At 46.9% G+C, this 144,179-nt stretch overlaps 2 protein-coding genes across 2 annotated transcripts; both read right to left on the bottom strand.

Annotated features, from left to right (window-relative positions):
- Positions 1–36,861: 36,861 nt before the first annotated feature.
- Positions 36,862–40,979, bottom strand: LOC117097959. Its single transcript, XM_033236520.1, has 2 exons — positions 40,633–40,979; positions 36,862–38,099 (listed from the first exon to the last, which is right to left on the bottom strand). Exons 1-2 carry the CDS (start codon positions 40,910–40,912, stop codon positions 37,969–37,971), a joined length of 411 nt encoding a protein of 136 aa, XP_033092411.1. The 5' UTR covers positions 40,913–40,979; the 3' UTR covers positions 36,862–37,968.
- A 57,111-nt stretch (positions 40,980–98,090) lies between these two features.
- THBS2 (thrombospondin 2) lies at positions 98,091–138,140 on the bottom strand. Its single transcript, XM_033234194.1, has 23 exons — positions 138,016–138,140; positions 137,750–137,922; positions 134,745–134,818; positions 132,394–132,950; positions 129,589–129,673; positions 125,637–125,833; positions 124,430–124,570; positions 123,573–123,669; positions 121,620–121,790; positions 121,167–121,343; positions 118,074–118,247; positions 116,386–116,513; positions 116,159–116,311; positions 115,486–115,704; positions 112,919–113,026; positions 111,545–111,704; positions 109,498–109,616; positions 108,138–108,372; positions 106,190–106,417; positions 104,999–105,270; positions 104,232–104,329; positions 102,985–103,124; positions 98,091–100,114 (listed from the first exon to the last, which is right to left on the bottom strand). Exons 3-23 carry the CDS (start codon positions 134,794–134,796, stop codon positions 100,107–100,109), a joined length of 3,519 nt encoding a protein of 1,172 aa, XP_033090085.1. The 5' UTR covers positions 134,797–134,818; positions 137,750–137,922; positions 138,016–138,140; the 3' UTR covers positions 98,091–100,106.
- Positions 138,141–144,179: the final 6,039 nt, after the last annotated feature.

Here is a 144,179-nt window from a genome sequence, read left to right as displayed (position 1 = left end):
CACCCATATCCCCATTAAATAAGACCAGGTATTGATGAGAATTTGGAGATAATGGAAATCTCATGCATCACTGGCAGGAACATAAAACCATGAATCAGCTTTGAAAAGAATTAAGAAGTTCCTCAAAAGGTTAAGCATAAAATTGCCTATGACCCATATATTTCACATCTAGGTTTGTGCCTAAAAAATACACGGAAAAATGTATCCAAATGTTCTTAGCATTATTATTCACAACAGCCAAATGAGGTGGAAATAACCGCAAGTGACCATCACTGGAAAATCAGAATGAGATCTATCCATCAATTGGAGTATTATTTGCCAAATAAAAGTAATAAAATACTGATAAATGCTGCAACATGCATGAACACATTATGCTAAAAAGAACTGCCAGAAACTGGGTAATTTATGAAGGAAAGAGGTTTAATTGACTCAAAGTTCGGCGTGACTGGGGAGGCCTCAGGGAACTTATAATCATGGTGGAAGGCAAAGGGGAAGCAAGGTACCTTCTTCACAGGAAGCGGGAAGGAGAATGACTGAAGGAGGAACTTGCCAAACACTTATAAAACCATGAGATCTGGTGAGAACTCATTCACTATCATGAGAACAGCATGGGGGAAAATCGCCCACGATCCAATGACCTCCACCTGATCTCTCCTTCGCACATGAGGATTATGGGGATTAAAATTCAAGATGAGATTTTGGGTGAGGACACAGGCAAACTATATCACTAAGTGAAATAAATAAGTCATAAAAGGACACAGATTGTATGATTCCATTTATATACAATGTTCAGTGCAGCCTCATCTGTAGATACAGAAAATAGATTAGTGGTTGCCTAGGGCTGGGGGTTTGGGGGAAAGAGGTGATTTTAATGGGTACGGAATTTCATTTTGAAGTTATGAAAGCAGCCTAAAATTGGGCAATATTCTGTGAATATACTAAGAACCATTGCATTGCATACTTTTAATGAGTGAACTATAAAGCACGTCAATTACATAATAATAAAGCTGATATACACACATACACACAATCAGTGACAGAACATCAATGAGCTATACATAGGAGGAATGTCGGAAATATGACTGTATGCATGTCAAAATGTACAGAAGTGTGTGCCAAAAACTTAATTTTGCCTCATACAAAAAAATAAATTAAAAAAACTAAATAGTACATAGAATAATATTTTAGGTAAGTGGACAATTGATAATTCACATAAGCAGAAGGCAACATAAAGTACGAATTTACCAATGTATGAAGTTGTACCTGATAAATCACTCTAACTACATGTTTCAGAATAGTTTTACAATTTCATTACCTGCTTTACTGAGACATTCCTGAAACATTCACATCTATTTTATTGAGTATTCTTAGAGTGATGAAGAGATTTTTCTTAGAACCATCCTTTTCAGCTCATGCATTTCTCTCCTGCATCTTGAGTTACAGAGTCTGGCACAAGAAAGGGCTAACTTTTCTGTGTTTTACCCAATTAGAAACAACAAAAACAAGAAATCAGTAAGACTCAGTTACCCAAAACCCATGAGCCAAAATTCAACGGGATTATTTGGTGCATATTTTGTATCTCAGACCACTGATGTAAACTTCTGCCCCATCCTTGGCATTTCGAAAGAAATTGAGAGGGAAATTTCCTGACTTTTCTTTAACTAAGATTTTTAAACATTAGTGTCCTGTGTTTGTTTTTATTATGTTTTGCTTTGCTTTTGTTTACACTTTACATAAATATTGTCTTTGTTTTAGTTTTTAAATCAAGACTACCTGATTAACATGAAGGTGTTTAAAAACTGTTCATTTTTTTTTTTTTTTTTGAGACAGAGTCTCGCTCTGTTGCCCAGGCTGGAGTGCAGTGGCCGGATCTCAGCTCACTGCAAGCTCCGCCTCCCAGGTTCAGGCCATTCTCCTGCCTCAGCCTCCCGAGTAGCTGGGACTACAGGCGCCCGCCACCTCGCCTGGCTAGTTTTTTGTATTTTTTAGTAGAGACGGGGTTTCACCGTGTTAGCCAGGATGGTCTCGATCTCCTGACCTCGTGATCCACCCATTTCGGCCTCCCAAAGTGTTGGGATTACAGGCTTGAGCCACCGCGCCCAGCTAAGCTGGGGTATCTTAAGGATTGCCTAGGCAGCATGAGGAAGCCACTCCAACCCTGTCCAATCTGCAATGGGGACCACTGGAAGGTTGACTCTCCCCAGGGACACTGGTCACTGGGTCTAGAACCAATCTCCCAAATGGTCCAGCAGCCGAACTGATGGGTCCTGGGGCTCCTCTCCCCAGCTCCAGTGGTCCAGACCACCATTACCATCCAGGAGCCCTGGGTAATTCTGGAAATCGAAGAGAGGAAAGTGGACTTCCTTTTGGACACTGGGGCTGGTCTCTTGGTTCCCCTCTCCAATCCAGACCCCTGTTCCAACCTTAGCACAACCATGAGGGGTGTCTCAGGAAGTCCTTTAACCTGACTTTTTTCCAAGCTCTTAGTTGTAGCTGGGGAGATCTCTTGTTCACCCATGCCTTTCTAATTATGCCTGAAAGCCCAACCTCTCTGTTGAGCAGGGATATTCTGGCCCATATTGGGACGACCATCCTGATGGGCCATGACAAACTCTTTGTCTCCCCCTAGAGGAAATCAATACTAACCCAGAAGTTTGGGCAATTCAAGGGAAGACTGGCCAAGCCACAACCACCATACCTGTGTGGGTCCATCTTAAAGATCCCACCTACTTTCATAACCAGAAACAATATCCCCTGAAATCAGAAGTTAGGAAAGGACTAGAAGCCATCATTGATAACTTAAGGTTGCAGGGCGTCCTCAAACCCTGCAGCATTCCTTGTAATATCCTGATACTGGGGGTACAAAAACCCAGCAGAGAATGGAGGCTACTTTGGGACCTCTGCCTCCTTTCACCTGGCGGTTCCCAATCCATATACTCTGCTAGCCCAAATAACCGAGGGAACTAAATGGTTCAGAGTCATGGATCTAAAGGATGCCTTCTTCTGCATACCATTACACCTCAACTCTCAGTATTTATTTGCATTTGAGGATCCCTCTAACCAAACCACCCAGTTAACTTGGACAGTGTTATCTCAGGGATTCTTAGATAGCCCCCAATTGTTTGGGCAGACATTGTCAAGAGACCTCTCCGAGTTCCTTTATCCTCGGGTTAAAGTTTTATAATATGTAGATGACATTCTCCTCTGTGCTCTGAGGAAATCTCTCAGGAGGGCAGTAAGGCTCTTCTTAATTTTTGGCTAATAGAGGATATAAGGTTTAAAAAAAAACCTAAAGCTCAGCTCTGCCAGCTTCAGTGAAGTACCTAGGCCTGGTCTTGTCAGAGGGGACTAGAGCATTTGGTGAAAAAAGGATTAAGGCCATCTCCTCCTTTCCCCTCCCCGAAACCCTCAAGCAACTAAGGGGATTCTTAGGCATTACAGGATTCTGCAGACTATGGATATCTGGGTATGGTGAAATAGTTCAGCCCTTATACCACCTAATAAAGGAGACTCAGGCAGCTAAAATTCACTGTCTAATTTGGGGTCCAGAGGCTAGAAAGGCCTTTGACCAACTAAAACAAGCCTTGCTTAAGGCACCAGCCCTTAGTCTCCCCACAGGGAAGATGTTTAATCTTTATGTGTTAGAAAGAAAAAGAATAGCACTGGGAGTTCTAACGCAGGCCCAAAGTCCAGCCCAGCAGCCTGTAGGCTACCTAAGTAAGGAGCTTGATTTGGTAGCTAAAAGATGGCCAACTTGCCTCTGGGCGGTTTCAGCAGTAGCCTTGTTGGTACCAGAGGCTACTAAGTTAACCATAGGGTATAACTTCACTGCTTACATTCCACATAATATGGCAAGACTGCTGTCTTTTAAAGAGAGTCTCTGGCTAATGGACAACCATCCCCTCAGATATCAAGCTCTGCTATTAGAGGAAGCTGCACTCCAATTAAGAACCTGTCCCTCCCTAAATCCAGCCACCTTCCTCCCTCCTTTGAGGTAGAATCTCAAGGAAACTCCCAGACTGGATTCTCTTTATGGACAGAAGTTGTTTTGTAGAACAAGGGACCTATAAAGTAGGGTATGCAATAGTTACCCTGAGTGATACTGCTGAGAGCACACCTCTCTCCTCAGGCACGAGTGCTCAATTAGCCGAACTCATCGCCCTCATGCGGTGCTTGCATTAAGCAAAGGGAAAGCAGTCAACATTCATACTGATTCTAAGTACAATTTCCTAATCTGCATGCCCTGCCGCGGACTGGAAAGAGAGGAACTTCCTCACAGCTAATGGGTCTCCCATTAAATGCCATCAGAAAACTAATGGACTAGTATCCTTGGTTTTCCTCCCATGGGAAGTGACAGTTATACACTGAAAAGGCCACTGAAAAAGGAGGGATGAAGTGGCTGAGGGAAATAGGTTGGCAGACCAAGCAGCTAAATCAGTAGCAAGGGGGCCCCAGGTCTCTGACCCACTTGAAGGTCCACTCATCTGAGAAGGTCCAACCAGGGAAATAAAAACTCAATAGTCTCCTGAGGAAATAGAAGGGGCCACCTCTCAGGGATACACCATTCAGTCCTCCGGGCAGCTACAATGGAAGCACAGCAAGTTTTATCTACCAGTTGCCAACAAATGGAAAGTCCTTCAAAGCCTTCATCAGGCCTTCCACCTAGGTAAGAACAAAACCTATCAATTGGCCCAGAGATTGTTCTCAGGTAAAAATCTCATACAAACGGTTAAACAAGTTGTTAATGCTTGTGAGGCTTGCCTTAAAAATAATCCTCTCAACTGATGGCTTCCTCCCCCAGGAACTCAAAAGACAGGAGGCTACCCAGTGGAAGACTGGCAGATGGATTTCACCCACATGTCAAAGGCCAGGGGCATCCACTCTCTTAGTATGGATAGATCCCTTCACTAACTAGGTAGAAGCATTTCCATGTTGAACAGATAAAGCCTCTCAGGTGATAGAAGTATAATTAATAACGTAATTCCTCATGTTAGACTTTCTAAGTACCTCCAGAGTAATAACGACCCCTCGTTCAAGGCGGCTGTCACCCAGGGCGTCTCAAAGGCACTAGGCATACAGTACCATCGCATACAGCACTTCTGTGTTTGGAGACCACAATCCTCAGGAAAGGTGGAAAAGATACATTGTATTATCCAAAGGCACCCCAGGAAACAGTCTCAGGAGACTTATGTCCACAGGACTACCCTTCTCTGCACAGCCCTACTATGTATTAGAAACACTCCTTCAAAGCTGGGTTTAAGTGTCTTTGAAATGATGTACGGACAGCCTTTTCTCACCAATTATTTCTTGCTAGACCAAGAAACTTCTGACTTTATTAAACACATAACTTTTTTTAGCTCGTTTCCAACAGGAACTACAATATCTGTCAGAGGCCCAATCCCATGAACCAGAGCCACTTCTATTCACCCAGGAGATCTGGTACTGCTAAAGGTACGACGTTCCCTTTCTCCTTCTCTAAGCTCAGGTTGGAAGGAATCTTACACTGTACTTCTTTCTACTCCTACTGCAGTGAAGGTCACTGGAATAGACTCTTGGATCCCTTATGCCTGAGTAAAGGCCTGGGAGGCCAATGCAGTCACCTCCATCAACCCAGAAGAGCACCCAAAGTACCAAAGTGAAGAGACTGGTGATCTCAAGCTGAAAATCACAAAAGATAAGTGTTAACAATTAATCTTCCATGGATATCCTCTATAGTCTTGCCAATGATTGCTGTTTTTACCTTTGTTCTGTTCTGTATCATGGGGTACAGTGCTGTTTTCAGATTGATTATCATGTTTCACTTGTTATTTCTGTAATCTTTGATACTCAGGTCTTTCCTTTTAACCCCTTTTGTATAATACATATACTTAATCTTACATACTTAACTTTGTAAAACGTGTTTCTTCTTGCCTAGAGGCCATGAAGCTCCAAATAGTCAGGCAACCAAAGCTTCAGATGATTTTTGCCAGGGACCCTTAGGTAGACCTCTGGGAGGAATCTGACTGCCATTCTCCCCAAAACAATGTCCACTGTCCCCAGAAAGCAGCTAAGACTGATCATCATCTATATTCTAATGGCAGTTAGATGTGACTGTTCGGGTTGGGGGTAGGGGAATGACAGGGTCAGAAGGCAGAGAAATTCTAGGCAGAAAAGGGTGGGGTCCCTGGCGATGCCTCACCCTCAACCTTGTAAGTGTGGCCTAGTGAGAACATTACATCCCTGTTTTCCTGCTCAAATTGTGCCTTTTCCAAAATCATGCATGGCCCACCCTGCTCCCCATTCTGTGCCCATTAAAACCTCTGGCCTGAGTGGCAGAGGGCAGAGAGAAGGAGAGAAATAAAGAAGCCAGACATCAGAGAGAAGCAGCTTGACTTCCGAGGGATGGCTCGGTGGTAGGACTTTAGAGAAGAGTCCAGCTAGAGATGGCCAAACTCCAGGGGAGCATCACCTTCCCACCCCATCCCCCTTCCAGCTTTCTTTTCCACGGAGACCCACTTTCATCGGCAATACAATCCTCTGCATTCACCACCATTCAATTTGTTTGTGCGACCTCATTCCTCCTGGACGTTGAAAAAGGACTCGGGTATGGATTCAAAAGGCTGTCACACTGACCCTATGCCGAACTGTTAACGCCAAAGCCTCCGTGGATGGCAAAGCTAAAAGAGGACATTGTAACACACATCCTCTAGGGCTTCAGGGATTGTGGGTACCCCCTAGACACTGGTTCAGTTCAGGGCCACATGAAGTTTTTCTCCCACTGGCACCCAAAAGTGCTGGCTCTGGCTCCTGCACCCATTCACCTGTGTGCACACCTGCTGATATCATTTGGCTCTGTGTCCTTACCCAAATCTCATCTTGTAACTCCCATAATTCTCTCGTGTTGTGGGAGGGACTCGGTGAGAGATGACTGAATCCTAGGGGCGGGTCTTTCCCGTGCTGTTCTTGTGATACTGACTGGGTCTCATCAGATCTGATAGCTTTAAAAACAAGAGTTTTGCCAGGCACGGTGGCTCACGCCTGTAATCCCAGCACTTCGGCAGGCCCAGACGGGTGGATCACGAGGTCAGGAGATCCAGATCATCCTGGCTAACATGGTGAAACTTTGTCTCTACTAGAAATACAAAAATTAGCCAGGCACGGTGTCAGGTGCCTGTAGTCCCAGCTACACGGGAGGCTGAGGCAGGAGAATGGCGTGAACCTAGGAGACGGAGCTTGCAGTGAGCCGAGATTGCCCCACTGCACTCCAGCCTGGGCGACAGAGCAAGACTCCGTCTCAAAAAAACAAAAACAAAAACAAGAGTTTCTCTGCACAAACTCTCTATTTCCCTGCCACTATCCACATAAGATGTGATTTGCTTCTCCTTGCCTTCTGCCAGGATGTGAGGCCTCACCAAGCCACGTGGAACTGTAAGTCCAATTAAACCTCTTTCTTTTGTAAATTGCCTGGTCTTGGGTATGTCTTTATCAGCAGTGTGAAAATGGACCAAAACACCCTCCCTTGAGCAGTTGAGAGCTGCAGGCTAAGTGAGGCACCTCAATCTCAAGGTCCATGAAGGGGTCAAGGAAAATTTCCCATTTCAATATGACATAATATTATCTTGTGATTTGATTTGCATATAGCTATATTTCCCCAATTAAATTATAAGCAATTTGAATATGAGTGCATAGTTGATGCCCAGTAAATATTTGCCATTTAATTTAAAATACATTTGTTAAATATATAGGTTAAGTGCAATTACATGTTCGTATAGAGAGGGAGAACACTTGGTTTCTTTTGTTCTTCTTTTCTGTTAACTTCAATCTAAGGAGAAAACTAACGTATTTATCTATTTTCTTAACACATATGCAACGAAAAGACAAGTCTTTCTCAGCACAGTTATTTTTTTCTAATTCTCAGAGCATGTCAACAGCTTCTATTGCTCAGAGAAAATACAAACCTTTAAAAAGAAGTTGGTTCCCGGAGTGGCAATTTCTTCTGACATCATTAGCTCGCTCTAACAACACATTTTCTGACTTACCTTTAGAGAGTGGATCAGCCAGGGCTCTCTTGAGAAACAGACAATAGGAGATGCACATGCACATGCACACAGGGACAAAGAGATTGATCATGGGACATTGGCTAACGTGATTACTGAAGCCGAGAATTCCCACAATCTTCTGTCTGCAAGTTGGAGACTCGCAGTCAGTGGTCAGGTTCAAAGGCCTAGAGTCAGAGAGCCAAGAGTGTAGATTCCAGTCCGAGTCTGAAGGCCTGAGAGCCAGGAACACCCAGAGAAGATGGATGTTCCAGCTCAAACAGCCAGGCAGAGAATACAGTCCTCTTCCAGCTTCACTTCTATTCAGGCTCTCAGGGAATCAAAGATGCCCACCCAAGTTAGGGAGGGCTATCTCCCTCACCCAGTCCTCAACTCAAATGCCAGTGTCTTCCTGAAACACCCTCGTGGGAACACCCAGTATCATGTTTAACCAAATACCTGGGCATCCCATGGTTCACTCGAGTTGACACATAAAATTAACCATCAGAGAGTTATTTTTAGTGCCATATCTTAACAGTAAGGAGAATATATTCAATACAAAGAATCCAAGATAAACGGCAGAAAATGTAATCCATATTCCCAAAATAGACCAAACATGACAAAACACTAGAAGTTCTTCTTAGTGAGAAAGCAATTTCTATGCTTTTATATACATATATTTAAAAATTCTGGCAGAACAAGATGATGGAATAGAAACCTGCACCATTCATCCCCTGAGGGAACACCATGGAATACCATGTTTTTGTTGTTTGTTTGTTTGTTTGACAGAGTCTTCTTCTGTTTCCCAGGCTGCAGTGCAGTGGTGTCATTTCGGATCACTTCAGCCTCTGCCTCCTGGATCCAAGTGGTTCGTGTGCCTCAGCCACCCAAGTAGCTGGGATTACAGGCATGAGGCACCACATTGAGTTAATTTTTGTATTTTTAGTAGAGATGGGTTTTTGCCACGTTGGCCAGGCTGGTCTTGAACTCCTGGCCTCAAGTGATCTGCTAACCTCAGCCTCCCAAAGTGCTGGGATTACAGGCATGAACCACCACACCCAGCCTTGGAACACCATATTTTAACAATTATCTGCACACAGAAAAGCTCCATCACGAGAACCAAAAATCAGGTGAGGAATCACAGTATCTGGTTTTAACTTCATATCACTGAAAAAGGCATGAAGGAGGGCAGCAGCGACAGTCTTGAGGACGGCTGTCACCATCCTCCAGCCCCTGGCAGCAACCATGTGGCACAAAGAGTTTAGGCACTCTGTGGAGGGAAAGCACAGCGACTGGGGAACCTTACACTGAGCTCAGTGCTGCCCAGTCACAGCAGAGAATGGTGGGCTCAGCAGCACCGATGCATGGAGGAAGCATTTGGAACAGCCCTAGCCAGAGGAAAATTGCTCATCCCAGCAGTGAGAACTTGAGTTTCTTGGCAAGCTTTTCCACTGTGGGCTGAAGTGCTCCAGGGTTCTAAATAAACTTGAAAGGTAGTCTAGGATACAAGGACTGTAATTCCTAGGACTGCAATTCTGAGGCTGGGCTTAGAGCCAGAGGACTAGGGTGACACATGACCTAGGGTGGCTAAAGGAGTGCTTGCACCACGCCGCCCCCAACCCCAGGCAGCACAGCTCATAGCAATGACAATGATCCTTCCTTCTGCTTAAGGAGGGCAGAGTGAAGACTAAAAAGGACTTTGTCTTGCACTTTGGATACCAGTTCAGCCACAGTAAAATAGGGCACTGGGCAATGTCATGAGACCTCCCTTCCAGGCCTTATCTCCTGAATATTTCTAGATGCACTTTGGGCCAAAAAAGAACCTACTGCCTTGAGGTGAAGGACCCAGTCCTGGCAGGATTTATTATCTGCTGACTAAAGAGCCTTGGTGCCTGAATAACCAGCAGCAATACCCAGGGACTACACTGTAAGCCTTAGGCTCTGAGACATGCTGGCTTCACGAGTGACCCAGCACACTCCCAGCTGGGAAGGCTATGGTGAAAGATTCCTTCTGTTTGAGAAAAGCAGAGTGAAAATCGAAGGAGACTTCCTTTTGCACCTTAGGTATCAGCTCGAACACGGTAGGTTAGAGAGACCAATAGGCTCTGGGGTCCCTGAGTCCAGGCCTAGGCTTTAAGGCAGGATTTCTGGACCTACCATGAGTGAGAGGGAAGCCCAGTGCCCTGAAGGGTGAATCCCAGGCCTGGAAGCATTCACCACAATCTGATGGAAGAGCCTTTGGGTTTTAAGTGAACATCACTGGTGGCCTTGCAGAACCCCTGTGGACCAGTGGTTGTGGTGGCCACAGGGAAAGGTTCCTCTGCCTGTGGAATGGGGAGGAAAAGCAGGAAAGACTCTGTATTGCAGTGTGAGAGTCAGCTTAGCCACAGTAGAATAGAATATATGGTAAATTGCTAAGGTGTTTTACTCTAATCCTTGGCTCCCAGGCACATCTCTGGACATGCCCAGGGCCTGGGAGAACTCATTACCCTGAAGGGAATGGCCTTGGGCACCAGCCAGTGATATGCAAGCTTCAGGTTTCAGTCAGCACAGTACCAGTGGTGGTGGTCACAGGGGTGCTTATATCACTCCACCCCCAGTTCCAGGTGGCTCAACAGAGAGAGAGAGAAAAACTTCATTTGTTTGGGGAAAGGTAAGGGAAAAGAATAAGAATTTCTGCCAGGTAATCCAGAGAATTCTTCTGGATCTTATCTAAGACCACCAAGGAAGTACCTCTATGAGTCTACAAAAACCACAGCATTATTAGGTTTGGGGCCCAAGTCCCTTCAAACCCCTGGAAATCCTTCCCAAGAAGGGAAGACACAAATAAGCCCCAACTGTGAAGACTGCAATAAATATCTAACTCTTCAATGCCCAGACACTGATGAACATCTACAAGCATCAACACCATCCAGGAAAACATGACCTCATCAGATGAACTAAATAAGGCACCAGGGACCAATCCTAGAGAAACAGATATATATGACCTTTCAGACAGAGAATTCAAAATGGCTCTTTTGAGGGAACTCAAAGAAATTCAAGATAACACAGAAAATAAATTCATAATTTTATCAGTTAAATTTAACAAGGAGATTGAAATAATTCAAAAGTAGAAATTCTAGAGTTGAGAAGTGCAACTGAAAAGTGCTGAAGAAAGGATCAGAGTCTCTTAATAGCAGAATCGATCAATTAGTGAGCTTGAAGACACATTATTTGAAAAGACACACAGATACAGGAGAAAAAATAAAAAAAAATAAAGTATCCCTACAAGATCTAGAAAAAAGCCTCCAAAGGGCAAATCTAAGCATTATCAGGCTTAAAGAAGAGGCAGAGAAAGACATAGGGGTAGGAAGTTTATTCAAAGGGATAATATCAGAGAACTTCCCAAACCTAGGGATAGATTAACATTCAAGTACAAGAAGGTTATAGAACACCAAGCAGATTTAACTCAAAGAAGACTGTCTCAGGGCATTTAATAATCAGACTCCCAAAGGTCAAGGATAAATAAAGGATTTTAAAAGCAGCAAGAGAAAAAGAAACAAATAACATATAATGAAGCTCTAATGCATCTGGCAGAAGACTTTTCAGTGGAATCTTTACAGGCCAGGAGAGAGTAGCATGACATATTTAAAGTGCTGAAGGAAAAAAAAACTTTTAGCCTAGAATAGTATACCTGGCAAAAATATCCTTCAAGCATGAGGGAGAAATAAAGACCTTTCCAAGCAAAAGCTGAGGGATTTCATCAACACCAAACCAGTCCTACAAGAAATGCTAAAGACAGTTCTTTAATCTGAAAAAAAGGATGTTAATGAGCAAGAAGAAATTATCTGAAAGTATAAAACTCACTGCCAATAATAAGCACACAGAAAACACAAAATAATATAACACTGTAATGGTGTGTAAACTACTCTTGTCTTAAGTAGAAAGACTAAATGATGAATCAATCAAAAATGAAAACTATGGCAACTTTTCAAGACATGGATAATACAATAAGACATAAAGAGAAACAACAAAAAGTTAAAAAGGAGGGGGTCAAAGTTAAAAACTTTTTTAAAAAACAAGAAATTAAAGCATGCCACCAGAGAAAATCACCTACACTAAAAGGAAGACAGACAGAAAAGAAGAAAGAGAAGATTGCAAAGCAACCAGAAAACAAATAACAAAATGGCAGGAGTAAGTCCCTAATTATCAATAATAACCTTAAATGTAAATGGACTAAACTCTCTAATCAAAAGACACAGAGTGGCTGAATGGATGAAAAAACAAAACCCAATGACCTGTTGCCTACAAGAAACACACTTCACCTGAAAAGATACACCTAGACTGAAAATAATGTATATGAAAATGTTATTCCATGCAAACGGAAACCAAAAAAGAATATGAGTAGCTATACTTAAATCAGAAAAAAATAGATTTCAAGACAAAAATCATAAGAAGAGACAAAAAATGTTATTATATTATGATAAAGAGGTCAATTCAGCATGAAGATATAATGACTATAAATATATAGCACCCAACACTGGAGCACCCAGATATATAAAGCAAATATTATTGGAACTAAAGAGAGAGATAGACCCCAATAATAGTTGGAGACTTCAACACCCCACTTTTAGCATTGGACACATCTCCCAGATAGAAAATCAACAAAGAAACATCAGACTTAATCTGCACTATAGGAAAAACTGACTTATATACTTACAGAGCTTTTCCTACATTGGCTTCAGAATACACATTCTTCTCCTTAGCACATGGATCATTCTCAAGGGTAGATCATATATTAGGTGACAAAACAAGTCTTAAAACATTTTTAACAGTTGAAATGATATCAAACTTCTTTTCTGACCACAATGGAATAAAACTAGAAAATAATAAGAAGAGGAATTTTGGAAACTGTACAAATACAAGGAAATTAAGTAATATGCTCCTGAATGACCAGTGGGTCAATGAAGAAATTTAGAAGGAAATTGAAAAATTTCTTGAGACAAATAATAATGAAAACACAACATACCAAAACCTACAGGATACAGTGAAAACAGCACTAGAAGGGAAATTTATAGCTTAAGTGCCTACATCATTAAAGAAGAAAAGCTTCAAATAAATAACCCAATGATGCATCTTAAAGAACTACAAAAGCAGCTGGGCGCAGCAGCTCATGCCTGTTATCCTAGCACTTTGGGAGGTGAAGGCCAGTGGATCACGAGGTCAGGAGATTAAGACTGTCCTGGCTAACATGGTGAAACCCCCATCTCTACTAAAAATACAAAAAATTAGCCAGGTGTGCTGGTGGGCACCTGTAGTCCCAACTCCTCAGGAGACTTAGGCAGGAGAATGGCATGAACCTGGGAGGCAGAGTTTACAGTGAGCCGAGATTGCGCCACTGCACTCCAGCCTGGGTGACGGAGCAAGACTCCATTTCAAAAAAAAAAAAAGAAAGAACTGCAAAAGCAAGAGCAAACTGAACCCAAAATTAGGAGAAAAGAAATAAGGATTGAAGAAGAATAAATAATTTGAAATGAAGAAAAAATACAATGAAACAAAACATTGGGTTTTCTCAGAAGATAAAATTATTGACAAACCTTTAGCCAGACCAAAAAGAGAGAGAGAGAGAAGACCCAAGTAAATAAAACCAGAGATTAAAAAAAGGAGACATTGAATTTCTGTGGTATCCGACATTCTGATACCACAGAAATTCAAAGGACCATTAGTGGCCACTATGAATGACTATTTGCCAATAAATTGGAAAATCTAGAAGAAATGGATAAATTCTTAGACATATACAAGCTGCCAAGACTGAACCATAAAGAAATCCAAAACAGACCAATAACAAGTAGGGAGATTGAAGCCACAATAAAAAGTCTCTCAGTAAGGAAATGCCAAGGACATGATGACTTCACTGCTACGTTCTACCAAACATGTAAAGAACTAATACCAGTCCTACTCAAACTGTTCCAAGACATAAAGGAGGGGATACTTCCAAATTCATTCCATAAGGCCAGTATTTTACCTTGATACCAAAACCAGACAAAGACACATCCTAAAAAAAAACCACAGTCCAATATTTCTGATAAATATTGATGCCAAAATTCTCAACAAAATACTAGCAAACAAAATTCAACACTATGTTAAGAAAGATCATTGATCCTGATCAAGTAGGACGTATCCCAGGGAGGCAAGCATGGTTTACCATATTCCAGTCAATCAATGTGATACATCGTATTGACAGAATAAAAGACAAAAACCATATGATCATTTCAATCAACCAATCATTTCAATACATTTCAATCAATCAATGTATTCATTGATTGAAATACATCTGATAAAATGTATTTATCAGATACATCTGATAAAGTTCAACATCTCTTCATGATAAAAACCCTCAAAAAAGTGGATATAGAAGGAAAATATCTCAACATCATAAAAGACATATATGACAGACCCACAGCTAGTATCATACTAAATGGGGAAAAACTGAAAGCCTTTCCTCTTAGATCTGGAAAATGACAAGGATATACCTTCACCACTGTTATTCAACATTGTTCTGGATTTCCTAGCTAGAGCAATCAAATAAGCAAAAGAAATAAAGGGCATCCAAACTGGAAAGGTAGAAGTCAAATTATCTTTGTTTGCAGGTTATATGATCTTATATTTGGAAAAACCTAAAGACTCCATCTAAAAAACTATTAGAACTGATAAATTTTGTAAAGTTGCAGGATATAAAATCAATATACAAAAAACGGTCGCATACCTATAAGCCAACAGTGAACAATCTGAAAAAGAGTAAGAAAGTCATCTCATTTATGATAGCTACAAATCAAATTAAATGCCTACGAATTAATCAAAAAAGTGAAAGATCTCTACAATGAAAATTATAAAACACCGATGAAATAAACTGAAGAGGACAGAAAGAAAATGGAAAAATAGTTTATGTCCATGGATTGGAAGACTCAGTATTGTTAAAATGTTCATACTATCCAAAGCAATCTACAGATTCAAAGCCATCCCTATGAATATACCAATGGCATTCTTCACAGTCCCAAAATTTATATGGAATCACAAAAGACCCAGAACAGCCAAAGCTATCCTGAAAAAGAATAAAACTAGAGGAATCACATTACCTGACTTCAAATTATACTACAGACGTATAATAACCAAAACGGCAAAGTACTGGCATGAAAACAGACACATAGACCAATGGAACAGAATAGAGAACCCAGAAACACATTCACACACCTACAGTGAACTCATGTTTTGACAAAGGTGCCAAAAGCATACACTGGGACAAAGGCAGTCTTTTCAATAAATGGTGCAGAAAGAACTTGATATCCATATGCAGAAGCATGAAACTAGATTCTTATCCCTCATCATATACAAAAATAAAATAAAAATGGATTAAAGACTTAAAATCAAGACCTCAAACTATGAAACTACTACAAAAAACATTGAGGAAGCTCATCAGGGCAGTGGCCTGGGCAAAATTTTTTGGGTGATACCCCACAAGCACAGGCAACCAAAGCAAATATGGACAAATGGGATCACATCAGGTAAAAAAAGCTTCTGCACAGCAAAGGAAACAATCAACAAAGTGAAGAGACAACCCACAGAGTGGGAGAAAATATTAGCCAACTACCCACCTGACAAGGGATTAATAATGGGAGTATGTAAAGAACTTAATCAACTCTATAGGGAAAAATAACCCTAATAATCTGATTTTTAAATGGGCAGAATATTTGAATAGACGTTTTTGGAAACAAGATATACAAACAGGTATATGAAAAGGTACTCAACATCATTGACCATTAGATAAATGCAAATTAAAACTACAATAAGTTGTCATCTCACCCCAGTTAAAATGGCTTTTATACAAAAGTCAGGCAGTAACACATGCTGATGAGGATGTGGAGAAACAGGAACCCTTGTACACTGTGGGTGGGAATGTAAATGAGTACAACCACTATGGAGAACAGTTTAGAGGTTCCTCAAAAACTAAAAATAGAGCTACCATATGATCCAGCAATCCCACTGGTGGGTATATACTCAAAAGAAAAGAAATCAGTATATCGAAGACACAACTGCACACCATGTTTGTTGCAGCATTGTTTACAATAGCTAAGATTCGGAAGCAACCTGAATGTTTATTATCAGATGAATGGATAAAGAAAATGTGGTACATATACACAATGGAGTACTGTTCAGCCATAAAGAAAAATGAGATTCTGTCATTTGCAACACCATGGATGGAACTGAAGGTCATCATATTAAGTAAATTAAGACAGGCACAGAAAGATAAACATCACAGGCCGATTTTTTGTGGAATCTAAAAATCAAAACAATTAAACTCATAGAGATAGAGAGTAGAAAAAATGGTTACCACAGTCTTGGCAGGGTAGTGGTGTGTGGGGTGAGGAGGTAGGAGGGGATGGTTAATGGGTACAAAAAACATAGAAAGAATGAATAAGATCTAGTACTTGCAGGCATAACAGGAGGACTATAGTCAATAATAATTTAGTTTAATTGCAAATTTTAAAGTAACTAAGAGAATATAATTGAATTGTTTGTAACAATGCTTGAAGGAAGGGATACCTAATTTTCTATGATATGATTATTAAGCATTGCATGCCTATACCAAAAATATTTAATGCATTGTGTGTATATATATATATATATATAGCCATGTAGCAGCCAAAATTTTTTAAAAATTCCATTTTTGGAAGAAAATTTTTGCTGCTTCTGGAAAATCTCATTGGAAAATGGAAAACAAAATACAACAATGCAGAGAACATACTATTTGTTGTTATGAAAAAAATTCTTGTTGGGAGATTTCGCTTATACCTTCTCAGTTCATCCTAGTGGCCCAGTGGCAGGGCCGCTCAGCCTGATGTCAGGGAGGGGTGCAGGGCAAAGATTAAATCACACATTGGCTACCGGGCTGAGTCTGGAAATAACATGCCTGAAGGAGGAAGGGTTCGCTGGGGAGGAGGACAGAGGCTAGGCTGACGTGTGGAGACAAGGCCAGGTTTTTCATAAGCATTTTCTTGGAAGCTGCCAGCGGGCATCTTTGGGGTTCACTGTGGTGAGTCCTGCACCCCTCGCTGGGTCAGCCTCTCTCCGTGCCCCGGCCCTCCAGATGCCAGTGCTCCGGGTCCACCGCACGTGAGGCCGAGGAGGTCGGGGCCAGGGGAACCGGGGCAGGTGCTCCTGTGGAGGCCTTCAGTGGACTTGAATTTTAAAAAGCTTCCTGCGGAGCGGTCCTGGCCGACTTCTCTGCCGCTCCGTGGAAAAGGCCTCCAGGACAGTGGCCTGAGCTCAGCCTTGGAGGACTGGGAGCCGGCAACCCGCGCTGGGCACGGACACCCGCTTCATCCCTGACCGCCAAGCTCCAGCCCTGCTGGGGACCCTCAAGGCAGGACGCCGGGTGCCCCCGCACGACCTTTCCACGGAGCTCTCCGCCGCCGAGGACGCCCGGGCCGGCTTTTCCTGCCTCCTCTCCTAGGCCGCAAGCCTGGGTCCCCTGGAACTCAGCCACGCGTCACCTCCTGCACCGGACTCGGCTCTGCGCCCCGGGCCCGCGCGCACCTGCGGAGGGGAAGGAACCACTATGGAGGCCGCACTCCAACGTCCTCCCGAATTCCGCAGCTTTTGGGCCTGTCTTGGCCTAGAATCCTCAGAAAAGCACGACCCAGGGCCAAATCCAGTCTGCCGAGTGTTTCTAGATAAAGTTTCATTGGAACGGAGCTGCTGTCCCATCGCAGCGCAGCCAAACCCCTGAAAGCTTTGCTGATCCCGGCCCAGGGCCTCTGGAGCCCCACGTTCTGTTCTGATTTCCTCAGCTCCTGGCTTCTTGCATTCAGTAGCAATAATACCAGGTACACGCACGTGCTCTGTAGTGGACGCCTTATTTGCCACTCGCCAAAACCCCGTTTCTCAGGAATGGGAGGGTCTTATCCCCATTTTACAGGAGAGAAAGCTGAGGGCAGGAATCTTAAGTTGCTTTCTAAAGTGCTTCCGTGAGAGGCAGAGCCATGCTCTGAGCCCCTGGCTGTGTGTTCACGTGCATTTTCAGGTGTGTGCACATATGTGCTGTGTGTATGTGTGCTCTTACCTTGCCATTTGAGAAGACTTAAATCCCTGCCTTAGCATCTACAATCACTCCTTTAAAAAAAAAAGAAAAAAGATAGAAAAAAAAGAAGATTATTAGCCCAGCATAGTAAGTTGTACAGAAGTCAAGGCTCCTGTGCGCCTGCTGGGGTGGCTGAGGCAGCCCTAGGGACTTCCTGTGGGCTCGCCCCCAGGATGGCCACAATTCACTTTCACATCTTCCTGGGCAGTCCCTGTTCTCAGCGGCTCCACAGGGCTGTGGTTAGTATGAGGAGATTAAAGTCAAACCCGAATGCTGAAAAAGTCCAAAGCACACTTTGTATAGGTAAGAATGACGGCTGATCTTGGATTCCTGGTTCTAAACGTTCATGCAGCATACTAGCAGATAAGATCACACATGATTTTGGCTTTAGTGGATGCTGCTTTCAAGGAAAGACTAAGCAACTTGTCTGCAAACTTTGGAATGAAGTTTGGAAATCTACGTGCCTGATACACATGCTCCCTAAATGAAGGGTGAATCTGTGTGTCCTTTGGTTTTGGGTTCACACTGTCATCACTTTCTCTAAGGGTGAATCTGATCGGGTAACTAATCCCAAGGACTCTGTGCATCCCTCTCCTCCATCAATTTGTCCAGCTCTGAGGGGCCATGATTCTGTTATTCAGTTAAGGTTAGCATCAGATTCCAGGCTGGCTGGGGAGAAGAAAGTAGCCAAAGTGGCATTATATGGGAGCTCTGAATCCCTTACTACCATGGGCAACAGGTGGGGAGAATATTTCCTGGCATAAGGATTGCACAGTGAGATGGTTCACAAGTGGGGAAATGGCTCCGGGAACAGATGGATGGACGGTTGGCCAGTGCAGTCCTGTGTGCATGGACGGCACTAGAATGCCTATTTAGGTTAGGGATTCATTTTCTCTCTATCCCTGAAAAATCCACACCACTTCAGGTCTTATTAAAGTGCTTTGTCACAGGACACCATCCCATCGGACTCCTGTCCCACGGACAGCATGCCAGCCTTCCGTGGCTTCTCCTGTATGACGAAGAGAGATGCCCTCCATGGAGTTATGATAAGAAGAGAATACTGGAGAGGAGTCAGGGTTTTCCAAGCAACCCCTATCATAGTTTGGTGTTTTTCACTTTTGAAATACTGCAGTGTTGACCCAATCTTGGGTTACGTAAAAAAATAAATAAAGTAAACTTACATGCTTTTCAGCTGAGCTCTTCCTTCTCTATGCAGAATTAACATGACGACTCACATCTGCTCTTGGGATCGGCTGTTGATGGTCCTCTGTGTAATTCGCAAAGACACTCCAACAGGATGAGCAAAGTCACAGGCACTAAAGTGGGGACTGGTCAAAGGCCAGTTAGGTCGTCCACTCACCCTGCTTCAGGACAGGATTGTTTACTTTCAGAAGTTTGTCCAAACTCAAGAGTCATGATAGATGCAAGTTGTTCTTGACAAGCAGAGCCTCCCTACCCAGGGCACAGGGCCTCTTCCTCGTCCACAGTGTGAGCCGGCCAAGGTGGGGTGGTGTCATGGGTTTGGAAGGTCACCAGCAGCATTGGCATACATGTGGGGCTGAGCACAGATCATGCTGGAACACGCACAGGGACCCTGTGCTCAGAAACCAGTTACCAGCGCAACTCAACACGTGTGACAAAGGTCTGATTCTATCTCTGCCCCAGCCCTGAATTGCCAACTAAGGCCTTTGCCAGAAGGGCACATCCCCAGCGTCACCGTTTCCCCAGCAATGGAGAGGGCTGTGTTCATGTATTCCCGCCCAAGGGATCATTGTAGCAATTATGTGTCATGCATTTGCAGAAGCACTGAGAATAAGCAAGTAAAAAGGAAGTTTCTGAAGTGAACTAAACTAGAGCATGCCAAGTGCTATAATTAGATCTGTTCTGGAGGCCGTGGTGCAGAGGAGGGCAGCAGCCCTAATTCAGACAGAAGGTGGTCAAGGAAGCCTGAGCAAGTTGGCCACAGCTCCCTAGACAGGACATCGCTTATGGCAAATCTCGTACCTCCATTCCCTCATCTGATGGCTTAGAATGCCAGCCGTTCCTCCCGTTCCTCGTCCCCTCGGTACTCCCACCCCACCAAAGCACACACCTGCTTCTCAGAGTCCTTGAGGTGGGCCACCTGTCCCAGCAACAAAGGGTCCATGTTTCGCAGGAAGCTGATGCCTAAACCAGGATGGGTGCTGATCCCAGCAGAGATGATGATGCTTCTACCAAACGTCAGTTGTCATCACGTATATAAACCCACAACAGAAGCAGGTAAGGCAGTAAATATGGACTGAATGCAATTAATTTACTAATTCTTTCATAGAATTGTGAGGTTCTCATCCCTCTTTTCCCAGTCCAACATGTAGTATTTTTTTTTTTTTTGTCACTCTAAGGCTTCCGAAGATACCAACTAAGCTAATTACAAAGCCATTTTTAAAAATAGGTATACATCTTTAATAAAGTACATGTATTCCTGAAATGCTTCTCTTGAAATAAATGTCTATAGGTGAAACAGGAGTCTCCCGATCCCCTCAAATAACCTATGACAAGGGTGTGGCTCGCCTGTTCGATCACCACACCGTCCAAACCCCGGACTGGAGTGGGATCATGCAGACCAGCAGGTGCAAGACTCAGGCAAGTGCTTTGGGCTCCAGCCCTGCAGTAGTGTCTATGGGTGGGTGCCTGCAGTCCCAGTGTTACAATGTTCTTTTAGCCTTGCCATCCACAGACAGCTTAAGTGTTAATCAGCCCAATGGACCCTCTGCCTTTTGCAAGGGCCAAGGGCCAGTGTGACAGCTTTCTGTATTCCAAGCTCTTGCTCAGCATCCTGGAAGAATCGGGTCACACACAAATTTGAAGGATGAATGAGAGTTTTACTGAGTGGTGGACGTGGCTCTCAGTGGGATGGATGGGGAGCTGGAAGGGAGGATGGAGCGGGAAGTTGATCTTCCCTTAGAGTCTGGCTGTCCAGCAGCCGCAGTCCTCTCCAGCTGCTCCCAGCCGAACTCCTCTCGTCATTCAGACATTCCTCCTCTTCTCTCTTTCTCTGCTGCCTTGTTCTGCTGTCTATCTGCTTGGCTCCTCACCTGCTCGTCTGCTTCTGGAGTCTGGGGTTCAGGGTTTGTATGGGTACAGAATCGGGGGTGGGTGGGCCAAAAGGCAACTTTCTGGGCTCAAAAACAGAAAAGCCTTTTCCCACTTAGGGCTGTGGGTCTCCAGGCTTGAGGGTGGGGCCTTTGCTGGGGAACTGCTTTCTTCTACTCAGTATTTTCTTGTCTCCTGTCTATAACAGGTGAAGCAGCTTCTCTGTCGAATTACATTTTAGTTTAGGAAAATATTTTTGCAACTATTTCTGCTGTGAACTGTGGAGAGACAAGAGAAGCTATCAAGCATAAATAGTTTTCTTCTTAGTGGAGCTCAGAAATGTATGGGGAAAGAGTTGTTTATATTTTCATAAGAATTTCCTTAATTGAAATCTTAAGAACACACAGTGAATTAATTTTTTATTATATTGATACTATTGGGTAATGAAAACCAATTTCACAACCTTTTATAATAGTTCACATAGTTTACATTTTATTTAATTCACATTTTGAAAAAGTAGAATCCAGTTAGCTGATTTGAGCAAGCACACTTCAGTTGGCAGGTGTCCCTTTACAACAAAATAAACCATGAAGAGAGGACAGGAGGCACAGAAGATGCCCAGGCCCACCCTGCAGTGAGGGCTGCCAGGAGAAAATGTCCCTATTTTCCAGGGTGCTTTGATTCTTTTAATACAGGTGGCTTAGATTTTATCTTAATTTCTTCTTACCTCTTCAGGATTAAAACACCTTAAGCAGAGTAAATGACAGAGCTGCACATATCTGCTGTTCCTGATTTATCTCGATGCAGTGGATGCTTCCACATGGCTGAGATGCAGAACTCTTTACCAAGAGGTCATGCTGTCAAAGACAACATATGTTGTGCATCTCTGCAAATAATTCTTCCAGCATTTGCTATTCACCAGGCAGAAGAGGCCAGTGATCTAGAAAGCATTTCCTACTAACTTCCTCAGCCTCATCCCTGCTCACCCTCACACATAAGCCCAGCCTTCCCTTCTCTATGGGTCCAGGTATTCAGGAAGGAACAGACAGTTGGCTTCAGGAATTGGTTTTTATTAAAATATCAGTTTTGAACTTATTTTCTTTGTTTTACATAGAAAATAGAAAAGACAAATCTTGCGATTGCCTATCAAGATAGCTTGTCTAAGGCACAAGCTGACCATAGGGTAGTGTTTAAACTTCTGCATCTCACTCAGCCACCTTCTGCCCCTTTGCAAAGCAGCTTGCAGGCAGGTGTGCACTTGCTGTCTCTGCCTGGGCAGCTCCTGTGGGAGCTGGGTGCACCGGCTCCAGCAGTTCAGGTCTTCACTCAATAAGAGTCTCTATTCACAGTAAATGCCCTTCTCTGTGACTCTACTTTTCTGTCTTTTCGACAATAGCCTCTGATATATATTACTATGCATCTTTCCTCTTGAAAGTAAACTCCAAATCCCAGCACTTTGGGAGGCCGAGACGGGCGGATCACGAGGTCAGGAGATCGAGACCATCCTGGCTGACACGGTGAAACCTCGTCTCTACTAAAAAAATACAAAAAAACTAGCCGGGCGAGGTGGCGGGTGCCTGTAGTCCCAGCTACTCGGGAGGCTGAGGCAGGAGAATGGCGTAAACCCGGGAGGCGGAGCTTGCAGTGAGCTGAGATCCGGCCACTGCACTCCAGCCCGGGCGACAGAGCGAGACTCCGCCTCAAAAAAAAAAAAAAAAAAAAAAAAGAAAGTAAACTCCATAATAACAAGGAGCTTGACTGTTTTGCTCACTGCTATATCTCCATTTTCTTGAATAAACGTATGTTAATTAATTTAAAACCTAAATTAGCACATGATTTATTAATAGGTTAATAAATGCCTGTAAAACACATGGCTGAGACTCTGCAACCACAGAACCGAGATGATGTGCTGAATAGGCTCTTGTGGACCCTCTTGCTGAGCCCATTACTAAATAGTCAGCAACTAAAAAACTTATCCCATTTTAAGTGACATGTAAAATCACAGAACATAAAAAAGAAATGAATCTTAAGCTACCTCCATTGGAGCCAGGGTCACAAACTCCTATATTATGGGGATTATGATCTCTGAAATATTTCAAAATTACAGAAGCAATCAAAAAATGGCTTCTAGACATGAGTCTGAATAGTAGACTCCCCATCAACACAGACATGCTCTTTTGGTATCAGTGACTTGCAGGCAGGATCAGCAACTGTCTCCCACAAGCCTGGAATAACCGCTGGCTGCATCTGTCACAGGCTGGTGGTGGCGATTTGGAGAGATGTTTACACATCTCAAACTTCCACACAGGCAGGAGATAAATTCTCTGAAGAATTAAAACATACATTCTGAATTGGACTCCAGAGAAAATCCTGTGGATTCTTAACCCCAGGCAGAATGCAGACTGTATAATGAATACAATGTGTTTTGGGTGGGGGCGGTGAGGAGAGAAACGTCACCACCACCAGCAATGCACTTTTTCAAGGTCTTTGGCAGAACCTGATATGTAAACAGATTTTTTAAAGCAACTAACCTCAGAGTTGTTTATTTCATTCTCTTTAAAGTGAAAGGATCATCTATTTCATCAAAGCACAGTGGAATCATTTTCTTCTTTCAGAAATGAAATTACAAAGATGCATTTTTCCCTGCGGTGGGAGCAAGTGACTTTCCTCATTTCCCCGTCAGCCACCACCTGCACTCGTGGCTACAGCAACGTCCTGTGCTTTGTGGCTGGGAGTCAGCACAGCACGCGGTAAAATTCATCACAAGTTTCCCTTTGGATGCAATCCAGAAAGAAAAGGATTTCAGATTTAGAGAAAAGGAATGGGTGGTCCAGGGATTCTAAAATCAAGTCTTCAAAACAAGCTGGAGCCTTGTATGCCTTCAGCATCCACAGAAACACAGCAGTTATTAAATGTAACATCTGTGTGTTCTTTCCATGCCAACTGCATATGGCAGCAGGTTCTGCCTTGTATCTGTGGCTGCTCCAGAGGCTGTGAGTCAGTGGTCAGAGACGCCTATGCTTTCCCCACAAACAGACCCCCTGAGATGGCTTGGCTGCATCCCCATTCAAATCTCAACTTGAATTGTATCTTCCAGAATTCCCACATGTTTTGGGAGAGACCAAGGAGGAGGTCATTGAATCATGGGCTGGTCTTTCCTGTGCTATTCTCGTGATATAAGTAAGTCTCACAAGATCTGATGGGTTTATCAGGGGTTTCCGCTTTTGCCTCTGGCTCATTTTCTCTTGCTGACACCACGTAAGAAGTGCCTTTCACCTCCCGTCACGATTCAGAGGCCTCCCCAGCTATGTGGAGCTATAAGTCCATTTAAACCTCTTGTTCTTCCCAGTCTCAAGTATGTCTTTATCAGCTGCATAAAAATGGACTAACACCCCCCTCCCCCTTCTCAGTGTCCCCACACACTCAGGGCTCATGCTCTGGATCCTCCGTATTCTCAAGTTTGAAGCTCGGTTCCTACCCCTTGTCCTCTCCCCTCTCCATAGCCTCCAGACAGTCCACTGCAATGCCTGACACTTTCTGTCATTTCTCTCAAAACCAGCCCAGTCTTTCCATGCTCATTTCATCCCCCACCCAGCTCAGGCAATGAGGCCCACCAAGGTAAAGGCTGAGAGCCAGAGGGATGTGGAAACGGAAAGTAAAATTCTAAGCTCCAACCATCCGAATGGACCTCTCCTCCTGGCCAAGGCCATTCGGAAGTTAACTTGACAAACTAGTTCAGGCCATCATGGGAAAAGAGAGTCTGGCGTGCCTTATCATACCCTCCTCTCTTTTGGAATTACCGATAGAACAGACTCTTTAAGTCTGATAAGAAACATTTACAATCTATTCTCTCCGAAGCCTGCTACCTGAAAGCTTCAACTTCTTGATAAAACCTTGGTTTCCACACCCCCTTATCTTAACCTAGACATTCTTTTATATTGATTCCAGGTTTAGATAATAACTCTTTCAACCAATTGCCAATCAGAAAACCTTTGAATCACCTATAACCTGGAAGGCCCTATTTCCAGTTATCCGCCTTTCCCAACCAAGCCAATGTACATTTCACATGTATTGATGCCTTATGTCTCCCTAAACATGTATAAAATCAACCTGTGGCCTGATCACCTTGAGCACATGTTCTCAGAATCTCCTGGGCAGTGTCATGGGCCATGGCCACTCACATTTGGCTCAGAGCAAATCTCTTCAGATATTTTACAGTTTGATCCTTTTTGTCTAAAACCAGAAGACATAAAAGCAGAGTCAGGCACATAAAAGCAGAGTCGGGCACAGCCTCACTTAGGACCCAACAGAGGATCTGAAGCTGTGATGCTGACAAATGCACATATAGACGAGTAAACAGGCGGATGGTCCAAGAGTCAATATATGTAAGGCATTATCCTCCCCAACTAACCTTGCATAGTGTCTGCGGTTTAGAAGGTATTAATATTAGAGCAGTTAGGGCCTTCCTAACTGAAGGTCCACAGAGGATGAAGTCAGAATGGGAGACTGAGGTGAAGGAGGGTGGGCCATTGCAGGAACTTAGCACTAGACAACATAAAGGATCCTCCTGCTGACTCATCTAACAAACATTCACTGAGTGTGTACTAAAAACTGAGTACCTGTTCACTCTGATGACAGTTTCTTTTGCTGTTACAGAATGGGAGGAAATCTTTGCAATCTACCCATCTGACAAAGGACTAATATCCAGAATCTACAAAGAACATGGAATACTATGCAGCCATAAAAAAGGATGAGTTCATGTCCTTTACAGGGACATGGATGAAGCTGGAAACCATCATTCTGAGCAAACTATCACAAGGACAGAAAACCAAACACCATAGGTGGGAGTTGAACAATGAGAACACATGGACATAGAGCAGGGAACATCACACACCGGGGCCTGTCAGGGGTGGGGGGCTGGGGGAGGGATAGCATTAGAAAAAATACCTAATGTGAATGACAAGTTGATGGGTGCAACAAACCAACATGGCACATGTATACCTATGTAACAAACCTGCATGATGTGCACGTGTACCCTAGAACTTAAAGTATAATTTTAAAAAAATATAAAATAAAAAAACTGAGTACAAGACTACATTCTGGAATAAACCTGTGAGCAGATACATAGATAATCTCTGCCTTCATGGAGAATCCAATGAGAGAGAGAGAGAGTGAGGAGCCATTAGTCAAACAATGACATCAGTGCTCAGGGAAACATGTATGTCATGGGTATGACTGGCTGTGGCTGGTGTTGCAGGTGGTAAAAGAATTTACCAAGATAGTCATGGGTAAAAAAAAAAAAAAAGGCAGATTTATTAGAGAAAGTTCAAAGATTCATTGCAAGAGAGCACAGCAGAGAAGGGCCTGTCTGCCGAGAGGCAGGGGCTGGAGGGAAGCTTTATCGGGTCGTGCTGGAGGGGCTAAGTGCAGACAGGATTGTGCTGCTGGGACTATGTACACAGCGAGGTATTTGGGAACAGGCTGCCGTGCAAGTGAGTTGTTTGTGGTTAGCCATTTCTTGGGACAGCTGTTCTCCCCTTCCTCATTGTTACTAACTTATCAGGACTCTGCAATATAAATTCAGGAGCCAGGCCCAGCTCAGGAGGCTGGAGAAACAACACAGGAAGAAATGAGCCCTGAGTTAACAAGTGAGTGCTGAGAGGCAGGTAACTGGACGAAGAGAGTGGGAAGAGAGTGCTAGGTAGAGAACAGCACGTGCAAATATCCTGTAGCTGGAGTGACATAAAATCACTTAGGGAACTGACATAAGTCTGAGGGGCTGGGGACCAGGAACAGGGGGGCTGCAGTGCCAGATTGCCTCCAAGAGGCAGGTTGAGGCACTGCTGGAATTTGTTTAGAGACGTTGAACTGTGTTACCTGGTGGGAAATGACCTGAACAGCATGTGTTAAACGTCATTTTGAATACAATTTGAAACATGAACAATAGGAAGCAAAAGTCGACCCGAAGAGACCAGTGAGGAGGCTACTTCAGCCTCCAAGCACAGGTCAGAGGTGGTTCCCCACCACCCCGGGAGGCAGTGGAGATGCAGGGATGAGAGGAGTGAAGAGATGCTTAGGGGGAAAAACTGAAAATCGTGGTTGATTGAATGTAACATCGTGTCAGGGAGGAAGGTGTCAAGTGAGATTTTTTGGCTTGGGTAATGTCATGGATGGTAGTGCCATTCACATAGAGCTGCATGGGTTTGGGTGGAGAAAGTCATGAATTTACCTTTGGACTCACAGCATTTTCTTGTACAGGGGAGAAATGCCATCTTAGAGGCTGTGTGCGCACAATACAAGGGGCCAACTTGATTCATGATCCCTAAAATTGAAGCCTGGAGATTTCCTGGAGGAAACAGGTGTAGTTAAAGAAGAGAGCTGAGGGTCAGCCTCAAAGAATGCCAGCTACTTATGGTCCATTTGAAGACTGTGAGCAGGTATGAGGCACTGAGAGGGAGTGACTGGAGATGTAGGAGGAAGAACCAATGAAAGTCTCATGCAAACTGAAGGAAGAGGACATTGCGAGGAAGGAAAGGTGAACAGGGCTGGATGATGCTAAAAGGCACAAGAGAGCACCTAGCCCTCTTTCTGCCCCATGAGGGCACAGTGAGAAAATGCTGTCTGCATCCTGGAAGAGGGCCCCCATCAGAAGCCAACCGTGCTAGCACTCTGATCTCAGACTTCCAGCGTCCAGACTGTGAAAGGGAAACACACCTTGGCATCCCCAAATCACTAAGCTAAAGGGAAAAGTCAAGCTGAGAACTGCTTAGGGCAAACCTACCTCCCATTCTATTCAAAGTTATCCTTCTGAAGCTCACCTGAGACAAATGCACACCTGATTGCTTCCTATCCCCTGTTGTTGATGCAAAATTGCAGTCACTGAGCCAGACTAAATAGTATCTTCAGTGGAAGGCTCATCAAGGACTCAAAAAATGCAACCTTTTGTCTCTTACCTACCTCTAACCTGGAAGTCCCCACTTTGAGTTTTCCTGTCTTACTGGACCAAACGAAAGTACATCTTAAACATATTGATTGATGTCTCACGTCTCCCTAAAATGTAGGAAACCAACCTGTACCCCCACCACCTTGGGCACATGTCTTAGGACTTCTCAGGCTTTGTCATGTGTGCATCTGTAACCTTGACAACATAAATTTTCTAAATTGACTGAGATTTGTCTCAAATATTTTGTGTTCACAAGACAATGAGAAATAAGTCTCTGTTGTTTATAAGCCACCCAATCTATTGCACTTTAACTGCTGAAAGGACTGGAACACGGGTTTGCTTGTTAGATCAATTTTGTCAATCTAGTTGTTCGTCTCGTCTGTGTTACCACTGATGTTTAGTCGGTCTATTTTACCTTCCTGTTACTGAAGTATACTGGATTATTCCAACATGGTTGTGGGCTTATCTGTTTCTCCTCCAGGTTTTTTCCCATTTTTGCTGTATATATCTTGAGGTTATTTTTTAGGTGCACTAAAATTTTATTAGATTAAAATCTAAATTTTATTTAGATTAAGAATTGGTATGTCTTCTATGTATGACTCTTTGTTTTCATTACAAAAACTTCCTTAATTACTAATGCTGGAAATTTTCTGCCTTTGATGATACAATTCCCTGCTTTTTCCCTTTTTTACATAATGTATGTCTCCTATAAAGAGCATGTAGTTAAATTTTGTTATTTTAATCCAATTCAACAATATTATTGGTTAACTGGCACCCTAAGTTCATCTGTACTTTCATACCTTTACAATATATCTGGATGTGAGTCTACTCTTTTATATTTCATTTTTAATGTATGACATTTGGTTTCAATGCATTTTTCTTATTTCTTTAATTATTTTTGCATTAATCAAGTATTTCTATTCTAATTATGTTTTCACTCTTCTCTTAACGGCTATTCTAAGGATTAACACATCCATTCCTGATTTATTTCTTGCTGGTGTTAATTATTTCCGTTCCCACTTCCAAATGATGAAGGACATTGGAACACTTTAGCATGATCAGTCCTCTTTGCTGTTTGTGCTTTTTGGAAGACAGCTATGCTAACCACCTACCACAAACACTTCTTGTTTTTGCTATTTGAAATGTGTTTCAGTTGCATTTGGTCTTTTTGTTTCATGTTATTATTTTTTTAAAGATGGGAATCTCAGTATGTTACCAGGGCTTGTCTTGAACTTCTGGCCTCAAGTGATCTTCCAGCCTCAGCCTCCGCAGCAGCTTGGATTATAGGTGCACAATACCACACCCAGCTCTATTTGATCTTAACATCATCAAAACTGTATTATTCCCATTTGATAGAATCCACATTTTTTTTTAACTCTGTACTTGCTCTATTTCCTATCTGGTATTTCTGTGGGATCATTTGCCTTCTTCCTACAGACTTTCTGGTCATCCCTGTAGTGTAGCTGTGCTGCTAAAAGTTTTCTAAGTATTTGTTTACCTAAAAATTGTTATTTTTGTTTTTGAAGAATATTTTTAGAGTTAGTTATTTCTTTCAGCATTTTAAATATCACATTCCAGTGTCTTCGAACACCCATTCTTCTTTTCTTCTTCTTAAATGTCAGTTAGCATTCTTATTATTGCTCACATAGTCTTTCAGTCTTCCTCTGGTAGAAAGATTTTTTTTTTTTTTTTGACTTTAGCTTTCAAAAGCTTTACATTAATGTGAGTAGGTGTGAATTATTTATCTGTCTGCCTATATGTCTTGGATCTTTGGAATGATGGATTTAGCAGTTTTGGAAACTACTTGGCTAATAGTTCTAATAATTTTTTCACATTTTTTTTCTCTCCTCTCTTTTTGGGTGTGCAGTTAATGCTGTTTAGACTTTTTCTCCATTTCTCCTAGTTTATTTTTGTATACATTCCAAACTTTTTTTTTACTCTGTGTTTCCTTCCAGATATTTTCTTCTTGCCTGTTTTCCAATTCACCAATACTCTCTTCAACTCCATCTCATTGCTATTAAATCTATCTATTGGTTTCAGTTATTGATTTCAGTTAATTTTCAGTTCTATGATATTAATTAATGGGTTTCAGTTCTCTCATGTAATTCCCCATAATATCACCAGTTTTCTTATACATATTTTGATTATTTTAATGCCATTTTCTGATAACTCTTTTATCTAGATTACTGGGTTTGTTGTTCTTGTCCATATTTTGGTTTTTTCCCCTCATTTACTATAATTTAAATGTGTTTTCTACTACGGCTTGTAACTTTTGTTTGAATATTGACACTATCTTATGAAAAATTATAGAAGCTTTGGAGAATATTATCTTGCTCCAGAGAAAAGCTAATTTTCTATGCAGTTTTGAGTAGTCACAAATTACCTTTATTATATCAGGGATCAAACTGTTTTAAGGCTGTGGGACCAATTTCCCCACAGTTCTAGTTGTTTTGGTAGCATGAATAATAGAAATCCCTTCTGCTTTGCCCTTTTTGATGATTGGTATAATTTGTATTTTCTTTTACTCCTGGGAAATAGTCATTCAGGGATCTCAGGTGAAAGTATAAAATTGACTAGATTTACTTTGGCTATTAACCAGTGTCCTTTTTGATGGAAATTAAACCTCAATATTTTCCATTCAACACCTTAAGGATACGGAAATCTCTCCTTAGATTTACAGAGTTTCAGATACCAGTTCTTGTATGTTTTTTTCTCTTTAATTCCCTGAAGTTTAGGAATTGTTATAAGCCTCCAAAAGAAAATTAGTAGAGAGAGTCTCTGTTCTCCAGGATATTAAAATTAGTAGAGACAGTCTCTGTTCTCCAAGATATTAAAATTAGTAGAGAGAATCTCTTTTCTCCAGGATATTAAAGTTAGTAGAGAGCGTCTCTGTTCTTCAGGACATTGTCCTGCAAGTCCTGCCACTGAGGCCACTCTACTCTCTGGCATCTGCCTCCTCAGCTGTTGGAGGTGCCGAGAGTTCTGATCTTCTTACCCTCAGCTGTTGTGCTCCAAGCACCCAAAATTGACCAAACTGGAAGAGAAAGTTGGGTCCAGCCTTGCATAATTTCCTTCTCTCTGGCTTTTCCATTTATGGCTACTCTGTTTGTTCTCCAGAATCTTCCAACAGTTCTTTAGAAAATGGACATATAGACACAGGGAGAGGAACAGCACACACTGGGGTCTGTTGGGGAGTGTGGAGGGACGGAGAGCATCACGAAAAACAGCTAATGCATGCTGGGCTTGATACCTAGGTGATGGGTTGATGGGTCCAACAAATCGCCATGGCACACATTTACCTACGCAACAAACCTGCATGTCCTGCGCATGTACCCCAGACCTTAAAATAAAATAAATAAATACATAAAGTAAAATAAAATACACAAAATGTTGTTCATGTTTAGAGTCATTCCCAGCAGGAGCTACCTCATCATGATCAGATGGATAAACACCATCACCACATTCTGATTCTGATCCACTCAGTATTCGAACAAAATATGTCAATATTTACACACACACAAGAATGAATGATAAGAGGGTAATTGATTTGCAGTCTTTTCTAGTTACAGCAGTAGGTAACATGAACTGATCAAGAATTACCTGTATAATTAAGGATGCACTTTCATCAAGTTTTGCTTTTATATTTAATACTCTTAAAATATGTAATTTTTATGTTGTTTTAACAAGTTAAGCATTAAAAGCAATAATAATAACACAATCAGAAACTTTAAAAATATGCAGTCTTAATGACATCATTTTAAGTTATATTTCTCAATTACCTATTTGTGTTGAAGAAGAGTATGATAGAGTGATTCCTTAAATGTTTCTATTCTAAAATTTATTGTGTAAGGTTAAAAAATAATAAGTAGGAAAATAGAAGGGACTTGCAAATTCAAGAAATGTGTAATAATTTAACATTTTGACTGTTAAAAAGCTTTTCCTGATATTTTTTCATGTGGATGATTCTGGTGTAAAGCAGACGTGGTATTTCAATGCCCTTGTATGTATATGAAACTGGTGTGACAGTTTTACTTGACATGTCAATGACATTGTTTGCAACTACTTAAACTTTGGAGAAAAATTTAGATACTTACTTACAAATATGCGGTCTTTTACATTCATGAGCAAAGAGCTTGAAGACTGCTTCCTTCAATCATTCCTTTTTTAGCATCGCTCCCTTCAATCATCCCCCTCCCTAGCAATGGTGTGATTGAAAACAGTTTCCTTCATTTGTCTTGGGTCCATTGCCTTTGAAGAAATTCATTTTGGGAAGCATTCAATCTTGTTCTAGTTTACACAGATCACGTTCCAGGTGTAAGCCATACCCGCTATCCTCATGGCTTATTGCACAGCCATGTGGCTGTTGTTGATTTTTATCTTTCTTATGTTTAAGTAATTATCTTGCTAGAACACTTCCTTAAGCAGTTTGTCCAGAGAAGATCACCTGGTCGAATGTGTTTTATTGTGTTCCTTCAACATCTTGAATTATTCCTGTGCATTTTAATAATAGTGGTGGCACATACGAAGATTGCTCATATCTGTCCCATTCTTTATGTGTCAGCATTTGAATACTGGATCTGAGAAAATTTAATTATAAAAATAGGTTTTCTGTAAATAAGAAAAATCTCAGAATACTGACACAGATACAAACCCAGCACAAGAATGAGGACTTCGTTCATAAAAATGTTAAATTATTTTCAGAATTAACATGTGAATAGACTCATAAATTTCAATAAACTCAATTGTTTTCTTTCCCCCAAAGTGCTTTACTGAGGTGTAGTTGACATATAAAAACTGCATATTCAATATATACAACTTGATGAGTTTGGAGAGAAATAGGCAGCTATGAAGCCATCACCACAATCTATGCCCTAAGCCTTTCTATTACTTCCAAAAGTCTCTTCCCACTCTGTGATGATGATGATGATGATGATGATGATGATGATGTTTGCAATAAGCACACTTAACATGAGCTGTATCCTCCTAGCAGATTTTTGAGTGTATCATACAATATTGTTAACTGTATGCTCTGTGCTGAACTGTAGAGCTCTAGGGCTTGTTCATCTTTCATTAACACCTCCCTGTTTCCCTCTCCTCTCCTCCCAGCCTCTGGCAACCACCCTTCCACTTTCTGCTTCTGTAAGTTTCATTGTTTTAAATTCATTACCTACATGGCATCTATCAAGCTGTATTTGTCCTTCTGTATCTGGCCTATTTCAGAGTAACATCCTTGGGGTTTATCCATGTGGTTGCAAATGGCAGGATTTCCTTCTTCTTTAAGGCTGAATAATATTCCATGCTACATACATACCACATTGTCTTTACCATACATTCATCAATGGACACTGGAGTTACATCAACGCCTTGGCTATTAAGAATAATGCTATAACTAACAAGAGAGTGCAGCTCTCCTTTGAGGTCTTCGCGTCAGTGCCTTTGGATATATGCTCAGAAGTGAGATTGCTGGATCCTTGGAGAACTCTATTCTTAATGTTTTGAGGCACCTCCACTGTCTCCCAGAGCAGCTCCATCACTTTCCATTCCCACCAACAGTGCACAAGGGTCCAGCTGCTCCACATCATCAACCCACACTTGTTGTTTTCTAGTTTTGTGGTTTTTTTAGCCATCCTCACAGGTGTGAGGTGACAGCTCATTGTGACTTTGATTTGAATTTCCCTGATTATTAATATCGTTGAGTGTCTTTTCGCATGCTTGTTGTCCATTTACATGTCATCTTTAGAGATATGTATGCTCAAACCCTTTACATTTTTAATTTTTTGGCTGTGCTCTTATTTTCGTTTTTGCTATTGAGTTGTGGAAGTCCTAGATGCCACCACAATGTAAAAAATTGCAGTTATATATAGAGTCCAGTGGTATTCTAAGAATCACTTACAAGTCACCATGGTAAATACCTGGTTCTTTTACCTAGTGGGAAACATCATCTTCAAACACGAAGTTCAACGGAATTTGTATGGATGCATAAATAACAAAGAAAGCCATTAAAACCTATAATTGAATGTTGTACCATGATAATCAGGGATTACACTTACAGTAAAACTTTTTGGTTTACCATGCTTTCTATAAAAGGGAAGGCCTAAAATATTCTCCGAATGCATCCCCCATGTCTGAAACGGCGCGAGTAGCCATGGAAAGGCTGGCATCCTCATGGGAACAGTCTGACCATTGAAACAGTAGGCTCGCTGGGGAAATGGTATATTTTACCTTGTGAGAAAGTCATGAGAAAACACACTTTGCTGGTTTGGAGGTTGCTGATGAAACAGGCCACCGCACGGGGATTGCATTTCTGGTGGCAGAAATCTATTCCTTCAGGGCTTCCAAACTGGCGGTTGATACATTGCGGATGCTCGGGAGATTTCAGTCTCTACCAGCTTTCTGGAAAATATATTTTTAATATAAAAGGGTGTTGACATTAAAAACGCATGCTAAGCAAGAGCAGAAGTGCTCCTCTGTACACTCACTGCTCACTCTCGGCGCCGTCTGTCTGGTGCCTTGACTCTCACTCTCCCGAGATGAAGTTAAACGCCGGGAGAGTTCACTGAAGCACTTTTAAAGGAGCCAACTTAGTATGGAAATCTCTTTACAATAGGCAATAACTAGCACAATTAATTCATGTAGGCTCCTGTTATAGCATCCTCAAACTATCACGTTTCCCTCATCCCTGCGGGAATTCATGCACCGGATATTTACCGAACACCTACTATGTGCCAGGCATTGTGGTAGGTTCGGGGAACATGACAATGGAAAATAAAAAAGGGGAAAAAAAACCTGCCCTCATAGGGACTGGTATTTTAATGAATCAAAAAGGGAGAGATTACAAAAAACAGATATAAAGGCCATAAATGACCCAGTTCTTTAGAGAATGGTGAGAGATGCATCCACAAAGAGAAAAAGTGAGCAAGACCAGCGGTCCAGGGTGCAGGGTGAGCAGGGCAGGCGGTGCCTTTACCACGAGCTTCGTTGTTGGGAGGTACTTTTTGTATAAACCGAGGAACAGATGGGGAAATCAGGCAGGTGGTGATCCCAGGGGACAGAGCTCCAGGAAGAGAGGAAAGCAGTGCTGAGGCCTCCAGACAGGAACACCGATGAGTATGTTCAAGGGGGAGTGAGGAGCCAGGGTGGCACAGCCTTCATGATGGAACTCCCCATGGAGAGGAAGGAGAGGAAGAGGACAGCCGTGGGAGAGCCACTGCACTCACCCAGGTGGGAAGCGATGGTGGCTCCACCAGGGCGCCACCAAGGAGGGAAGGAGATGTGTCTGGACATGCACTGGGAGGATAATTGGTAGGATTGGATGTGATGTGTAAGATAAGGGAGAATCCAGGGGCCCTTCAAAGTTTTCGGCCTAAGCAACAGAAAGGATGGCATTGCCCTCACCTGAGGTGGGGTGGCTGCAGGGAGGACAGATTGGAAAGGAGATCAAAAGTTCCGTTTGGGCATTTTGAATTCTCAATGACTACTGAGAGGAGAGGTTCGTCTAAGAGGAGAGGCTCAGCGGACAGACCCTATGTGAGTTTTGGGGTCAGGGGAGTGGTCTGAACCAGAAGTATGAATTTTGGAGTCAGTGGCATGAGGATGGTGTTTAAAGCCATGTTGACAGAGAAGAGGAGTGAATCAGGGCAAGAGTCTGGTTTCTTCAACATTCAGAAGCTGGGAACAGAGGGATCAGCAGAGGCAGCTGAGAACCAAAGAGCGGGACCCTAGAGGCCAAGTGAAGAGCAAGGCGTGAGCTGAAGACACTGTCCGTGTTGCCCTGTGTGGTGACATGCCCACGGAAATGGACTGAGAGGCACTGCCAGGATCACCGGAGTGCTGCCCCACAGAGTGGTATGCACTAAATGGTGGGGTGACGGCTGATGGGAGTGGGTGCAGAGTAATGGGGACGTAGCTTACTGAGAGTGTGGGCTGGGAGAATCTGTTTTGTTTTGTTTTACGATGGGCGAAATCACACGTCTATCTGCTGTCGGGAATGATCTGGCATCAGTGGTTCATTTTCCTTTGCTGGTAACAGGCTCCCAGGATGCTGTACACACACCCCTCCCTCGTGCATTTCAGAGGCTCCTCACCAGCCTTCTGATTCACACCCTCAAAGCAGGAAAGCCATGGTTGTTTGATGCAATCAGCCACATACTGCTATCTGGGAGTGACGACCGGCATCCAAGACAGTCCTCCCAGGTCCTGGCTACTGCGGCTCTCCCTGCTCCAGCCTGCCCGCCTCATGCTGGGATCTGTGTGCTCAGAATACGGCAAAAGTAGGGGAATGGGCTTCTGAGACCAGCCCACAAGTGATCGCAGCTTCCTGCCAGGCAAATCCTTGGCCTCCCGGATCACTCACTTGGGACGCTGAAGCTTCCAATGGCCGCAGGAGTGCGCTTGGAAGCCTCACCTGCAGTCCCATCCAGTCCTCAGATAACTGCAGACCCAAGGGACCCCCTGAGCCTCGGTCAGCCAGCTAGGCTGCTCCCCAACTTCGGAGCCCAGAAACTGTGTGAGATGAGAAAGGGTTGTTTAATCTGCTGAAGTTGGAAGTGAATGGTTATGCAGTAACAGATAACCAATTCTCAGGGGCAGACAGGCTTGGGAGAATGGAGATCTTGTCAACTGGAAGCACAGGTTTTCTTTGAGGCTTAGTTTCTACCAAGAAAACACAGAGATGGAAGATTCTAGACCACTCAGAGCCGACTTTTTTGTATAGTTTATTTCTGTGTCTTTGCAGAGGTTACTCAGGCAAAAGCATTGGTCTCCTGGCCGTTCACACACATAAGGCAGCATGTTTATCACACACTTGGTTACTCTCTGCAATGCTCCCTGTGGCTGGCACTATTCACCGTTTACATTTTCACCACCCCATCGGGAGGACACGTAGGCTTTAATTCCTACAGCCAGAGATTTCAGCAACGCCAGGCACAAGCTTCTTATGTCGTCTTTGAAGGAGCACAGATGATTTAAAAGAAAATAACACTAATAGCCAACACCAGGGACCCCTTTCTGCTTTATGGAAGCTCCCTCCACAGAGAATCCCATTGAATATTCATAGGAAGCCAGTGAGGTCTCTGTGGCCCCCACTGGCCTGACAAGGACAAAGAGGCCCCGGAAGGCACGGAGCCCACCTGGAGTCACAACGCCAGAGACTGCAATGATCCCAGGAGCAAAGCTGGCACAAAAGGCTGTACCCTTTCTCCGTGCAGGAGAGGGGAGTGGTGTGGGCTGTGTGAGATTTCCTAGAGGTGCCTCTCGACATGGCCCTGCCAGCACCTTTGTTTGGTGGTTTAATCATCACCGTGGAATGGCTCCAAGTCTGAAGGGCTTTTTGAGCCTTTCTCCTGCTTTTCTTGCAGTGAGAACTCTGAATGAGGAACAGAGGAGAAGCAGATGCCAGATCCCCAAGAAGCACTCCAAGCCCTCTGGCAGTGGAGTTCCGAGAAGAAAGGAAAGAAGAAAGAACAGGGCGCAGTTTCCAGGTTCTGCCTGCCCCTCCAACCCCAGCACTTCCCTCCCGCCCTGAAGTCCTTCCAGAGGAGAGGCTATGAAACCTGTGGTCCCCGTCTGAGGTAGACCGGGCAGGAAGCACGCATGTTTTGTTGCAAAGTGGAATGTGCTAGTGTGCCGTCTGCTCAACCCAGTGTCTTCTGCTTTGATTTCATTTTCATTGTTTTAAGAAGAAAATAAAAATCTCAAGGACTAAGTTCTCATACTGTAATTCCTGGAAATCATTCTGGAGTCAAATACTTTTGTCTGTTAAGAAAAAAATAAAATGTAGAGATTTCCTGCAGCTCCGGGAGTGTCGCCAGCACACAGGGGTTTCAGGCTCCCCCGGCCAGAACTTCTGAGCAACGTGGCAGCTGCCGGGACCGGGCCTCTGAGTGCAGAGAGCAGGCGTTGCCAGGAGCGGACTCAGACGGCGGAGGCCCCTCGCTGACCCTCTCTGGGGCCGCTGCAAAAGAAGAAGAAAAGCATAGGCTTCAACAATGCAAAACAAAGTAACCTTGAATTCTGATGAGGAGCAGTTACAATGGCAGCCTAGAAACCGAGTGTGGTTTATAACACTCCAAACCCCATGTCAGCCTTTAGCGATTGTTATGCTGACCATCTTGCTAAAGGATGGCTTGGGTGTTTCCTTCTGTCGACTTCCCAGGGTGACAGATTGTTCGGCAGTGTCACCATTTTGTAGATGTATTCGGCATTTCCAGTCATAAGCCATGGATGATGTTGAGGACCCTTTATTCCTGGCGGGTGCCCATAAGAGTCTGCAAACTGTACCCAAAAGGGCACAGGCACCCCTGAACTTTCCAGGCTGTCTGGGCACAGGGCTCACTAGAACTGTTAAAGCTGTCAAAGCATCTCTGACACGTCCTTAGCCTGTGTTTGAAAACCTGCTGAGACAGGAGACTCCCCTCTACCAGAAACAGTGCATTCCGTCCACTGGGAGGGACACAAGGCCAATCCAGGCTTCAAAGAGAGAGGTTCACCATATTCCAATAATGACTACTGGGGATTTAGGGTTGGATCACCTTACCAGAGCTTGGAAGCTGCTTAGAAGTTAACATTAATTTTATTTTTCTTTAAAGTAAAAGTCTAGCAGGAGGGCCAGGATTTGGGCAACTCGGTCCTTCACGAAAAGGATAACATTGATCAGCCACACTCCACATCCCCAGAGTTAAATGTAGGAACAGCTCTGACATCTGACTTAAGAATGAGTTCCTTGCATGATATTAAGGCAGATCCGCAGATCCACGTAATCACCTTCACTTTCAGCTAGTAGCAGGACCCAACGAGGTAGCTGATGAGGAAGAGCCCCCAAGACAAGGCCCAGCGTGGGGCCATGGCCTTGGGATCCCGGCGACACCCCAGTGGTTCTGTGCTGCCAGCAGGCCCTGCCGCGTCGCCAGGCTGGAGCCTTGACTGTCAGCAGATGAGGCCATGGGTCGGGGTATCTCTCCCACCAGAACGGCATCGTGGGGTGCTCACTATCCCCTGGTCCCGCTTCGGCACGACTGGTGCCAGCTCCCCGGGGGGCCATTGACTGTTTTCACACAAGTCAGTGAAGCCTCCCACAATGCACGATGTCCTTAACAAATATAACACAGCCCGCTGGTATTGCCTCTTCCTTCACTACCTTCCACAACTGCTTGTTGGAGAGGAGCCTCCAGCTGCACTTGGCCACGGAGGTTTTTGTAAGAACACCCCACAGCATCATTTCCACAGGAGAACACATCCCAGCTCAACTCCAAGGAAAGGGCAGTTTTGAGAAGAATATGCTTGTGTTCTTGGACACAGCTCAGCAAATCCCTGACTTTAAAAAATGTGTAAGAAACAGAAATATAACATGGACTAAATACGCTTGCCAAGACGCACTTTCCTTGTGGCGAGACCCTTCCTTCTCCTCCCTGCCTGGGTGCTAGCAGGCTAGGAGCCCCAGCAGCAGAGCTCACGCATCATGATTGCAGGAACTGAGACCGGGCAGCCATTTGGAAGGGCGGGCAAAGAAAAGTGGAGAGACATTGGTCTCATGCTGCAAAATGAGTTACGAATAGTGAATCGTCAGCAATGCTGTCTCCACATGGACTGGAATTTGGACCTGCTGCTGGGACGGGCAGCTTTTGACCCAATGAGGACCATGCCCAGAAGGATGTCAGAGCAGCAGGGACCTAGGTGGGGTGACCTGGTGGAACGGAGACACCTGCCGGCTCAGCAGCCACAGCAGCAACTGCCTTTCATGGGACAGCGATGTGGCAAGAATTTCCCACGGGTTCCGGATTCCAGGGGAGCCTGTGTTGCTGGACCCTTTGCCACACCACCGCTCCTGGCTCAGAGGAACAAGAATTGGCCGAGTTCCAGGCCCTGCATGTGACAGGAGCTTCCCCCACCTCTCATGTGATCCTCGCGGCAGGCTAACGCGCAGGCCCTTCTGTTTTCCAGATTTTACCATTGAGAGGCGACAGCCATGTTTTCAAATGTCAGAGTAGAAGGGAAGAGGCGGGATGCAAATCCAGCCCTGCCTGGCACTGAAGCTGGTGCAGGTGCATCTGCAGGGCGCCACCGACAAGGGCAGGGAGGGCACTGCTGTGTTTCACGGCAGGGAAGCCCCCCCTTGATGCTCACATCACCCAGGTCCTCTGGCTTTGAGAACATCCCTTCCTTCGAACCCAGGTCATCTGAACAGTGTGGCCTGAATCCCAGGTTGGGAGTGAGTAATTCATCATCCAAACTGATTAGAGAACCTGAGGGAGGGAACTTCAAGTCAGGGATACAGGAGAAGAACGGGCTTTGTCTTCTGGAGCTGCCATAACAAAATGCAGAAGACTGGGCGGTTTTAACCACACAAGGGCCTCTGGACCCAGCACAGGCAGCTGGAAGCTGGGGGTCGAGTTGTGGGCACGGCTGGTTCCTGGGGAAGGATCCCCTCCCGGCTGCAGACGGCCTCCCCTGGCCGCGTGCCCGCCTGGCTTTCCTCGCCGCTCATTCACCCTGGTGCCTCTTCGGCTTCTTAGAAGGACCCGCAGCAGATGAGGGCCCCGGCCTGGTGACCTCACTCACCCCCCGGCACGTGCTGAAAGGTGATCTCCAAATGCAGTCACCGGGGATTAGGGCCTCAGTACCGGAACCGGGGCGACGTTCAGGCCTCAGCACCGGAACCGAGGCGGACGTTCGGGCCTCAGCATCGGAACAGGGAGGGATGCAATTGAGTTCGTAGCAAATGTTATCTTTGGGATCCTCCGTCTTCCCCACTGACCCCGTGAGGCTCATTGTGAGGGGAAGGGAGTTCCATTTCTGCTAAAGCCATAAACTGGAGATCCTAAGAAATCGTGGGACCACCCAGTGCTGACTTGCATAATCTCCTGGTGGCGTCCCTGTCTGCACCATCTCTCTCGAAGTCTGGCCTCAGGCCCCCAGCCTGGCACCGTGTCCTCCAGTCACCTCGGCTCCACTGCAGAGCTGCCTTATCCTCAGCACAGCCCCTATCTGCTCAGCATCTGCACCCGCACTTTGGTGACCTCCTCCTGTCCTCCCCACTCACCCTCTGGGAAAGGGGCTCCTACAGTCTGTTGGCCCTGCTGCCAGCTCTAACCCATTGATCCTATCACTGTTTTGGGGTCAGTCCCCCATCCTCCAGGTATCCAATCCCCCCACCTAACCGTATGTGAATTCCATGACAAATCATTTTTAACACCACCTTGCCTGCAATCTCACCATTTTTGAATTTCTGTTTGTTGAACTTGCTTGGCTAAATCTGATTCTCTTCCATCTCTGTGTTCAATTACACAACTGGTCATCACTGGTAAAAAGCTCAAAACCACCCACAGAGACAGTCCAGCAGGCCGCATCATGCCCCCAGCCAGCCTCCTGCATCTCCCTCACTGTCTCCTGCCCATCTCCTGGCTAACACTCGTGCCTTCTCCCTCTCCTTAACCTGCACCAGCTCGGGCCTCACCCTCATGCTGAGCTCCAACCTTGCTCTCTCCTGGTCCCTGGCAAGGTGTGGGTGATCTAGAGGAAGTCCCACTCATCCCCGTGCCCTGTCCACGGATGCCCTGGCCCCTGAACCCAGGACCCTGCCTTCCACACCAGGGACCAGGACGCACATCCCCGCCCTGCAGAGCCAATTCGTGGCCTGGCCTGCCCGCCACCCACCCCCTACTACCCCCCGCAGCTTTCCGCCAACACAGCTCTGCTCACTCCTCAACTTCACTGTTTTTCTCCTGGATTTTTCCCATCAGCAAACACACATGCTGTTATTTGTCCCATTTTTAAACACAATCAAAATGAAACAGAGTACTTTGTACTGCACTTTCTGCCAGCCACCATCATCAAGCTCTTGGCCTGTGCAGCTGACCCCATGGCCAGGGCCTTCTTCGCATTCTCGCCACCCCAAATGCGAGCACCGCGGCGCCAAACCTGCTCTTCCCACTGTTGTCAACAACCCCAGCCTGGCCGAATCCAGTGATTCGTTTCTGTCTTAATCTCTCCTGGCCTTTAGGCAGTGTTTCATGTGTGCGACCCCTTCCTCCTCCTGTCTGCAGCCTTCCTCAGGATCCACGCAGCACCCTCTCTCCCATCTCCCTCTCAGGAGCACGTCTCCAGCCCCCAACCTGCCCTCTCTATTCTCAGGGCATCCCCGCTGCAGGCGTCACCCTCTGACATGTCGTGCCGTCCGCCCCTCACTCACCGTATCTATGCTTTATTACCTGCCTTGGCTTGTACAGTGTCCGCTTCAAAAGGGGTTCTTCCAAGGTCTTATTTTCAATTGATCAATTCTAAGGATGTGGAGCGAGGCATGTACCGGAGGGAGCTGGGCACACGCAGGCTTGTTGTTGGATGGAGGAGAGGCAGCGTCCCCTGCACGCCTGGCTGGTCCCCATCTCCAGGCCCTGTGCCAACCGCTTCTCATCTTATCCTCTGACGGAGCCAGCCCACCCACCACATGGACATGGGTGTTGTCTGTGGACCAACGTCAGTGTTTTGATGGTTTTTCTTATTGTTTGGCACCAGCAGTACATAGACCCATAGACCTGGTTGTTCTCCGCGGCCCAGAGGGCCTGGGGCTGGGGCACCGCCCTGGGGAGGTCCTGCCTCAGGCCACGCAGTTCCCAGGCTCCTTTCTGGGAGGGGCTGGTTCTCACAAAGGGGGAAAATCATGAAATGGCAAACCTGAGTCACGGCAGCGCAGACGACAGCCCCTGAAGGCATAAGCAGGAAAGGCATAACGCTTTCCAAAAGAGAAAACGAGATGGACTTTACTGACTCATGACTGAGTTCTGAGATCACTGGCACTTGCACATGTGTCCATGCTGTTGTGAGTCACGGAGGAAAATGGAAGAACCAAATGACCAAGTGGCAGGGTCTGCAAGAGTCTCTCACTGCAGGACAGGCTGCCCTGAGGAGATGCTGCCCAGGCCTGGGTGCCCCGGGGCCAAAGGCCTGACCCTCACAGGGCTGTATCCTATGGGTAAGATGGGGCACTGGACTGCTCATTGACAGGTAGGAACTGTGCACTGAGAGGTGGGAACTGCTGACTGGGGGTAGAAACTGCTGGCTGAGGGGTGGGAACTGCAGGCCGAGGGGTGGGAACTACCGGCCGAGGGGTGGGAACTACCTGCTGAGGGGTGGAAACTGCCTCTTGAGGGGTGGGAAATGCTGGCCGGGAGATGGGAACTGCTGGCCGAGGGGTGGGAACTGCTGGCTGGGGGTGGGAACTGCTGGCTGGGGGTGGGCACTGCTGGCTGGGGGTGGGAACTGCTGGTTGGGGGTGGGAACTGCTGGCCAAGGGTGGGAACTGCCTGCTGAGGGGTGGGAACTACTGGCCGAGAGATGGAAACTGTCTGCTGAGGAGTGGGAACTGCCTGCTGAGGGGTGGGAACTACTGGTCAGGGGGTGAGAACTGCTGACCAAGGGGTGAGAACTGCTGGCCGGGGTGTGGGAACTGCCTGCTGAGGGGTGGGAACTGCTGGTCAGGGGGTGAGAACTGCTGACCAAGGGGTGAGAACTGCTGGCCGAGGTGTGGGAACTGCCTGCTGAGGGGTGCGAACTGCCCACTGAGAAGCAGGAACTGGGCTGAGTGCTCGGTTTTCCTGTTTTGCTGATATCTCCAGAGGCATCAGGACACAGCTGCCTTTGGGGAAGCGGCATTTACCCAGCCAAGAACGCTGCCTCCAGAAACAGAAGTGGCCTTGGGCCAGAAGTGGGGTCTGCCTTTTTAATATATTGTGTTGTTTAAATTAGCAATCCCCAACCTTTATGGTACCAGGAACCAGTTTCATGGAAGACAATTTTTCCATCAACTGGCAGTGGGGGCAGTGGGGGGTGATTTCTTGATGATTCAAGTGCATTACATTAATTAATTAATTTGTTCATTTGTTTTTGAGAAGGAGCTTTGCTCTTGTTGCCCAGGCTGGAGTGCAGTGTCACGATCTCGGCTCACTGCAACCTCTGCCTTCCAGGTTCAAGAGATTCTCCTGCCTCAGCCTCACGAGCAGCTGGGACCACAGGTGCCTGCCACCACACCTGGATAATTTTTGTATTTTTAGTAGGTGCAATGTTTCACCATATATTGGCCAGGCTGTTCTCAAACTCCTGAACTCAGGCGATCGACCCGCCTCTCAAAGTGCTGGGATTACAGGCGTGAGCCACCTCGCCCAGCCCAAGTGCATTATATTTATTGTGCACTTTATTTCTATTATTATTACACTGTAATATATAATGAAATAATGATAGCGCTCACCATCATGTGGAGTCAGTGGGAGCCCTGAGCTTGTTTTCTTGCAATGAGATGGTCTCATCTGAAGGTGATGAGAGACAGTGACAGATCATCTGGCCTTAGATTCTCATGAGGAGCACGTAACCTAGATCCCTCACATGCACAGTTCGCAATAGGGTTTGAGCTCCTGTGAGAATCTGATGATGCCACTGATCTGACAGTAAGTGGAGCTCAAGGGGTAACTTGAACCATGGGGAGCGGCTGTCAATACAAGTGAAGCTTTGCTCACCTGCTGCTCACCCCCTGCTCTGCGGCCTGGTTCCTCACAAGCTACGGACCGGTACTAGTCATGCTCCTGGGATTGGGAACCCCTGGTTTAAATCATGAGGGAAATCTTAGTTTAAATCTTTATTTTTAAAAAAATACCAAAAATGAATTATCTGCTTATGATGGCCTTATATTAACAGAAACGAGTAGTGCTCACATTTTGGAAGTAAGCATTCTGAGTTATGTTGATGATGATGATTTACTTTTCCATGTTATATATACACAGGTGGTATGAGTTCAGCAGTCACTTGTGTATTATCAGCACATGTTAACTTAGCAGGATTCTAGAACTTTTTTCTCTCACAGAATTAGAAGTACCTTTTCCAATATTCATGCCATGAAGAGTTTGTGGGTGAGTTCTGATCCACCCCTCTCAAATCTGCCTACATATGGGGCCGTCCATGGTGATGGGGTGGACGGCTGGGCTCTGCAACCTGCCAGCATTTTCCTGCTGTGCCCGGAGGCAGTGCTCAGGCTGGCCAAAGATCTGTGGGTGCTGAATGCAGCTGTCCTCATTGTGAGCTCCCTTTTTGTCACCAAAGCCCCTTCTCTTGGTTGATTCTGTTAGGTGTGGGGTGTATCCACAATTTCTTAGGTTAACACTTAAGTGATAGAGACAGACTCAATCCAGGTCCAGTGGAATGCCTTTGGTAGTGGGACTGTACCCAAAGTTCACAGAAGATAAATTTTGTATAAAATGAGCCAGGTTTACTTTGCATGTTTCCAACTGTAGAATGAAATTTAGGGGGCTGAAGAGTCAGAGTGTCTTATTTTACTTGTGTCTTTGGATATAAACGTTTTTCTTTTAAAACTCCTGACTGCATATGCCTTGTTTGTGTGTGGCTTTTAGTCCTAGACTGTAAAGGTTGCCAAGTCTGCCTCCTGGGAACTGACTCCTCTACGCAGATGCTCCCCTTGCTCTGACGCAGTGCTGGTGGGTCAAAACCTCCTCCCTCATTTCATCCTTGAATTACGCAGGAACTTGCATTGAGGCCATTGAAAGGGTGATGGCTTAGCGTGCATGAGAGCCTGGCCACCATGTGTTAGGGACCAAACCCCTGTGGCCCCCAAAGGGAGTCATCATCACCCGCCTTGCCAGGCACTGTCTGGTGAAGCCCCCGACATCTCTTCTGAGTCTGTGGACTGTGGGGATGCTCTCCATGGCATGGAAAGCCTTTCACAGTCAGCGTGAGAATGGAATCAGTGTGAAACTGGAGTCCGTCTTCTCCTTATCCACTGAGTGCGTCAGCTCCCCTGCCGGATTGATATAAAACTGAAATCCGGCCGGGCGTGGTGGCTCAAGCCTGTAATCTCAGCACTTTGGGAGGGCGAGACGGGCGAATCACTAGGTCAGGAGATCGAGACCATCCTGGCTAACATGGTGAAACTCCGTCTCTACTAAAAAATACAGAAAACTAGCCAGGTGAGGTGGCGGGCACCTATGACCCCAGCTACTCGGGAGGCTGAGGCAGGAGAATGGCATAAATCCGGGAGGCAGAGCTTGCAGTGAGCTGAGATCCAGCCACTGCACTCCAGCCTGGGCGACAGAGCGAGACTCAGTCTCAAAAAAATAAATAAATGAAACTGAAATCCGTCTTCTTATCCACTGAGCATGTTGACTCCCCTGCCCGCAGCAAGTGTGCTGTTTTCAGTGGCTCCGGCACCCATGGCTGCGGTCATGCTCTAGCAGTGTCTTCATCACAGAGCATTTCCCTGTGTGTCGCGGCTTTACCACCAGAACATCTTATGCACACACTGTCCTGGGTAGGCCTTAGAGCTACGTCTGGGCAGCAAAGAGCTTGAAATTGTGCCTACAAACCTGCTTCTGTCTCCCTACAAATTTGAATAGGGGAGGTTTGGAGATCATGAAGATGAGCCCTTAGCGACATAGAGAGGACGATTCCCTTTTCCTGTTACCAGGTATCCTCTTAGCCAGCAACTTGAGTAGCGGGTGCCTCTAGGTGCCTTGTCTCCTGGTCTGTCTCTAGAGCTTTCTGCTTTGCCTGGCTTTAGACAACTTGCTTTCTGGTCATGCTCTGTAAGGGATGGAGTGATTGATCTGCAGTTTCCAAGGTGACAGTGACTTTGAGAAGATCCCTGCATTGCACACACCACAGGATTTTACCGTAAGGCAGAAATACCTCTGCCTCTGTTCACGTGGTGGGCTGGTGCAGACGGCAGGTGAGTCCCATAAGAAAGGTGAAAAATGGGGACAGTGAGAGAGTTCTTGGTGGACATATTTTTGTTTGTAACTTTGCCTCCTATAGGATGTTAGAGAAGAAAATAGTGCCAGAATGGTGAAGTAGGGGAAGAGAACAGATAATCCCTGGATTAGAGCTCTAGCATCTAGCTGATTGGTCAGGAAGACTGCAGAGGTTTCGAGGTTGGATTATCCATTTCAGTTCATCACAGCAAGGCCCAGGAATCAGAAAGAGGGTTGCAATAAGCAGAAACAGCCCTACTCTGGACATCTCAGGGGCCTGAGCATGAGGGCTGGGTCCGGGGAGGACAGGGCAAACGACGGCAGGACTGCAGCCTAGCCCAGCCACGGCTCACAGATGCGCTTCCAGGCAGGGCGGCAGAGCGCCCAGCAATGCTTCCTGAGAGCGCACCGCGGACATTACTTCATGCGGACGTGCTCATTCCCTTCTAGAAAGACACGCGCCTGGGGTGCCACCGTCGCTCGGCATCCCTTGATGATGGAACTGCTGTGAGACCGTGGAGTGGCTTGTCCCAGGCCACACACTGGACGGAGGCCGAGCTCCACGGCGGCCCCGGCAGGCGGGCTTCCTAAGAGCAGCGTGGAATCCCTGGGCGTGCATCGTGCCCGGCCCCGGGCTCCCTGACACGAGGCAATGACTGGGCGCACTGTGCGGCCACCGGCACCTTCACTCCTCACCTGTGCACGCGAGTGCGGGGGACGAAGCGACATTGATGTGTGGCGTCTCAGTGCAGTACCGGCACACAGGCAGCCCGCAGCAGACAGGGAACGGGGATGACGGTGCAGTCACCCCGGGAGTGCAACCCCATCTCAGCAGGGCTGAAAAGCAGGAGGGCCAGGATTTGGGCAGCTCGGTCCTTCAGGAAAAGGATGACGTCGATTAGCCACGCTCCACATCCCCAGAGGTAAATCTAGGAATAGTTCTGACACCTGACTTAGGAGTGTGCTTCCTTGCATGATATTAAGGCGGATCTACAGATCCATGTAGATTAATCTTCTTCACTTTCAGCTAGTAGCAGGGCCGGACGAGGTAGCTGATGAGGAAGAGACCCAGAGAGGAGGCCCAGTGTGGGGCGGTGGCCTTGGGATCTGGGCCACACCCCAGCGGTTTTGTGCCGCCAGCAGGCCCTGCTGCATCTCCGGGCTGGAGGCTTGACTGTCAGCAGATGAAGCCACAGTGTGGGGTCGGGGTGTCTCTCCCACCACAACGGCATCATGGGGTGCTCACTATCCCCTGGTCCTGCTTCAGTATGGCTGGCACTGGCTCCCCGTGGGGCCGTTGAAGAACTCCCAGACTTCCTGGTCTTGCCAGGGAGACCACCCGTGCCAGGGAGACCGCCAGCCTCAGGCTGATTCTCAGGTGGCTGCTTCTCTACACTTAGGACATGGCTTTTCCCAAGCCCTTTCCCAGCTGCCTGTCACTTTTCTTCCCAGCTTTCCCTTCTGAAGGGAGCTCGGCTTCATTCCATGGCTTTCCAGCCACGTCATAAGCATTTCCCGGTCTGACCCAGGAACTGATAAAAGGCTCTGGACAGGGGGGCCTAGAGGCTCCAGGGACTGCCTTATCTCCATGGGCGGCAGGGCGCCTGCAGGCACCCAGCCTTGCACAGGGAAGGCGCTGTTCTGAGGGTGCAACCCTGTCCCCGCAGGGCCCTAAACACAGCGTCAAATTGAGCCTACCTCCACACAAAATCTGAACAAACTAGAAATCATAAGGTGGTGAATAATGATACGTTACCATAGGCAAGTAGAAAATTGAAAGTTTAAGCAAAAACTAAGTCCAAAGCAACAGCCGCGCCAGGACAGAGAGCCCACAGTGAAATTGCTGTGTGCGCCCAGGGCAGCGAAGGCGCCAGGCAGGTGCGGGTCCCGCTGCGAGGGACTTGCCTGCTGACCGGGGCCGCAGGGAGCTCTGCTTATCAGAAGAATATTTGAAAAGCGGTCTATTAAAAGGAATGCTTAAGTGAATTATAAAAGTCTGAGAAAGGAAATGGGAGAACCAAGATATCTAAATGTTCTCAAAACTATTATTAGCTGGGCAAAAATGTCGAAATCCAGGGCACTGAGGGTGGTGAGTGCAATTTTGCTTGCACCATTGACAAAGTGTACCTTGAATGTATCAAAATTTTGTCATCATCTAGTCTTAAATAGTTAAAGGGTAAGCAAACAATGCTAAACAAAATAAGGAGAGAGAGAAAAGGGTGTACAATTCTCACAGGAATTTCCACTGGGGCTGCATTCCCAGGATGCTGGCGGGGAAAGCTCAGCCCACTGAGGACAATAGCCTATCTCTACAACATACTGGCTGGCCAGCGTCTACCGAGTGGATCATTAGGCCTGTCTCCCAGAGACAGCAAAAATGTGCAGACATAAGTACACATCCCTGGGCTGGAAAGCACTTTCCCTGTAGATTCCGGTGCCCTGCGGCTCTCAGATGGGGAGACATGGGCTCTCCAGACCCCCACAGACCCCCAGAGCATGGTGGAGGGTGAGGGCTGAGTCATGAGAGACGTTTTACCAAACACCACTGAATGCAGCTTTTTCTCTGCCTTGAGAAAAATAAAACACCTAATCATTTAATTTTAAATTAAAAAGCTGCCTCTTCAAACTTTGTTGAAAAATACAGAATATGCCACCATTCTGCAGTTCCATGTCATGGATGGATAAAGTACGGGGAAAGGGAGGGGAGGAATTTGTAAAAGGTTAATGGAAAAGGCAAGAAGAGAGCTGGCCAAGAAAGAGAGAGGGAGAACCAGAGAGACGGGCCGTGGGGAGGAGAGAAAAGCGTGCCGATGAGGAGAGAGCTCGGAGGGAAGGGGGACACAGACCACTGGGAGTGTCCCTTTCAGAGGAGCGCTGCAGACAGGCCTGTACAGCCTGGACGGGAGTGACTTGATGATGTGATGGGTGGATTTCCCGGTGAACGTTCCACCTCTCTCAAGTCACAGTCATCTTCAGTCCCCGCTCACCATGACAGAGTCACAGCCACACCCGGGACAGAACCTGGGCTCTGGGCAGCAGGTAACAGGAGGATATTCCACCTAGGGCCGAAACAAGCCAAGTCCAGCCTCCGCTGCTCTGTGGCTGGTAAGTGCAAGGATGCTGTGTGACAGGTGTCACAGGTCACTAAGAGAACACTGTGGGCACACGGAGGGGAATGTCTTTATGGCACTGTCTGGAAGCAGGCTGTGTCTCAGCAGCTCCAGAGCTCCAGAGGTTACAGGGGCTGGTTTTCATGAACACAAGAAGTGTTAGAGACAGGAGACACGGGGGAGCACATAAAATCTGGTGCAGATTGAGTTTAAACACATCTGCACACACTTGGGTGTGTGTGTCCCAGCGCATCTCAGCTCTGCGTGCCTGCACCTGGCTTCCCTGCCCACCTCCCCTCCTGCCCCACAGTCCACACTGTCCCACACCTGCTGTGTCCAGAAAGCCTCACTGAACATCCTCCCGCATGAGCCACTCTCCGAGGACTGAGAAAACAGTCCTCAAATTCCCCAAATTCAGGTGCTCCCGGTACAACCGAATCTGGGACGACTGACCGAGGGCTGGCACTCAGCCTGAGGAAGCGAGTGCTCCTTTGACTCGTAGTAAGAACTGCTCAGAGGCCAATGCGCTCTGGGTCAGGTCCCCCTGGCACCTCCAGGCAGGTCTTTCTAATTTGGTTCCTGAACACGCTCCAGCTCCCACCCTGAGGCCTGCCCTTACCCTTCCCTCCCCCACTGCTCTTCCTGCCCTCCTCTGTCCACTCCGTCTCAAGGCCCGGCCCTCTCTGGTTCACCATCCTCCTCTTGTCCTCTCCTGGCTTCTCCCCAGAGGTTGGTGTTCACTCAGATGCCTTCTCCTTGCAGCCTCTGCCATGGCCCCGGCCACCTTCAGCCTCCAGCAAGTCACCACATTTGACTTTCTTCATGGAGTTTTTTACTTGTGAGATTTATCAACTGTACGTGCATGTTTGCCACATCCCCCCTCACTAGATTTCATCTACATGGGGACAGAGACCCCTCTGCTTTGCTCCCTGCTGTGACTGCAGAGCCTGAAACGGCCCAGCTCGGGGAAGGCTCCATCTACAGACACCACTGGGTGCTGAATTTCCAGAGCGGTCAATGGTACGTGGGACTCCGTGGTGAGAACCGAAGGTGTGTGAGGATGAGAGGCACCCGATCCCTGTCCTCTGTGATCTGCTGCAACAGAATCAACCTCTGCAGGTGGGCCCCAGTGAGCAGCCCGGGGGATGCACGGAGCCACACAGAAACGCGTGAACTAGGCGGCGGCGGCAGAGACAGAAACATCTCACAGTACACCAGGAGTGAAAGTTGAACATACTTAGCATTTGACAAGGTTTCCAGTAATATATTCTTCTTTGAGCATCAAATGAGGGTCAAATACCTATTTCTGTGCTCCTGTTAAACAGACAGAATGGAAACACAGAGAAGTACAGAGATGTGATCCAGGTGGGGGCTGAGCAGGGGCTTCCTGCAGAGGTTTATACCCAGGCTCGTGCAGAAGACGCCCCTACAGGGGACCAAGCCAAGGACTCAGGGAACGCAGGGAACAAGACAGCGTTTCCGGGCCAGCATGCGGGAGCCTCTTCAGCAGAATCGGGGGTTAAGAAGCTCGGTGACTTCAGGCAGGAAGGCGATGGAATGGGAACAGGGTCTTCCCATTTCAAGCAGGCGATGGAACCGGAACAGGGTCTTCCCATTTCAAGCAGGCGATGGAACCAGAATAGGGTCTTTCCATGTGGGAAATGCTGAGCCTGTGCGGCCAACAGCCTCCAGGCTGAGAGGTCTTGTGGGCAGCTGGGACAGGCAGCAGAGTAAGAGGCAGTGGTTTAGGAGTTAAATGCCCTTGGACAATTGTGGAAGCTTTTGATTTTATTATTTTATTATTAATTGAAAAAAATAGAAAATATAGAAAAAAATAGAATTGGAGCGGAGGAATAGGTAGATGTTTAACAACAGAGCGTGCGGTGCAGCAGCACACTGAGAAAAGTGGACCGGAAAGGATAGGGAGCTTCAGGAGGTGCCAACTTAGAAACATGGTGGTCGCTCCCGCGCCCGTCCTGCAAACCACAGATGACTCGAGGAGAGGCCAGGCGCGGTGGCTCACGCCTGCAATCCCAGCACTTTGGGAGGCAGAGGCGGATGAATCACTTGAGGTCAGGAGTTTGAGACCAGCCTGGCCAAAATGGCGAAACCCCACCTCTACTAAAAATACAAAAATTAGCCAGGCGTGGTGGCGGGCACCTGTAATCTCAGCTACTCGGGAGGCTGAGGCAGGAGAATCTCTTAAACCAGGGAGACGGAGGTTGCAGTGAGTCGAGATCATGCCACTGCACTCCAGCCTGGGCAACAGAGTGAGACTCCATCTCAAATACAAAACAAAACAAAAAATGACAAGGAGACGGCTGCAGAAAACACTGCTGTGTTTGGTGACTGAGAGGTTACTCATGTTCTTGGACAATACTTTCCACATGTTAGTTTGCCTACAGGTCCCACAAACATCCTGCAGGTGGAGTCAGACTCCGAAGGTCTGGGAGGCACCGGGTTTGGGGGTTTTTCTGGCAGGCACTGGGTTTGGGGTTTTTGAAAAAAGCTTCTGGGAGGCAAAGAGTTGTGGGGTTTGGGAGTCACTGGGTTTGGGGGTTTTTTTGTCTAAAAGCTTCCAGATGGCACTGATGCTGCCCGTCAGTGGGCTACACCTTGACAAGGCTGTAGAGACTGTGTTAGAAGGGCAGGGTGAACACCAGGTCCCGTAGCGAGGTAAGGGGTAAGCAGGTGTGAGGAGGCTGGGCAGACATATGGCCACCTTCTAGGAGTCTGAGAGTGGAGATTAGGACAATAGAAGCTTAAGGGCGTTCCCTGTGGTACCATCCTCAGCAATTTGCTTAATTCCTCCGAGGCACAGTTTCTTCATCCGCCATGTGGGGCTAGAGTCCTCCCCCACAAATGAAGTAATGCACGCAGTCTGCTGGCTTCAAGAGCCAAGCAACTCTTAAATCCTCTCAGGAGTAAAATTTTATAAACAAGATATTTAAAACTAATTCAGTAGTTGGTCTTCACTGAATCCTCTTTATTTCCTCATTTATCCAAGGGGAGAACATGTTTTTGAAAGATTATAAAAGGTCACAGTGCAGTATTGAAAGCAAATGGCAAGATGATGTATTTTCAGGAGATTATAAAATAATTTGAGCTTTTAAAATATAAAGTATAGGCCTGAACCGAAAAGTGTAATTTGGCCAGACGGGGGGGTTTGCCTACTCATCCCGCATTTTGTAACATGAAACCAACCTCCCTCTCCACGTTTCCTTGCCCTCATGGTACAGGCTGCCACGCCTGCCTTGCCCGGGTTGACTTCACAGCAGGAGAATGTGCCTCGTGGCCTCTGCAACAGGCCTCCAGGGCACAGCCTCCAGGAACACCAGGAGCTTGAGGCACAGCGCTGACAGGCAACTCGAGATGCTCGCCAGTCTGACACTGGGTGACCCCACCAAACTCACGGCACCCACTCTCTTCCAAATGACCCTTGGCAATTAATTTTTCCAGGACTCTTCCGTCCAAAATCAAAACAAAGCAAAACTTTAAGTTAAAAAGTAAGACCTTTAACCTTAAAAGGCCCTTAAGCGTCTATTATCCAAGTCTCCACTCCTAGAAGGCGACAGCCAGCATCCGGCCTCCAGAGTTCCGCTGCGCTCCCCAAAGACAGTTGGGCTCTCCTCAAGCACATTTTTACTTCAGGAGCCGCTGAAACTGGGGTGTAGACCACAGGATCCTCCGTGACCAGCCCCAAGCCCAAGCCTGCGATTCTCTCATCTGCACTCACCTGCTGAGGTGAAGACTGGGCCTCCATTTTGGTTGAATCACATTATGTCTCATAGAACCGTCTGGAACCCCCATCACCTTAATAATTCAGTGTTGTCTGATGCTGTGAAAGGTGAAAAACACTTCAATTATACTTCCAAATTGTGCTGGGGAATGACACAGATGTTCTCTCAGCAGCATGCACACCCTGTTAGAAGGGGTATGGCTTTTACTTCCTGCTTATGCCCGGCAAATCCTGTGGCTTCCACTAAGCAGGGATGTCCTCTGAGCACCCTACCCCTCCCGATTCCTGCCCACCGCAGGCCTCGGTTTTCTCCACATCTTCTCCCTGGACAGTGGCAACCCTTGCAGAACCCCAGCTGCTCTAACACTAGGCCCAGCTCCTCCTCCATCCCAAGCGTCTCTACCCAACCGTGGGATCTGTCCACACCTCCACATGGGGAGACCCACGTCTCCAGGTCACCTGAGGGCGGGTGTGTTTAGAAGCTTTCGAATCTCCACCGCTGGAGACAGCGGGACATGGGCGTGTACATTTTGTGACTAACTCAAACACGGGCCTCCCCTTTTGGTTTTATGGATATAAAACACGTCCCTGCAGTCATCGGAGTGGAGCGCTGGTAGCAGCCAGCTCTAGGTTGAGTGTGTGACCAGGAATACCCACACACTTCTCTCAATTAACCCATGAGGTTGGCATGTTGAGTAACTGGGGAGAAAATGGGGTAACAGTGGTATGACTGAAGCCCACAGCCTGGGGCCTGGCATCTGGTGTTAGTGGAATTATTACTTGCATGACTTTAATCATTACAGAGGTTCCCTAAGGTCACACAGCTGGCAGGGGCTCTGGTCCTGTCTCATCTCACTCCAGAGCCCCAGGTGAGTGCAAGGCAGAACCTCTATATTTCTGTCTCAGATTCTTCTCATTGCTTTGTTTTTCTCAAAACCTTTCATTTTATCAATGATGAATAATATAAATAGATTGTTTACTTTGTTTTGTTGAAACTATCTGTATTGATTTTTTGTCTTTAGAGTTGTCATAAAACACCTGTGGTCAAATCCAGGCCCTTCCAGTTGCCAGCAATGTGACCTTCTGCATGCTAATCACCTCCTTGGTGACTCAGTTTCCCCATCTGTAAAGGAAAAGCAATGGAAGTACTGGGGAGTTTAAATAACGTAAATGTTGCAGAACACTTGGTACACGGTCCGACATCCAGTAGGTATTCTGCAAGGAAGCTACTTGTACTTTTTTGTTTCAAATTCTATTCCACGGTGAACATTTGCTGTCTCAGATGTGATGTGAGATTGCATTTTGAATAGCCTTCAGGGATGTGACACTGGGAATTCTCTTCCTTTCCCCATAGTTTATACACTATAAACTAATGTATAAATGTTTCACGCTCTGCTCTGCTACTCCCCACTACTCTTATCAATGATAAACATGCCCTTAGGTTTCCCCTGTGTTCCCCTACTGCCACTCCAGCCCCTCGCTCCACATCCCCCTCCTCCCCCCACCACCTTCCATCCCTGCTCTGCTGCTCTGGGCTTTCCTGGCGGCTTTGCTGCCCGCACTCTCCCTGCTCATCAGACCCACCAAGGTTGCGGAGAAAGACAGCAGCAGACGCTAGGAAACGAATATTCAACCATAGGGTGATTTCAGAACTAAATTCCAAAGAATTGAGCCTGCAGAGCAAAAACTCACCCAAAAAACCAAAAACAAAAAATGGAGATCTGTCTACATCAAGGCCTGTTCTGATGAAGTTACTGAATTTTTTTTTAAAATGGAACATTTTAGGTACCCAGCCAGGTGCTTTAAAGGAAGACAGTCACCAGGCTGGCCCTGGATTGGTGAACAGTAGCTCTCTTGCTTAGTCTAAAATTTTGTGCCCACCGTGATTTTCTTTCTTTTTTTTTTTTTTTTGAGACGGAGTCTTGCTCTGCCACCCAGGCTGGAGTGCAGTGGCCGGATCTCAGCTCACTGCAAGCTCCGCCTCCCGGGTTTAAGCCATTCTCCTGCCTCAGCCTCCCGAGTAGCTGGGACTACAGGCGCCCGCCTCGTCGCCCGGCTGGTTTTTTGTATTTTTAAGTAGAGACGGGGTTTCACCGTATTAGCCAGGATGGTCTCGATCTCCTGACCTCGTGATCCGCCCGTCTCGGCCTCCCAAAGTGCTGGGATTACAGGCTTGAGCCACCGCGCCCGGCCAATTTTCTGAAAGCACAAAGACAGCAGCACTCAGGCGGTTTCAGTGTAGGACGGCCCCGAGGAGCTGTCCTTTAAAGTCCTTCTTGCTGGTGTGATCCAGCCACGAATGAGAACAACCTGAATGAAAAGGTCAGAAACAGGACGTGCACCAAAAGAGACTGAACTACAGAAAAACAACTGAATCCGTTTAAATGTGGAACGAAGATGAAAAATGTTGATCGTAGGAAATGCGTTGGAGACATGTACACAACCGGAGCTCAGGGAAGAGAGGGGATAAAAGAACGTTCACAGATGCTGATTTTCTCATTTAGAACCAGGAGCCCTTAGTGTGACCCAAACCTGAACTGCTGGCTTTGAAAAGTTCCAACTTCTTCACATTTTTGTTAACATTTTGACGAACTTCAGAGCTGTATTTTAGGAGCTATTATTTCTTTTGTAACTGAAAATGTGTCTGACCGTTCTCCTTCACTTATCGTCCAGTTCTCTGTTTCATTGGTCAAATTCATTTAAAATTAAATTCTGTACTTCGTTATACTTTAGCGTTTATGGTATAATCACATTTTTAAACGTGCTTTTCCTTCTTTTATTCTTTCCTATTCATGGAGAGGTTTGTGATAACACTCATTGAACACTGGCATCAGCGATTTCTGGGTGGTAAAATTGGGATGATTTAATTTTTCTTTCTTTACGGTTTTGAATTTTATCCCTAATTACAAAGTTATTAGTTTAATATTTAAATATGAAGACTTTAAAAATAAGTTTTCAAAATGAAGTCACCAGGATGTGGGGCCTGGTGGAGGCTGGGGTGACTGACAGCCCCTGGTTGACGGTGGTGGGTGGGAATCAGGTGTGGAAGATGGGCTTATGCCCAGGGGAGAGGGCGCTGTGGCATTGGCTTGAGATGGATCTGCCTGTGGGCATCCTGTGCTCACAACCACTCACCGTGCACAGCAGAGGCTGAAGAGAGGAGCTCGGTGCAAAGAGGCCAGCAGGGTACAAAGAAGAACCAACTGCAGGACACCAAGCCCGCACAGGGAAGAGCGAGCTGCCTGGGAGGCAGGAGGGGCTCTGTCCCTGGAGTCACGGGAGGTGCCCAGGCCTGAGAGGGAGCAGCAGGAATCTCTGCAGGGCATCCCCGAGCTCCAGTGAAGCCTCAGCCCGGTGTGGGCAGAAGTGAAGACCAACTGCTGAATGAGGGGAACATCTGGACAGCGTGACCAAGGGGATGCCTGCGGGAGCTGCCAGAAGCAGCATGGCAGGGACAGGGGCAGAGGGAGGAGGCTGCAGCGTCCAGGAGAGGGTTCAGAAGCAGGAGAGGCTGGAGCTTGCTTATGCTGTGGGAGAGGGCAAACTTCAGGAGAAAGGAACACACAGGACAAGGGGGTAATTGGAGGTGTCCTGTTGGGGGAAAGAGGCTTTGGGGTCACTGCGCTAGAGCAGGACAGGCCAGGCCTCTGAGGGCCAAGAGGAGGGGTCTGGCAGGTGGGGGTCTGCAGAGAGGTGCAGCGGGCTCTGAGAACCCACTTTGGCTGCTCCACCATTCAACACAGAGACTGCCAAGGGTGGCGGGCGGTGTTTCAACAAGAACTGAGTCCGGTGCCGAAGGCTCGGATGAGCCCCTCAGTCAAATTGGAGAGGAAGGGAAATGAGATGAAACAGCTTTGAAGGCACACAGGAAACGTGCGGTACCTGTCAGGCAAATGAGTTGGTAAATACACAAATGGGTCAATGCAAATGGGAGATAGAAGTTGGACTTCTTACTAGTGGCTACTACAACAAGGATTTTTGATTTCATCTTTCTGGGTCTTGTTATTTTTGCGTATTTTAGTCACTGTGGCATTCTATTACATACAACAGACGGTTACAGGCATTGTCTTCATAGAGAGCAAAATAAAACTCTAAGACCAATACATCAATACATGTTTAACAAAGATGAAAGAGCCTAAAGTCTAAATGCGAGACTTTGGAGCCCCTGCGGGCCAGTGGGAAAGAACAGGCCTCTTATCTGTAGGTGTCTGTGTGCTTCAGACACCATGGCTTGTTTCTTGGTCAGCCCATTTTCTACCAAGCTTGAGACCTCCGTTCTAGGCCTGAAGCTGAAGGACTTTTCGTTTATTTCATTTATTTATTGGCTTTTTCTCTTCCTTGCCACGCAGGAGGATGAGCATAAACAGAATGAGGTACTTCAGAGCAACCTCATGAGTTAAGAGCATGTGAGCGTCTCTGAGACGCTGGCTCCATCTTAATTTAATTAATGCAGAAATGAAGACTCAAACATTTGAGAATCTTTAAAACTCATATTTTAGCCAAAAGATTTATCTCACAGAAGATAATTTCCAACCCAGCCAAAAGCAGCAAATATTTGCTAGTTCCATCATGTTTTGTGTGAATATGATACTCGGCATACTTTCTGGTGTGTATTCGTCTCCAGGACATCTGTGCATGGCAGTTAGTCACGGAATTTAAGTTCAGTGTGGCATGCATCCTAGCGGGTGGGAAGCCAGAAAGTAAAATGTACAACCACCCCAAGAGAAATGCTTATAGCCAGCAAGCAAAGCATGAGATTTCATCATGCTCTAGGCAATTTCTAGGTGATTTTAACTTTATATGGAGATTTCCTTTTTCTGATGTCTGCTGTTTCTTCAAAATTCACAGATTGCTCTTGATAAAGAGCAGCGAGTTACCCTACACAGAGATGGAAAGGGGCTTTGTAAATATGATGGTAATATACAATAAATTAAATGCATCTCTAAAGGCGGAAGTAAAATGCCTTGTCTTGTATCATAAATATCATTGATACTGACACAACACAATGTCTCTAACAGTGTATGTCACAGTCTCATTCATTCATTTATTCAACAAACATTTATTAATCACCTACTGTATATCAGACTTCTTGATAGATATGGAGAAATTACCCTCTTAAAGCAAACCAAGACAAAACTACCAGACCCATGTAATTTGGAAATCAGTTATTTGGGTAGATTTTTGGTTTCTAAACAAGAATAAGTCTAAATGACCCTTCTTTACATTGGTGGTAAAGATTTAGCCAGAATCTAAAAATAGAAATTTTTCTGTAACTGATAGAAAATATAGACATTGGATTTCCACCTCACACATAGGGAGAAATGATAGGAAGTCTTTGTTTCTGGAGGAAATGATCACTGCTTCCTAACATCCTAACACCCAGCAGTAATAAGACCTGGGTCACACCCTCAGGCTATCACGTCCACAGAGCCGAGTGCTCCCAAGCATGAGACACAGGCCAGCAAGAGCCGTGTGGTCAACTCTAAATATCCAATAACACAGGTTCCTTCTGTTTTGGTTTTGGTTTTTCATTCTCTTTTGGGGTCTTTTGTCCTAGGTAGATATTCTATGTCCTTCTGGTATACATTTTAATCTGACTTCCACTGAAGCAGGGACAGGACACGTCACCCCTTCAACTTGAAGGGCCTCCTGCCGAGAGGCCCTGGAGCCTGATGGGTGCCGATGGCTGGTTCCCTGGGCAGAGAGGTTGGGGCTTAGCTACGTCCGTTGCTGGCACTCGGTGGGGGAGCCTTGGGAAGGTTGTGGGTGAAAGTGGATTTTCCTCTCCCCTGTGCCGGTGCCAGGCCCAAACGTGGGCAACAACAAATAAACACACACTGCCCAGGTCCCAATGCTTCAGTCCTGTGAAACGCCCAGGGTGTGCCTTTGTCAACTGGATAAACACGGCACATGCTTTCTGTTAGGACCTGTGTTAGTCTGTTTTCATGCTGCTGAGGAAGACATACCTGGGACTAGGAAGAAAAAGAGGTTTAATTGCACTTAGCAGTTCCGCACAGCTGGGGAGGTCTCCTAATCGTGGCAGGAGGTGAAAGACATTTCTTACATGGCAGCGGCGAAAGAAAAGCTAGGAAGACGCAAAAGCAGAAACCCCTGATAAAACTGTCAGATCTCATGAGACTCACTCACTATAACGAGAACAGTATGGGGGAAACCGCCCCCATGATTCAAATGATCTCCCACAACATGTGGAAATTGTGGGAGTTCAATTCAAAATGAGATTTGGGTGGGGACACAGAGCCAAACCATATCATTCTGTGCCTGGCCCCTCCAAATCTCATGTCCTCACATTTCAAAACCAATCATGCCTTCCCAACAGTCAGTCCCCCAAAGTCTTAAGTCATTTTAGCATTAATCCAAAATCCACCTTCCAAAGTCTCACATGAGACATGGCAAGTCCCTTCCACCTATGAGCCTGTAAAATCCAAAGCAAGCTAGTTCCTTCCTAGATACAGCTGGGGTAAATACAGCAGTTCCAAAGGGGAGAAATTGGCCAAAACAAAGGGGTTCAGGGCCTATGCAAATCTGAAATCCAGTGAGACAGTCAAATTTTAAAGCTCCAAAATGATCTCCTTTGACTCCAGGTCTCACATCCAGGTCACGCTGATGCAAGAGGTGGGTTCCCATGGTCTTGGGCAGCTCTGCCCCTGTGGCTCTGCAGGGTACAGTCTCCCTCTGGGCTGCTTTCATGGGCTGGCGTTGAGTGACTGCGGCTTTTCCAGGCTCACGGTGCAGCTGTCAGTGGATCTACACTTCTGGTATCTGGAGGACTTTGGCCCTCTTCTCACAGCTCCACTCGGCAGTGCCCCAGTAGGGACTCTGTGTGGGGGCTCTGACCCCACATTTCCCTTCTGCACTGCCCTAGCAGAGGTTCTCCATGAGGGCCCCACCCCTGCAGCAAACTTCTGCCTGGGCATCCAGGTGTTTCCATACATCTTCTATAATCTAGGCAGAGGTTCCCAAACCTCAATTCCTGACTTCTGTGCACCTGCAGGCTCAACACCACATGGAAGCTGCCAAGTCTTGGGGCTTCCAGCTCTGAAGCCACAGCCCGAGCTACACATTGGCCCCTTTTAGCCATGGCTGGAGCGGCTGGGACACAGGGCACCAAGTCCCTAGGCTGCACACAGGTCAGGGCCCACAAAACTATTTTTTTCTCTTAGACCTCTGGGTCTCTGATGGAAGAGGCTGCCTCAAAGGTCTCTGATATGCCCTGGAGACATTTTTCCCACTGTCTTGGAGATTAACATTCAGCACCTGATTATTTATGCAAATATCACAGCTGGCTTTAATTTCTCCTCAGAAAATGGGTTTTTCTTTTCTATCACATTGTCAGGCTGCAAATTTTCTGGACTTTTATGCTCTGTTTCCTTTTTAAAACTGAATGCCTTTAAAAGCACCCAAGTCACCTCTTGAATGCTTTGCTGCTTAGAAATTTCTTCTCCCAGATACCCTACATGAGCTCTCTCAAGTTCAAAGTTCCAGAAATCTCTTAGGCAGGGGCAAAATGCCACCAGTCGCTTTGCTAAAACATAACAAAAGTCACCTTTGCTCCAGTTCCCAACAAATTCCTCATCTCCATCTGAGACCTCCTCAACCTGGATTTCACTGTCCATATCATTATCAATATTTTTGTCAAAGCCATTCAAGAAGTCTCCAGGAAATTCCAAACTGTTCCACATTTTTCTCTTTTCTTCTGAGCCCTCCAAACTCTTCCATCTTCTGCCTGTTATCCAGTTCTGAAGTCACTTCCACATTTTTGAGTGTCTTTTCAGTAATGCCCCACTCTACTGGTACCAATTTTCTGTATTAGTCTGTGTTCATGCTGCTGATAAAAACATACCCAAGACTTCAAAGAAAAAGAGGTTTAATTGGATTAACAGTTCCACATGGCTGGGGAGGCCTCAGAATCATGGTGAGAGGTGAAAGGCACTTCTTATGTGGCAGTGGCAAGAGCAAATGAGGAAGATGCAAAGGTGGAACCCTTGATAAATCCATCAGATCTCGTGAGACTTATTCACTACCAGAAGAATGGTACGGGGGGAACCACTCCCATGGTGCAGTTACCTCCCACTGGGTCCCTCCCGCAACACGTGGGAATTATGGGAATACAATTTAAGATGAGATTTGGGTGGGGACACAAAGCCAAACCACATCAGGGCCAAAACTATTTTAAAAGCTATTATTTGTTGTCAGTCTCACAAAGTAGCTTGGTAAAGTCTGTGGAAACAGTGAAAAGGAATTTTGAATTTTATTGAAAAAAGGTTGGTAGTGATTTTTAACTTGTGCCTGCAAAATAGAAAGCCCTTTCCTAATAGCAGCCCATGAGGAGAGAAAAAAGCAGCGTCGCTGCTGTCCCGAGTTCCCTCTGCCTCTGCTGAGGTTTAGGTCCCTCTCCCAGATCTAAGTGCCTTGAAGCGGGCGGACCTGTCATGTCGAACAGGAATGGGCTCTGCAGCGTTTGGACAAATTCTGAAGAGCAGTCCCTTGCAGAGGATCTTTGAATTCCGCTCTAGTCAGTGGCCACAGACGGTGTTTCTCTGTGAGAAACACAGAGATGAACCCCCAGCTGATGAGTCGTAGCCTGCTGTCCTGTGTTCTGTGGCTTCAGTGAGATGTGGGGTGGATCAGGCTGAGGAAGAGCCCAGATGGGAAGGCAGCCAGCCTGATGTCCCGCACCGCCTCACAGATCCTGTGGGTCTGGGTGAATGCTGAGCCTCCACCGGGCATCCCAGGTAGAAGGGTGCCCCCTATGTAATCACCTACTATATTTGATGATAAAATAGACTTTGCTATCTGATAAAATTAACAGAAAGTACTGATGACATAAAATAATATATGTGAAAGTGATGAAAATTATTTCTATGTGGCTAACAGATATTCCTGATATTGACATTCCTGTCCGTGACACTCACCTACAAGAACTACCTCCTCCCAGCAACCCGATCCAAACCACAGAGGGTAAAAACATGCCGTTTGGGAAATGAGTGTTTTAAGGTGAGCTCATCCTTTCTATCTTTCCAGAGGAAATGCGCTAAGATGATTACAGCTATTACAATGGTGTGTGATGAGAAACAAGAGTGAGGACATCTGAAAAACACTATTTATCTTATCTGTTATCCCATAAAAATAAAATTAATAAAGAATGCATAAAAAATATGGATGAATAAACATTAACTTTCTACAAGACAATTACATAATTGGCTTGAAAGGCTTTATTTTGGGACATGCGATTGATGACATTTTCTTTCATCGAAACCCAGCTCTGAATTTCTTCTGATGCTACACCTTTTATTTACCGCTACAATGAGCAAAACGTTTTATTGTGCTCCAATGAGCAAAATTTGGCTTTACGATCTCCTGTATTGTCTTATTAACTCCTCCTATTAATTAATACCAGGCAAATTTAGATTCTGGAAGGTCTTCCATCATCACAGGCCAGTTGTTAAGTGTGGAGGCAGCCTTTCACACGGCATTCTGTGCTTCTGTTTATTCCACACCTCATTTCTGGAGCACGTGCCTCAGGCAATAAAGTTTTCTCTAAGCTTCATAAATATCTCCATATGTGTTAATTTATGCGTTAATTTTATGTGTCTATCTTGTGAATTCGTTTTATTTTCTCAGGAAGGTTTCCCGGGATTCATGGGGGACTGACGAGAAGTTTCAGAGAATCACAGAAAAGCTGAGACATGCCATGGATCTCACTCGCCATCCTGATTTTTTTTCAAGCTATAAACTGTTGTTTCTTCTCAGCAAATACTGTCTAAGAGGCAAATGCTCCCTGGAAACAGGGTGGGATCCTGTGTAACTGTGGCCCAGATTTCTCCTGCGGAGACCAACCCTTAATATTATTCTGAAGACATTACATAAGTGGTTTTCAAGCTCCCAGAATTGATAGTTCTGGGATATCATTCAACAGAAACAGCTTCTAACGAGGGATCAGGATACCCAGCTCATGCGAGCAGCTGAGGCCCTATCAACACTATCCCCCCAACTCCTTCAGGGACATTTGAGATCGAAAAACCAACCTAGCAGGCTATCCACACAGTTGCCTGAGCAGTTAGGAGATTTTATCTTTCCTTGCTCCCTTTCTCAAATATAAGGGTTAAAATTCTACCAGGAACAGTCAACAATCCCTTTGTGAGGACCAAGCCCAGTCTACTTTTCTTCTATGGCACCCCATTTCCACAAATTCTCCTCTCTGCTGCCAAAACTAGCAACCTCGTGATGCCTTAGGGGGTCCCACAGCCAGCAGGCCCAGCTGGACGTGTCAATCACTGTGGCACCCACTGTGTCCCCACAGAGGTCAGTGACCCTCAGCCCCCCACCCCCGGTACCACCCTTTATTCCCAAGCCTCTTACTAATGGGGCTGTACCGGACTGGCTGTCCATGCAGCTCCTGTACTCGCAGGGACCCTCCCCACTTGGGTCAGTGCTATTCATAGAGCCAGAGAGAGGCCATGGGGAGCACACGGAGTGAAGGGGAGGTGTCCACCTGAGGCTGCCACAGCCACTGCTATGTCCACCCCTGTGGTCCGAGAGGGCCGGTCACTCCCACGTGGCTTCTGCTCTCTCCAGGGTGGTGTCAGAGACTGTTTCAATGCGCTGGAAACCTGAGATGAAAGAGGTGCCCAAGGCTGGCCACAGGGGCAGGCTGGAGACAAGGCCCTTGCCACCAGGATCAGAAGGTCCCTCACTGTGTGCCATGGTGATGCCAGGCCAAGCGAGGTGGCAGGGAGGTGGCCCCAGCATGCTGACTCCATTCCAAGGAGGCTGCTTCTGACCTGTGTCACCTGCTGTGACATCAGAGCTGGGCCCCTACAGACCACAGCCTGTTTTGCCAGAAAAAATCACTCAAAAGTAGGCTTTTTGGACTAAAACTTGTTTTGTTTCTTACTATGATTACTAAGAAAGTCCAGGATACTCACACAGAACTGCGGCTCAGCAATTTCTCCTCTGAGTACACGTTGACATCTCTGAAGCCTGGCACTGACCAAGCCTGGCTTTGTGCAACGCGGTCAGCACACAGCCTGCTCTTGGCCTCCTTGCGAGTTCTTTGCAAGACCACGCATCCAGGTACCTGCGTTCCTGCATGAAGGCCTCTAGGTTCGCAGAAGACCCAAAGCAGCGGGCCTTAGGCTCACTCAGGAGCAGCTCCAAGCTCCCAACTCAGCCACAGCCCTGCGGGAAACAGCAGAGATAGGGATGCGGTGGTAAGCAGAAGTGTGAGAAGCTACAGTAATTTTCCTTAGGGTTGGTAAATTCGTGCCAGCCACCATGACCATGGGCTTAGCCCAAAGTAATAAAGCCCAGTGTAAATCGTGTTTAAGATTATACACAAACAAAGTTAAAAACCAACTAAGCCATGAAAAACTACAGCTAAAACAAAAACCAACTGTGAAAGTGACTTTAGTGTGTTCTGAGCCTGATAGCTAAGACCCAAGCCGGGATCAGCTACCCCACTATGCCTCGCCATGAACTGAACAAAATGAGCAGAGCCACGGGCCCGAGTGCCGCCAGCAGCAGCTGGGACTGAGGGCAGCGCTTCACTCCTCGGAGGAGATCACTCCACAACCAACAAACCCCGAAGCCCCCACCGGCTGCTGCTGACCCAGCCACACGCCACCATCTTCAGCAAACCCCACGACGGCCACAGGGTGAGCACCAGCATTTACACAAAAACATCAGGTCCAGGGCTAGCTCTGAGGTGGAAAGAAATGAGCCACAGAACATTCCACCCACAACAACCCTCATGAAATCAAAAGCCGAAGGAGGGTGTGGCAGAAGTTAAGAACAGACAGCATAACTGAACAGGACCATGACCACACACATGCCACCTGCCAGCCGTCTCAGCCACCTCCACAGACAGAAGCTCAGGTGCAGTGGGGGTGGGTGAGCCTGATGAGGTGGGCGTCCTGGAGAGCAGGTCCAGGGAAGTCCTGCGCAGCCTCTGCATGGCACCTGCTCACACCTGGGAGACTGCGCATCGACTGCACCACTCTGAACACAAACTAGTCCCAAATCAACAAAACTTAGCAATTATACATATTCAGACCAAAACATGTATTCACAACAAAAGGTATAGGAGACAGAAATTTATTTAGGTGCTACAGGAGATGTACTGTGTAAGAAAAAGATGACAGAACAATTTAAAATACAAAAAAAGCAAAGCTAATCCCTTATGCCATTTGCATAATAAATTTGCTAGAATGATTTTACAAAGAGAAATTTAGCTAAAACCTCTGAAAGCAGACAAGTTACTCACGGACAGTTACAAGAACAAACTCTCCAATGTGGCAAAACGTGAGCAGAACCAAGAGCAGAGAAAAGCCATCCCAACCTGGTGATCGTGCTTATCCAGAAGAGAATCTCAGCTCAACTTTAAATTACCGGAAGAAGTATTCATCTTACTGTAAGTTTAAATGTTGATCTAAAGAGGGACAGCTCCTTAGAACCAGGAGCAATTTATTAAATTTCTAGAGTTATTTTAAAGCAGCCACCAAATAAGAGCGTATTCAAGTTCAACACTCAGCAGACCTTAGTTTCAGCTCTCTCTCTAAATGCTCTACATTTTACTGGATTAATCTATTTATAAGTAGAAGAAATACCATTTACACAGTAACAAAGAGCAACTTCTCCTTGGATAAGCTTGGATCAGATCACATATCTACTGATAGTTTTAACAACTGGATAAAACTGAACTAATTAAACGATCGTCTATTCAAACAATTGTGAACCCAACACAGCCATGCACTTAAAAAAGATTTAAAAAGTAAAAAGAATTGAGTAAATGTAAACCCTGCAAATGACCACGAAGCTGCAGGCAGGCTGTCCACCTGTCCTCCCCCCTCCATCCCCCTGTCCCTGTCCCCCCACCCCCCGTCCCCCTATCTCCCATCCCTATCCCCAGAAGAAGGCCACCAGTCATGGACAGCACGTGGCTGGTCCCTCCCCCAGCTGCCCGACATCCACACAGAGGAGAGCTCTGGGGAGGGAAGAGCCTCCACCATCCAGAGCAGACAGCGTTGGGCAAGGGGGGGTCTCTGAATGCTCAGGGAGATGAAAGAGGCCTGCTGGTGAGGTTGCCTCCAGCAACAGCGAGGGAGGAGGTGCTGTGGGGTGTTGGGCCACTGTGGTGCTCTCTGAGTCACATGAGGTTTTGAAGGAAGGGTTTTGAAGGGTTTTGAGGAGGTGAGAAGCACACTCAGAGCTTTGCTTTTAGAAGATTCCTCCCTCCGCTGCTGGAGAATGGAGGGAAGTGGGCCTGGGAGCAGAAAGCCCACTGGTTCTGGCCCAAGCTGCAGAGCAGCCATGGGGTTGGAGGGAAGGAAACTGAGCCCAGGTGTCCCAGGAGGCCTTGGAGACTGGCTGGATGGGAGGGAAGGGAGGGAGAATGCCGGAGGAAGACTGACAGCTCTCCATTTGGGGTGCTAGGTGGATCTCGGGCCCTCAGTCTGGAGACTGTCCATCTGGGGTGCTGGGTGGATCTCGGGCCCTCAGTCTGGAGACTCCATCTGGGGTGCTGAGTGGATTTCGGGCCCTCAGTCTGGAGACTCTCCATCTGGGGTGCTGGGTGGATCTAGGGCCCTCAGTCTGGAGACAGGTGAGCAGCGGGTTTGCAGCTGTTCCCTGCAGTGCTACCCACAAGGGTCCCCAGCAGCAGCAAAGCATGACAACAAGGAAACTCACATTCTGGAGACTTTTACTTATATATATCAAAGCCACATGGAGTCTGGTGATGTCATAATTCATGGTAAACCTCAGCTTTTAAACCAGAGGCTCAGAAAATGGTGCGAGTTACTGACTCACTTGGCAGCTGCCCGGTAAGGGGCGAGCTTGTTTTCCTTGAGCACCTGCTTAGGAGTCCTTTCACAGAGGTTTTTTTTTTTTTTTTTTTGGAGATGGAGTCTCACTGTGTCACCCAGGCTTGAGTGCAGTGGTGCCACCTCAGCTCACTGCAACCTCCACCTCCCAGGTTCAAACAATTCTCCTGTCTCAGCCTCCTGAGTAGCTGGGATAACAGGCATGCACCACCACACCTGGCTAATTTTTGTATTTTTAGTAGAGACCAGGTTTCACCCTGTTGGTCAGGCTGGTCTTGAACTCCTGACCTCAGGTGATCCACCCTCCTCAGCCTCCCAAAGTGTGAGATTATAGGCAGAGAGCCACCGAGCCCAGCCAGGAGTCCTTTCACAGAGGTTCTGTTTCACAGTAGCATGTGAAACATTGTTGGGCTAGACTGAAGAAAGTGCAACGTTTTCTGTACCTTTTGGCCGTTGGAATGTTACACTAGACACATATCAATTAAGGTGATAGAAAAACTTCTGCAACCTCTTGGAACAGTGAGCCTTTTCCATTCTAGATCACTGGGAACAGACATCAGTGGGGTTTTGCATATTTCCCTCTCACAGAAATCCTCCTGGGCACTTCAGCGTAGCTGACACAGAAAGGCAGGCACTGCACTCATCACCAAGGCAGAGACACTCACGATGAAAGCTGAGCTGTGGGCAGGGTGTGCTGGGCAGAGCATCAGCTCTCAGGTGCCTGCAAGTCATCAGTCCCTGAGTCCTGGCGAGGACAGCATCGTGCCAGCAGCTGAGAGTGAAATGTCACTTCCACTCCACCCGTTTCAGAGCTCGTTCCACATCGTTGCCCTGGCTTCGGCAGCTCTTGGCCTAGTGCGTATCCCGTGACACCCTGTGGTGGGGTCAGTCTGCCCGCATGGAAGCTCAAGGTGGCATCGGGCTGACTGAGCTCCGTGTGCTGATGTGGTGGTCCCTGGTCTGTGAGTGCGGCTGCTCTGTGCTCTTCCCGACCTGCAGGTCTTCCAAATGTGGACTATGAAGGTGGCGGCCGCCTCCTGGGGCTCTTTCCAGTAGCCGCACCATGCTCAGACATCTCTGCCCGGGGACGTACAGCCCACAGAATTGGGTGCATTTATTGCTGACCTTGGAGGCCTTCACTTTATCCCACACGTGACTGGTGGAAGCCTGTGTCGCGGTGACATGGATTACCTGTCACTGAGCAGAGGTGACTGTTGAAATATTTTATTCTCTGTCACCAGGTATTGCCAGGGCAGTCGCTGAACAATATCCCAATTGCTGTGTTCCGTTCGACGGCCCGGTCATCAGCATCCAATGAGCTGACCTGCAGGGACCGGGAAGCACTAAAGGTGCTGGAGCCTTCTTCCAGCCCACCGCAGCGTCTCAGAGAAATGCTCTGCCCAGACGTCGGGAACGGACCAGTGCCCCGTGCTCCACCCTGTCAGTAAAGACGCTGGAGGGTGAATCTGCTCCCCAGCCCTTCTCCTCCATCTGCTCGCCTCTCAGGGAAGTTTCAGACTTCACAACCAAAAAGAGCGTGTGTTACATGCAGCATCTGTGTTTCAACATCAACCATTTCTAGCACACATACACCCTCTGACTCGGAGACCACCCTGACACTGCTGGTCTTTCCACTTGCTTTATGGAACATGTTGGTACGCATCACGCCGTAACAGCCTTGAAGAGCCTCTTTCAGGAAAGATGTCTTGGTTTTAAGAATCAGAAGTTAAGGAGACCACAGTGCTCTGAATCGCCCCTGGCCCCCTTCCAGGACCTCTGCCGTCCAGCACACGTGTGAACACCGCAGCACAGTGAACACCGCGGCACAGTGAACACCGTGGCGCAGTGAACACCGCAGCACAGTGAACACCGCAGCACAGGTCCCGTTACAGCCAGGTTGTCTCCTTGAGGTAACTGGAGGGGTATCACTCTCAACAACTGTGCATACAGAAATAGGAGAGATGTGGGTCTTATTCTTGATGAATTTCTGTCCAGCGAAGGGCAGACCTGCAAACTTAATTTCAGTTGTAAACCCCACATATCTGAGACAGGTCTTAGTCAATTTAGGAAGTTTATTTTGCCAAAGTTAGGGATGCGTGCTTGTGACACAGCCTCAGGAAGTCCTGACGACGTGTGCTCACGGAGGTTGGGTGACAGCTTGGTTTTGTACACGTTAGGGAGACTTGAGACATCCGTCAGTATATGTAAGGTGCGTATTCGTTAAGACACATTCATTCTGTTGGGAAAGGCAGGACAACTCGAAGTGGGGAAAGGCTTCGAGGTCATAGGTAGGTAAGAGACAAATGGTTGCATTCTTCTGAGTTTCTGATTAGCCTCTCCAAAGGAGGAATCAGGCGTGCGTTTATCTCAGTGAACGGGGGGCGACTTTGACTTCCGTCTGTCCTTTGTCTACAGGAAATTCCTTGTAAGGGAACTGTGGTGCTTTATATCGTAGTATAGCTATCTTTTTAAGGGGTGGAATGGGAGGCACCTTGCCCTAAGCAGTTCCCAGCTTGACTTTTCCCTGTGGCTTAGTGATTTTAGTGATTTTAGGGTTCCAAGATTTATTTTCCTTTCACACAGCGCAATGTGTAAGTATCTGTGTGCATTTGCTGAAGCAAAATTGCCTGGAAATTATAAGATGAATTTTGTTGGAAAAAACTAAACTGAAATATGTAAGCCCATCCCAGTATTCATATAATTCATCTTAGTAACAGCCTTTTTTTCTTTGAGACAGGGTTTTGCTCTGTCACCCAGGCATGGCTCACTGCAACCTACATCTCCTGAGTTCAAGTGATTCTCCTGCCTCAGCCTCCCAAGTCACTGGGAATACAGGCATGTGCCATCATGTCCAGCTAATTCTGGTATTTTTAGTAGAGACGGGGTTTCACCATGTTGGTCAGGTCGGTCTCGAACTCCTGACCTCAGGTGATCCGCCCACCTTGGTCTCCCAAAGTGCTGGGATTACGGGCATGAGCCACCTCACCAGTCCGATAACAGCCCTTTTGTCCCATTCTGAAGATAAAATAGTAAGTGATAGAAATGTATAAATTATATACATACGTTTTCCACCAGTGATGTTGGAACTCCCAGTGCTTCATCGTGATAAAAAGAGAAAGTATGACGTGTGAATGAAAACACATAGCAGTATGCACACTGCTTTTGCGTGAATATTGCTTTTGTGCCATTCACTGCCCGTTTTCCTCATTCTTTGTTCCTTGTCTACATTTTGTACATTCACCTGCATGAGAAATTGCAGAGGAAACGAGGGGATTTTTCAATTTATCAAAATCTGAATACTAGCAGTCGCATCTGTTTTACAAAGACAAGTCTCGACGTAAGTATGCGCAGACCAGGAGTTCCTCTTTGGGAATATGTCATTGGTGCCTGCTCCAGTCTGGAAAATATTTTAGGGACCAGAGAAGCCCCTAAATATTAGGTTTCTGGGGTCTTGCTTTCAACAGCTGGAATACATGAGTCCCTTTCCACATCGCAGTGAGCAGTTCTGCCCTGCCCCTCCCATTGACTCACGGGATTTCTGTCGTTCAAAATGTAGACATTTTAGTCCACTCTTCAGAGAGTTTCCTATCTGAAAATTGGCAAGTTTATGAACTGGTGTGTGCTAGTCCATGAATTCTGTGTCGATGTTGTTTCTCCTGTATGTGTAAATGAGTGTGCACTTGTGTGTGGGTAGAGGGGTCAGGAAACAATTTATATCAGTGCATCCTGTCCCATACCCAGAAAATACATTCGCCTACAAACATTTTATAAAGACCTCTCTTTTATTCCAAAGCATAGCTCATTTGAAAGAAAAGCAACATTTAAGAAAATCTCAGATGACTTGTAAAAACATCTATATCTGGCATAAAATCTGCAGTTATCTGAAAGAAAGTGTCACGTACTTGAGATCAAAAGTAGACAGAAGTATTTTGCTCCTATGATTTAGTTTGTTTACAGGAAAATAGTGATGACAGTTTAATGTAATATATTAAAGAGAATATGTGCATATTTAGACAATAATAATGTATACGTAAAAGCCAAGAGTTAGAGGAAGACTTGACAGTTAAAACAGGAAGAAATAAGGATTCAGGAAATATGGAACTTTGTCTAGTACTTGCTTTGTGCTTTATGCTTACGTTTATCCATATTTTTGTCAGAAGGATTTCCATGGGATATTTTTGTTGTGACGAAGGATGTGGTTTCCAAACCTTGCTCTGTGCTGAGGAACCCTCGTCCTGGAGAGGAGCCTTCATGCCCCAAAGCCCCAGGCTCCTTTGACAGTGCAGTGAACCGGATGGACACCCGGCCTCCCTGTCCATGGGCTTGGCCATTTCCTGAGTGCGAAGCTGTGAGACCAGCACGGGTCTCCGCGGGGGACTTCCAGGCATCCCTGGGTGCAGATGAATCCCTGGGGCGCTGAGCGGCGTCCAGGACCAGGGAAGGACCCCCACACTGAATTGCAGGGGGAACTCTGGACTCCAGACAGGGAAGGGCATCCAGGACAGGGCTCTGCTCTCCAGGAAAGCCACCTGCCGCTGTGTTGGCTGTTGGGGAAACACCACTGGTCGCAGCATCTGGGCCCTAAAGGTGAAGTCAGAGGGAGACGTTGCTCCCCGGGCCCTGGAGCAGCCAATCAGACACAAAGCTGTGGGATCATCAGAGAGCCGAGTGGGATGAGTTAGGCCTGGGGTCTGGGTGAGGATGGGCCTGCAGAGCTGCAGAAGGAGGGCCAGCTAGGGAACGCAGGGGTGCGGGAGTTGATTTGGGATCCCATAGCTTCACCGCAACACTTTGCAAACTGCAACATTGTACTTTTTTGCAAGGTGGAATTTATTTACTCCTTTCATTTTCTGTGCTTTATTATTCAAATGATGAGTTAAGAGGATCAAAATATGTGTGGGATACTCAGCACATCAGACAGTATTCTGCTTCTCATGGGCAGACGGGGGCATGAAATTCCTTATTGTTAATAAAAGCAGCTCTGTGGGACCCGTGGCGCCCCCAAGCCCGTGCACCACGCCCCCGCACCACGCCCCCGCACCACGCTCCCGCGGCCTTCCCTTGTGGTTGTCGAATGTTGTCGATGTTTGCCAGATGTTGGGAGGCTTCTCTGTAAAAAAGTTTCTGGAGAAAGTACCAAATCCTGAGCCCTGAATTCGTCCCTGCTCTATTCACATCCTCACTCCTAAGGACCTGTGAGCCTCAGAGCCACCAGGCAGGGCCTTAGCCTGCATCCTCTTGGATGCCACAGGCATGAACAAAATATGGCAGAAGGGTTGAGTGATGAATTAATGCATTTTCATGATTATTCGACTTTAAAATATTTTCTAAGGCCACATGCAGTTACTCCCTTACTGTAGGATTCATCCACCTTCATAATACTCAACCCCACCCTCCCACACACACAACGAGGCTTCCTAGGACAGGCTGAGCATCTCCAGCTTCCCAAGCCCTGAAGCTGAGACGTGAATACTCTGGTCCTGCCCAGTGTCTCCCAGGCCCTGATTTGCACCAGTCCCAAACAAAGCCCTGTGTCTCCTGGCCCTTGCCCCGGGCAGTTGCCTCTCCCCTATCAGTGGACCTCAGCACCGCGCCAGACATGCCTGTGGGAGCCCTGTGTGCAGCCAAAGGCAGCCCAACCGTAGGAATCTGAGTTCTTCCTGCCTTGGGTCATCGTTATTGAGCTTTTCTGGGAAATTTGGGATCTTGGTGTCTGACAAAAGTCATATTACTTATTTAAGGTAAGTGTTGCAATTTTCCATTTCATAATCAAGTAAAAGCTAGACATATTCTTACTAGCCATTAAGAGAACCACAAATGATTTGCTATTTTTTTTCAAAGAGATATTTTTATGTCATGTGTTGGCAGAAAATGTAAAGCTATTTCTGGGTTTGGAGCTTTTCCTGAATAAGAATTCTGGATTTAAAATGTTGAAGACTATTTCAATTTTAAAACTAAAAAAAAAAAAAAAAAATGCAGAACATTATGAAAAGTTTAATACTGCATAACTTAATGTTATTAAAATGTGTAAACGTGCAGCTTATTAAACTATAAGAGAAACCCAAACTCAAAAAAGCTACACAAAGTGGCTACAACTAAAATAGACCTAAAGTAACTCAAAAATCTCTAATTCTGGCCATAAAACAGTAGGTATGGTCTCTGAAACCCCAACGTGGCCCTGATAACAGTCAGTGTGGAACTGTGAGCATCCCAAGAGGAATTCACTGAAGGGAAGACAGAAAAGCCATCGCACTGGTCACCCACTGTGGGTCTCCTGAAATTCTCACCCTGTCTCTGCAGACCTGCTGCACAGATGAGAAAACTGAGTTTCCAGAGAGCTGAATGATTTAGAGTCACACAGACCTAGAGCGTGTGTTCCAATACTGTGCCTTTCGTTACATAATAGTACCTGCCTTGTACAAACATTCACTTTCATTTGTGCATGAAAGATATTTTAAGGAAAAGGTTGTAGCAGCTACCTAAGAGTCAGGGACCAAAGTTAAGGATCCTGGCCCTTCAAGAACTTGCTTTAAGACCTTACATGGTTCACTCAGCCTCTACGCCTCCTCTTAGGGCCTTTGCTTGCAGAAGATGGTAATTCCACTGACCTGTACCAGCTCATTTGTTGTTAGAGTTAAGTAAGAACACAAGGTAGTGAGATAGGTCACTTTCTTTTTGTATTTGACTGATGCTTCAAATATAATTTCATTTCATTTGGAGTATATTTTGATAGCAATTTTTCTTTACATCATTTTACTATTAAACACAATAAACAAATAGGATATTGAGAGATGAAAGTTACAAAGATTCTAAACCAATGACTCTGATGATCTCTGGTATCAAATTTCCTATTACTTTTGAAGGCCTGGCTGGAAACCCCCTTTTGCTCCATTTTTATTTCTAACACTGACCCTGCTCCAAGCCTACATAAACCTAGGAGGAGATAATCATGGCCCCGTGTGATCCTGGGAGGACATAACCATGATCTGTGTAATCTTAGGAGGAGATAATCATGGTCTGTTGTACTCTGGATGTAATCATGGCTCCAACTAACCCTGGGAGTTGATAATCATGGCCCTGTGTAGTCCTGGGGGAGATAATCATGACCCCGTGTGATCCTGGCAGGAGATAATCATGGTCCTTTGTGACCCTGGGAGGAGATAATCATGACTCCGTGTGATCCTGGGGGGAGATAATCATGGTCCCGTGTGATCCTGGGGAGATATAATCATGGTCCTGTGTGATCCTGGGAGGAGATAATCATGGTTCCGTGTGATCCTGGGGGGTGATAGTCATGGTCCCGTGTGATCCTGGGAGGAGATAATCATGGTCCTGTGTGATCCTGGGAGGAGATAATCATGGTCCTTTGTGATCCTGGGAGGAGAGAATCATGGTCCTTTGTGATCCTGGGAGGAGATGATCATGACTCCGTGTGATCCTGGGAGGAGAGAATCATGGTCCCGTGTGATCCTGGGGGAGATAATCATGACTCCATGTGATCCTGGGAGGAGATAATCATGACTCCGTGTGATCCTGGGGGGAGCTAATCATGACTCCGTGTGATCCTGGGAGGAGATAATCATTACTCTGTGTGATCCTGGGGGGAGATAATCATGACTCTGTGTGATTCTGGGAGGAGAGAATCATGGTCCCGTGTGATCCTGGGGGAGATAATCATGACTCCATGTGATCCTGGGGGAGATAATCATGACTCCGTGTGATCCTGGGGGGAGATAATCATGACCCCATGTGATCCTGGGAGAAGATAATCACGACCCCGTGTGATCCTGGGAGGAGAGAATCATGACCCCGTGTGATCCTGGGAGGAGAGAATCTTGACTCCGTATGATGCTGGGGGGAGATAATCATGACTCCATGTGATCCTGGGAGGTGATAATCACGGTCCAGTGTGATCCTGGGAGGAGATAATCATGACTCCGTGTGATCCTGGGGGGAGATAATCATGACCCCGTGTGATCCTAGGAGGTGATAATCATGGTCCAGTTTGATCCTGGGGGAGATAATCATGGCCTGTGTGATCCTGGGGGAGATAATCATGATCTGTGTAATCTTAGGAGGAGAGAATCATGGCCTGCTGTACTCCTAGGAGGATAGAATCACGGCTCCACCTAACACTGGGAGGTGATAATCATGGCCCTGTGTAGTCCTGAGGGAGATAATCATGGCCCTGGGTAATCCTAGGGTTACATAATCATAGCTCCACCTAACCCTGGGAGGAGATAATCATGGCTGCGGGTTGGGGCGCCTCTTTTTCTCGGCTGGAAGATGTGCCCGGAGTGGACTGAAGTCACTTCTCTTGGTGCATCTGGAATGTCCTTTCAGTGCCTGCTTCTTCCTTTCAATGAGTTCCCTCTGCCCTTGTACCCCAGTTCTCTCCTTAGCAGCAGCTTCAGAAGATGACATGTCTGTTTTTCCTAAAACCGAACTCTGGTGACCAAACCCCTTGATCATGCTCTCAGAATCAGAGGAGTGTTTCTCTCCCTCTTTCCACCTTCTGCTCCTTTGAATTCTCCTCTGCCCACTCCTCTTCCCATCTCCCCCTCTTCCTGTATCATGGGCTTTATGCCTTTGCTTCCCCAAGCCCTCTCTGCATTTCCTCCGTCTTTCATGATGAACCTTCTTCAGGGCAGGTGGTGCACACTGACCTCCCTAACCTCTCCTCTACCCCTTTTTCTACAACTCCAGTTCTCAGCATCTGTGCTCAGCAGTCCCTGGAAACGCGCTCTCCTAAGGTGCCATTAACATTCTTATCTCCAGGCAGAACAATCTCTCCTCAGAGCTCACTTTTGTTGACTTCTATGCAAAGAGAAGCAGGAGGTAAAGAGATCTCTCCCATGGCTCATGCCAGTGGGGAACCTGTGGAGTCTGTCAATGAAGAAATGCTTAAGAATTGCAAGAAGGACACTGCTTCAAAGGAGAGGAGAGGAGCACAGACTCAAAAGGAGCTGTGCACAGCTGGAAACCCATTCCAACGTCATTCTTGCTGCCTGTAATCAATTCCTGTTCCCTTATTCTGGTGGTCAGTGTTCCTCAACAAATCATGCAGAGCCCCTTCCAATAACTGAGTAATCTTTTTGCCAAAACAGATACTATGCTTTCCAGGGAATCCCAATCCATGATGTGAGATGTCATCTTGAATTCAAAATGGTGAACCTCTCGGAAGACTCTTCTAAGTTAGGTACATTAGATTCAAGCTCTTTTGGATGAAAGTGGGAGAAACACAGCTGAGAGACCAGAAAACACTCTCAGCATCATTGAAGTCCTAGATGTCCACTCAGAGGCCTTTGCTGAGCACCAGCCACTCTTGGAGGAGAACTGCTTGAAAACCAGGATGTAGACGCACAAATGTGCCCTGCCCTAACCCAGGTTGGAGCCCCCATCAGCGCTGTCTCACTTTCCAGGAGAGTCTTCCTATCGCAGACACTCTTAGTTCCCCGGACTGTGTCTTCTTCGACCAGCTCTGGCATGAGCTACAGTGACCATGATCACTCTTGACGGCGTCCTACCTCAAGTAAACACTGTGTTTCTCACATTTTCTAAGCCTACAGGTGGATGCAGCCCAGAATTATGGGCAATTAAAGGCATGAAGGGTAAGGGGGTGTGAGGTGAGCTGATGAATAAACACCTCAGACTCCTTCAGAGGAACATTTCTTCCTGGTTCCTCAATAGGATCCTGGGAAAATTGAGCTTCAGTTGCCCACAGCAGTAACCAACTCAATAATGTACACTTTAAATCTCTCTTGTAGGCTTCCTGCTCCCTGGGTCCAGCTTCCTAGGGTCACCTCCAAAATAAATGACTTGGCCCCAAGCTCAGGTCCAATGCTCTGCTTTAAGACAAAGCCCAATGAAAGTTTTCTTGGTGGTTGGAGAATCAACACAAGAAAACTAATTGTATTATTATCAAGGCTATACTTATCATACTTTCATCAACATGAAACCATGATCATCCAAGCCCCAGAGAGCGCTCCCACGTGGATGCTCATGGGCCTTCTGGAAAGCCCTCTCCCCTGCAGCTGGGCTCGGACCCTCACTCTCCACCTCCCCCCAGCCCTCAGCCCTAGGGCAGGCAATCCTTTTTCCAGTAACACAGTTTTGTTGTTGTTTTTTCTTTTTTTTTTTTTCCCCAGGTCGGCTACAATGGAGCACATTTAAGTTTTGAAAGTGCATTCCATTGGAAAGTTACACCCAGGACACATTAAGATTTGGGTGTTTCTTAAACTCTTCAGCGTCCCATTCAGAGATTATTGCATGGGAGTTGCCTCTGTGATGGTTGAGCTCATCCACCCCACACTGGTTTATCCTGAGCAACTTCTCCAAGAGTCCCACCTTTTGCTCCTGCTTAGAGGTTCCTGTCTGTGCTCCTCCCACCTCTGCCTGGGTCTGGCAAGAGACAGGGGCCTCAAGAAGCCTGACTGCTTAAGGCAAGGGGAAAGTGCCGTGCAGGCTACCGAGGCCTGAAATGTATCCTTTCCAAACACCCGTGGCCTAGTTTTATTCCTGCTGAAAGTGTAATGAAAGTTTTTGTTATAAAGAGGCTATGGTACCTCATTGTGGTTTTGATTTGCATTTCTCTAATGATCAGTGATGTGGAGCTTTTCTTCGTGTGTGTTGGCCATGTGTATGTCTTTTTTCGAAAAGTGTCCGTTCATGTCCTTTGCCCACGTTTTAATGAGGTTACTTTTAGCTTATAAGTTTAAGTTTTTTATTGATTCTGAATATTAGACCTTTATCAGACGTGGTTTGCAAAAATTTTCTCCTGTTCTGTAGGTTGTCTGTCTACTTTGTTGATAGTTTGTTTCGTTGTGCAGAAACTCTTTAGTTTAATTAGGTCCCATTTGTCAATTTTTGTTTTTGTTGGAATTGTTCTTGGCATCTTTGTCATGAAATCTTTGCCAGGGCCTTTGTCCAGAATGGTGTTTTGTAGGTTATATTCCAGGGTTTTTATAGCTTTAGGTTTTACATTTAAGCCTTTAATGTATCGTGAGTTGACTCACATGAGGCAGGATGGCTATTATTTAAAAGCCAAAAAATAACAGGTGCTGCTACAGTTGCAGAGAGAAGAGGACATGTACCTACCACAGGTGGGAATGTAACTTAGTTCAGACGTTATGGAAAGCAATTTGGTGATTTCTCAAAGAACTCAGCCATTCAACCCTGCAATCCCATTACTGGGTATATACCCAAAGGAATATAAATCATTCTACCAGAAAGACACATGCACCCATGTGTTCATTGCAGTACAGTTCACAATAGCAAACACGGAGTCAACCTAAATGCCCATCAGTGGTGGACTGGATAAAGAAAACATGGTGCATACACACCATGGAATATGATGCTAAAGAAACTGTGCACACACACACCATGGAATATGACGCTAAAGAAAATGTGGTGCACATACACCATGGAATACGACGCTAAAGAAAATGTGGTGCACATACACCGTGGAATACGACGCTAAAGAAAATGTGGTGCACACACACCGTGGAATAGGACGCTAAAGAAAATGTGGTGCACACACACCGTGGAATACGACGCTAAAGAAAATGTGGTGCACACACACCGTGGAATACGACGCTAAAGAAAATGTGGTGCACACACACCGTGGAATACGACGCTAAAGAAAATGTGGTGCACACACACCGTGGAATACGACGCTAAAGAAAATGTGGTGCACACACACCGTGGAATACGACGCTAAAGAAAATGTGGTGCACACACACCGTGGAATAGACGCTAAAGAAAATGTGGTGCACATACACCATGGAATACGACGCTAAAGAAAATGTGGTGCACACACACCATGGAATATGACGCTAAAGAAAATGTGTGCACACACACCGTGGATACGACGCTAAAGAAAATGTGGTGCACACACACCGTGGAATACGACGCTAAAGAAAATGTGGTGCACACACACCGTGGAATACGACGCTAAAGAAAATGTGGTGCACACACACCGTGGAATACGACGCTAAAGAAAATGTGGTGCACACACACCGTGGAATACGACGCTAAAGAAAATGTGGTGCACACACACCGTGGAATACGACGCTAAAGAAAATGTGGTGCACACACACCGTGGAATACGACGCTAAAGAAAATGTGGTGCACACACACCGTGGAATACGACGCTAAAGAAAATGTGGTGCACACACACCGTGGAATACGACGCTAAAGAAAATGTGGTGCACACACACCGTGGAATACGACGCTAAAGAAAATGTGGTGCACACACCGTGGAATACGATGCTAAAGAAAATGTGGTGCACACACCGTGGAATACGATGCTAAAGAAAATGTGGTGCACACACACCGTGGAATACGATGCTAAAGAAAATGTGGTGCACACACACCGTGGAATACGATGCTAAAGAAAATGTGGTGCACAACACCGTGGAATACGATGCTAAAGAAAATGTGGTGCACACACACCGTGGAATACGATGCTAAAGAAAATGTGGTGCACACACACCGTGGAATACGATGCTAAAGAAAATGTGGTGCACACACACCGTGGAATACGATGCTAAAGAAAATGTGGTGCACACACCGTGGAATACGATGCAGCCGTAGTGAAGTACAAGGGCAAGTCTTCTGCAGCAGCGTGATGGAGATGGAGGCCACTCTCCTTAGCAAACTAACACAGGAACAGAAAACCGAATACCAGAGGTTCTCACTTGTAAGTGGTAGCTAAATGATGAGAACACGTGGACACATAGAGGTGAACAACACACACTGAAGCCTACTTGAAGGGGAGGGTGAGAATCCAAAAACTACGTATCAGGGGCTGTGCCCATTATCTGGGTGACTAAGTAATCAGTACATCAAACCCATGTGACATACAATTCACCTACACGAATCTGCACTTGTATCCCTGAACCTAAAATAAAAGGTAAAAAAAAAATGAAGAGGCTACAGTAGAAAAGGCTGTGAGTTCCACTTGTGAATAAGCAGCCTACAACTGATACACACCGTCTATGCAAGGTCGTTTCACAAGAAAACTGAGCGTCTGGTGATCTGTGCTCCTTACCCTTCTTGCTTGCTTTTAATTATTTTAGAAATTCTATTAAAAAAATTTTCATTTTGTTTTTAGGAAATAGGGTCTCTGTGTCACACAGGCTGGAATGCAGTGGTGCAATCATGGTTCACTGAAGCCTTGACCTCTCAGGCTCAAGCAATCCTCCTGCTTCAGCCTCTCAAGCAGCTGGGACTGCAGGTGCTCACCACCATGCCCGGCTAATTATTTTTTAGATTTTGTGTAGAGACAGGGTCTCCCTACGTTGCCCAGCCTGGTCTAGAACTTCTAGACTCAAGCAATCCTCCTGTCTTGGCCTCCCAAAGTGCCACCATGTGAACCACCATACCCAGCTTAAATATTTTTATTGGTGAGCGATGATTGTACGTATTTCTGGAGTACATGTGATGTGCAAAGATGCTTTTAATCTGAGTCTACAGTTTTCCTCATAAGCAGGTTTACATGAACCTTCACAAGTACTTGTGCGTGCACGCGCACACACACACACACACACACACACAACACGACAATGTGATGGTCAAGGTGAAAATGACCATATATTCTGCTGTTGACATCTTTTGATCTGGGGCAGAATCAAGGTGCTTTTTCTCTGCTGTAGCTTTGTTGATGCTGAAGTAAACACACATGTTGAAAGCATGTAAGCACAGAAGGTTCTGTCGATGAACGGTCAATCACGTTTGCATGTCTGCTCCCTCTTTGAGGGAAGTGCTTTAGGGCAGGTGAATATTCTGAGTATTCCTCGGAGACACCCGTGTTCCAGAATTACAACCAAGACCTTTGCTTTCACGCCACGTCGGGAACATGTGTCCTCTGCTCTTTTCCTCTTAGCCTCAGGGGTGCAGACATTGGGCTGTGACATGTCTCAAGGAAACTGTTTTCCCCTTCAAGATCCCACGGATCCTTTTCGCATTCCCCATAAGTGTGCTGACCCTACGCAACTGCAAAGCTGTGAGGCCAAGCATGTGGCCTCTGCTCCCCATGCGGCCATCTTGGGGGTCTGGTAAATACGGCTCATCTCCACCTTCAGAGTGGCCCTGGTGCAGGCTGCACCAGACCTGCCTCCCAACGCTGTTGAGAGGGGACTCCAGGGGTTGAAGTCCCCACAGATAGCCCCGTGAGTGCCGCCATCACTTCCTCCTGCCCCATCACTTCTTCTGAGGGAAGCATCTTCCCCTGCTCAGTACCTGCAGGCTGAGATCCCAGGCTCTGTCCAGGGTTGATGGACTGGGTTAGGGGCCAGCGTGAGTAGGGCCCAAGCTCCCGGCACACGTGACTCTGTGTTGGTTCCCATTCCTCTGGGAAGCATTTTTCCAACTCCCCATAGCTGGACCCTGCCTTGTGTCTTCAATGCAACTCTCCCATGGGTGGGCGCTTTTCTGCCCCCACTCTCCGTTGCCCTCTCCAAGGGGGACTCTATGCACAGCTCCCTCCCCTAAACCCCTCTGCCCACCTGCTAGCTCCCGCTAGCCATTGTTTTATTATTCATCTAATAGCTACTCCAAAACACCTCAAATGAGCCATTTTGATTCTTCTATTGCATTAATTTAGGTTAATTCTTACAATAGCCCCATGAGGAATATGCTATTTCTGTCGTATGGTGGATGAGGAAACTGAAGCTCAGGAGAGGCTAGTGACTTTCCCAGGAACTACACAGGCAGTCAATGGCTGAGGCAGACTGAGGGACATGGCCCCCTGTGCTTGCCAGCCTCAACACGATGCCCACTCCCAAAAAACTTCACATTTCCTCAAAGATGAGGTCAATAACACACTTCCCTGCAAATAAATAATAATTAAATTTCGCTGACTGCATGTTATGTGTCAGGGAATCTGCAAAGAGCTTCACCCATGTCCCATCATTCTGGCATCAAAACCGTCAGCCGGGTGCTGAAATGGGCATCCTCACTCCACGCATGAGAACACGGAGGTACCCGAAAGCCAGGCAGCGGACACGCTGAGATTTACACAACCCTACCTCGGGCAGGAGTCCTACCCTCGTGCCGTCAGCCTCCCCAGGCACACAGAGGTTGTGTAATCATTACCTACCCAGGCGACACTTGAACTGAGCTAAGCTTTGGGTGGTATAAGATGCATTAACGTTTAGACATGCCAGGATTCCAGGTGAGGCAAGCACGTTCTCCTCCAATGAAGCCATGAAGCCCCACCCTACTCCTCAGAGGCCAGGAAGGAGACGGGGGCAGATGGAGAAGCCATCAAACATCCCTCTGGACACAGCCCAGGAGCCCCGGCCAACACAGTCCATCCCAAAGGCCAACTTGGAAGTTCACACCCTCATTCCTCATCGAAAGAAAGCATGATTACTCTGGCAGGAAAGAAAGGCTTCCCAAAATCCAAACTGGCGAGACAATGGAATTCTTCATAAGAAAACTCCAGATGCCCCTGAGCTTGCTCTCCGGCACAACGTCCTCAGCACCGTCTGGTCTGCGCTGTTGGATGAGACACACAACACAGCGCCCACGGCAAGGTCCAGAATCCCTGTACTGCCACAGCTGGGCATGGGCTGGGGGACCTCAGACAGGAGCTCCACGATTCTGAGCCCTAGTTTCCTCATGGGAGCCCCAGAAACAGGTAGTGAACAGAAGAATGATTTGAAAATGTAATGGGCATGTAGCATCTATCTCAGGGCTGGACACACAGCCTTCAGTCACTGAATATACGTACACACACATGCACACACACGTGTGCACACACAAGAAGCACTATGGTATGTCAAGAAACACTCCGTCCAATACAACAGCTTGTAGAAATTTTAAGATCATGACCCCTTCAAGAAACAATGAAAGCAGTGGAACCACCAGCCAGAAAAACAAAAGGCCCTGTATATGTAATAATCCAGTATGGAGCATTCGGGGAGCCTGGCGGCAGGTGGAGAATCTCCATGAGAATGAGATGAGTCAATACCTTTAGTCACACGGCGCAGATCCCCGATGGGAACTGCAGAGGGCCTAGCAGAGGGGGCCCTGGGACAATTACGTGGAGGCCACAGGAGGCCCAACATCACTCAGAGTGAAGATCCTCAGCCTACAATTTTCTCCTTAGCTACTTTCCTAGCACTTCCTTCACAAACAGAGGCAGACCCAGGCAGCCACCTGCACTCCTCTGCCTCCAGCACAGGCCTCCCGCCACTGCTTCTCCTCTGTCTCTCAAAACTTGTCTGTGCACAAAACCTGAGTGGAGGGGAAAGAACATACACGTGTGGGAAGCTCTGTACTGTGCACACGCGTGCATTAAATGCACAGCCTCATTTGGCCTCGTGGAAACTCAGGGAAGCAGATAGTGTGTTCCCGTCTTAGAGATGGGAGCAGCAAGACTCAGTGAACATAAGTCACAGTGTGGCTGGTGTGGTGGAGCGGACATCACACATGGATGCCCCACTCCAGAATGTATCCTTCCCTCCATGTCTGCGTCACCACCGGAGAGCAGCAGGCGTGAGAACAGTTGGACCTGGGGGAGCAGGGAGACTTAGACTCCTCACAGCCAGGTCTGCCGTGGTCCACACGCTTACCTTGGTTTCTCAGCTATATTGAGGGATAGTTGGTGTATGAGGCTGATCTCGCACTGCTATAAAGAAATGCTTGAGACTGGGTAGTTTATAAAGAAGAGGTTGCATTGGCTCACGGTTCTGTAGGCTATGCAGGAAGCATGATGCTACTCAGCTTCTGGGGAGACCTCAGGAAGCTTACAATTATGACAGAAGGCGAAGGGGAAGCCAGCGCATCGTACATGAGCAGGAGGAAGGAGGGAAAGCGGAGGTGTCACACACTTTTAAACAACCAGATCTCACGAGAAATCACTATCACAAAAACAGCACCCAGGGGATGGCACTAACCCATTCATGAGGGCTCCACCCCCATGACCCATTCACCTCTCACCAGGCCCCACCACCAGCACTGAGGATTACAACTTGACATGAGATTTTGGGCAGATCCAAACCATATCCATTGGTAAATGAAAGTTGTTTGCATTCAAGGTGTACAATGTGATGTTTCAATATACGTATACACTGTGAGATGTTGACCCTAGTCCGGCTGCTTAACGTGTTCATCGCCTCACATAGTTATTGTGTGCGTGTGCATGCATGTGGTGAGAATATAAGATCTACTCTCAGCAAATTTTAAGTATTCAATACATTATACATTAGTGTGAGATGTAGTCACTGCTCTGTACACTAGATTCTCAGAAACTGTTTGTTTTATAGGTGTAAGATGATAAATGTTTAGGCCTAAAGGCTTAGGCCTTTTCTCAATCAAAGAAAAAAACATGTCTTAAGGTCAGTTTATTAGTCTGACAATTTCATTTACTGAGTGTTTCCTATAGTTATGATTGCTTCCCATTTTTTTTCTTTCTTTCTTTCTTTCTTTCTTTCTTTCTTTTTCTTTTCTTTTTTTTTCTTTTTTTGAGATGGAGTCTCACTCTATCACTCAGGCTGGAGTACACTGGCGCGATCTTGGCTCACTGCAACCTCCACCTCCCGGGTTCAAGCAATTATCCTGCCTCAGTCTCCTGAGTAGCTGAGATTACAGGCATCTGCCACCAGGCCCGGTTAATTTTTTGTATATTTAGTAGAGACGGTATTTCACCATGTTGGACAGGCTGGTCTCAAACTCCTGACCTCAGGAGATCCACCCAACTTAGGTCTCCAAAGTGCTGGGATTATAGGCATGAGTCACCACACTGGCCTCTTTTTTCTTGTTAAGGTGAAATTCACATAATATGAAAGTAACAGTTTTAAAGTATGCAATTCAATGGCACTTAGTACATTCACAATGTTGTTAAACTATTACCAAGCATATTCATCACCTCGGAAGAAAATATTGTACCCAGTTAGCAGTCATGCTCATTTTCCCCTGCCCCTAGCCCCAGCAAATGCCAATCAGCACTCGGTCTCCACGGATTTGCATGTTCTGTATATTTCATATACACAGAATTCTATCTATTGTGACCTTTGTGTTTGGCTTCTTTCACTTTGCACAGTGTTTTAGGGGATTATCCATGTTGTAGGTGTTTCACTATTACATTGCTTTTCACAGATGAGGAAAATGCGGCTGTATGGACATGCCATGTTGTGCTTAGCCGTTTATCCATGGATGAACATTTGGGTTGTTTACATGTTTGGGCTACTGTGAATAGTGCTGCTGTGGACATTCAGGTATGGAACTATGTTTGTAGATCTGTTTTCAATTATTTTGGCTATATATCCCTAAGAGTGAAACTTTTGGATCAAAGTTAATCTTTCCTCACGATTAACTTTTTGAGGAAATGTGAAGCTGTTTTCCAAGGCAGGTGCACCATTTTACATTCCCACCAGCAGTGGTGTATGGGGGTTCCAGTTTCTCACGAAGACTTCCCTTTCTCATTATTATTATCTGTTGGGGACCGTGCCGGGGGTGGTGGAGAATGAACAGGTACAAGAGACAAAGACAAACAGAGAACATGGCGGCCGCGCCTAGAGCCTCCGCCTCACTTTATTTATACTCCATAAATCCCACGTCGGCAAAAATAACACAATGCAAAACAAACTTTCTGCACCCAGATATAACCTTCTGCTTAGTTCCTTGTCTCTAAGTTCTTTCTTATTTTGTCTGCCTTCTTGGCACCTACTAGAGTTCATTAAAAGTTCAACTAGAGATACTGTCCTTGACTACTGGAGTCCATTGAAAGTGCAACTAGCTAGAGATACTGTCCTTGAGCCTTATCTATTCTTAGCATATTATTTTCAATGGCCCTTGCAATTATCACCATCCCAGTGAGTGGCAGGTGGCACCCCAATGTGGTTTCCATTTTCATTTCTGTAATGACTGATGAGGTCAAGAGTTTTTTCATGTGATTTTTGGCCATTTGTATAACTTCTTTGGGGAAATGTCTATTCAAATCCACTGACTATTTTTGAGTTCTTTGTCTTTTAGTTGTTGAGACACTAGACACTTATAAAATATATAATTTGCAAATATTCATCCCATTCAGTCATACATCTTTTTACTTTCAAAAGTAAATAGTTTGCTTATGAGATTACACAAAAGTTTTTAATTTTATTTTAATAGAGACCAGTTTATCTAGTTTTGTTTGTTGTTGCTCATGCTTTCAGTGGCATATCTGAGAGTCCATTGCTAAATCTAAGGTCCTGAAAATTTACCCCTATGTTTTTATCTAAGAGTTTTATAGTATTAGCCCTTACAGTAGGTCACCAATACATTTCTAAGTCGATTTGTGTATATAATGTGAGGTAGGAACCATTTCTTTCTTTGGTATGTAGAGATCCAGTTGTCCCAGGGCCACTTGCGGAAGAGCCTGCTCCTTCCTCATTCAATGGTCTTAAGACTCCGTTGAAATCAATTCACTATACGTATGTATGTTTCTTTCTGGACTCTCAGTTATGCTCCATTGGTCTCTATGTTTATCTGTATGTCCATGCTACATTATTTGATTACTGTAGCTTTGTAGTAAGTTTTGAAATCAAGAAGTATAAATTCTCCAACTTTGTTCTTCTTTTTCAATCGTGTTTTGAATTTTTAGAAGACACTGTAATTACATATGAATCTGAGTATAATTTTTTGTAATATTGCCAAAAACCACCCAACCATGAGAATTTTGATAGCAATTGTACTGAATCTGTGGATTACTGTGGGGCAGTATTACCCTCTTTACAATATTAAGTAGGTGATGTCACCAATAAGGCAAAATGGAAGGTAACTAGCTTGTATCCTCCCACAACAATAAGAATTCTGCATGCATCCACAGTCAAGTCTCTGCTGGAGCTTCCGGATTCAGGTAGAACACTGTGGAGGGTCGTTTTAAGAGTTTAGACCCACACTCGGGTGGCTGGTCTGCTGAGCTTGCTCCCAGGCTCAAACCCAGAAATGACTCAGTCTTCCGAGGGGTTTGGCTACAGCCGCATTTTGGCTTTGAGGCTGCAATCCAAACCACCTGCCAAGGGATCTGGAAGGAATAACACACACTAGGACCTTGGCAGAAGGGCTCATCTGCCTGCTAACACCAGTCTCAGTGGTGAACCTGACAGTGTCCCTATGGTTCAGTCCCAGTGTCCGCCAGCTGAGGTGCCAGCTCAGAGCTGCTTACACAAGGACCCAAAGAGAGATTCACCCATCTATGGCAGCCTGGGTGTCTGAGACTGCCTGATAGGATTGCCAACCTGTCTCCCACAGCAGATCCTTAGGTGACCCCGTCTCAGCTCTGGCCCCTTCTGCTACAATCAGAGAACTATCCCATCTATACTGAGACATGCAGGGAGATTTGCACCCTTCTGAGGCAGTGAGACCGGGCTCTCCAGCCTGCATGCCACAGCAGATCCTCAGGGGACCCCGTCTCAGCTTGGCCCCTTCTGATACAATCAGAGAACTATCCCATCTATACTAAGACCTGCAGGGAAGTGTGCACCCCTCGGAGCCAATGAGACCAGGCTCTCCAGCCTGCATTCCACAGCAGATCTTCAGGGGGCCCAGGCTCAGTTCCGGCCCCTCCTGCTATAGTTGATGAACTATCTCATGGATGCAGGAACTTGCTAGGCAACATGCATCACTCTAAACCAAGATCAGGCTCTCCAGCCTCTGTGCCACAGCAGATTCCAAAGGGGCCCATCCCAAGCTGCAGCCGCTTCTGCTACAGTTATGGAATGATTGTATCTGTGCAAGACCTCCCTGGGAGATACATACCCACCTGAGCCAATGTGAAAGACCCATAAGTCTTCTTTCAACAGCAGATTTCTAGGGCACCCAGTCTCAATTTCAGCCACTCTTGCTGCACTTGGGAACCCAGCCCAGATGTGCAGAGACCTGTTTGGTGGCTCATCCACCTGGGCCATTGACACAGTCTTCTGGACTCAGCTTCCTGGCCGGCATTCCCACACAGCCCGAGTACCTTCCCTGGGTCTTCCCCAAATTAATCTCAGGTGGAAAGCCATGTCAACCTCAGAGTCTTTACAAGACTTGTAGCAAGCCTAGACTTCGAGTGTCTTCTAGTGCAAGTATGGCTGCAGTGGTCACAGCCTCAGGGAATTCAACAGTCAATCTACTTAGAATATACTTTTTCTACTTAGAAGGACAGGCACAAACAAAGCCAGACTGTGAAGACTAAAATAAATATGTAATCTTTTAATGTGCTGACATTACCACATATCCAGAAGCATCAATGACACCCAGAAAAATGTGACTTCACCAAATAGACAGATCAAGGTGCCAGAGATCAACCCTAAAATGATGGAGATATGTAATCTCTCAGACAATTAAGTAAAAATAGCTGTTTTAAGAAAGTTCAATGAACTTCAAGAAAATACAAAGAATCAATTTAGAAATTTATCAGAGAAAGTTAACAGAGAGATTGAAATAAATTTTAGAAAAAATCAAACAGAAATCCTGTGAAGAAAAGAACAATGAATAATTTGAGAAATGAAATAAACAGTATCAATAACAGAAATTGACCAAAGAGAAGAAAGAATCAGTGAGCTTGAAGACTAACTGAGGGAAAAAAAGGAAAGAAAAGAGATGAAAAAGGTGAAATGGAATGAAGAAAGCTTTAGAGGTTCTATGGGATGACAGGCAAAAATCAAATATTCAGGTTATTGAAGATAAAGAAAAAACTGAAAAATAAAAAGGGGTAGAAACCTTATGCAAAAACATAAGGTTGGGTGCAGTCACTTATCTCTATAATCCCAAGAGTTTGCTAGGCCGAGGCAGGAAAATCACTTAAGCCCGGGAGTTTGAGGCCACCTTAGACAACACAAGTGATTTATTGTGTCTCCAACAATTGTTTTAAAAATTAGTCAGGCATGACGGCTTATGCCTGTTTTTCCAGCTATTTGGGAAGCTGAGGTGGAAAGATCCCTTGAACCTGGGAGAGTAAGGCTGCAGTAAGCCCGGATCTCTCCACTGCACTCCAGCCTAGGCAACAGTGAGATCCTGTCTTAAAATAATAATTATCATTATTACTTATTAATAATAATAGAAAACTTTCCAAATCTGGAGAAAGATATGAATATCCAGGTATACGAAGGTCATAAGTCACCAGTCAGTTTCCACCAAATTAAAAATACTCCAAAACATGCTACAAGTACACTCCAAGGTCAAAAACAAAGGTAAGCTCTTGAAAGTGAGAGAAGTGTGAGAGAAGAGTAGCCAATGGCATATAAGGAAGATCCAATATGTGTAGCAGCAGAGTTTTCAGCAGAAACTTTACAGGTAGGAAGGGAATGGGACAATATATTCAGAGTGCTGAAGAAAAAATCCTGCCCACCAGGAATACTAAACCCAGCAAATATGCCCTTTAAAAATAAAGGGGAGATAAAAACTTGACCAGAAAAACAAAAGCTGAGAAAATATATTGCTACCAAACATGTTCTATAGGAAATGCTAGAGGGGGTTCTTAAAACTGAAAGAAAATAATGCTAATGTGATTGCTACACTAATATGGCAATCATGGTGTGTAAACTGTTTGTGTATTTACTAAGAAGACTAAAAGGAAAAGCAATTGAAGTAAAAACGAATACAACAATATTTAAGAAATTGACAGTATTAAAAATACAGATTGTGACATCAAGATTTAAAATGTGGTGGGAGAAGGGAGTTAATGTATACAGGTTTTCCTGGTTATTTATTTCATTTGTGATCAAAGTTGAGTTGATATCAATTTTAAATAACTACTTATAATTATAGAATGCTTTTTGTAAGAATCATGGTAACCACAAAGCCAAAGCCTATAATAGATACACTAAAAATAAAATGCAATGAATTAAAACATACAACCAGAAGAAACCACTTACCCACAAAAGAAGGCAGAAAAAAACAGAAGAAAGGAAAAGAAGGGTTACAAAAGAACTAGAAAACAAGTAACAAAATGGTAGTTGAAAGTCTTTACCTATGAATAATAACATTGAATGTAAATGGAATAATTATCCATTTCAAAGACATAGAGTGGCTGAATGACTTTTTTTGAAAAGAAGAATCAGCTATGTGCTGCCTATAAGAAACTCATTATATCTATAAAGACACACACAGACTGAGAGTGAAAGAATAAAAAAAGATATTTCATGCAAATGCAAACAAAAAAAGAGCAGGAGTATCTGTACTCATATCAGATAAAATAGATCTTAAGTCAAAAACTGTAGAAAGAGACAAAGAAAATTATCATAAAGGTAATTTATCAATTCAGCCAGAGGAAATAAGTAAATAAGCACTCAACACCACAACATGCAAATATATAAAGCAAATACCAGTAGAACTACAGGGAGACATAGATTGCAATACAATAATAGTAGGATAGTTCAACACCCCACTTTTAACAGGGGACAAATCATCCAGGCAGAAAACCAATGAAGAAACATTGAAGTTAAATTACACTCTAGATCAAATGGACCCAACAGACATTTACAGAATATTTTATCCAACTGCTGCAGAACTTATATTCTTCTCCTGAGCACATGGAACATTCTTCAGGATAGACCACATGTTAGGCAATAAAACAAGTCTCAGGAAATTTAAAACAGTTGAAATCATATCAAGTATCTTTTCTGACCACATGGAATAAAGCTAGAAATCAATAACAAGAGGAATTTTCAAAACTGTACAATATGTGGACATTAAACAACATGCTCATGAATGACTAATGGATCAATAAAGAAATTAAGAAAGAAATTACAAAATGTATTAAAACAAACAAAAATGGAAATACGCCCACATCAAAAGCTATGGGATACTTTTAAGAGGGAACTTCATAGTGATAAATGTCTATATCAGAAAAGTAGAAAGACTTCAAATAAACAACTTAACAATGCACTGCAGGAACTAGAAAAGTAAGAATAAACCAAAAGCAAAATTAATAGAAAGAAAGATGTAATGAAGTACAGAAGAGAAATAAATAAAATTGAAACTAAAAAAATACAAAATATCAACAAAACAAAATGTTAGTTTTTTGAAAAGATATACAATTTGACACCCTTAGCCAGACCGAGTGAAAAAGAGAGAAAACCCAAATAAATAAAAGCAGAGATGAAAACGGAAATATCACAATTGATTCCAAAGAATTTCTAAAGATAATTAGAAACTAAGCAACTACATGCCAACAAATTGGAAAACAATGGTAAGAAATGAATAAATTTCTGCACACGTAAAACCCACAAATATTGAACCATCAAGAAATCACCAACAATAAGTAACAACATTAAAGCACTAATGAAAAATCTCCCATCAGAAGAAAAAGCCCTCAAGACCTGATGGATTCACTGCTGAATTCTGTCAAACACTTAAATGGGAAGTAATACCAATTCTACTCAAACTATTTCAAAAAATTGAAGAGGAGGAAATGCTTTCAAACTCATTCTATAAGGCCAGCATTATCCTGTTGCCAGATCAGACAAGGACACACACATACACACACACACACACACACACACACACAAACTATAGGCCAATAACCCTAATACACATGGATGCAAAACTTCTCAACAAAACACTAGCAAACTGAATTTAACAACACATTAAAAAGATCTTTCACTGTAATAAAGTGAGATTCATTACAGGGATGTAAGGATGGTTCAACATGTGCAAATCAATATGCATGACATAGCACATCAACAGAATGGAGGACAAAAACCATATGATCATTTCAATAGATGTTGAAAGGTATTTAATAAAATTCAACATCCATTCTTGATTTTTAAAAAACTCTCAACAAATAAGGTATAGAAGGAATGTGCTTCAACACAAGACAGTCCATATATGACACACCCACATTTAATATCATACTAAACAAGGAAAAATGGAAAGCCTTTTCACTAAGATGTGGAACAAAGCAAGGATGCCCATTTTCACTGCTTTTATTCAATATAGTACCCAAAGCCCTGGCCAGAGCAATTAGACAAGAGAAAGCAAGCAAGAGTATCCACGTTGGAAAAGGAAGACATCACATTATCCTTGTTTGCAGATGACACAGTCTTATAGTTAGAAAAACCTAAAGACTACACACACAACGCGCACACACACACACAAAATCAGAACCAATAAATTAACTCAATAAAGTTTCAGAATAAAAAATGACCATACAAAAATCAGTAGCATTTATATACATTAACAGAGATCAATCTAAAAAGGAAATCAAGAAAGCAATCTCATTTACAATAGCTACAAAAAACATACCTAGGAATATGTTTAAGCAAGGAAGTAAAAGATCTCTACAAAGAAAACTATAAAACACTGATGAACGAGATAGAAGGGGGTACACAGACACAAATGGAAAGATATCTCATGCTCATGGATTAGAAGAATGAATACTGTAAATCACCCAAAGTGATCAATAGATTCAATGTAATCTCTAGCAAAACACCAATGACATTCTTCACAGAAACATAAAAAAGCATTCCTAAAAGTGTAGGAAACCACAAAAAACTCCAAATAGCTAAAGCCATCCTGAGAAAAAAGAACAAAGCTGAAGACATCACACTGTCTGATTTCAAATTTTGCTACAAATCTATATAGTCGCAGATGTAACATAGCACATCAACAGAATTGAGGGAAAAAACCATATGATCATTTCAATAGATGTTGAAAGGTATTTAATAAAATTCAACATCCATTCTTGATTTTTAAAAAACTCTCAACAAATAAGGTAGAGAAGGAATGTACTTTAGCACAAGAAAGTCCATATATGACACACCCACATTTAATATCATAGTAAACAAGGAAAAATGGAAAAAGGAAATCGGCCCTCTCATGTTTATTACAACCAGAACAGCATGGTACCAACACTAAAACAGACATGTGGACCAATGGAATAAAATGATGAATTCAGAAATAAATCCACGCATTTATAGCCAACTATTTTTGGCAAAGACACCAGGAACATACGTTGGGGAATGGACAGTCTCTTTGATAAATACTGCCGGGAAAGTTAGACATGCAGAAAAATGAATCGAGACCCCCCTCTTTTACCATATACATACATCAGATCGAAATGGATTGAAGACTTAAATGCAAGACCCAAAATGATAGAACTACTACTGAAAAATAATAGGGAGAAAAAATTCCAGGACATTGATCTGGGTAAAGATTTTTTGGTAAGACCTCCACATTACAGACAACTATAACAAAAATAGAAAAATAGTATATATATCAATCCAGAAAGCTTCTACACAGCAAAGGAAACAATCAACAAAGTGAAGAGACAACCCACAGAAAGGGAGAAAATATTTGCAAACTACCCATCCAACAAGGGATTAGTAATTAGAATATATGAGAAACTCAAACAACCCAATTAAAAACTGGGCAAAAGACCTAATAGACATTTCTCAAAAGAAATGGCCAACACATATATGAAAAAAGGCTCAACATCACTAGTCATTATGGAAATGCAATTCAAAACCACAAGAAGATATTATCTGACCCTATTTAGAATTATCACAAAGACAAAAAATAGCAAATGCTGATGAGAAGGTGGAAAAAGAGGAACACTCATACACTGTTGGTAGGGATGTAAAGTAGTACACCCACTAGAGAAAACAGTATGGAGGTTCCTCAAAAAACTAAACTAGAACTATGTTTGGTATGGTCCAGCAATCTTACTGCTGGATATACATCCAACGGAAAGGAAATCAGCATATCAAAGAGACATCGGCCCTCTCATGTTTTTTACAACACTACTCACTAAATAGTCAAGACATGGAATCAACCTAAGTGTTCATCAACAGGTGAATGGACAAAGAAAATGTTGTATATCTACACAATGGAATACTCGTCAGCCATAAAAAGGAATTAAATCCTGTCATTTGCAGCAGGATGGATAGATCTGAAGATCATTTGGTTATGTAAAATAAGCACAACACAGAAAGACAAATATTGCATGTTCTCATTCATATGTGGAAGCTAAAAAAAGTGGGTCTTGTGGATGTTGAGAGCAGGATGGTGGATGCCAGCTGCTGGGGTGGAATGGTGGAGAGGAAGATGAAGGGGAGCTGGTTAAGGAGTACAAAAATACAGTCAGAAGGAATGAGCTATCACATGCAGTATAGTAGGAAAATTAAACTTAATGGTTTATTGTACATATCAAAATATCTAGAAGCATTGTAATGTTCTCAATACAAAGAAAACAAAAATGTATGTCATGAGTATCCCAATTACCCTGACTTTATCATTACACATTTTATACAGATATCAAAATTTCACATATAACCCAAGAATATTACAGATATTATAATCAATTAGAATTAAATCTTCCAAACTATACACAGGGGGTGTCTTTCCATTTATATAGGTTTCCTTTAATTTATTTGGCATTGTTTTTCTGTTTTCATAGTACAAGTCTTCGGCCTCCCAAGTTAGATTTATTACGAGGTATTTTATTGTTTTGTATGTTATTGCAAATGGTATTGTATTTTTAACTTCCGTTTTAAATTGTTTCTGTCTGGTATACAGACGCACAACTGATTTCTGTGTGTTGATCTTGTTCTCTGAAAGTTTGTCAAATTTTCTACTTTTTAAAAATCCAGAATAAGTATGGCCTGAGACAAGGGAGAAGGTTTGTGTATTCATGATGCCTGTTAGTCACGTGTATGTTGCTTGCGTATATACCGTTCAATAATCAATACATAAATATAAATAATGCATATCTCCATTCTAACAACTGTAATTTATTCCTAAAGCCATGTTTTAAAATAATTACATTTTTAAATGGGAAAAGTCATATGAAGAATTCTGTCCCACCTCAAGATAACTAAACAATTTTTCAGTAGAAAAATAAATCTAAAAACAGAAAAAATAATAAAGATTTTAAAAGTAAATAAATCGTACATAAAGCGAAGCGCAGTTGAGTTTTGTTGCACTAATCCTTTCTTCCTCTCTCTACACCATTTTGTTTGCAGAATCGACCTTTTGAAGGTTCCGGGTTTCCCTGCAGTGAAGCTGTCACTCAACCACAGTCGGCCCAGGAGAGAGAGCAGGGAGGGCGCAGGCGCGCAGGGAGGGCTGGGCATGCGCTCGGCGGGCCTCGGGCTCCGGGGAGGCGCACGGGCGGGGCTCGCCAGGACTGAATGCACGCGGCTTCCCAGGGACGCCCCGACCCAAGCCCTGCAGTCCACGCGCGTCTGGGGTGTCTGCTGGAAGCCGGAAAGTCGAAGATCACTTCCCATCCTGCTTCTGCTGTGCTTTGGGGTTGAAAAAGCCATTATGTGGTAAAAAAGTGTCTGAAAAGTGGCAAAAGTCTTCAAGGGCCTGAAAATGACTGAGACAGGAACTGAGAAGCTGGCAGGAGGTCCTGCTACGGCTGCAGGGTCGGCGGGTGTCCTGGGTGGGCCACGCGGCAGGGACAGCCGTGGCTCCACGCCCACCCCACCATGAGGGGCCAAGCGCAGACTTGGGGGAGCCAGAGGGGCCGGGCCCCTGAGCGAGGGCTGGGGAAGGGTGAGTCGGGGGCCCCTGTGGGACTGCCCGGGGCCGGGGGAGCTCAGGGCCAGGACCTCTTGGCACAATTGCCCACGTGGTCCCCAAAACTAATGCCGGTTGCGTGGGCCGAAAGCTGCTCTGGGCCCGCAGCTCACTCCCCTGGGCCCCCAGGCTGGTGGCTCCAGAAGGAGCTTCCTAAGAGGGTGGGAAGCATCCGTGCAGCACCTGCCCTGGGCTAAGGGCCTCGTCTGGGTGATCTCAGCCCTCAGCAGGGCCTTTCCATTTGGGTATTGGCAGCCCACAGGGCTGTTGTGGCCATGGAGCCGAGTGGCAGCTCCTGGATCACCCCACACCTGCGTTCCTCAAGGCCTAGGCACTACTTGCTCCATGGTCAAAAGCATCACTTTGTGAAACTCAGGCTGAGCAAAGCTGGCCTACGATTTTGGTCCTCCAGGAATGCTGGAAGGAGCCCCTTCCCCCCATGTAGCCTACAGCTGGGACACGCAGCAGCCAGTGAGTTGGTCACGGTATGAAGGCCTCTCTCCTCCCGGCAATCACAGATCCCAAGCTTGGGTACTTGGGAATAAAGATGTATTTCACCCACCGACTCGTTCCACACGACCAAGGCCTGTGCCTGCCCTGAGGGCGAGTTGGTTGAGCCTTGTACAGTCTACTATCAGAGCGTGGGCCTGGGCTGAACTTTTCCCTGTGAGCAGCAGCAGCAGCAGAGTCTAGAAAGACGGCCCTCCCTGTCCACGGTGGAAGGTGCGGAGCTCCGGTGGTGTGCTGGCAGCCGCTCGCAGAAGGGAGATGGAGGAGCACAGAGCAGCCCCTGGCACGGAGTCCTCGAGGTCCAGGGACACCTTCCTCCCAGGTCAGCTCACAAAGGCACCAGACATTAATCCTTGGAGACAACCATTCTGATGTGTCTAAGGCCATCGACAGAGAACATGGCTGTCAGGAAACCTCAACTTTTTGATAAATGACAACAAAACCTGAATGCACAAGAAATGTATCTAATTTAATGCCTGACTTCTAAGCATCCTTATTCAATATAGTTTATGTATTGTTTCATGAGTAAAATGTGAGTTGAGCTTCTGCCAATAGCTGTCCGTAGACCAGCCACTATCGCTTGCCATCATTTTGTTTCTCAACTTTTCGTTGACACATGTAGGTCTAGCGCTTTCCTCCATATTGATGAAATGAAACTCATCCATTTCACAACTCAAAGCCAGGGCCTTCAGTTCACAGCCCGTTGCCTCAGATGGCCTTTCCTATATCTTATTGCTTCACTGTCTGACTCACCCCAGCGTGTTTCAGCCAAATATACTTGTTTTTATTCATCTCACTCTCTTTTCCTCCCTCCCCCCATTCCCCCTCTGTCTCTGTATCTTTCTCCCCAGATCCCTCCCTCTTTTCCCCTTTCTCTCTGGATGCCCTCTCTCCCTCTCTCCCTGTTTTTTTTCTCTGTGTCTTTCCTGTGTCTGGCTCCATACTACTCAGAAAGAGCAGCTGGAACTGCTAAAGAAACCCCAGCATCCTGTGCTGCTGCTGTTGCCTCCTCCAACTGGTGAGCCCGATTGGCTCATTTTTAGGCAGTGCTATGGTTGGAAATGGGCCCTTCCTCTGGGGTCTGCTACTTCCCTCTGCCTGACTCAGAAGAATGAGTCAAGAGGGAAGAACATTTCGTATTAGGGAGACGGTCCCCTGTACTGTTGCCTTTTTCTGAATCATTTCAATCATGTTTGCCAAATTCCCTACAAAGGTCTGTTCCCTCGGTTGACAATGAGCAGAGGCAAGAGAGATGAATTGCTAAATGGTTGTATCCCACACCGCGCTGGGAGGCTCAGCAGAACAGAGACCTGTGTCAAGCAGGGGCTTCCTTCTCCACCAGACCCTTCAGCCTGCATTTCAACCTGTGACGTGTGAGGAGATAGCCCGTGATCACACCACAGGCCTGCTTACATTAGAGGAAGCAAAATGCCAATTCCTTCTACCCCTTTCCCCCCAGTAGAAACCCTGCTAATTCTTTTTAAAAAAGGGAGAGAGATCATGTATAGAAAACCTTTTTTACAATTTATTTCCTGTTGTTAATCTTTAAAAATGAGGTTCTAGCTAAGTGTAGGGTTTCAGCGGTGGAATTCTGACCACGTGAACACATAAATAAATATTTACAGTCTTTGGCAAAACACATGACGTTTCATCAACCTATAGGAGAAATTTGTTTAGAAAAACATAAATAATTTACAAAAAATATGGTACATTCTAAATATTCACATCATCATCATTCCCACACCATTGTACGGTTGACCCCACAACACGGAAACAGAAAACCTGCACGCTGTTGACAGTCGCTACATTTAATGAAGTCTCCCAACGCTTTGTTGGTCTCGGGAATACAGCTCCACACAAAAAAGTAAAAAGTGCAGCAAAACAACAATACAACGACCAACCTCAAAGGAAACAACAAAAATAATTTTATCAAAATGCAATGTGTACATTAAGACTAAAGTTATGGATCATTCCCATTTGGCATAGAAATGTAATGACTATTAACAGAAAGGGGAAAAAGATTTGCCCCCTATCAGACAGACTTCTCTTACTAAACCCCTTATGTGGAGTGGGATGAGCGACTATTTCCTGCAGAAAGATCATGCAACTTAAAGCAAAAAAAACAAACCAACAAACAAAAAACAAAAACAAACTTGTGCATATTACACATGACTGATTACTGGGTGTGCCTGGCAAGACTAAATACTGATTTGTTTTCAGCATTTGAATTAAAAGAATTCCATATACAGCAGATAGATAACAGTAACAAATATTGAACTAAAATCACTGGCAACATTATATATTAAGGTTCCATCATAAACTCCTCATTATTCTCTATTTATTCTGTTACAGCTTCTAGCATGCTTCATCATGACAACCTAATATTATAAAGCCTCATATTTTCACAGGATGATATGCTTGTTAGATGTTTGTTTCTAGAAATTACGCTACATATGTGTTACTAGGCATATTTAAAATAAGTTATTGGTAAATGGAGCTGCATTCTATATTCATTTAATAAATATTAACAACATTTATAACTGGAACCTTAATGAAATGTATTATCAAATTAGGTAAAAGCAACTTGTCTGCAGTTACCAAAGCCTAGATACGAGTTAGATGTGCCTTTTCCGGCCTGTGCGTCTGCTCTGCCTCCTCTCAGGCAGCAAAGCTGCGGAAGGAAGCTCAGGCAGGAGCCTCCCTGGCACCACAGTGGCACAAGCAGCAGCTGAAGCGCAGCACTTTGCTCTGCTAACCTTTTACTTAAATGAGGTTTTGCCAAATCCACATCTGGAACCGCGTCACACCCATTTTGCAAGGATATTTGTTCTTTGATGAAACTGCATCTCTACTGCACATGAGGGCTTTCATTGTAGGACAAGAGGAGAGTTTGTTTATTTTTGTAACTGTTTTACGTGTTCCAATTAGTTAATTGGTAGCTTATGTCATTTGCTATGCCTGTTGTCTTCTAATCTCTCCTTATTATAACATTACTTCAAATTTGAATTGAACCTTCTTTATAATTGATTTAATGGGATTTGTGTGTCATTGTAGAGCAGCTCTAATTCAAGAATAGTGACAACTTTAAGCACCAAAAGTAGTTCAGCAATATTTTTCATGCTTAATTTATCATAATGGCTTATGCACAATATTCCCTTCAACTCCATATACACATAAATACAATAAGTAATTACATTTTATATGTAAACGTCATTCTTTTTAAACAAACAAGAAAAAGCAATGTAATGGCATGCCCAATTTTCACTCCACATAAAGTCTCGTATATCACCAAACTGGTTTCCTCTAGTGGGTTAGATGTTCATCTCTTAGTTCCACTGATATTTATCCTCTGAAGGCACTTGGGTTTGGGTTTGCTGGCAGGAGGTGAGGAACCATCAGAGTTAAAGTCAAGGGACAGGAGGTGCTGCTGGAGAGAGAAGCCGCAAGGACCATGATGAACTGAGGTGTCTAGGGACCATGGCATGCACAGGGCATTGCCGGAAATGCAGCAAATCTTGTTTAAACATCTACAAAAAGAAAAAGAACAATAAACAGAGTTAGGATGACTGGGCCATGGGTAGTGTTTTATTTTGTTTTACCTAGAACCTGAAATATAACTACTTTAATTAAAAATGAGGGCTACCATATGGATGGATGGATGGATGGGTGGATGGATGGATGAAATGGATGGGTAGATGGATGAAATGGGTGGGTGGATGGATGGGTGGATGGATGATGAGGTGGGTGGGTGGCTGGATGAGATGGATGGATGGGTGGACAGATGAATGAGATGGATAGATGGATAAATGGATGGGTGGATGGATGGATGGATGAGATGGATGGATGAGATAGGTGGATAGATGGATGAGATAGGTGGGTGGGTGGATGAGATGGATGGATAGATGGGATAGATGGGTGGGTGGGGGATGAGATGGATGGGTGGCTAGATTGGTGGATGGATGAGTGGATGGGTGGGTGACTGAGATAGATGGATGGATGGATGAATAGGTGGGTGCATGGATGGATGAGTAGGTGGGTGAGTGGATGAGATAGATGAGTGGATGAGATGGGATAGATGAGTGCGTGGGGGTGGATGAAATGGATGGGTGGATGGGTGGGTGGGTGGATGGATGAATGGATGGGTGGATGAGATGGATGGGTGGGTGGGTGAGTGGGTGGATGGATGGATGAGATGGATGGGTGGGTGGGTGGATGGATTAGATGGATCAGTGGATGGGTGGGTGGATGGATGGATGGATGAGATGGGTGGGTGTGTGGGTGGGTGGGTGGATGGATGGATGGATGGATGGATGAGATAGATGGATGAGATGGGTGGATGAAATGGATGGATGGATAGGTGGGTGGATGGATGGATGAGTAGGTGGGTGAGTGGATGAAATGGATGGATGGATGGGATAGATGAATGGGTGGGGGTGGATGAAATGGATGGGTGGATGGGTGGGTGGGTAGATGGATGGATGGATGGATGAGGTGGATGGGTGGGTGGGTAGATGGATGGATGGATGAGGTGGATGGGTGGATGGATTAGATAGATAGGTGGATGGGTGGTTGGATGAATGGATGGATGGATGGATGGATGGATGAGATGGGTGGGTGTGTGGGTGGGTGGATGGATGAATGAATGGATGGATGGATGAGATGGATGGACGGATGGATGGATGAATGGATAGATGGCTGGCTGGCTGGATGGATGGATGAGATGAATGGATGGATGGATGACATGGATGGATGAGATAGGTGGATGGATGGATGGATGAGATAGGTGGGTGGGTGAATGAGATGGGTGGATGGATGGGTGCATGGGTGGATGGATGGGTGAATGGATTGGTGGATGAGATGGATGGATGGATGAGATGGATGGGTGGGTGGATGGATGAGATGAATGAGTGAGTGGGTGGGTGGGTGACTGAGATGGATGGACGGATAAGATAGATGGATGAGTGGTGGCTGGTTGGATGGATGATGAGTGGGTGGGTGGATGGATGAGATGAATGAGTGAGTGGGTGGGTGGGTGACTGAGATGGATGGACGGATAAGATAGATGGATGAGTGGTGGCTGGTCGGATGGATGATGAGTGGGTGGGTAAGTGGATGAGATAGATGGTGGATGGGTGGGTGGATGGATGGATAGATGGATGAGATGGATGGATATGTGAGTGGATGGATGGATGAGTAGGTGGGTGAGTGGATGAGATGGATGGATGGATGGGACAGATGAGTGGGTGGGGGTGGATGAAATGGTTGTGTGGATGGGTGGGTAGATGGATGGATGGATGTATGAGATGGATGAGTGGGTGGGTGAGTGGATGGATTACATGGATAGGTGGATAGGTGGATGGGTGGTTGGATGGATGGATGAGATGGATGGGTGGGTGAGTGAGTGGGTGGATGGATGGATGAGATGAATGGGTGGGTGGGTGGATGGATTAGATGGATCAGTGGATGGGTGGGTGAATGGATGGATGGATGAGATGGGTGGGTGTGTGGGTGGGTGGATGGATGAATGAATGGATGAGGTGAATGATTGGGTGAATGGATGAGATGGATGGGCGGATGGGTAGATGGATGGATGGATGGATGGATGGATGGATGGATATATGGGTGGGTGGATGAATGATATGGATGGATGGGAGGAAATGAGATGCCTTGAAAGACATCCTAACGTAAGAAGAAGAAAACCTCCACAGAACAAGCAGAGAAATCAACCCCAACAGGGTTTTGCCCTGTTGGTCAGACTGGTCTCGAACTCCTGACTTCAGGGGATCCACCCACCTTGGCCTCCCAAAGGGCTAGGATTACAGGCAGGAGCCACTGCCCCCAGCCAAACACATGATTTTCAATGTGTAATTTTTGAGAAGCATCCTGAGCCTTATTTCCCACATCTGTGGAAGGGTAATGTGCACGTGAAGTCATGGAATTAGAGCAGATGGGATTCAAGTTATCTTCCAGGTCTATAATATTTTGATTCAAATATACTTGTAGCGAGATAACTAGAGAGAAACCCCTTCCTTCTTTCCTTCCTGCCTGCCTGCCTGCCATTGCTAATGCAAGGGTACCAATCTAAAATGGTGTCAGGAGCCTGGAAGGTGGAGGAAATCTAGCAAACTGTAGGATATGGCACAATGAGGATGGGTGGGACCTGTAAATAATTGGAAAGTGTTCTACCAGAGGCATCCAAATGCAATTACCACAAACAACAATCCAAGCTGACCAAATGAAATGGCTGCTTGGAATGTGCGGGGGTCTCGTGTGATATCATGCATTAGGTTTATTGCCCTGATGTACAGCTTTTGTAAGTGGAAAACTGCACTGTGTACCCCTTTCCCCTTCTGGGTGCCACATGCTTTCCCCACTAACCTGAATCACTCACACTCACCTCTGCATTCGTACTTGAGGTCTGAGAAATAGACCATTTCTTGAGAGAAGACAAATAGACCCAGCCGCCCGCCAGCGTAGGTTTGGTCATAGATAGGTCCTGAGTCTGCCATGATCTGTTTTCCTTCATGCACTAAGACTCTAAAAATGGTTTGTAAAAAGGAGAAGAGGAAAGAAAGAGAACATGAACTCCATGAAGCATTCACCAGTGGTGGCAGGTCGGCTCCAGACACGAGCTGTGGATACCCCACCCAGGGCTTCAGTGCCCCAGGGGGCATCGCTGGCTTTCTCCTTTGGAGCTCCAGCCACCACTGATCCAGGGCACGCCTTCCTTCTTGCAACCACACCATTGTCACAATCTGTGAGTTCACTGACAGTCACCCGGGCAAGGGCTTTAGAGGGGACTCTGCCTTTGGTGGGTGAGGAGGAAACTTCCCCCTTCCTGGGAAGCCACAGTGGACTCTCCCTACTTCACCATGTGCGAAAATCATGAGCTCACTGACTTTCCTCCCCACTGTGGAAGCTGTGTGGGAGCAGGACCAGATGCACCAAGCCCCCAACGGGAGGATGGGGCGTAAGTGTGAATAAATGGGAGGCCCTTAGGGAAACGTTCCAGCCAGGCCATGAGCCTGCACTTCACCCACACAGATCTGCCCACTATTGCCAGGGACTCACACACTCCTGGCATCTGTACAGAGTCCGGCCTGATCTTGGTGCTTATTAACTTTGAAGAAACAAAAACGAAAATACCTTGATTTTAAATTGACCACATTTTGTTTCAATAAAAATCAATTACAAAAGCTGTTAAGCCAAGGGACAAGATTCTGCTGGGCTAACCATGTCAAAACTTCCTACAACCGTGTTTTAAATTCAGCCATCTACATCATCAGAAACAGGTACAAATCTAGTCTCCAATAAAGCACATGCTAATTCTGCAAAGATGCAGTTTTTCTAATTGCAGGTGTTCTCCCCTGCTTGGGATATTCATTAGGAGAAAATACGGTTATCATCTCAAAAGTCATTTTAAAAACAAAGCAGATTGTATATTCTCCTTTTCAACCATCTTTTAAAAATATGTAATATTTAGTAGAGATGCAGGATAGAAAAGAGAAGGTAGTTAATGCTGACGAATCTAGAGTAAAACAAAAAGTTAGAATTCACTTGAGCTTATTTGTCTATTAATGTTCAAACGTGCCATCCGATGGGAAGCCCCTTGGAAGAAATGCAGCTGCGCTGACCTGCCCTCACCTGATGTAGCCAGTCTTGGGCCTGTGAGTCAGGTGCCACCTGTAGGCCGTGTAGTCCTTCCAGCCAATGTTCCTGGGGTCGTGCCATAAGGTTCGCACCTGAGGGAGAACACAGCACTCTTGAGTGCCATGGGCACCCAGGACCTTAACCACAGCCCCGTAACACCAAGCAGGAAGCAAAAACATGACTCTAAAAGTTCACATTTAAGGCTCATGGTGCTCCATCTCTCTCTGATGTGTTTATCATCCAAATCTCTACTGTGGATTGAAGCCCATGGACAGAGTGTGGCTCAGGGCTGAGAGCCCAGGCACCTGACCCTCAGATTTCTGGATTGAAGAGACCAGGCACCTGACCCTAGATTCCTGGGTTCATGTCTGGATCTTCTCTTTCCTTGATATGGGATGTTGGGCAAAATACTTAAAGTTTTGATATTCAGTTATCCCTATCTCCAATTAAAAAAATTTTTTTTCATATTATATCTGATCATTATGTCCTGTGCTCACTCCTTTTCTCCAGAGGAAGGTAAAAGAGGTTTAATTTGTAAGAGGATTAGCTACTGTGTTTAACTGGTAATAATCAAATGTGTTGAGTTGTAACCCCAGGCACAGTGTCTATAATAAAGTAAGATTATTAAAATAACTGTGCCTGGAGTTAAAATTGATAAAAACAAAATTGGGGTCTCTGGGTTGGGATAGTCCTGCTGAAACTCCCCGCAGCCACAGTGGCACACAGGAGATGCATGGGTGGGCCCGGCCGGCCATCCTCACCTGCCCTGGTGTGTTCCCCGTGTGCCACAGTGCGTTCCTCAGGTGCTCGCCCGTCCCCGTGGTGGAGTTCACCACCTTGAGGGACACGCCAGAGTAGCCATAGGCCCGTGTCGGCTGGTCCTCCCAGTAGGTCTGCGTCACCTGCTTCCACATCACCACGTAGAAGCGGCTGCTTGACTGGTACCCAAAGACGAAGCCGGCATAGTCGTCATCCCGGTCAGTGTTTACATAGAACGTGCCACTGAAGTCCACGGACCCAAACTCGTCAAAACCTGGATGCAATGCCATAAGGTTTTGTTAGAAACACCTTTCAGGTGGCCGGGAGTGGTGGCTCATGCCTGTAATCCCAGCACTTTGACAGGCCGAGGTGGGCAGATCGCCTGAGGTCAAGAGTTTGAGACCAGTCATGGTGAAACCTCATCTCTACTAAAAATACAAAAATTAGCTGGGCGTGGTGGTGGGCACCTGTAATCCCAGCTACTCAGGAGGCTGAGGCAGGAGAATCACTTGAACTTGGGAACGAAGGCTGTAGTGAGCCGAGATTGTACCACTATACTCCAGCCTGGGCGACAAGAGCAAGACTCCATCTCAAAAAAAAAGCAAAGAAAGAGAAGAAAGAAAAGAAAGAGAGAAAGAAAGAAAGAAAGAAAGAAGGAAGGAAGGAAGGAGGAAGGAAGGAAGGAAGGAAGAAGGAAGGAGGAAGGAAAGAAAGAAAGAAAGAAAGAAAGAAAGAAAGAAAGAAAGAAAGAAAGAGAAAGAGAGAGAGAAAAAGAAAAAAAAAGAAACAGGTTTCAGGCAATCCTTGGCCCTGTGACCATCTGACAGTGGATGCCCAGCGGGGCTCCCCTCTTCATCCCCAGTGGGCTCTTTTACCATGAGATTATTGGAATTGAAAGGATTTAAGATCCAACTTACAAGAGCTCTGAGGGGGTTATGAGGTCCCATTTCATAGACTGAGTCTATAACACAAAATGGCTTACTGAGATTTCAGAGACTTCAGAGCGGCAGGTGCATGTGCCTGTCAAGCTTATCTAGGCAGACGGTTTCACAGACCATGGAAGGGTGGGGGCTTTCAGAAAGACCACACGGCATCCCACCTGCATGATCTTAAAGCACAGTCTGAGTCTGCATCCTCTATGGGTGCCTCCCCCAGAGCAATGCTGGCACCACCACCGTGACTCAGAGACTCACCTACAGCGATGCCAGGGTCCGAGTTGGCCGTCTGAACCAGCTCCTTGCCTTGATGGCGAATGACCCAGTTGGGATCAATTTGGGTGGTCCCTTTGGGATCCAAGGGGACCATCTGGAAGTTCCTGAAGTCTGTCTCACTGATGGCATTGTTTTCAGGACACACATCATCAATATCTGGGACGTTGTCATTGTCAAAATCATCTTTACAAATATCACCCCGTCCATCACCTATGCACAAAGAACAAGCCAAAAAATGAAAAATAAAAATAACTAAAACACACACACACAAAACAAAGAAGCAAAGTCGGTGGTTTGCCATTTGCTTTTCTATGTCTGAGAAACATGAGTGCATTTTCCCTGAACATCTAAGACTGAGTGCTTTGCAGTGTGTTGTGGATTCATGCTCTACAACCTCCAAAACATTTGACTTCACTGCTGTGAGGAGCCTCAACTCTTTTCACAACATTTTTGTGATAAATACACAGCAAAGGCCAGCACAGCAAATTCACATAAAGCCATTTCTCACTGTGTTCCAAACTCAACGCTGAGGGTATAAAACCTGAATGGCTGTCAAGTAATATCAACCTGCATTTCCAGCTTTCTTTTTGGATAGTTTTCTGAATGTCTGTTATTACTTTTCTTAGTCATCCCTGCCTTTTATAGTCTATTTGGCATTAAAGCAGAACTCACACTAAAATGGCTTTTCCTAGGGAGACATGGACTTCTGCTGTTTAGGAGGTCCTTGTCAAGTTTGCAACAGGGTTGTGGCATAGTGGGGAGAGGGGATGAAGTGGGCCTGGTGCAAACCGTGGGGGGGAAACACGAATTTGCCAAATGTGTCCAGTCAGTCTACGGCAATGAAGATAACCTGACAGGCAGATAGCAACATACTGAATTAGCTATCACACGGCCTGCTATTTTAGAATGAGGAAAGGTAAGTTGGATTGAATATCTCATCATATTTTTCAACTAGTTTCTGTTCTGTTCAAGAACATACTCCACCTATCGTGTGGCAGGCACGTAGTTGCTATCAGGGCATTCTGAAAGGCTGAAATGCTGCTTTCCCTGTCAGCTTCTCTCCATCCCAGGCCCTCTCTGTGGAAAGGCTGCCTGGGCAAGCCCCTGCCCATCAGAGCACGGAGTCCAGATGAGGCTTCCTGTGCTCACTCCATCCCTTCATGCTGCTCAGGGAGAACCCGGGAGCTGCCCTTCTGATCCCAGCATCTCCCACGTACTTCTGAGTCATGCTGTCTCAGACGTCCCTCAAGTCCTTATCTCCATCTGTCAAGGACACGGCTTCCAAAGAGAGCCTGTGTCAGCCAGACCCCAACTCCTAGCGAGGACCACTTTCTCACAGCCACCCAGGAATCCCCAGAGCACAGCCGTGCCCTTGTTTATTACTCAGGGGCTCTGACTTAGACGACTACAGCCCATCCAGCTCCTTCCTTGGCCCCCCACCCCCGGTGCCTATGGGCCACCTATTTATGCTTATCCCTGAGCAAAGCAGCTCTTCCTCTCACGCTTCACACTCATGCCACTTCTGTTTGTTTTGCTCTTAAAAAAAAGCTCTTAAAAAAAATCCTCCCTGTCCCCTGCCTGGCCCCATACGCCAAATCTCCAATTCATCCTATGTGTATAACTGGCTTTGTTTCTAGGAGATCATCAACAATCCAGCAGTGACATGGGGGCAGGGATTTCTCCTCCCCCAACGCGCACACACACTTGAGGCAGCACACCTGTTGAAGGGCACACACGCAGCCAAGAACGTGCTGGGTGTCAGGGCAGAGGAAACTCATATTGCGTGGAACCATAGCTTTAAGAGGCCCAAAGTAACTGCCCTTTTTCCAGCAGCAGATTTAAGCTGATCTCTGTGCATACATGTCTCTGCCCTGGTGGGTTGCTCAGAAGCCGTTTTCCTCCATGCCCGATGAGCTGGGAGAGCACCCACCGTCCAAGTCCTCCTGGTCTGGGTTGAACACAAGCCGGCAGTTGTCCCTGTCATCGGGGACGCCATCGTTGTCATCATCGGGATCGCAGGCGTCGCCATGGCCGTCGTTGTCGTGGTCGGCCTGGTTGGCGTTGGAGATGTAGGGGCAGTTGTCCTGGTTGTTCTGGTGACCATCGTCATCTATGTCCTCGTTGTTGTCACACTGGTCCCCGACGAGGTCGTTGTCCATGTCGGTCTAGGGGATGGGGCGTGAGGGAAACAGCAGAGAAGCGCCAATTTGAGGAGGTGGAGAGGAACCAGCAGGACACAAGCCTGAGAGCCGCCTCCTCGTCCTGCAGCACAAGCCCCGGGTCATGCAAGGGCGGCTGGTCTAAGGTCACACCGACCCTGACGTCAGGACCAGCACTGGGGCCAGGACCCTCGGTCCGGGAATCTCCCCACCCTCTGCCACCTCTCCACAGTAATTCACTTCACTAAAGGAAGATGTTGTGCTTCTTCACTGGAAAAGCATGAACTACCAAGTAATTATGTCTTTTTTTTACACCACTTGCTATAATATGTCCTATGGGCTGCATCAAGATGACTGTCTTCCCTTGTCTCTTTCAAACGCAAACCTGGGAATAAAGCCAGTTCCTAGTTGGCATCAGGAAAATGGGGAGAGAATTCTGTGAAGACGCAACCTCGCTCCAGCTGATGAGGTAAAGGCATTGATTCATTTGGCCTGTGGCCACTGAGATACAAGAACTGTGCTGCGATTTGAGTTGAGTAAATGTTTTCGATTGAAATCATTGAAAACTCCATGTTATCCTGTCTTGGCGGAGCTCATGGAAGACTGCCAAGGCCTCGTGGAGGGGACTGATGAGGACCTGAGACTCGCCTGTCCACGGCTGTCCTCACCTGGACCGGGTTGTACACCACGGGGCAGTTGTCACAGTAACCCCCTACACTGTCACCGTCCACGTCCCTCTGATGAGGACCCCCAACCCCGCCAACCTCGCCTGTTCACGGCTGCCCTTACCTGGTCGGGGTTGTGCACCAGGGGGCAGTTGTCACAGTGATGTCCCACACCGTCACCGTCCGAGTCCCTCTGATGAGGACCCCCAACCCCGCCTGCTCGCAGCTGCCCTCACCTGGCCGGGGTTGTGCACCAGGGGGCAGTTGTCACAGTGACCCCTACCGTCACCGTCTGAGTCCCTCTGATGAGGACCCTCAACCCCGCCAGCCCCGCCTGTTCACAGCTGCCCTCACCTGGTCGGGGTTGTGCACCGGGGGCAGTTGTCACAGTGATCCCCCCACACCGTCACCATCCGAGTCCCTCTGATGAGGACCCCCAACCCCGTCTGCCCGCAGCTGCCCTCACCTGGTCAGGGTTGTGCACCAGGGGGCAGTTGTCACAGTGATCCCCCACACCGTCACCATCTGTGTCCCTCTGGTCAGTGTTGTAGACGTAGGGACAGTTGTCTCGTTCATTGAAGACATCTGTCGGTGTTCAAAGGGGGAAAAAAACAAAAACAAACCAGAAGGACAGGTGAGTTTAGGAGAAGCTCACTGGGTTCCTATCACGTGAAATTGCTTACAGCCACACTTTTATTTAATGATAATAAAAAGAAGCCTAAGAATATAGTAAAATATAAAGACTATTAGATTTTAGAAGAACATATGACATATTTCATTACAACTCAAATTCCTTTCATTTGAAATAGAACCAACTTTTGGAGATTTCTGGGCAATGTTGCAGGAGGGGCAGTTGAAAGTGCTGTCGCCGTGTAAATCTGAGCTTGCTAAATTGCTTGTTTGTCCCTAATACCCACTCAGAAAGTACGCGTTCAGTTCCTAGGAGCTTATCATCCATGCACGTGAGTAGGAAAAAACAATGGCAGAGAGTGGCAGGATTTTTCGATGTCATATCTTATTTTAAGAAATCTGAAAATGATGAGTTGCAGTGATACTGAAGTTATAAAAATATAAACTAGCACTGAACTAAACAATCCCATCAGCGACAGTGTCACAAATGACAGAGCAAAACGTGGCACGGCAGCGAGTCCACAGGAAGAGCCAGAACTGAGCTGAGACGCTCGCCTTGCTTTGGTCAGGTGAGGTCTGGAGAAAGGAAGTAAGGAGCCCCTAAAAAATAAAAACGGAAGGGACTGGGAGCTTGAGATCTGCATCCAGCACATCACAGACGCCACCCTGGATGACAGCCGAGGAGTCCCCTGGCCACCACGAGCCCTTAGACAGCAACCCACCACATTCCCGAGACCGAGAAGAGGGTGGAGGCAGAAATCAGGGGGAAAGATTAGATTGAGAAACCCGCCGTGACACCGAACAGCAGGTTGGGGTGGCTCAGAAGGGGTGTGGCTGGCGCCGGGCTGGGAAGAGGACCCCATGAGGGAGGCCCAGTGTGGAGGAGCTGGGGCCGAGCTTCAGCGTGGACGTGAACCTGCCCCGAGCTCTTGCTGATTTTACAGAAGTGCTTGCCTGGTCTCCAGGCACCCCGAGAGAAGGAGCAGCCGTGCGGTGACAGTGGCACTGGGTTGCAGAGCTCGCTTACCGAGACCAGCAAGCTCTCCAGGTAAAGTATCCACCGGGCGCAGTGGCAGAGGAAGCCACAATACACCCACATTATTCTAACTGAGCCCTGTGGGAGGAGCTTTCCAATACACATTTAGAAATAAGGGCGCAGAGGCAGATGTCCCAGGATGGGGGCACAGGAGAGACCCACGGCTCCTGGAAGCTCAGTTTGATGAAAACATGTAATGGCTTCTTGGAATTTTTGAATGAAGGGTGAACTTTAGAAAAGATGCCATGAAGAAGCATGAGGCCCAGGACTGCGAGGCTTGGGTCAGAGACAGGAAACCAAATGCATAGCTTTCTCTAGGGCGGTCCTGTGGCCGGTGTCCCCGACCCTCAGGAAAAGGCGAGGCAGAATAAGCATGGGCCCCTGTGGGAATAACTGAACGAATCATTTAATCTTATAGTAGTGTAAAAATGAGAGGAACTTATCAAAATTCAGAATAAAACACGAAGCTTGCAAATGCTTCCAATTGTGACCTTAAAACGCATGCATTGGGCCGGGCGCGGTGGCTCATGCCTGTAATCCCAGCACTTTGGGAGGCCGAGGCGGGCAGATCACTTGAGGTCAGGAGTCTGAGATCAGCCTGGCCAGCATGGTGAAACCCCGTCTCTCCTAAAAATACCAAATTATTGGGCGTGGTGGTGCATGCCTGTGATCCCAGCTACTCAGGAGGCTGAGGCAGGAGAATCGCTTGAACCCAGAAGGTGGAGATCGCAGTGAGCCAAGATGGTGCCATTGCATTCCAGCCTGGGCAGCAAGAGTGAAACTCTATCTCAAAAAAAAAACAACAAACAAAAAAACTGCATGCGTCGGAAGGAGCAGAAGCGCTCACCATCCCCGTCAATGTCCACGGAGCAGGCATCACCCTCCCCGTTGTTGTCCGTGTCGATCTGGGCGGGGTTGTGCACGTAAGGACAGTTGTCACAGCGGTCCCCAACCTCATCCTTGTCGTAGTCAGCCTGGCGGGGATTGAAGAGGAGCTGGCAGTTGTCCTGGAAAAACAAGAAAGGGAAGACTTTAACGAAGATCATAGGAATATGGGTCAAGCCGTTTAGCGCTTATAAGTTATGTACTCAAAATTGATGAAAATCAATATCGAAATCAAACAAACACAAAAGCCAGTTAGGGCTGGACGGTGGCTCACACCTGTAATCCCAGCACTCCAAAAAGGCAGTTAGGGCCGGGCGCGGGGGCTCACACCCTTAATCCCAGCACTATGGGAAGCTGAGGCGGGCAGGTCACCTGAGGTCAGGAGTTCGAGACCAGGGCCGGGCTCAGTGGCTCACACCTTTAATCCCAGCACTTTGGGAGGCTGAGGCAGGTGGATCACCTGAGGTCAGGAGTTCGAGACCAGCCTGGCCAACATGGTGAAACCCCACCTCTACTAAAAATACAAAAATTAGCTGGGCATGGTGGTGCATGCCTGTAATCCTAGTTACTCTGGAGATGAGGCAGGAGAATCGCCTAAATTCAGAAGATGGAGATTGCAGTGAACCAAGATCATACCATTGTACTCCAGCCTGGGAGACAAAATTGAAACTCCGTCAAAAAAAAAAAAAAAAAAAAAAGCCAGTTAGCCCTTGCCAAACACTTTTTCAATATAAAATCATTTTATCATTTATGCATCTGTCTTCTGTTGAAAATTCGGAGATTGCTAAGGCAAAAATGGTATAACATACACTTCATGGTGTGGAGAGATGTAAATATCAAATGAATGGATTAGTGAGTCAATGTCTCCATCAAAGTCAGATGTAAGAAAGCAGTGAGTAAAAATGTAATCTATTCTTGCTAGAGCTGTTTTGTGTACAAATACGTTAAACCATTTGTGTTTGCAGCAATTTTCTCAGAAAAATGATAATATTTTAAAGGTTGCCATAAAGGCAAGTCTATCACTCATGGTGGTGTCAGCCTTGCCCATCACTGGCTCCTCAGCAGAAGGAGAGGAGGTCTTCTATTTTTGTACAGTTAAAATAGATAAAATTATTCAAAACATTTCCGGCAGCACACTCTGGGCAGTCCCATGCACTGAGGTAATCCGCTTTTGCAAATGACTGACTTTACAGTGACCTTTGGGAACTGCTTATGCACAAACGCTTGCAAGACAATGGTAGTTACGTTGACAAGGGCTGTTTGGTATAAAGCGGCCTCCTGCGGACCTCACTGCTCCTGGAACCCAGGGCAGGTGCGCGGCACGAGCCGCTCCTACCTTCTCATCGGTCACACCATCATTGTCGTCGTCATCATCACAGGCATCGCCAATCCCGTCCTTGTCAAAGTCTTCCTGCCCAGAATTCGGCAGATGGGGGCAGTTATCCTGCAATTAGAGAAGGAAGAATACTTGGAAAAACATTTAGGAAAGCGCCTCTTTCAGGAATGCAGGTGAAATGAAACTAGCATGGCTCTGAGGAAGGAAGCGTCCCCCGTCTGTCCTCAATCTCAAGTGGGAGCTCAGAGAGGAGCCAGGAGGCCAGAGGCGCGTGGATTTCTTCTCAGCTCCTGCCCTGGAAATTATATCACCATTACTCACGAGGGAGACAAAAGAAACTAGTGTTTGGAGCCCAGGATCCCAGTGAGGTTGCCAAACAACTGCAGAAACAAGAAGAGAATGACAAGGTATTGCTCTGAGAGAACATGGGGGAGAAAAGAGGCTTTAGTGGTGCTTTCCTTCCCACAGACTTCAGCTCATAAATCAAAATGCCAAAGCTTATAAATGTTTAACCCTCACCAGCCAAAAGATCTCAAAGAAAAGAGTCTTTCAAATATGTATGTGATATGTTCAGAAACCAGGGCTGAGAACTTGAAATTATCTGCTAACTCAGCTCTTCGCGATGAGTGGGTAATGCATGTAATAGGGCAAAAAACTCATTTCATTTCAGTCCAATTATACCATCATTTAAAGCTGAGCTGTATAGACACTAACAACTCGAGGGAACTGGAAATCCAGGAAAAGGTAGAGCGTAGAGCAACTGTTTCAGTTTCCTGAACATGTGGACAAGAGCTCCAAGGGGTGTCTCCTCCCCGTGGCTCAAAGTGCATCACTCATGAAATCAGAAGACAGAACCTGGAGTCATGTCCTGGAGCCCAGAGTTTCAGCCCTCACAGATCAAGAAAGGACAGCATGTTGCTTGTGGTGGAGGTCACGGATCCCAGATGGGGGCCCCTGGCAATGGGGAGGATCCAGCACCTGTGTGTCGGGTGAATATGGGAACAGGCACAGGGGACCCTTGCCAAGTCTCTCTTTTAAATTATTTTGTGTGTGTGAGTGTGTGTGTGTGTGTGTGTGTGTATATATTTATCTATTTTTGTGCAGTTAAAATAGATAAAATTATTCAAAACATTTCTGGCAGCACACTCTGGGCAGTCCCATACACACACACACACACACACACCACACACACACACACATACAATTTTGTAAATTATGTACCATTTTCAAAATTATTAAATTTCCATCTAAAATTCCACGACGATGGAAAGAATAATCAGGAGGTCTTCCAGCAGCATGGTCTCAGCTGCAGCTGACCTTCTGAAATCAGGGGCTTCAGGAAGAGTAGGCTGGGTAGCCAAGGGGTGTAACAGAGGTTGGGATCAGTGCCTCATTGATTTTAAAACATATTCATATTTTGTTTCAGTCAGTATTTGCCATCTTTAGTCAAGAGGGACTGAAAGAAAAAATTAACACAAAATTCACAAGCATGATTAAATATTAAATAAAAATGAATATAGTTATATTTTCAAGTGATATTTTGTGTCAGTTTGTGGCATTTCCATGTCTGACTTTCTTAAGTCATAAAACTGCACTAACACATTTTGGGGCACCCTGTGCGGTGGACTGAGTGGTGGTTCCCACGGGGGATGTCCACGTCCTGGTGTCTGGAGCCCGGGAATGTCACCTGATATGGCTGAAGTGAATTTCATCTTATATGGTAACAAGTGCAATTAGGTTAAGGACCTTGAACAGAGAGGCTCATCCTAGATTATCTGGGTGGGCCCTAAACACAACCACAGGTGTTCTTATCAGAGAGAGGCAGAGAAAGCTTCGGGAGAGAAAGGCACTGGAGAAAGTGGTATGAAGACAGACCAGAGGTCAGGGTGATGCAGCCACCAGCCCCAGAAGCCCAGCAACGGCTGAGCCAGAGAAGCTGGGAGAAGCAGAGAGAGCATAGCCCCGCTAGCACCATGACGTGTTTCTGGGCTCCAGAGCTGTGAGGTAGAGTTTTGTTGTTCTGAGCCTCCTGGACCGTGGTGTTCGTTCCTGTGGCCACAGGAAAGCGGTCCAGCCTGTGATGGGCCCCGAAGGAGCTCCTTCTCCCAGCCAGCTGAGCTGCTCCTTATATCGCAACACACCTGGGCTTTGGGAAGAAAACCATGTCCTAACTCTTTCCAAGTGACAAAGCCTGGCCAGACCTGCCTGAGACACAGCGGCCTCGGCACAGCCTGGAGCTGAGCGTGGAGCCGGCGGCGTCCTCCCTCTACTCACACTTTCAGGTAATGCGATGCACACAGTTGCAAATATGGGCTGAGGCACCTGCTGTTCTCTGGTGCCCAGCAGCGGGCGGCGCCAGAGTGTGGCTGTGTCTACTAAGGACCCCCAGAAAGGGGACCCGGGGGACGCATTCAACCTGGTCATCAGGCAAGAGGCCTTAGAGACGCTCCCTCCAAATTCGCCGTGCTTCGAAATTCGCTGTGCTCCCCCACTCGACGAAACGTCCCTGGCACCAGGAGGAGGGCTGACCGCCGTGGCCTGGGTGCCCTGCGAGCCCCACGCCTCACCTTGATGCAGTGGTAGGTGGCGTTGGTGGCGCAGACCAGGTTGAGGTTGGGCCAGCCGTCCAGGTCCGAGTCCTCCCCGCAGATGAGCCCGTCGCCCGCATAGCCTGTCTGGCACTCGCACTTGTACATGGGGTCGCTGAAGTGGCCCAGGTAGATGCACTCCGCGTGCCTGTGGCAGTTGTGTGTCTTGTCCCTGCACGGATTTTCGGGCTCACACACCTAAGGGGAGAAGGGCTGCGTGGTTAGTGACAGGCAGGACGATGGCTCTGGAGGCGTCGAGGCGGGGCGCTGGGCACCACGGCCCCCAGCAGGCCCCGTCCCAAGCAGACCCAAGTCCTGAAGTGGGAAGGGCTTTCTGGACATGCACTTGAGGTGCTGTTCGTTCCTGAGGCTCTGTGAGTGACTCAGCCATCGTTTCTGAGCCTCGGCTGCAGCTCACCAAGGGATGCCGCTGATAGCTGAGAGGTTGTGGCCTGACCTTCACTCTGCCCTTCCCCCCCGCGCTGAGAGGAGCGGCCAAGCTGTGTCGGTGCTCAGCTTCCCCGGGCCAGCCCCTCCCATGCCTCTTCTGGGCCACACCACCCCTTCCTCTCCTTGCTGCTGCTTCTTTTCCGAACTCATGTGATTTTTCCAGAGCCTCTCACAACACACAAGGAAGGCTGGCCTTGCGTACTTGCTTTTCCGTCTTGGCTGCCTCCAGGCCGACCCCGACGGGCTGGCTCCCTCTGTATCGGGGTGGGCAGGGCAGGCAGTGGAAGCCGGGCTGAGTGTTGACACAGCGAGGCACCTTGCTGGTGGAGAAGCAGATGTCGGGGACCAGGGCACACTGCGGGGACAAGCAGACGTGAGAGGCCGCTCCCGACCTCCAGGGCGCCCACAGCCCAGGGCGGGGTCACCCACCTCGTCCAGGTCCTCACAGTGGGTGCCGTTACCCAAGAAGCCCACAGGGCAGGAACCGCATGACCAGGACCCATCGGGGAAGCTGCTGCACTGGGCTCCCGGGAAGCAGGGGTTGGATAAACAGCCATCTGGGTGGGAGAAGGTGCAGCCGAGTTAACCACGCACCCTGCGCAGCACAGAGGGAAGCCCGCCCTGTGTGCCGTCAAACACTCTGGATATCCTTGTCATCAAATTGTGTAGTCAGGCGTCATTTCCAAGAATGCATTGCTCAGGGGGGCACAGTGCAGTGGGTTACAGAAGCACACGCACACTATGACTACACGCCACAGGCCACACCACACAATACCCACGCACCACCTTCCACACCGCACAACTACCTACATGCCACATTCCAGACCACACAACTACCACGTGTCACATTTCACGCCACACCGCGACCCACGCACCATGTTCCACACCACACAACTACCTACACACCATGTTTCACAACACACAGCTACTCACATGTCACGTTTCACACTACACAACTACATATTACATTCCAGACCACACATGTACCCATGTGCCATGTTCCACACTGCACAGCTACCTACATGCCACGTTTCACAACCCACATGCCCCGCTCCGGATCATATCACAGTTTACATGCCATGTTTCACACCACATAACTATCCACATGCCACATTCCACACTGAACAACCTACGTGCCATGTTCCAGACCATAGAACTACCTACATACCACATTCCAGACCACACAACTACCCACGTGCCATGTTCTACACTGAACAACTACCTAGATGCCACATCCCAGACCACACAACTATCCATGTGCCACATTCCATACCATGCAGCTACCCACACACCATGTTCCATACCACATAACTGTCTACATGCTATGTTCCCAGCCACACAACTACCCAAATGCCACAGTCTACACCACATAACTACCCACATTCCACAGGCCATGCCACACAATTACCCACACACCACATTCCACACCGCACAACTACCCACATTCCACAGGCCATGCCACACAATTACCCACACACCACATTCCACGCCACACAACTACCCACACACCGCATACCACACCACACAACTACCCACATTCTACAGGCCACACCACACAACTACCCACATTCCACAGGCCATGCCACACAATTACCCACACACCACATTCCACGCCACACAACTACCCACATTCCACAGGCCACACAACACAACTACCCACACACCACATTCCATGCCACACAACTACCCACACACTACATACCACACCACACCACTACCCACATTCTACAGGCCACACAACACAACTACCCACACACCACATTCCACACTACACAACTACCCACATTCCACAGGCCACACCACACAATTACCCACACACCGCATTCCACACCACACAACTACCCACATTGCACAGGTCACACCACACAACTACCCACACACTACATTCCACACCACACAACTACCCACATTGCACAGGTCACGCCACATGGCATCTTTTCTGTTTTTACATTAGAAATACAGGAGGACTGAAATACAGATGTTAAAAGCAGTTATCTTCACGTGTGCAACTAAAATGGATTTTTCTTTTCTGTGTTTTTCATCTAGTTTCCCAAAGTGTTTGCGCTTGTCATCAGAACGGAAGCCGGTTTCAGTGCCCCGCTGCCGCCCTCACTCACCCACAGGGCAGCTTCTCTTGTTGCACATCTGGCGTTCCTGCACGTCCCCCACGCAGGCCTTCCCTCCGTGCTGAGGCTCAGGGCTGTTGCAGACCCGGGTGCGCTCCCGGATCCCACCGGCACAGGTGACAGTGCAGGCCGACCACGGGGACCAGGGGCTCCAGCGGCCATCGACTGCGGGGAAAACCAACAGGGGGAGCTCACAGCAAGGCCCGGGGTGGAGAACGTGAGCTGGCTGAACGAGAGGGAAGAGCAAGTGGGCCGTGGTGTTCCCTACACAGCCTCACAAACTGGTTTCTCCCCAGGTTGGCTGACTACAGGTCAGAGCGTGATCGCACCACTAAACCTGCTGCAACGGTGTATTCCAGGAGTGGTGCAGATGACAGCGTTTCCAGTGGTTTTGCTGCGATCTCTTGGCCTCCAGAAGACAAATCATACCACCTCCTCTTTTTAATAAAAGAATTTTTTTAATAGAGAGGGTCTCGCTATGTTGCCCAGGCTGCTCTCAAACTCCTAGCCTCAAGCAATCCTCCTGCCTCAGCCTCCCACGGTGCTGGGATTACAGGCGTGAGCCACCGTGCCCGGCCCCACACCACCATTTACAATGAGAAGCTCAGAACTCCTTGCCAAGGTGTCCCTCTGTCATGGAGTGTGACCTCAACTCAGAAGCCTGGTGTGACACCGAATGTCCTCATAGGCAGTATCCATGAGGCATGAGCACTGCTGAAAGCAATCTCCGCACACCCTCTTTTTCTCAGCACGTCCATGCACTTCCTGAGCCAGGTCTCCCTGGGGAAGTCCTTGATGCTTTGGCCCAAGTGCTCTGTAACTCCCACCCTAGTCTGCACAGACGCAGGAAAGACTATTTCAGAGAGACACAGTTCTGTGCATCTGCGGTATCCTCTGTCCACTCACTCCCATCCACACTCCTTACCTGTCCACACTCACTCCCAATCCACACTCACTTCCATCCACACTCCCTCCCCATCCACACTCACTCCCCGTCCACACTCCCTCACCATCCACACTCACTCCCCACCCACACTCACTCCCTCCCCATCCACACTCACTCCCCGTCCACACTCCCTCCCCATCCACACTCCTCCCCATCCACACTCACTTCCATCCACACTCCCTCCCCATCCACACTCCCTCCCCATCCACACTCCCTCCCCATCCACACTCCCTTCCTCCCCATCCACACTCCCTCCCCATCCACACTCACTTCCATCCACACTCCTTAACTGTCCACACTCACTCCCCATCCACACTCCCTCCCCATCCATACTCACTCCCCATCCACACTCCCTCCCCATCCACACTCCCTCCCCATCCACACTCACTTCCATCCACACTCCCTCCCCATCCACACTCATTTCCATCCACACTCCCTCCCCATCCACACTCCCTCCCCATCCACACTCACTTCCATCCACACTCACTCACTCCCCATCCACACTCCCTCCCCATCCACACTCACTTCCATCCACACTCCTTACCTGTCCACACTCACTCCCCATCCACACTCACTCCCCATCCACACTCCCTCCCCATCCACACTCACTTCCATCCACACTCCCTCCCCGTCCACACTCACTTCCATCCACACTCCCTCCCCATCCACACTCCCTCCCCATCCACACTCCCTCCCCATCCACACTCACTTCCATCCACACTCACTCACTCCCCATCCACACTCCCTCCCCATCCACACTCACTTCCATCCACACTCCTTACCTGTCCACACTCACTCCCCATCCACACTCACTCCCCATCCACACTCCCTCCCCATCCACACTCACTTCCATCCACACTCCCTCCCCGTCCACACTCACTTCCATCCACACTCCCTCCCCATCCACACTCCTCCCCATCCACACTCACTTCCATCCACACTCCCTCCCCATCCACACTCCCTCCCCATCCACACTCACTCCCCATCCACACTCCCTCCCCGTCCACACTCACTTCCATCCACACTCCCTCCCCATCCACACTCCTCCCCATCCCCACTCACTCCCCATCCACACTCACTTCCATCACACTCACTCCCCATCCACACTCACTCCCCATCCACCTCACTTCCATCCACACTCCCTCCCCATCCATCCACACTCACCTCCATCCACACTCCCTCCCCATCACACTCCCTCCCCATCCACACTCCCTCCCCATCCACACTCACTTCCATCCCACTCACTCCCCATCCACACTCACTTCCATCCACACTCCTCCCCATCCACACTCCCTCCCCATCACACTCACTTCCATCCACCACTCCCTCCCCATCCACACTCCCTCCCCATCCACACTCACTTCCATCCACACTCCCTCCCCATCCACATTCACTCCCATCCACACTCCCTCCCCATCCACACTCACTTCCATCCACACTCACTCACTTCCATCCACACTCCCTCCCCATCCACACTCACTCACTTCCATCCACACTCACTCCCCATCCACACTCACTCACTTCCATCCACACTCACTTCCATCCACACTCACTCCCTCCCCATCCACACTCCCTCCATCCACACTCACTCCCTCCCCATCCACACTCACTTCCATCCACACTCCCTCCCCATCCACACTCACTTCCATCCACACTCCCTCCCCATCCACACTCCCTCCCCATCCACACTCACTTCCATCCACACTCCTTACCTGTCCACACTCACTCCCCATCCACACTCACTCCCTCCCCATCCCACTCCCTCCCCATCCACACTCACTTCCATCCACACTCCCTCCCCGTCCACACTCACTTCCATCCACACTCCCTCCCCATCCACACTCACTCACTTCCATCCACACTCACTCCCATGACAGAGCTGCAGTGCTGGCTCATTCTTCTTTTAATTACAGTCTCTCCTGAACTGGGATGAAACGGGACTATCTCAGACGAGGTTGGTGCTGAGCACAGGTGAGCAGAATGAACCACAAAGGATGGGTCCAGTACTGAGCCAGGCCTGGGATGGCAGCCTCCTTTGCTGCTCAGCTGGGCTGGGCTGGAACAGACCCTGGCACCCCGGATCACTGTGAGCCGCCTGTGAACCCACCTACCCAGGGCCCCACCTTCACCACACTTACTTGGGCATGGGGCACCCTGGCAGGCTTTGGTCTCCCGGCCACTCCCTTTGCAATTCTTGCCCCCCATCTGGGGCACTGGGGAGTTGCAGAGACGGATGCGTGTGATGTTGCCGACTCCACAGGTCACAGAGCATGAAGACCAGGGTGACCAGTGGCTCCAGCCGCCGTCCTGCCGGACTAACACAAGAAGCACAGAGAGATCAGGCTGTGCTGCCTTGAGGGGCGTTTGCCTGTAAACCATGTGCCTTATTAACCGAGTAGCACCTCACAGCTGCTGAGGAGAGGGAAGGAGAACCCTTCCCATCAGCCGGGAGGAAAAGCCTCGCCTGGCCAGAATCCTTGCAAAGGCCCAGCGCCTCCTGAGGGCAGCTGTGTCCCTTGCAAAGGTCTCAAAGGCTGAGGGAAGCCCGGCCCCACCCCCAGGCATGCGGGTGTCACAGGCCCGCCACTCACTGCGGGTGTCACACTTGCTTAGGCTGCAAGCCCGTGTCTGGATGGAGGGCCCCAAGCAGGTGTTGCTGGTGACGTCACAGGACCGGCCTCTCTGCTGCGTCCCAGAGCCACATGTCACCGAGCACTCGGTCCACTCTGCCCACGGAGACCAGCCCTCCTCACCATCCACCGCTGCCAGAGGAACAAACACAGTGGAATCAGGCCCTGCCTCGCAGACGTGCCACAGAACAGAACAGGCACAGGGCAGCTGGCACGGGGCCGCCGTTCATGCATCCAGGAGTCTGAGGAGCCACTGCCTGGCTGGGGCAGGTGGACGTCCTGGTGGCTGGGCTGTGGCTCTGTGGGACTCAAGTCTGTGACCAGCACAGGACTTCAGGGGCTGCCTTTCAAGGGAAGAGCAGAAACGCATTTCTGGGTCTACTGTTGGGTGCTGTGGGGAGCTAAATCCATGTGTGTCCAGGAAGGTCTTCTAATCGATTTTATAAAATAGCTTGCCAAAGACAGTGCTGAATCTTTTCTACCTGAGGTTTCATTAAAGTTATAAAGACTTAATGTATCTCCATTTAATCTCTGTTCACTGATTTACATAATGTAGTGAAACATTTCAATTGTTGGTGAAAATTACAGGTCACTTATTTCCAAGTAAACTGAAACAAGCTAATAAAAAGGAGATTCCCTGTAAAGAAATTCCTCGCGGGTAATCACAGCCCCCAAATGAGAGGAAAGAGCAACCTGGTGCAAGAAATCACTCCCGTGAGGAGAGAAACCCAATGAATGTGCTGTGACTCAGTGTTCCAGAAAGCAGGGAAAGAAAAGAAAAGAAAAATGGTCAAGGTGATCTTTTCCTGGTTTTGATGCTCTTGGTAACATAAAATATCTCCTTCTAGTCTAATGTGAGCCATTTAATTATCAGGATTATATTTTTATGCCGTGCCAGGAGCAATCTGGCTTTGCGAATACCTAAGAGGCACTTTTACGCGTACTGAATTGTTGATTTTCATTATAAGACTAACCGTATAAGGGATACATTTTCTGCATTTTACAGGCAATAAATCTGAAACTCAGAAATATCCCATTGTATTCGAAATCACAGAGTGGCAGAGCGTGAGCTCTGAGTCCCTTCATTCTCTGTCCACATCACAGTTAAGGTGTCCTGAGGATGACACAGCTCTGGGGCCATGGGGACATTCTGGGAATGTTTGGGGGATGGTGACTAGTTTAGTTTGGGAGAAGTGTTGCCTGGTCTTAGTGCAGCAGCAACTTGGGGTGTGGACCTGAAGCACCTTGCCCGGATGGCAAGGCACTGGGGAGCCATGGATGGCTCAGGAGCTCTGGGTGGAGTCAGCAGAGCCAACTTGGGAAGGGAACTCGGGGCAGGGGTGGGAGGCAGCACAGAGACCCGAGGGCAGTCTCTGAAGGTGCACTGAGTTTCCAGGGTGGCCCAGGACCCCCAGGGTGGCCACACGTGGTTCCTCTCCATCTCAGGTTCTGTTCCTCGGAACGTATTTCTATCACTTAGAACACATTCCTCAGGTAACAGTCTTTGGTTTTTGTTTGTCTGATTTCCTATGGTTCTTATCCAGGAGTGTGTGTACAGTGATTGCTCGCTGCCATAACAGTCACAGATCTACACGTGTCCTCTGACTCAGCTGGGGCTCCATCGAGGCCTGTTCTGGACTCACCTGCATGACCCCTGAGCTCAGCTTCCTCGTCTGAGAAGCATCAGGACAGGCCTTCCCACCCCCACGTTCCCAGGGCTTCCACACTCCTTTCTGGCCACGAGTCAGTCCTCAGTGGATGACCAGTGGCCTAGGGTGGGCCCCTGATTCCCTCACCTGTCCTCATGGGGCTGAACCTCACTCTTCTCCGCCAAAACCAACCAATGAACAAATAAACAAACAAGCATGGACTTCCTAAAAATGCAGGATGCGCTCGCCGGCTGGCGATACTCACAGTGGAGGCAGGAGGGGCAGCATTCACCTTCCACGAAGGACGGGCTGGCGCAGGTCGCGGGCGGGCAGGTGATTTGGTGGCAAATGGTTTTAAATTTCTACAAGTGAAGAAAGGCATGCATGAAACACTCATTTAAAAGCAGGGGACATTGGTACAAGGGCTGAGACTAGAAGGAGTCGACAGAATGGCTGAATGTTTTCCATCCTACGGACCGTATGTTACAAACAGAGATGTGAAAATAACGGCATCTTTTTCTCCCATTAGTGCTCAGAGCCTAACAAGAACAGGGCCCCCAGATGGCTCTCTGCATCCATTCCGTTCCTTTCTTCCTTCACGGAGCAGCAAGGAAACAACAGAGAGCTCCACACTTCCTGGAAGGAGGGACGAAAAGACAGGCAGCAGGAAGTCCCGTTATCTAAGATAACTCTGAGGCCACTGTTAGCAGAAATAGAGTGACACTAAAAGCTAAATTGTCTGTCTATAAGACTTCAGGCAGTGGCTGGTATTTCCCCCAAACGTTTCTGTTGAGCCTCAGGCTGTGTCAGAACTGAATGGAATTAAATGCGGAGTCTAGGACCATGTCTGGCTTCTCTGTTCCTCCTGTTTCTAACCCACTGGTGATGCTGGCCAGTTCGCTCCCCCTCTCTGGACTCTGGTTCTTTATGTGCAAACAAAGAGGTTGATTCGAGTCATGAATATGGTTCCTGGCCCGTCAGTGGTTCTTGCACTCAGATTTCCTCACATAGCTGAACAGGTTTTACACATCCGCACTGAACGCTGGCATTTCCAGGCAGTCAGGCTCTGCTAAGTGTCCAGTGGTGGCCTCCTCCCCCGAGAGCTGAGTTCTGGGGCCTCACCTTGCAGGTACACGTGGTACAGCTGTCCACCACCCACGTCTCATTTTCTGCAAAGAACCGGCCATCCTGCCAGCAAGCTGACATGTTCCTTGTCTTAGGAGGGCCACCAATGAGCTCCCAGAGAAACTGGTTATCGTTCGACTGGAAAATCAAGTGAAACATTTAAGTATAGACAAGAAAACAACATATTTAGTCATCATACTTGTGGATGAAAAACAAAGTTCCTCCTTCATTAAAAAGCTCTAAAGTCAAGTAGGACTTGACTTATCCCTGAGAGGAAGTTCCAGAAGCTGCCCTCTATCCTCATGGAGCTTTCTGAGCCAGTGTCACAGCTTGTCACTGCCTGGGCTTCTGCGGTGACCTATCCACCTGCCTTCCAGGGGAGTGGAAACTGCGCGGCTCACATCACACCCCTGGTTAGTGCAGAGCAACGCTGGGGCTCCTTCAAATGGGAACCCAAGGTGGGATTGGGGGTGGGAACAAGGTCCCCAGGCAGTAGCCATAAGGACAGGCAGGGATACAGCCAACCTCCTGCCCTCGCCGCCCTCCCTGCCCCGGGCTCCTGCCCTCGCAGCCCTCCTAGCCCTGGGTTCCATCTCCTGGCATCATTTACTTCGTGTCCTCTGGGTACAAGTGACAGTCGGCATCACTGCGCCCTGGTTAGCCATGTGGACATCGTGGGGCACCGTGGCCCAGAGCACCTCATTGTGTTCAGTCCCTTCCTCTAAACTGCGAGCTGCCCGTCCTGAGCCCCGCAGGCATCCCTCACTCTTCCTGGCCACGCTGTGCTGCTAAAATGCATTTCACTCCTGCCAGCCTCACGGGGACTTCCCATCCTGCTTCTTCAGCTACTCCAACATGTAGTCCTTTAAATAAAAGTATTTTCCTCTGCAGGTGAGTGTGTGTGTGTATACACTCGTACCTACAGATTTACTGAGGAGATAAATTTCCCCAAATTAAGAATTTACTTTGGAGACTGTGCCCAGGACTGTTTTCCTTGGGAATACTTCCCTAGATCTACCCAACTTCCCTCTAACAACGCTGAATATTGAGCAAGGGTCCCGGCAGACGCCTCCCCTGAGAACTGTGGGTTTTTACATCGAGTACCTGGCACCGCCAGGCCAGGGAGTGTTGAGACCCGCCGAGATGGGCCAGTGGCGGAGCTGCCCGTGCCCTGTGACCCCTGCAGCCCCTCGCGGGCACCCACCACTCTCTTGAGGTTCTCGCTGAGCTGGTTCACGAGGACATGGAGCCCGGAGAGCTCCTGGACCATGTTCCCCAACTCCTCACAGGAGCGTTCGCACACCTCGGGCCTCCTTTCCGAGCTGGGGCCCACGTACTCGGTGGTGACATGCGGACCCAGGCGCAATGTCTCCGTGTTCTCACTGATGGCGTTGATCTCAGCTGAGGGGAAGCACAAAAGGGCCGTGAGCGTCACGGAGGACGTGGCCAGCAGCAGGGGCCGGAACCACAGGGAGGATGACCTGCTCTGGTTCCCAGAGAGGCCTGGTGCTGGGTGACACCAGGAACAGCAGGGACAGGGGACAGCGGCTGTTTCCCACACTGCCACGCATCACAGATGGAGCAGAGCCGTGGTTAGCTTAGGAGTGGGGAGACACAGCAGTATAGGACAGGCCCACACGGTCCAAACGCAGAAGCAGGAGTGGCCACGCACGTCACTCAGACCCAGGTCCCCTCTTTCCAAAGCTTCCTACCACAAATCTGCTTCTTGAACAATACATCCCCCACAAGTTCTGACGGCTCCTCTAGACTCTTCATCCTTTTTTATTTTCATCCCAAACACCCTTTTTTACGGCTCCTTGCTCTGCTTTAAAGAAAATTCACTCATCCTCTTGCTGAAACAGCCGGTCCCCTCGAGACTGTGCCTTGCTGGTCCCAGCCTTCCCACCTTCCCACCTTCCCACCTTCCCACCTTCCCCCCGCTCCCACCTTCCCACCTTCCCCTGGCTCCCACCTTCACACCTTCCCACCTTCCCACCTTCCCCCCGCTCCCACCTTCCCACCTTCCCCTGGCTCCCACCTTCACACCTTCCCACCTTCCCACCTTCCCACCACTCCCACCTTCCCACCGCTCCCTCTGAAACCCTATATCGTGGGACCTGGATGGGTATGGCATGTAATTTACAAATTGACCCAAGGCAAGTTGGGGACCGAGGCAGGTCCCGTCCTCAGGTTCAGTGGGGCCTGCATGGACGCAGTCGGGGCCCAGGCTCTACGCCGGAGCTCACCTCACCCCCATCTAGGACTCCGCTCCCTCTTAGGGGTGAGGATCCCATCTTTGAAATGCCTGACTTCTCTCGGACAGTCATTATTGAGGAATGACTTACACCTTTTACAGCACTGCCAGGCATTCCGTGATCGAGTTTTTATCACTTGGTTATCAATTGTGCTGCAATTCACATTAAGCTCAGAAGCTTCCCCTCAGTTCATCACGCCCATAACCATGTACAATCAGGTCAATATCAACGTATTGGCAGAGAGAGAAACCACCGTGAGTGGACTGTACCCAGCACACTGATCTTTAGCCAGCCTAGGGTATTTGCTTTTCATTCTTTTAAACGTTAAACAAAAGATCACATATATCTTTGCTTCTGCTCTGGCTCTGACAGGAATGTAGTTTTACTTGGTAGTAAAACCTTCCAACTAGCTTGCATTTCTCCAGGCTTCTGCCAGTATTCTCAGTTGTAAAATAATAATGGCTCAGCCTCTTCACAAGGTTACTCTCACTTTTAACAAACAGTGAAGAAGGGAGTGTCATTACCAAGCACCATTCCATGAAGTAGGTGTTTCTATAAAGACCCATTTTCCTCAAGTCTGACACAGCCAGCGAAGAAGAGTCTTCGTTGGCAAAGATCTCCAAATGGGACATCAGCATCCACCTGGCTTTGAGTAGACTAACTCAGGGTTGACGGCCACATATGGTAGGTAGATATAGGTATATAGATCCATACTTATTCTACATCTGGAGATAACAGATCTAGATTTCTCTGTAAGTCTGGGTTTTTTTTTTCTTTTTTTTGGAAGATCTCAGAGTTTCTCATAAGTTTTAAAGGTTGGCTTTTAATAGTTCCAGGGATTATTCACTGGTACCTATGAGCCTAGGAAATAACCTGCTGAAGGAGACTGCACCTGCTAGGGTATATGCTGGTAACACACACACACACACACACACACACACACACAAGGTGTTTGCTTACATAGAGTTGTAAGTCGTGTTTGTCATAGTAGGCTAGTTTTACTCACTAACCATTATGACAACTAATTCAACGTGCCATAGACAACCTTTGCGCTAGTTTAACTGAACCCACGTGAAATTATGGTATGAACGTGTGATTAGGAACACCACGAAGGGTATATTTTCTTTCATACAAATATTTGCATATATGTTTTGTTTATAAAAACAGTATTTGTATATATTAGTGAAAATATTTGCATATATGTTTTGTTTATAAAATAAACATATATTTGCATAATGTTTTGTTTATTAAAACATATTTGCATATATGTTTTGTTTATAAAAACAATATTTTTCTATATTAGTGAAAATACACACACACACACACACACACACATATATACATATCAATATATCAGACTGAAAACATTATTGCAACAAAAAGTACCCAAAAGCCCCACAGCCACCTGCACCCCAGGAGCCCGGGGAAGAGCACTGCCTCATGAAGCTGAGGCCCTGGCACTCAGAGTGCTGGAGCCAAGGTAACTCCGCCTGTGCTGCAAATTACCCCTCAGGTCACAGGCACAGCGAGGGTCATGGCGGGGTGAAAGTCGGAGCTGGGATGAGGGTTGGTCTTAGAACACCCTTCTCCCTGCACTGATGATCAAATGTCTCCTTGTTCTCTTTCCCCACGGGACATGCACAGCAATCAGGACCTGCAAAGTGTAACTGAGGAGTGGGCTACGCACCCCGGTTCTGAAGTAGGCAGTGGGATCACAGAGTCATTGTGCATCAAAGATACCAAATCCCACATCTTCCTGATGACATAACAATTTACACTTGTCATAATTTGGAATTGAAATGGCCTGGCCTTCATGCGCACACAGCCACACCATGTGGCAGACGTGAGCTCCACTTTGAGGCTGTCAGACCCTGGCAGCAGCCCTGCTGCCTGCTCTCTGGGGAGCTGAACATGGCAGCCACACAGCACCCCCTTGGGCACCAGACTTCATCTTTGTAAAACGAAGAAAGTGAAAGTACGCATCTCACGTAGTGACTCTGAAGATTAAATGATGTATGGTATTTAATGAACCTGTCATAGCAACCTTCGAAATGAAATGCTCAAGAAAATGTTGGAAAGTATGCTTGGAAATATCATTCACAGTTGTAACTAACAGAAAAGGTGAGATCATCTGTCAATGATTTAAGTAGCATAGATTTCCATCGTATGATGGAGATAACAACTATGAACAGTATAAGAAAACTTCTAGGCCGGGAGCAGTGGCTCACGCCTGTAATCCTAGCACTTTGGGAGGCCGAGGTAGGCGGATCACAAGGTCAGGAGATCAAGACCATCCTGGCTAACACTGTGAAATCCCATCTCTACTAAAAATACAAAAAATTAGCCAGGCATGGTGGCGGGCGACCGTAGTTCCAGCTACTCAGGAGGCTGAGGCAGGAGAATGGTGTGAACCCAAAAGGTGGAGCTTGCAATGAGTCGAGATCGTACCACTGCACTCCAGCCTGGGGGACAGAGCAAGACTCCGTCTCCAAAAAAAAAAAGAAAAAAAAAAAGAAAAACTTCTATAAGTCAAGTTCAACAAATATCTATGACTTTCCTTAGGCAGACGAGCATCACACATTAATATACTGGAAAAGTTGCCTATATTTAAAGTCATATTAAAATACCAGCTATTTATATTTTGTCTTCTATAATAAAATTGTTTGGATTATTAAAATCTGCTTAAAATTAACTGTTTAATCAATTTATTATTTTCAGATATCAACATGTCTAAGGTGACCAGCTAACTCACTCAAAGACAGTAGTGGTAGCTCCAAATATTTTTACTTAAATTTTTACAAGCATGCATGCACATATATACACACACACACACATACATCATGTCACAATAGAAACCCATCCAAGCCAGTAAATAAAATGCATTTTTCAAAACACACCTACCTCCCTGGCCTTGCTGGCAACCCTTCTTGCTTAGAATATCTTCCACTGAGTTTTCAAACACTAGGTGGACATTCTGAAGCAAACCCTGTAAATACATCCAAGCAGAAAAATAGAGCAACAGATAAACATCCAATGTTTGATGCCAAGCTAACTGACATTCTAAAAACACAAGATGCGATCTTCAAGTAGTCAAAGTATTTCCTTCTACGTAGCAGGTTTGCAGTCTCTTTATAATCAGTTTTTCTGTATATAGTACTTTTGAAATTTTGGTTTTGAGCATGACACAAGAAGTGGAAGTGTAATGTAAGAAATCTACCTAGAAGGAAATGTTTCCTAAATGAGTGAGATGGCCCTTGAAGAGCTGTGGCCTGCTGTGTGTTCTGGGCATGTTCCCATGGACGTTCAAGGCCATTCTTTCCTTGCAAGTCACCGTGATTAGCGAGTTTCTGCATCGGACTAAGGAGCTCACAGAGGCCCACTGGTCCACTCAGAGACACAGACCCTGAGCGCCTCCCGCAGCTGAGTTACGGTGGGGCTGGGCCAATCCTATATAGTATGGAATTCCCGGGCACCCATGAGAGATTAACTCAAAAACAAGCTATGCATCTCTAGGCCTTTTACTCAAATTACTGAGTTTAACCATGTACTTATTTCCAAGGCCCTACATGACTGGGAGGGAGCAATGTACTACACCCTACTGTGATTCTAAACACCTGCAGTTTAAGGAAGATTCATTTCCAAACATATTTTAACCAACATGGACATGAAACCATTCCCTCATAAATCAATAGCCCTTTCCCTTGGAAAAGGGCACCTGCTACTTTGCTCTCCCATCATTTCGCTACTAAAGCAAACATTTAGGAGTGGTTTTGGTCGTGATCAGAAGAGTCTGGGATTGCTAGAAACATTGGAATAGGGTTGGTTCCCCGATCATCAAACCAGCCCTCAATCACAACTGATGGTTATTAGTGCAGTCAGGAAAGCACAGCTGGGGCAGCCCTCTCTGATTAATCATGACTTAGAAAGGCGTGCGTTGTGTGTGTGTGTGCACTTGCGGGTGGTGTCTGCACATGAAAGGGTGAGTGCATGTGTGAAAGTATGTATGTGCTGACAACTGCCTGTGGCTCTGCATGCGTTGTGTGTGCATGTGTGCCTGTGTGCCTGTTTGTGCATGTGTGCCTGTGTGTGCATGTGTGCCTGTGTGTGTACACATGCGTGGTGGACGTATGTGTATGCATGAGTTCACATGTGGAGTTTGTGTGTGTATACGTGTGTATGAGTGTGTGTGCATGTGTGCTCATGTATCTGTACATCTGTGGTTCTGTGTGTGCTTCTATATGTGTGTTTATGTGTGTGGGGGGAATGTGAGTGAATGTGAGTGTATGTATGGTGTTTATGTGTGTAGGTGTGTGCATGTGTGTGACTGTGTATGGTGCTTTTGTGCACGTGTGTGTATGTGTGTGTTCACATGTGTGTGATGTGTGTGCATTGCATGGCTGTGTGTGGTGTGTGCACATCTATTTTGTCCACATGTCTGTATAAGTGCCTATATATGGTTGTGTGCACATGTGCATGTGTGAGTGTATGTTCACATGTATGTGTGGTTTGTGTGTGTATGTGTGGCACGTGCACACATCTGTGAGAATGTGAGTGTATGCATGGTGTTTATTTGTGTATGTGTATGTATGCCCATGTAGGGTGTGTGTACGTGTGCATGTGTGTGTTCACATGCATGTCTGTGGTGTGCATGCGTGCACATGAGTGTGTGAATGGTGTTTATGTGGGTCTGCATGTGCATGTGTGTGCACATGTACGGTGTTTGTGTGCACACTGGCATGCATATGTGAGGGTGTGTTCACATGCATGTGTATGTGGTGAGGTGTGTGTCTGTGCATGTGTTGTGTGGTGTGTGTACATGTGTGATGTATATACATATGCGAGGGTGAGTACATATGCAGTGTTTGTGTATATGTCTGGATGTGTGTTCATGTGTTTGTGTGCATGTGTGTTCGCGTGTGTGTTGTGTGTGCATGTGTGATGTATATACATATGCGAGTGTGAGTGCATATGCAGTGTTTGTGTATATGTCTCTGGATGTGTGTTCGTGTGTTTGTGTGCATGTGTGTTCGCATGTGTGTGTGATGTATGCACGTGTGATGTATATACATATACAAGTGTGAGTGCATATGCTGTTTGTGTATATGTCTCTGGATGTGTGTTCGTGTGTGTGCATGCGTGTTCATGTGTGTGTGTGTGTGGTGTGTGCATGTGTGATGTATATACACATGCGAGTGTGAGTGCATATGCAGTGTTTGTGTATATGTCTTTGGATGTGTGTTCATGTGTTTGTGTGCATGTGTGTTTGTGTGTGTGTGATGCATGTGCACGTGTGCACATGCCTGTGGTTGCATGTGGTGTGCAGTGTGTGCATGCATGCATGTGAGCACGTGTGTGTGGTGTGTGCATGTGTGTTCGTGTGTGTGTGGTGCATGTGCACGTGTGCACATGCCTGTGGTTGCATGTGGTGTGCAGTGTGTGCATGCATGCATGTGAGCACGTGTGTGTGTGGTGTGTGCATGTGTGTTCGTGTGTGTGTGGTGCAGGTGCACGTGTGCACATGCCTGTGGTTGCATGTGGTGTGCAGTGTGTGCATGCATGCATGTGAGCACGTGTGTGGAGGTGCGGCGTGCTTCTCGAAGGCCAGGCTCCGCCTGCTCAAGCATCGCATCACCAGACGCACTCGCGCATCAGTTGGCAGCAAAGCTCCTTCCTCCCTCACCGTGGCCACCTCCCTGCAGAGCATACCCTGAAGTGACTCTCTCTGGCAGAGCCTTTGGCCACGTACATCCGGCTCTTTTCCGCCTGCAGGTGCTCGTAGAAGGGCTCGTCCAGAGCGAAGCTGTCTATGAGGTCGCAGCCCACGTGCAGGCTGTAGGTCTCGCCAGCCACCTGCACGGTGACGTTCTTCCACTGCGAGTCAGCCAGGCCCACGTCCTCCAGGGAGACCACGTGCCGGGTGCCGTCGATCCAGTAGGTGAGGTCCAGCGTGTCCGCAGGGCCATTGGAGACGATCTCGAATTGCCTCTGGGAGAGACCGGGGCCCTCCAGAGCCAGCAGCGTGCCCCTGGACTTGCCGTCCTGCTTGAGCTGGGCCGTGAGGAAGAAGCCCTCCTTCTGCCGCATGATCCTGGTGATCTTGCTGAGGTCCTCTGCGTTCACTGGGGGGATGTAGTCGAAGCGCACGAAGCGGTAAGCCGGCACGCCGGGGTCGGGCCCGCGGAACTGCTTGGCGCCAATGGTCTTGCGGTTGATGTTGCTGATACTGAAAAGGTCGAAGGTCGTGCCTTTGTCCTGGTGACCAGCTGCAAAGGGAACCGCAGTGCAGAAGGTGACGCAGGGGAAGAGGGCGAGGTTGGCCAGACCCAGGGTGACCAACCAGAACCTCCTATGTAAGGAAATTAACCAGGCCTCCCAATATCCCACAGCTTCTCTCCCTCTTGCATAGGAATGCTAGAGCCCTCTCTGATGAAAAGCCACTATCTGATGAATCTCTGATGAAAAGCCACTGCCAGTGCCGCTATTCAGAGTGTGGTCCCAACGCAGCTGCGGGTCTGTGGGGTCAGCTTCTGTCCCTGGCTGGTTGAGGAGCGTGTGCCAGGAGGGAAATCGGTGGGGCCAGGCAGCGCCCTGTCCCTTTAGCTGGCCCTTCACATAGCCCCACCTTCGTGGTGAGGGAATCCGGGCCTCGACTGACATTCTGGCACATGTCCCAAGTCGCTCTGTCTGGCTCTTCCATCTCAGATCTGAGGCTGAAAAGCAGCCGTCCTCTCTACCAGCTGATTGCTCAGGAAATAAATAAATGAATGAGGCCGGGCGCGCTGGCTCAAGCCTGTAATCCCAGCACTTTGGGAGGCCGAGACGGGCGGATCACCAGGTCTAGCAGATCGAGACCATCCTGGCTAACACGGTGAAACCCCGTCTCTACTAAAAATACAAAAACTAGCCGGGCGAGGTGGCGGCGCCTGTGGTCCCAGCTACTCCGGAGGCTGAGGCAGGAGAATGGCGTGAACCTGGGAGGCGGAGCTTGCAGTGAGCTGAGATCCGGCCACAGCACTCCAGCCTGGGTGACAGAGGGAGACTCCGTCTCAAAAAAAAATAAAAATAAAAAAAAAATAAATGAATGCATAACCAGGAAAGACATGGATCTTTAGCCTTGCTATTGATAAAGTGTCTGAAAGCCGCTCAATCGTATGTTGCTTTCTTGTGGAGATCCACTGCCTAAAACCCGTTATGTTAGCAGGTTGCTATTTTGTAAAAATGTATTCTCCAACTCTTAATGCACCCTGTGGGTAAGGATCTGAAAGAGTGATCAGTGTCCAGTACAGAAACAAATGGTTTTAACTCACCACCTAGGCTATTGGCAAGAAAAGTGATTAGACCTTACCAAAATCATAACAGTTTAAATAATTCGAAGTAATACACTGAACGGAAAGTTTAAACAAAGCCTTCCTTTTCATCTAATATTTGGCAAATTAGAACAGTATAATACACAGTGTTGCTGATAGAAGTGGGCATGGGACCACTTTCCATAGAGTTACTTGGCAAGAATTAAAAGTTTTGATTCAGCAATTCTAATTTTGTAACCTATCCAAAGGATATAATCACAAATGCTACTTAAGATTTATCCACGTCAGTATTTTTTGTGTCACCATTTATGCTAATGAAAATAAACCAATCTAAGTGGGAATTGATTGAAAAAGATCAGGCTTCATCTGTGATGAAATATTACGTGGTCATTAAAAATCGTACTGAAGAAAAGTAAACACATGGGAAAATATTTAAAGGAGGAAGAAAGTGGAGCAAAAATAATTCAACAAACATCAAATACTTGCAGTGCTGTGAACATCCTCTAGAGAAAAAAAAGGATGAACTGTGCAACTCTAAGTGGAATGGCATTTTTCTCTAACACCTGAATTTTCCAAAGATAAATTATCTCATGTCATATTGGCTCTGAAGTAAGTTACTATTAAGGAGCTAGAAGGTCCTCACGGGTAAAAATTGTCCAACCACACTCTTTATTTTGTCGTATCTCCCCTTGCAGCTAAGCCACATCTCACAAGCCCGAGAGACCACAGGCTCTGAGGACACTCACTCACCTTGCGTGCTGGGCCACACCCACAGAGCCAGCAGGACCAGCCCCCAGACCATCCTGCCTCCTGCAGTTTAGCTCCTGGGGATACAGGAAACCCTTGTTAGTGATGAATCCACAGCTGCAACCCTGCCCATGAGGGAGACTGGCCCAGTGACTCACATGACCATTGAAAAACAGTTTGCATATAAAACTCAGCACCAACTGGATTTGTGGGAAACTAAGAGCTAAGGAGGAAATTTACTTTTCAAGCAGGATTCTTCTAACTATAACTAAGATTTGTTGGGGTAGCATTCGCCGGCAAACACTGTGCTCATCATGTTCTAAATATTCCTATTATTTCATCTTCATAATAGCCGGGGAGGTAAGGGGTGCTCTAATTGTCCTCGTGTTACAGATGAGCAAATAGAGATGGGCAAGGTCAGTGCTTGCCCGGAGTCATTCTGTTCATACGACTCGTAGACAGGACTTAGATCTGAAAAGTTTGAATTTAGAAAAATATCCAGCCTGACAAAAATAATCTGTGAAAGCATTTTGTGTAAAGATCCAGAAAAAAAAAAAAAGTTACGCATAACCTAATTAAACAGAATAAATACTAACTGTAAAAAAAGTTAGAAATAAACTTAATTTGGTGAATTATACTTACAAAAAAACAGAACACTTGACTTAGCCATCATTTTCACCCTGCCTTTTTATTTTCCTGCGGCCTGTTTTTCCATTCTTGGGGATTTTAAGTTGGCACAGCTCAGTGGAGGCTGGACCTGGAGTCAGGAGACGTGGCCCAATGCCCTGCTGCACGATTAACCCCGTGGGTCTCAGCTTCTCCTCTCCCAAAGGAGCATGAGCCTGCGGGTCCCAGGGCTCCCCAAGTCCCTTCCAGCAATTGGTCATACCCTGCTCCAGGTTGAAGCAAAGACTGAGACCCCAATTCTTCCCATATTTCGAATAGCAAAGGCTGTTAACTTCTCACTGTTAATCCAAGGACTCTCCCTCTCCAGAAACAACGTTTGGTAACCTGGAAATCCTCACCTTCTAGGAATAGAGAAACGTTCCCCAGAAGAAATGCTTGGCAGCACCTCCAGACCCCGCACCCATCTGCTCCTGGACCCCCCTCCAACTCATCTGCTTTCTGGCCCCCCCGCAACCCATCTGCTGCCCCTAGTGCCACCCCCGTGGTCCTTGGTGATTGTTTCATCTGTCCTGGCTCCGGAAGCAGCACAGCCCGCGGCTGGCGGAGGCCATCACCAGGCTGAGCAATGCTGAGCACCAGCTGTGCAACCTAGGAAAACTTACTTAACCTCTCTGTCTCCGTTTCCTCATCTGTAGAAATATAGCGTCACGTAAAACGCCCACCTCGTTGGGTTGTTATGAGAGATGAATTCAGCAAACGAATCTTCCCCAGGGGCTGACTTAGCCCAGCAAGCCGCAGGCATGGGTTACAGGAGCAGAACGTGCCTCTGGATCTGGGGCAATTTCTACTCTAAATGCCCGAGGCAGCCGCAGTCATAACAGTGATGCTGACAGGACCTTTCTGTGGAGCTCGTAAGAGGGTTTAATGACATGAGTGAACACTTGACCATGAGCTTAGAACGGTACCTGCACACAGTAAGCACCACAGAGGTGTTAGAATACGCCACTCAGGTACAGCCTTGGCAGGCTCCTCCCAGCTCTCCACCTCATCAGCCCACACTGCCGGACACATCGCAGTCCCCTAAGGACAGCTGTGTGGGGCTGGCCCTGCAGAGGCCAGCCAAGAACAGGACGGCAAACGCGAAAGTTCTGGATGCACAGCTTCATAAGGACAGGTTGGAAAAAGTAAAGCAAACTCCTCTGACAAAACCAGATCCTACTGTCTCTGCCTTGAAGTGGATTCTTCCAAGAGCAGGAGTCTAACAAAGCATCCGCCGCTGAGGATTGTCAAAGGACAGTGAGGCTCCCTGCCACAGGAAGGATGAGCAGCCGGGCTGCCTGGCCTCAGCCCGTCCAGGGACACCGGGCAGGGATGGAGCCACGGACGAGCCAGTGCCGCTCACCCCCGCCCCAGCCTCTGCATGCCACGCATCCACGTTTATGCTTGTGTTTTTCCAAAAGAAAGATTTCAGTGCCTGTCTGCAGCAGAATGTAGTTTGAATTTGCAAAGGTCTTTGAAAACTCTTTTCAGATGAACAATCAAAGTAGAAGATAACTTTGCAGAGAGCTAATCGTTTACCGGCCATCCCCCGCCAACAGCAGTCTGATGAAACAGCAGGCTCCTGGGTGCTCAGCCCCCAGTCCTGGGCAGCCAAACCCACCTTCCTTAAGTGGTAGCCAGGCAACCCGCCAGCTGGCTTTTCATATGCAAACTGCCACAAAACTGTTAAAAGTCGCTGTGTGTCCGGCAGTCACAGGACTTTGCATAGACTTACCACAAATACTCTCTAGTTAGGTTCAAAACCACTTTTCAGCTACAAATGATGTAAACAATCAGTCTCTCTGTCATGTACTAATAATGATGTTAACAATCAGAGTCTCTCTCTAATCTACGAATCATGTTCATCAGAGATCAGAGTCTCTCTCTAATCTACTAATAATGTTAACAATCAGAGTCTCTCTCTAATCTCCAGCTACTTTTCAGATACTCCGGGAGTGGTTTCTGATTCCCTCCTCAATAACAAACTCTCGTGTGGAATCTTCTTATTCTGAAGCTGAAAACATAAAGCCTTTACCGGGCTCCCAGGCAGGTCTATGCATTACAATAGCAGCAACCACAACCCTCAGACAGGCAGGGGTGCCGGGCCAGCCGGGGAAAGGAGCCGCCGAGGAAAAGCTTAGCGGCCGCCACGTGCCTTGCTCTTCCAGTGGACAGTCAAAACTCCACGTGAAGAAAGGCTGGCCGTTTAGTGTTAATAGATGCACCCCCTACTTTAAGAATCTCAATAGCTCTTTTTTCTTCTCCCCTTCTTAGAGTTCCAGAGCTCTAATTTCTTAAACTTGGAGCACGATGAAATAATTGAGTTTAAGAAATAATCATACCTGGTTTGCTAAAAAGATGCAGTGGTGACTGATTTCAGGGTTCCGGACTGAGTCAGAAAGGCTCAGGCTCTGCTGGAGCCAGAGACCGGCCCCGCTGTGCAGGACGCTCCGGTGGACGTGGCCGAGCGGCTCCCGGGCAGTGCAGCTTTATATGCCGCTTCTCCTGTGCAGTGCTGTCAATCAGACACACGAGGAAGCACGTTTAATTCATTCCTTCGAAGGAATGACATCATCCCCCTTCTGATCTCACCATTTGCTCCGAGTACCTGCTGCAGGGGTCCAAGTCCAGCCCCTCTGTACTGGAGGCCGCCTCCTCCTCCTGCACCCCGGCCCCTGCCAGACAGGCCTGGGAGGAGCCAGACAGAGAGAGGGAAGGCAGGGACTCACTTTTCCTGTCTTCTCTTAGGAAATAAGATGCTATAAATAACACTAGCAAGATTGGCTAGAACGCCTCATTTTGCTTAAGAGAAAAAAATGCACGTTCTATGCCTTAAATATGTTCCGAATTATTCAGTGTGATATCGGTCTTTCTAAACTAAATGACTGACTCTCAATAACACATAAAATACATCGGTGAGTATCAATAATTAGTCTGTATATTAATAAAGTTTTTATGGTCAATAACCAAGTTTATTATGTGACAAAAATGAAATTTAATGGAACAGGAAGTTGCCAACATTTATCTCAGGCAGTTAGAGGACTGAACAACTGTACTGCAGCTTTGGGAAAATTCATGTTAACCCAAATTCTGCTTCATCTGCTCAGTGAGGATCCCCTCCAGGGACATCTCCCCGTGACACGCAACACCCGACCAAGTATCCTTGGTGCACACTGTCACGTGGTCCCATCGCAGCAACAGCCTGATGTGCAGCGGCACAGAGCAAGGACTCAGAGAACCAGAAGCAGGGGCACCCGCCCCTCCCACACCTCAGGCATCAGGGCCATCAGGGTGCACTCTGCATGGAGGTGGGAGGGGCCGCTTCTCAGAGGTCAGGGTGGACCATGGATGGGGGGGCTGCTTCTCCTGGGTCAGGGCGGAAGGTGGAAAGGGGAGCTGCTGTTGCAAGGCGGAGGCTGATGGTACATGGGGGAGGGTCTGCTTCTCCCGGGTCAGGGTACATGGTGGAAAGGGAGCTGCTGCTTCTCCTGGGTTGGGGTAGATGGTAAGTGGAGGAGGGTCTGCTTCTCCCAATGTGGGCTGGACAGTGGATGGGGGAGGTGCCCCTTCTCCCAGGACAGTGTGGAAGGTGGATGCTGGAGGGGCTGTGTCTTCCAGGTCAGTGTGAATGGTGCGTGGGGATGCGCTGTTTCTCCCAGGTCAGGGTTAATGGCAGACAGGGGAGCTGCTGCCTCTCCCAGGTTGGGGTGGACCTTGAATGGGGGAGGTTCTACTTGTTCCAGGTGGGGTGAATGGGGACTGGGGAGGTGCTGCTTTGCCCAGAGCCACCTGCACCTGCTTTCTGTTGGCACCTGCCTATTGGGTTCCTTCACGTTTGTGTGGAGTTGTCAGCCTGGCCATGGACCCGTCAAGTTTTAGAGAATATTAAAGCGAATTTCTATAGACACAGTTTTCACTGTCTCTGTGGCAGGGGAGCATCTCTTAAGCCTCCTGGCATTCCCCTACAGGGGCCCAGCACCGCAGAGGTCGGCAGGCATCATGAAGATCAAGCCTCGCTTTCTTGCCTCTGTCTTCAGGGAGGATATGTGAGCAGGTGTGGGAGAGGGAAGGAGCTTTCATTTGCGAAAACCTCCGTTTTTCCTAATGGCACCTGTTTACTTATCACTTGGTAAATATCAGTTTCTGACACACGCACAGACAAGAGACTAGACTCCAAGAGTGTATGTGTCATGTTTAAGGTACGTTATTTTGCTTTTTTAAGCTATTGGGGACAAAGTCATCATTTGAATTAAAAAGGAGTTTAAATAGGTTAATGCCATCTCAAATTCAAAATAACTATAACCCAGTTCCCCTTAAAGAATTTTCAGTGGATAATTATCCATTCATCGGTTTGAGTTTTTCTGCCTCCAGGTCAGTTTTTCCTGGGGCCGGAATGTGGAGGGTAGCCTCCGCGTGCCACAGCCCCCCTCTTCCTCAGTCCATGGAACGCGTGTTTCCTGATTAAAGCTGAGGACATGCAGCTCTGCTGCTCAGCACTTCGGGAGGGAGCAGGCGGTGAAGACCGTGACACTCACTGGGAAAGAGAAAGGAATGTAGTAGTGACCCTCCACGTGCCGATGGCTGGGTGCAGAGAAGACGGGCCTCCTTCTGTAGAATCTGGCAGCCCATAATCAGGGAAGTCTGTTTAGAGGAGACAGAGGGTAAACCGACTGGAACATGGCCCATGAATGGGGCTTCCCCGGTTGAGAAAGTATGTCAGGCAGAGAGAGTGGGTAGGTGTTCATGGTGCAGAGAACAGCAGGTTCCTGGAGCAGCGCCCAGGCCCAGATGCATGGAAAGGGCTTCATAGGCGGTGGAAGTCAGAGAGGTGCCTGGCAGGGTGAAGCGGGACTTTGCAGCCCCACTGTGCAGGGGGCCAGAGGGGGAGTACAGGGGACAGCCCCTGGTCAGCATATTCCCTGGGCCCCCTGGGGATGAGTAGGAAGGGAGATGTGAGGATGAAACAACAAGCAGTCAGAGGCCTCAGCGGGAAAGCCAGTGATGCTGAGGGAATCACGTGCGAGCGCGGGAGGACGAGGGACAGACATGCAGCAGGTGGAATCATGCCCCCCGAAGTTCATGTCCACCCTGAACCTGTGAATGAGCTTACTGGAAATACCACAGTGTTTGTGGATGAAACCAAGTGTAGCTATCGTCGAACTGACATAGGGCAGCCTCCAAATCTAATGGCTAGTGTTCTAGTGAGAATAGAGAGTATGAAGACGGAGACACAGGGTGAGCACCGCTTGATGAAGGAGCAGAGGACGCGGCGATGCAAACACAAGCCAAGGTCACCAAGGGCTGCCAGAAACGCCAGAACTGTGGGAGATGGGGAAGGGGCTTCTGCCAGAGCATTCCGAGGACGTGCAGCCCTGCCACCTGCTGCATTTAAAACTGCTGGACTCCAGAACCGCAGGACAATCCATGCGTTGTTTGTGATACTTCATTGCAGCAGGCCCAGGGAACCAGCACAGGCACACCTTGGAGACGCCGCAGGCTCGGTTCCACACCTCTGCAATAAAGTCAGTTGCATGGATTTGTGCTTTCCCAGTGCATATAAAAGGGACGTTTACACTCCACTATAGTCTATTAAGGGTGTAGTAGCATTATGTCTAAGAGAACAATGGTGCATATCTTAATTCTAAAATATTTCATTGCTCAAAACTACTAACGGTCATCTGAGGCTTCAATGAGTCGTCATATTTTGCTGGTGGAGAGTCTTGCCTCAATGCTGACAGCTGCTTGACTGATCAGGGTAGTGGTTGTTGAAGGTTAGAGTGTCTATGGCATGTTCTTAAAGTAAGACCACAATGAAGTTTGCTGCATCTATTGACTCTTTTATAAAACGTTTCTCTGTAGCATGTCATGCTTTTTGATAGCAGTTTACCCACATAAGAACTTGTTTCAAAGTTGGTGTCCATTCTCTGAAACGCTGCTGCTGCTTTTTCAACTAAGCTTATGTAATATTCTAAATTATTTGTTGTCATCTCAACATCTTCCCTAGGAGTGAAGCATTTCACAACATCTTCACTGGGAGTACATTTCATGTGAAGAGATCATTTTCTTTGCTCATCCACAAGAAATAACTCCTGATCCATTCAAGTTTTATCATGAGAGTACAGCAATTCAGTCCCATCCTCAGGCCCAGCTTCTAACGCCACGTGTCTCCCTCATTTCGTCACATCTTCAGTGACTACCTCCACGGAAGCCTTGAACCCTCAGGGTCATCCCTCATGATGGGAATCAGCTTCTTCCAAACTCCTGTCAGTGTTGATACCTTTCCCTCTCCCAGGACTCATGAATGTCCTAGTGGCATCTAGAACGGTGAATCCTTTCCAGAAGGTTTTCAGCTGACTTTGCCCAGATTCACCAGAGGAATCACTGTCTATGGCAGCTATAGCCTCATGAAGTGTATTTCTTAAATAGTAAGACTTGGAAGTCCAAATGACCCCTTGACCCATGGGCTGTAGAATGGAGGTTGTGTTAGTAAGCATGAAAACAACCTTAATCTCACTAAGCATCTCCCTCAGAGCTCTTGGATGACCAGGTGCATTGACCAAGAGCAGTAATATTCTTTTTTTTTTTTTTTTTTGAGGCAGAGTCTCGCTCTGTCGCCCAGGCTGGAGTACAGTGGCGCAATCTCGGCTCACTGCAAGCTCCGCCTCCCGGGTTCACGCCATTCTCCTGCCTCAGCCTCCCCAGTAGCTGGGACTACAGGCGCCCGCCATCTCGCCCGGCTAGTTTTTTGTATTTTTAGTAGAGACGGGGTTTCACCATGTTAGCCAGGATGGTCTCGATCTCCTGACCTCGTGATCCGCCCGTCTCGGCCTCCCAAAGTGCTGGGATTACAGGCTTGAGCCACCGCGCCCGGCCAGTCTAATATTCTAAAATAGATCATTTTTTGAGCAGTAGGTCTCAACAGTGGGCTTGAAATATTTAGTAAACCATGCTGAGAACAGATTTGCTGTCATCTAGACTTTGCTGTTCCATTTAAAGAGCACAAGAATAATACATTTAGCATAGCTCTTAAGGGCCTGAAGATTTCCAGATTGGTAAATGATCACAGTCTTCAACTTGAAGTCACCGGCTGCATTAGCCTCTCATAAAAGAGACAGCCTGGCTTTTGAATTTTTGAAGGCAGGCATTGACTTCTCCTCTGTAGCTATAACAGCTGGAAGTGGCCTCTTCTTCTAAGGGAAGACTGTTTCGTCTTCATTGAAAATCGGCTGTTGAGTGCAGCCACCTCAACAATGATTTTAGCTAGATCTTCTGGATCACTTGCTGAAGCTTCTCCCTCAGCACTTGCTGGTTCACCTCGCACTTTCATCTTACAGAGATGGCTTCTTCCCTAAACTTCATGAATCAATCTCTGCCAGTGTCGAACTTTTCTTCTGCAGCTTCCTCATCTCTCTCAGCCTTCAGAGAATTGGAGAGAGTTAGAGCCTTGCTTAGATTAGGCTTTGGCTTCAGAGAATGTTGTGGCTGGTTTGATTTTCTCTCCAGGACACTCAAACTTTCTCCCTGTCAATCAGCGATAAGGTTGTTCTGCTTTCTTATCAATTGTGTGTTCACCGGAGGAGCACTTTCCCTTTAAGAACTTTGCCTTTGCATTCGCAACTTGGCTAACCGGTGCAAGAGGCCTAGCTTTCGGCCTGTCTCAGCTTTTGATACGCCTCCCTCACTAAACTTAGTAAGTTTTTATTTGCAGTGAGAAATCAAAACTCTTCCTTTCACTTGAACTCTTAGAGGCCATTGTAGGTAATTAATTGGCTTAATTTCAATATTGTTGCATCTCAGGGAACAGGGAGGCCCAAAGAGAGGGAGAGAGATGGAACAGCCGTCGGTAGGGAAGTCGGAGCACACACGACCCTCATTGATTTTGTTCGCCATCTTACATGGATGCAATTGTTGATGGCCCAAAACAATTAAGGTAGTTACACTGAAGGTCACTGATCACAGATCACCAGCACAGACAGAATAGTAATAAAAAATGTGAAATATCATAAGAATTACAAAGCATGACACAGAGCCATAAAGTAACCACTTGTTGCTGGAGAAATCGGACCAGCAGACTTGCCACAGACCTTCAGTTTGTAAAGACGCAGTATCCATGCAGATACATTGCCTGAAACTTCCATTATTCCAGATGTTTCTAAAGTGGTCATGCAGTCTCAAAGATCCCCTGTTACAGTGGGAGTCCCTAAAAGAGATAGAACATTCTGAGCCCTGTGATAAGAGACAGACTCTGAGTCCAGGGACCAGGTGCCTGTGGTGCTGATAACGTAGGGAGGAGGGAAGGCAGACAGAGAACAGCGATTTGAGAATGGTATGAGGAGGACCATGGACTCTGTGCACAGTCCTGGCCATGAACATTGCCATCAGTGACCAGTGCCACAGAGGAGACAGCAAGCAAACTCGCATCTGTGGCAGCCCTGGAGGCAAGGTCAATGTGTATGATGAAGGAGCAAAAGGTCTCAGCAGGCAGAAAAGGCGGCCCAAGATAGTCATCCAAATGGCCCATGCAGAACAGGAGGAAGCTTGCCTTCCGGGGTCACCAGACTCGGCCAGATCAAAGTCTCCAGAATCTGGAAACCAAGCTCCCCAAATGGACGGCACGTTAATGCAGGGGCTGAGAGGCAAAGAGGGGAAGTGAGGGAGACATTCAATGTCTGCAACACCGGCACCTCCGCTCCAAGGATGACCTCCACTCCAGGGACGACCTTCACTCCAGGGATGACCTCCCTCCACTCCAGGCATGACTTCCACTCCAGG

The sequence above is a fragment of the Trachypithecus francoisi genome, unplaced genomic scaffold (assembly GCF_009764315.1).
Source record: "Trachypithecus francoisi isolate TF-2019V2 unplaced genomic scaffold, Tfra_2.0 Lachesis_group15, whole genome shotgun sequence".
NCBI classification, from domain to species: Eukaryota; Metazoa; Chordata; class Mammalia; order Primates; family Cercopithecidae; genus Trachypithecus; species Trachypithecus francoisi.
This window is presented reverse-complemented; position numbering and strand designations above follow the sequence as displayed.

Bases quoted from the DNA above. Each gene is read 5' to 3' on its own strand.
- THBS2 (XM_033234194.1), bottom strand. From the start codon at position 134,796: ATGGTCTGGGGGCTGGTCCTGCTGGCTCTGTGGGTGTGGCCCAGCACG. The intron at 115,705-116,158 runs GTACGCAAGGCC...TTCTCCCCTTAG, and splicing joins CAGCCAAGACGGAAAAGCAA to GTGTGTGAGCCCGAAAATCC. The intron at 111,705-112,918 runs GTAGGAGCGGCT...TTGTTTTTCCAG, and splicing joins ATGGTGTGACCGATGAGAAG to GACAACTGCCAGCTCCTCTT.
- LOC117097959 (XM_033236520.1), bottom strand. From the start codon at position 40,912: ATGAGCCTCACGGGGTCAGTGGGGAAGACGGAGGATCCCAAAGATAAC. The intron at 38,100-40,632 runs GTGAATGAGCGG...CTTCTTTTGCAG, and splicing joins GAAGCCGAAGAGGCACCAGG to CGGCCCCAGAGAGGGTCAGC.